The sequence below is a fragment of the Trifolium pratense genome, linkage group LG7 (genome assembly GCF_020283565.1).
Source record: "Trifolium pratense cultivar HEN17-A07 linkage group LG7, ARS_RC_1.1, whole genome shotgun sequence".
Lineage (NCBI taxonomy): Eukaryota > Viridiplantae > Streptophyta > Magnoliopsida > Fabales > Fabaceae > Trifolium > Trifolium pratense.
The window spans coordinates 19,284,834-19,392,732 of record NC_060065.1 but is presented as its reverse complement, the minus strand read 5'-3'; the positions used below and the strand labels follow the sequence as shown (position 1 = coordinate 19,392,732).

Below are 107,899 nucleotides of genomic sequence, written 5' to 3'. Positions count from 1 at the left end.
TTGAAATAATATCTTTATATGTAAATCTTGAAGGGTAGAATGACGATAAAAACTCATGTATTCTCTTTATATATATTATAGAATAAATATTAGTGGGTCAGGTTCCGCGCCTGCCTGTGTCTAACTTATATAAAAAAAAAGATATGCGTTATGTTATGGTGAGTTTGTTAATAAAAGATTTTTGCTGCTAAAAAAATTGTATCTTTTATTATGGTGAGTTTGTTAATAAAAGATTTTTTTGCTACTAAAAAAAATCAAGGGTATTATTGGTATTATGAAAAGTCCACACCAAAACTCATGTGCGTTTGATTCGTAAAACAGCAAGAACGGGACAGAACAGGACAAAACTGTACCAGAGAGATATAAGGTAATAATATTTTTATATTCGAAAATAAAATAGGTATTTTCGTATTTTTTATAGTTGTACTGTGGACAAAAAGTTGTCATGTGGTTCAGTGAGGGACAAAAAATATTATTTTTGTCATGTCCCTTGCTACATAATTTGTCCAGTCTCATAACCAGTTAAAAATCAAACAGGGTACAACAAAAGTTGCCCAGTCCTTTGTTTTATAGAAGATACATGAGTTTTGGTGTGGACTTTTCATAATACCAACAATACTCTTGATTTTTTTACTAGCAAAAATAATCTTTTATTAACAAACTCACCATAACATAAGACACATTTTTTTTAGCAGCAAAAAACTTTTATTAACAAATTCACCATAACATAAGACACATATTTTTTTTAGCAGCAAAAATCTTTTATTAACAAACTCACCATAACATAAGACATATTTTTTTGGATATAAGTTAGACACAGGCAGGCGCAGAACGCGTCCGAATATATAAGTCAAACTTATACAAAATATGATTTATTTTGTTTACCCTTCACATTTTTTATCTACACCTAATTTATATTTTACTAGCGGGCCAGACAAGCGCGTTCCGTGCCTACCTGTATCTAACTTATGTCCAATTAAAAAAGATATGTCGTGTGTTATAGTGAGTTTGTTAATAAAAAAAATTTGCTGCTAAAAAAAAAGATGTGCCTTTGTTTACGTGAAAATTTGGTAAACAACCCAAATTTATATCCAACAGCCATATGGTAAGTTTGTTAATAATTTTTTTTATTACTACTAAAAAAAATCAAGGGTATTGTTGGTATTATGAAAAGTCCAGACCAAAAACAATGTATCATCTTTATATATAGTATAAATATATAGTATAAATATAGATATAGTATAGATTTATAAGATGTATAGATAAATCTTGAAGTGTAGAATGAGAATAAAAAATGTCCACTCCAAAATAGGGATAACAACGGGCGTCCATGGGTGCGGGTTTGACACTTACCAAACTCACACCCGAAATCATCACCCAAACCCAAAAGTTGTTCGGGTGGCAAAACAACACTCACGCCCACACCCATTGGGTTCGGGTTTTTTCCACCCAAACCCGCAGCACATTTAAAAATAATTTGTAAATTTAAGGTCTTTCAAGGAAATTCAAACATAGACTTTCAAGAAATTACAACAAAGACTTTCAAGAAATTAAATTACAACTAAAATTTAAGGTATTCCAAGGAAATTGAGAGAGACTATGGGGTAATTAGCTAATTATAAAATATTTCGGGTGGATATATGAGTTTCGGGTGTGGGTTTGACTGATACCAAACTCACACCCATATTATCGGGTGTCACCCGAACCCAAACTCAAACCCAGTCAAATCGGGTTTCGCCCGTTGACTTGGGTTTGAGTTTGGGTGGGTCTCTCGGATTTAGATTTTTTTGCCATCCCTACTCCAAAAACTTGCATTCTCTTTATATTATGTATAGATAAACCTTGAAAAGGTAGAATGAGAATAAGAAATGTCCACACCAAAAACTTGTATCCTCCACTCCCCTCTATCTACTTAGAACCGAACGGACCATAAATTTCCTTAAGAAAAAACTTTTTTCAAAATAAATAATCAATTTTTTTAATTTATATTAAAATAAAACGGTTAAAAATAAATTAAAAAAACTAAAGGGTATTTTAGTAATTCCCGGTAAACCAGCAAAAAAGAATAAAGAATTAGAGCAGAAAGAATCTAGAAACTGAAATGAAAAAAATGAACTCCATTTAAGCGTTCTTCCCCGATCATAAACCATACTTCTGAAATCTCGTCGTGGTTCATTCTTCTTGCTACTGGTGGCAAAACCATGACATCGTTCGGATCTCTGAAATCAGCAATTTTCGACAGAGAAGAGAGAAAACAGTGCGTTTTATTGTTTTATTTTCTCTAAGTTAATTAATTTTTTTTTTTTTATAAACCCTAATTTTGTTTTTGATTGTAATTGCAGGCAATATCAGGCGCATATTCGTGGCCTCAATGCATACGATCGCCACAAAAAATTCATTAACGATTACGGTATATATAAATAAATGAATAAATTCAGTTCTTGTTGTTAGTTCAGATGTCATATAGTGATGCAATGTCTGCTTTAGAAAATTCTGTGAAACCGATTTCATAATTAAGCTAAAATCAAACTAGGGGGATATTAGGATTGTTTGGTGGCTGATAGGGATGTCAACGGGGCAGGGAATGTGCTGGAAGCTTCCCCGCCCCAAAGTGCATGCGGGGAAGATTTTGCCTCCATCCCCATCCCCACGGGGGAATATTTGTCTCCATCCCCATCCCCACATATCCCCACGGTTCCCGCGGAGATCCACGGATATTAAATATTAACAAAATTTCTATATTTTTCGGTCAAATTATGACAGTAGTATGATGTTATTTTTTCTGTCTTATTTGAAAAAACAAATATTTTGCATCTTTCTTTTTTAAATAATAAAAAAACACATAATGCATTTATAACCAACAAACATTGCAAAAAACATTTGGTTACTAATAATCATACTAATAATAATATATAGTGTATATATGGACGGATTCGGGGAATCCGCGGGGATGGATGCTTCGTCCCCAATCCCCACCCCAAAGTGCCTACGGGGGGATTTTTGCCTCCATCCCCATCCCCACGGGGTTAAAATCTTTGTTTTTGGAACTCCGAACGGGGCAATCCCCGCAGGGATCCGCTCCACCGGATGCAAATTGACAACCCTAGTGGCTGAGGTGGGAGTTAAGGAGTGAAGTGATAAGGAGATTGAGAGTTCGACTTCCTCTCTTAGAATAGAAAACTAACAATGATAGCATTTGTTGTTTCAAAAATAAAATAAAATAATCAAACTGTTTACGTATAAGCTATAAACTATTTTCATAAGTAAACTGTCTTGAAGAGCTTATGGAAATACTCACTCTGGTTTCAAATATAAGCAAAAAAAAACCAATTTTAAGATTCATTGAATAATTAACGAATCTGGTTTATAATATAGACTAGATTCATTGATTATTCAATGAATCTGAAAAGGTTATTTTTTACTTATATTTAATACTGGAGGGAGTAAGTTGAAAACAACGTATGAGCATGTCATAAGATGTTTTCATAAGTCATCCCAAATAGTCTCACAAGTGCTTTACGGGCGAATAAGCTTAAATAAGTCAATGCAATCAGACCTTTCTTATTACTACAATTTTCTTTTGAAGTTTTTCATGTTTCAAATGATGTGATTCTACTAACTTTTTTTTAGATGCCATATCTTTTTTATTTTAGTTTTTTCTGTTTGGGAATGGACAATAATGAATTAATCAAATTTTGAGCTATTGATTTGGTTGGTCTTAATGTCCTAGAGTAAATGGATGATGAACAGTCTTCTCCATTAAGGAAAAGGAAGGAGGCTACAGTCGTCCGGAAATTCAAACAACCCCTTACTAGTTCCACCAATTCAAGAACAAAAAGATTGTCTAGTAATAGAGACAATTTATTAATGGGTTTGTCACTGAGATGCTTAAATTGGTCTCTTGTGATTTAGTGATAAAATCTCTGTAGTTATTCATTTTTGGTGATCCGTCAGATATTCGACGGAGAGATATAATATAATGAGATTTTGATTCAAATGGCCTCGAGGTTGTGGTTTTCCACATCAAAAAAGATTTTTCTTCTTGCTTTGGTCGTTCCTGTCTTGTTTTGACAGAAGTTTTTATGTCATTGTAGTTACAAATGATTCAAGTTCCTTTTATCATCTTGATACTGCCAGAGAATATCTCAGATTTCCATGAAATTTCAGCTTACTATGCATTTTGTTTAACTGTACTATTATATTCAACCCATAAATTCTTCTAAAATTAATTTTTCGCGCCCGCAGTTAGTTTCTATGGGAAAGAAGAAAAACCTTCAACCTTAAAGTTGCCTATTAAAACAGACCAAGACACGCTAAGAGAGGGATACAGGTAAAGCTTGTTATCTTGCCTTATGCAAGATAAGGCTGGTGGAAATTTCATTCACTATATTCCTCAATATTGTCATAACTCTTTATTTTATTTTTCTTTTATCGTTTAATGATCATCCTTACTTTCCATTTTCCTTTTTAATACCAGTAGCCATCTCTTGTAGCTTGTTGGGGGTTATCTTTTGGTATCATATAACTATTTCATGCATTCTACAAAACTTGCATGAGTCATTTGACCTTGCTATTACTATAACTATAAGATAAAAATCAGGATCTTTGGAGCATTTTATTTGGCACTCTTATGAATTGATTCACACTCTTATGAATTGATTCTTTACCTAGAAATATTAAAATGGGCTCCTATGCATCTTACTTGAAATTGTGAACGAGTAAATTTTCCACCCTACTCAAGATCCTTTTGGAGCTTCCTTACAAATATACTGTATTTTATTATTATTGGAAAAATTCTGTCTCTCAACTTGTCTGTTTCTGTGTCAGAATTTAATGTTGTTCATCCAAATGTGTTGCAAGATTTATACGGTCGGAGGAAGATGATCTGGATCCATCATGGGAGCAAAGGCTGGTGAAGCGTTATTATGCTAAGCTTTTTAAGGAGTATCCTTTGCACAGTTCAATGTGTACTAAAAATATTTATTTAGATTGAGGAGTAATGATTTATTTTATTCATTATTAGGGTTAAAATATATATTTGGTTCCTAGAAAATGGGGAAATGTCAATTTTGGTCCTTATAAAAAATTATTTGTTTTAGTCCATGCATTTAGCAAAAATAGTGTTTATAGTCTCTTACTAGGGGACTTAAAACACAATTTTTGTATTATTTTTGGGGACTGATGAGTGAAGACACACTATTTGTTAAATGCACAAACTCAATTTATCAATTTTTTTATAGGTATCAGAATCAGCATATGCCCAATTTTGCTCATTGGGACCAAAAATATCACCCTGTTTTGTACTTATGTGATATTGGCATTGGGTTTTGATTATAAACTTGGTAGAATTCGTTAGAGGTATCCATATGTAAGAGCTAATGCAATGCAACCCAAATTTAGGGGCTCTATTTACTAGATTTCACTTCCCATTTACTGAATTTGGTCCCTCGTTCATAAAATATTTTTTTCCAAAATAGCTTATATGAAAGGTCAAAAAGGATATAGAAAGTTGTTATTCAAATTGCTTGATACACACTAATATAGGGACGCGTTCTATTATATTCTATCAAAATTTAATATTAGTACTACTTATTTGCTTTTGCCTTAAATCCTTTTTAGATATTGTCTTGCTGACATGTCACACTACAAGAGTGGTAAGGTAATCACTCATTGCATTTAGAATATTTTTTTGGTAGTTTGCTAAATATTGCACCCTTTAGTAATTTTGAACCTTATGATTTGTCAATTTTCTCATCAATTTTGAACTTAAGTTCCTTGTGTGTGCTGAATTGTTAAACTATTCTATGATTTATAAATTTGCCCATCAATTTTAGCAACATGATGATATTTTTGTGCAGGCTGGTCTGACCTGTTCTGTTCTGGCGTGATTTGTGAAATTGTGCTTCAAGTATTCTGGTCTTGATTTGGTTAGAAAATTTATCTAGGTTTTTAACCAAATCAAGACCATAATACCTGATGCACAGCTTCACAAATCATACCAACAGACGAAATCAGACAAGAATACACAAAAATAGCATCATTTCTAAATTTGATGGACAAATTTACAAATCCTAATAGTTTAACAATATTGCACCCTTCAGTAATTTTGAAGTTTATGATTTGTCAATTTTCTCATCAATATGATGCTATTGCTATGTTTGTGTGTTCTGGTGTGATTTGTGAAGTTGTGCTTTAGGTGTTTTGGTCTTGATTTGGTTAAAAAAGTTATCCAGGTTTTATTTATTACCAAGTTAGATTGTAATCTTTCTTTTTTTGACACCTCTTAATTTGTATTATTTTATTTCATCTCATTTTTGTCAGGTGTTGGTATAGAGGATTTTTTTGTAGCCTAAGATCTCATTTTATGCATAGTATATCTTTAAAAGTTTTATGCTGATATAGATTGCATATTTTTGTAGATTGGTCTTAGATGGAGAACAGAGAAAGAAGTCATGTCTGGGAAGGGTATTGGTTATTCTTTCACCAACTAATTTTGCTTAGTTATGATTGCTTGCATCCATCCCATGTTTAACTAGAACCGTTTCAGAAAACAGATGTTGTTTAGTTTGCATATTCTCTGTAGTCTACATTCAGTTGTTATGCAAAGAAACTCATCCATTAAAATTATAATTAGTGTCTGTTTTATTAAAGTTTAGTTGAGTTCACCTACTTTTCACATGCAATAGAATTTTGAGTTTCATCTATTTCTCTAACTTATCCTTTCAAACCCTTTCAGAAAACAATATTAAAATGTGAAGTAGGATTTGTTGGTATGAATGAATGCTCTGTTAATGACATAACTTTATTTTCTTGTTGACTTGTTTGCATTGTCTCCACATTTTTTTCCTTCTCTTTTTTAAGAGAAAAAAGAGAAGAAAAGCTTCACTAAAAAGGTACACCTTGGAGAAGAAGATACATGGTTTTAGATGCCAAATTTCCAAGTCCCAAACTCGTATCGTTCTTAGGTCTACAATTGACCTCCTAATAATTCTTAGCTGATAAATTAGTCACTCTTAGAGTTTCACCACATCTGACCAAAGAGAATCCCTCCATTTTCATGGGATTAAAAAGACACTAGATGGAAACATTAGGCTAGTAAGTTTGGATTAAGGCAAATTCCAAGAAGTTTCAGGATTACCTCCCAAAGTAACTCCTGAGTAAATGCTATTTCATAATCTAACAGTAACAGCTATCAACGATTGCATAGGCAGAAAGAAACTGATTCTCTCCGCACCAGAGTAAATGCTATTTCATAATCAAATCAGCCAATATATTCTTGGCTAAGTTAACCTCCAAACCAGAGGTAGCCTCAAAGAGGTTTAATATTGCAAGAACCTTATAAAAGGCATCATATGCTCCTCTAGTAAGAGAAATGTATCATCAATGCTGAACCCACCCGAAGTGATACTAACATCTTTTTCACAATAGTTGCACCCTAACTTTCTTTCTAATGCCTTCATTTTGAATTATATCTTTTCTTATGTGTCCGGTCATATGTTGTAAGTTGTAAGGTTCTTATTTTTGCAACATTAATCTAAATTTCTTGTTGGCTCTTTGATGCCCAGCATGAAGTTTGAAACAATATTGCAAGCCGAATGTCAACACTGTAAAAAAATTCCCCATGTTTGGGTTATGCTAACAACACAGTCTTCTATTAGTTGAAATTCATGAGTCCTACCAAATTTACAAATTACACTGGAAGCATTACTTATCATCCAACTGCATGAATCCCATAGTTAACATCTTCTATTTCCTTGTAACTTCTTATGGTCACTGTAGATACTTAAAACTGTGGGACTTGTATAAATGATTTCAATTCCAATTTTTGAACTTTTTCATAAACATTGTGTACAGACATTTTAAAACTTTACGCTGGCAAGATAGACTTTTTCTGTAGATCATGCTTGCACAAGCTAGAGTCCTATATTTTTCATTTGCATGTTCTATTCTGTCTGCATAGCTGTCTTTACTTTGTTATATTATTTAGAATCCTATTCAATTTTGAAATCTGTGTTACATAATGTTACAGGCCAGTTTATATGTGGCAACAAGCATTGCGATGAGAAAGATGGATTAGCAAGCTATGAGGTAAGATATTCTTCTCATTACAATTAATCAATCTATTTGACTAATCTGTTATAGAGGGTGACATATCGAAGATAACCCAATCAAAATGGGAAGGTGAAGACCGGGGAAAATATTACGAAAAACCACTATGAAGGACCTTATTCTAGTTACTGAAGATCTGACTCTAGATATAGTGTATATTGCATCCATCATCCATGTATCTGTCCCTATTTAGTGGCCAAGGGCAATGTCCCTATTTATTAGGATATTTATGTCTATAGTTCCAGTGTTTTAGGAAAAAATTACCCTTGACGATATTCACCGATTGAGTTTGCGGTGTAGTTGATGCACACGGTTTTCAGCAATCAGCATTTGATTCTCTTTTCTTTCTCTCTCTCAAACTATTCTTGATTGATCATTTTGAGTAACTTAAGCTCTGCTTGAGGGCTATGGAGTCATAATTTGTGTATATCTCTTTACATGTTTCCACTCCTTTAATCTACTTGCTTCATATTACAGGTGAACTTTTGTTACTTAGAAGCTGGAGAGAACAAACAAGCTCTAGTTAAATTGGTAGCATGTGAGAGGTGAGTTAGTACTTAGTATGAGATAATGTTGGTTTTCTTACCTATACCGTTGTTTTCTTCCGAATCCATCTCTTTTAAAGTGACTAATATCAAATATTTTATGAAGAAATTAATGGTTGATATTACATGTATGTGTATAACAAATCCCATGTTCTCAAAAAAAAAATATAACAAATCATGTGTATTGAAATGCCAACCCAACCCTTCATCTCCTCATTTTACTCTCTACTTCAAAAGAGCCAAATACTTTTCTTCCATACTAGAAATTTACTGTAGCTTTTATGTTGCCATTCTATAAATCTAATTATGTGTTGTGCTTCCCCATCATGTTTGTTAATTGCTTGGCTCTTTATGAAGTTTGATTGAACACATTTAAATTTAAGGGTTTGCTCTGCAATGGCCATGCAAAAACTTTGTTAACTCCATGTGACGTCGATTACATCACTTGAGAAATGTCAGTATATACTGGCCTTTAGAAGCGACTTACTGTTAAAACATTTCTGCTTTAAAATTCTATTAGAAGTTTTCTTAATCTCTCTGTGGCTTCTTAAATTATCTTCAACCAACATTCAGAATATGATAATGCTACTCCAGGGGATCTGGTCCAGAATCAGTCTAAGATTTTCTGATTAATGAAGTTGGTTTTGAAACCGACAGATGTAGTTACCTCAAGAATATTATTTTGTTATCTTATCAGTATTTATTGAAAACGATCCATTTCCATGTACTAGTATTATTTTTGTAATTTGACACCATTAATTTATTTCTATAACAATACCTGAACAAAAAGTAATTTCACTCGGATAGTTGGCTATAACACTCCGAAACTTAAGGCTGATTCTTTTGAAAGCGATTTTTGTGATAGTAATTGTCTTTGATTTGAATTTACAATAAATTGGCTTATATGCTCTGGTGTTCAGGATGTAAATTTGTAAATTATCTGCTATTTTATTTAAAGCTTATTTTGGAGAGTCCTTTTTAGAAATTGAGGTTATTCATCTCTTTGGTTTAAATTGAATGTGTCTCCTTTTAAGTCATTATTTTTTTTCAATATAGATGTGCATGGAAACTTAACTACAAAAGGCAGAAAGAGAAGGAGCAATTAGAAAAACGACAACAAAAGCAGGATAGAAAAAAGAGGTGAGAAGTTAGAACATTGCTGCCTCCTACCAGTTATTATTTTTCACTAATTGGCTGAAATATGGATATTGAATTCTTTCAATTGTAGGACTCGTTCAAAGAGTGATGATGATCTAGAAGTCCAAGAAAGCGAAGAGCGAAGGCATAAAGGTTTGAAGTTGCCATATTTTTACACGTGGTTTGCTATTTTATTTTCTTCAGGACATGAAAGTCCTGTATTTTTCGGTTCATCATTTGTTTATGTTGCAGGAATAATAAATCACCAGTTTAACCTTTTTTCATGAAAATATAAAATACAAAGCATTAATAATAAATCATCAGTTTTTGTGCTCGATGTCATTTCTTTAAGAACTAGGAAAGGAATGCCTGGGGTTGGGGGTTTAGAATGTCAGTGCTAATTTTCTTAAATAGTGAAATTACTTGTGATTGAGTTAAGTATGTGAAATTGTTGTCAAATCTACTTTTAGACGATCACTGGCTTTATCTTTTGCTGTGTTTGCATCTTTTGTAATGGTTGCCAACTTGCTACAGCTAATTCTGTTATTACATAATTATTATCTAATGGGCAGTGGCGGTTTGGTTAGAAAAGAAAAAACCTTACCTACAATGAGGTGAAACCTTGTTTACCAATACTGTGAAGTGTTTTATATACCAACAATGGATCAGATTTAAGCAAATATATTTCAACTGTTTTTAATTAGAATGGTGAAGCTGGTGAAAATGAAATTATGGGTTCAGCTTTTAAGCACGGTGATGGAAACACATTTTACCTGCTCGACATACTTCTTAATAGTCAATCTTAAATGTTTACAAACCCTCTTTCTACTCTAAAAATTCTAACATTTGCTGCCATGAGCTTAAACTTTATTTAACTTGTATTTTCAGGAAAGAGGGCTTTGATTTCTGCCGGTGATAATAAAATTGATGATAATGATGCTGATGACGACAACTTAGACGAGTTTCTTGAGGGCATGTTTCCCTGATATTTAATTGATTCATTACTATACATGAAAAGTATATCTTGAGACCAAAGCTGGGCAAGATGGAAAAAGGTAGGTGGTGCCGGGAGCAAGTGGGAAATTCAGGGAAGATACCTAAGATAAAGGAATATGGTGACTGGCGAGACAGATATTGTGGTAAGATTTGCACTATCGGAAAATATCTCACGGTGATGGGGAACATAGGGAGATTCTAATCAATTTAGGGGAGGCGAAGAACAACTTCATATTTTAGTTAGTCATACTATAACTCATTTTGGTGTTTGGCCATGTTTTAGGTGCCAATTTATCATGATTCAAAGTCATGTTTTGGGTGGCAATTTGCTTGTTGTAATGTTATTATGGTTGGTCCTATATACAGAAAATCATGTTAAACCATCTTTCTGGTGTCATTGACACGCTGAATATCATCATGTTTGTGAGGTGCTATATTTCTTAGATATGTATTGTATCAACTATCAAGTTAATTTCTTTATTTCAAAACCTTGTTGAACCAAATTGAGCATGACATGTAATTGTGGTTGATATAATTCAGTTAGTTAATTAGATTAACTATGACAATATGTGGATTTTGGGTGTTATGTAAAAGGGTGTTGTAATAGCCTGTGATGAGTGTTCAAAGAGGTGGAGTTGGAAAGTTCTGCAATTGTGTATTTTTATTGAGAGTTACTTAAAGGTGTAAAATGTATCTATTTAATGAAATGAAAGTCTTAAGGGAAGTTAGTATTTATTTTTAAGCCAAAAGGGGGTGTATGTGTTAATCTTTAGGGGGGTGATTGCAATTTCTCCTTAACTTTGTCAATAGATTAGACAGATTACTAACTAAAACGAAAAGGAAAACAATTTTTTAAAAAGATTAGGCCGATATTTATTTTTTTTGTATTAACCATCTTATTAATAATTTGAATTTAATAATGCTTGATTAAATAATCAACATTTTGTAAATCAACTTTAGTTTCTTATGTAAATCAACCTTTTGTTTGAATAAAAAAATCAACTTTTTTTTATAGTTATATAGATCAACTTTGAATATAAAAAAAAAAAGGTTAAATGAAATAAGCAACTATTAATAAATTATAATGTCGTAAAACTCACATCTAGACACCAAATTGAAAATCAAACATAGATTTTAAAACATGATTTGTTTATTCTTATCCATGTGATGCATTCATCATTCCATAGTACTGTATATTTTATGTTGTACTAGGTAACATAAGGATAAGGCTTGACAAATTTCTTAAACAATGTTTCTGTTGATGTCACATTCTAAAGTAAGTAAAGTAAAGTAAAGAAAATGAGATAAGAGGGACCATTTTTGTCAACACATCATTGTTCTTAAATTACACTCAATTAAATTACGTAATTAAGATTCCATATTTTATTTTGTTTTTCTTCCAAAGGGGAGACATCAAACAAGGACAAAGACCTTGGCGTGAAGTAGAAAATAATAAAATACATTTCTTGTATTTTTATTTTCTAAAAAAAAAAAAATCCAACTGAGATTTGAATAAGTAAGACAAATAATATTTTGTTAATAATATAAAGATTACAAAGGAAACATAAAATATAGTAAGCAACAAATAAGTACATAATTTTTATTTCAAATTTTCATGACATGTTGTATGACTTTTTTATATAAAATGCTTTTTAAAATATAAATTTGTATATGAGAAAACGGTTGTGATAAACTTTGACCTTGTAATTTTAAGTCACGAAGTTAATTTTATAGTTGTCGGTATTGTTTTTTTGGAGTCTGTGAACAAAAAGATATATAATTATAAATATTTCATCCCTTTCAAAATATAAGTAAAACTTAGTCAATAAAACTTGATGTATTTTGTGTAAAATTTAAACCAATACATTAACTTTTGTCGATTTATTTTAACTTATATTTTGAAATGGAAGAAATATTTAATCTAACAATTTAGATATTTTAACGATCAAACTATGACTTATAATATAGTTAGTATTACTTTAATTTGTAAATAAAAAATAAAAAATTTGAAAGGAAAAAAAAAAAAAATTATTCCTGTTATTCTTATATTCTCATCAATTCAAATTCAATGTATCATGCTCCATTGTCTCTCCTAATAACATAGAGAGAGAGAGAGAGAGAGAGAGAGAGAGAGAGAGAGAGAGAGAGAGAGAGAGAGAGAGAGAGAGAGAGAGAGAGAGAGAAAAGGGTCTCACTCTCACCTAAATGCAATTCAGCTTCTGAAAGCCAAACCTCTCAACAGTAAGTTCTTCAAAAGTTTATAACTTTATGCTTTCAAATCACCAAATTTATAGCTTTCATTCAAATTTGACCACAATTTTGTAAAGGGTGTTTCTCTGTTTACTTGTTTTCGTTTTCCTTAATGAGAATTTAGAAATGGAGATTTTCTTTTCAGCATGTTTATTTGGTTGTTAAGAAAGTAGGAGAAAAAATAAAATTTGATTTTTGAGTTCACTTTGTTTTCATACAATATATACTGATAATCAACTACAAAGCTCAAGTCTTTTTTGAGCTTATCTGATTAAAGGGTAGGTAGGTGTTAAAATTATTTAACAGATTCACCCTGGCAATGGAGTTATAAGATTCATATTATTAAACCTGAGCATGTTCTTCAGTCCTGTAAATTTAAAAACAATTGTTTTTAGTCCTTAACACCGCCTTATTGGCACACATGGCGTGATTATATTGGGCCACGTATGACGCCAAGGACTAAAAACAGTAGTTTTTGAATTTGCTGGACTGAAACCTAAACAAAAAAACTTTCAGGACTAAAACAAAAACAAAAAATACTATGTTAATATCATATTTAAACTTGAATTTTGTTATGTTATTGTGTATCTGTGATTTGGAATTTGTTCTATCTTTGTTTGGTTCCAAGGAAAAACTTGTGAAAGGATGCCAGGGAAACCTGAAACCGATGATTTGGCAGTAAAGCATAGTGAGTTGCCATCTTCCATTTACTCACATCAGCCTTGGTGGCTTGAAAATGCCTCCAAATCAAGCTCAGCTGATCAGCTAAATGGTTCAATCATGAATGGTGTAACAGATTTAGAGGCTAATGAAAGACAGCATTTGGTTTCGCCTTCACTTTATGTAACTGATAAGTCAGGTGTCTTTATTTTGATACCTCTTTAGAATTTTGCTTGTTTATAATAATGTATTTTTGTTAATTCTTTTTGAAAAAGTTCTAACTATTTGAATTAACCAATATGCTTGTGTTAGTTGTATTAATTTATCTGTTTAGATAGAGTTGACATAATTTCAGGCCAATTGAACTTTGGCTTCAAGATTTGTCGAAACCATTTCGACTTTTTCATCTTAACGAACATATAGAATTAAGCATTTTATGCCCTTATTTACTATGATTGTTCGTAAATAAGAGAAACTTATAGACATTACAAGTAGCTTCATGAAGGAAATCTAACTCATTAATGATATTCTAATTGTGTTCAAAGTGAGAGATTTGTGTCTTCAATAATGAATTTTGAATGGTAGATTGATAATTCACTTGAAACTAGGCCTGTTTCGATTGACTTATTTGAGGTTATCAAATGATATAAGTACTTGTGAGACTCTTTGAGAGAGCTTATGAAAACAACTTATGATATGTCTGTGCTGTTTTTAGCTTATTTGCTTGCACATTTCTCCCACTACCCGCCTTCAATTGGAGTGCTATTCGACCCGTTATCATTATAAGCTGCTCTCTAACATAGCTTATGAAAACAACTTATATGAAAAAAATTGATTTGATTTCATCTTTTATTATAGAAATAGCTTATACATAAGCACTTATAAGATAAGCGCTTAACTGAGTTTTTAAATCCAACTATTTTATCATGTATTAGAATTGTATATGCATATTATTCACAAAAAAATTATCTTATTGGTCTCAGGTGGGGACGTTGTCAAGGAGCAGCAAAACATCAAACACGCCCTGTCCTCAACTCCATTTACCATGGACAAACACCTTGATGGTCATTCAATTGTAAGACCAATCTGCATTACATTTTTCTAAGCTATGTAGACATGACGAACTTTTATTATACACTGCACTTTGCATTATATATCTTTTTGTGCAAAAACAAAGATTTGTAAGCTTCCTCAATCATCTTGTTGCATGCAGGTTTTAACATCCCCTTATTCAAATGCAGAGTTTGGTCAAATCTTAACAACTTATGGACAACAAGCTATGGTATGCTATCAGCATATTGCGATGGCAATGTGTTTGAAAATCAATCTCAATCTCATTTCAACTTTTCTCTTTCTAAATCTATAGACTAGAACTTTCCCTCATTAGAAACAGAATTTGTTTACTTCTTTTGTTTGGTTTCTAGGATAGATATTGTGTGCACCAATAAAGCACGGACACTCCTCGGATTAGGCGTGTCCTGGTGTCATTATGACTACATTAGTACATTGAATTATGTCATTTTCTCAAACTATTATCGGTGTCGACGTGTCAGTGTATGTGTCCGTGCTTCCAAGGTGTGCACCTATATTTGTGCATGTTAGGCTTATTCACAACCTAAAAATACTATCAACATATTATTTTATTACTTGCAAGGACAAAGATACTAGTATTTACAATTATTCCAGATATGTTGTAATGATAAATTAGTTGATAAAGCGAATATGCATGTAATCTATGAAGTCCATATACTTAAAAAGATGGAAGATTATCAGAAGTCCATATAATTATTTCGGATACATTTTCGGCACTTCTTACCATCTAAAGAAACAAATGTCATCTATATATGATACATGTTTGATATAATTTACTAACTAAAACAGACAATTGTATGTTTTTTTGTGACTGATTCGCGGTATAAGAACATGTACTGATATAGGTCGGAGGAAAATATGTATCTATGCATACTTGTTATGATCGGCTCGCAACTTCGAGTACTAACAGTTATTGGCATTGTGCTAGATGAACCCCCAGCTATACCAAATGCATCATGCTAGAGTGCTTTTGCCACTTGAAATGGAAGAGGAACCTGTCTATGTCAATGCAAAGCAGTATCATGGTATTTTGAGGCGAAGACAGTCGCGCGCTAAGGCTGAGCTCGAAAAGAAAGTTATTAAAGTTAGAAAGGTATACGACTGATATCTACCTTAAAGCATTTTCACTGATATGATGAAAAAATAGCCATAAAATTAAAATTCGTTGTGTTTTATATTAAGAAATAGGGAAAACATCTTATAATATCTAAATTGTATCTTAGATCAATCTAGGTGACTTAATTATCCCTTAGAAAACAGTTTCTATATTTTATCATTTATCATTATTTGTTTCCTTATTTAATGAAGATTAGGACTCTAGTATTAATATAAATAAGTATTTATTTCTTACACTTGTATCATTCATTTCTTATAGCCATATCTACACGAATCCCGTCACCTACATGCTTTGAGAAGGGCAAGGGGAAATGGCGGTCGCTTTCTCAATACAAAGAAGCTCGAACATAAAGATTCTCATGCCGCTCTAGAAAAAGACAACAATACTGGTACAACACTGGTTACCAACAAGGAGAATCAAGGCTCATCTAATGCGTCACAGTCCGTGCACAAAATGCAGGGTTTCAACATCGGTTACTGTGCTGGAAATGGCTTTACAGCTCTATGTCATTCACAGGCAAATGGAAAACAGGAGAGTGACTTCTTTGGTAAAGAGAGGGAATCAAATGGTGGTATTAAATGACCCTCCATACAGCAACAGGTAGATATTATAAACTTGATACTAGAAAATAGTAATTATTTTTCTAACAATACCCTTAGAAATATCTTATTTATTGATATTTCTCAATCTACAATATATGATGTTATTGAGTTTATCTAAATTCTTACATATGTCTCATACAGTGCAGGTGAAGATGAAGGGATTTATCTCATCCAACTTATGATGCTGTAATTCAAAGGCAAATCATTCTTGGCTAAGTTAATTTAGATTATAGTGTGGTGAAACCAGTGACATGGTAAACTTCATGCCTTGTTTGGTCTCCCCTTGCTCGTGTTTCTCTTTACATGTTCATTTGCAAAATGAGTGAAAGAAATAAAAGAAAAATCAACTTTGGTTTGTGAACTTTACAATAAGAATCACTTGTGTGTCATATACTCCACAAAATTTTGGAATTTTCTTTTATTTTTATCCCATCTATTCTTTCACTCACATTATCTTTGAATGGTGTTTATATAAGACTTCTATTCAGGGGCGGATCCACCACCCGGCATGCCCTGGCACGTGCCCGGGCTCGGCACCCAATTTTTTTTTTTTAGGGTTGTTACTTTAATCTGAAAATTCGAATGTTTGAGTAAGAATTAATAAAATTTAAGTGTATATTCATAATCCTCATAAAATTCTGAGCAAAATGGTATATTTACTTGTCCAATTTGGTGCTAGAATTGAAAAATTCGATTTATGATTTTGGTTGTTTTGGAGGTTGAAGATGATGAACAGTAGATTAAAGGGTTGTTTTAATATATATTTATATATATTAATGAAGCCTTATTTAGACAAAATCGTGCGCACTAGCTCAGTGGCTGAGGGATGAATTTGTCACACAGGGGACCTGTGTTCAACTCCCAGCTTCCTATCATTTTCAAAACTTAATGTTTATTTTGGTTTTGTTTTCTTTATTTGTTTACATATATATTATCAAAATTACCCTTTATTTCATTTAAGTTAATTTTATGTTATTTTCTTTATTAAAGATATCTAAAAATCACAAAAAAATCTTTATAAAAAATACTAAAAATATCAATTTTGTTTCCCTTTTTATATATGGTAAAAATAGTAAACAAATGTATTATTATTGTTTTTATTTGATTTTAATTTTTTACCTCATGCTTAAGTATAACCCAAAATACCAAAAAAATATTATTCTTTTGTGTTAATCTCAAATATGTAAAATATGTTGTAATTCTACTTTTTTTTATATGTAGGATTGTGGGGAATTTATGACTTTTACTTATATAATTATTATGAATCAAATATTTAGATGAAATTCTTAAAATTAATTACTTTTATTATAATTTAAGTATATAAATAATATATATTATTAGTTTAAAACCATCTGATCGATCCGAAAACCTTAAACCAATAAATATTTGTGCATTTGTGATTAAAATTGTGTCCGGACTTAATACCATTTCTGGCTCCGCCACTGCTTCTATTCCATTCTATATTGTGTTATTTATGGTGTGTGCATGCTCTTCATTTTTTTAGCTCCACTCTTTAATGGTGGTGAACATGATAGTTGTGCAACACCACCCTCTCACTAGGTGAATGAATATTACTATAGTAGGCCTTTTTGTGCCTGTAAATGAGTGCAGGTTAAATAATTTATTAATAATGAACTAGTGAATTACATCAAGGGTATATAAGGCTAATATAGCCAAATAGAAGAATAACTAATTAATGTTACTAACTATTATAGCTCCCACAATACAATAATATCTACTTGAGTAACCACTACTTAAATAATAGAATGGAAACTTCATTCCATCATAAAATATCCTAACAGTTGGTAGAAAGATGTGTACGCGTACATTGAGGCGGCGCTGTGAAGCTCTCAACAAAATTACAGTTTGGCTTGTTCTTGCAGTTGTTCCTATGAAGAGAGCCATGAAAATAGCAATTAACAGAATGCACTTGAACAAAAAGGAATGGAAACTTAAATGATCCATTCCATAGTTAAGTGAGTATGAAGTAACACAAACCTCTGTCAAAAAGAAGGAATGGAAACTATATGGAACTCTTCGAGGCAATTCTACAACTGCAATAGGATCTGCTGACATTGTTTTTGCATCTATGACATGCACGGATGATTTCCTGCGACATTGTAGTTTAACTCACCCTATTAGCAAAAAAATCTCAAAAAACTATGGCATAGTCATAAATATAGAGAATTTGATTTGATACCTTGTATTCTCATCATGTACATAAAAGATCAAGTAACCGTCATCTTCTTCGGAATTTGTTCCAGGGACACGAGGGACATAAATAGCATCCGAGCAAAACGTTCCTGGTCCCAAGCCATAGAGACCACAAACATTTCCTCCGACTTCATGCTTTGTTTTGCCAAAATCAGGTTCAGCATTCAAATCAAATTTAATAATCCCGGTTGAAGTGCTGTCTAATATGGTTCCATATACATACTTCTGTTTCCTGATAAAATGAAAATACTCAATCGCAAATTGCAGAAAATAGCGGCTTAGTCAAATTCTGCTACGCAACGATTTTACAGCACCACTATAGCCCTATTTGATTGCATCGTGTACTAAATCATGTATTGCATAACACTAGCGATTTGTTCAAATTATGATACGAATAAGAATAAGTTTTTACCTGCCAGTGTAGTTTTCATTCACCCTAGGAAAATCTACAGAAAATGCCGACAGTTTCTTTTGAGAAGCTTTACCGGTTTTCATGTTAAACCTCATTTCATACCTGGAAAGAGTTCACTCAAATTGTTCAATATGCATAGACATAGAATAACATCGAGTCAAATTTGCTTCATATATTACGAATAAGAACAAGTCTTTTTACAGCTCATTTGAGAAATTTTCAAGCTTATCCTTGATATTTTCGCTGATCATGTCCAAATCCGGATTCTTCAGTCGGCATGTGATCAAAACAACTTCATCCTCCTCTTCCCAAGCATTAGCTAGTGAAAGAAAAATGTCATATAAAAGGTTACAATGAACGAGTCAATCAGAATTAATGAATTTAAAGCACGAATTGAATCTTAGTTTCGCATTCTAACTCTACACTGCTATTCTATCTTCCATCAATCATTATATTATATTAAGATGAAACAAAGAAAATAAACACACCATTATGGAATATGAAGCAATTTGGTAATTCAAACCATCTTATGAGCTTATCGTCTTTAGCATAGCGATGTAGGACACCGAAACGAGCTTTCGTGGTTGAATCAAAAGAGAATATGAGTTTCTGATTCTTCACCATTTCCTGAAAAATGGAATTTGAAACAACAATTCAAGATTCATTTAATTTCCATCGAAGTTATATAATTAACAAATCAATCTTTAGTCAGAGTACATTTAACAGAAAAACCTACAATACCTTTGGCCTAAAGTACACAGGAAGATCCATAAAAATTGCGTAATTCTCGGTTATGGCAAAGTCATGCATCATGATGGGATGTGATATTGTTATGGGAACAGGATCATGCATATAACCATCCTTTGAAATTACTCTGTATGTGATATATGGCGGGGTTTGTGAATATCCGAATGTAAACATCTCCCCTGCATCCACACAAGTTATTTATTTGTTCGAATGAGAATGAATATCATAGCATTGACACAGACACTGACACGAACACTAGCCACAACACTGACATATAGATAGGATAGGAGTAATAAAAGTGATTGAAGATAAATATAATTAAATGTGTCGGTGTCAGACACATGTCGGACACCCGACATGTCATCAATCTGAAGTATAAGTGCTGCATATGACTATTACATTAAATCAATCAATCATCTTAATCACTTATTTGAAGAAGGCGGATTTACCAGTAAAAGGATCAAGTTTTGGATGAGCAGTGAAATAATGGTCCAGTCTCTTGTCATAATCTATCATTCCAAGTGTATGCAAATCACCATCTTCAAAAACTTTAATAGCATCTGCAAAATTTAAAGTAATACTACTTGAGTCACATGAATCTGATGAATCTTTTTAACCACTTTGATCTATTTAGTTTACGGAATTTCAGATATAATCGACAAGTTTATATCTTTCATAAAAGTAAAACAAAGGAAAAGTACTCACAAGGTTTGTCTCGTTCTGAGAGCGCCAGAAATTTCCCATTGTGATATACAAGTCCCGTATTAGCTGAAACGAGACATACATTAAGAAACATTATGAAAGAAAAAAAAAATGCAGACTGTAAAAAAAATATCTAGGATTTTGAATTTGAAATAAATTACTTGTTGCACAAGTTACCTGTTCCAGTTCCATAAGAAACATCAAGTATTTTCAATTTTTCTCTCAACATTTGTATCATAACCATTAAAAGTCCAAGTAGACCTTTGACATCTCCAATCTGAAAATGACATACAACAAGTATAGAACCAAAATTTGTGTATGATTAGTAAGTAATATATTCTTCACTAAGCTTGTATATATACTTTACACTTTCCTTTCATACCTTCATAAATTTACAGCCTCCGAAGTATTCTTCTTGTTTAAGACGAGAAGTTCTCACGAAACGGGAAACATATGTAGCTTTTCCATCTTTGATACGTAAACCGTGAATCATTCTGCAATTCATTGATACCAAAATTATAACCTTGTGTTAATATCCTTTAACAGCAATATAAATATTTACATAAAGAACGAGAATCGCGCACCCATCTCCATCGAACCTGTAAAAACAGAAATCGAAAGCATTGTATGAGTCCAGATAAACTTAAATAGCAAACTATATGAAAATGAAAATCAATATACTCATAACTAATAGAGATTAAAGTTTATGCATTGTCGGTGTAAAATTATTTACCAATGATATCCAGCTACCGGAGGAAACTTCGGATTGGGTCCCACCCTGAGAAACTCTCCATTCAAGCAATCCTGCAATAGACTTCAAATGGTTAGTGATTTTAAAGGTCATTTACTTATATAGACTATGTTCCTTCCACTTCAAGTTTAGACAATAAAAGATTTAGAAATTTAAATACCGAAACAACCCCACCATATAAAACACATGCCGAAAGAGAAATGATTTTTGACAAACAGGCTAATGTTGTTCAAATATGTGGTTGATAGTTTGTTTGTTTTTTGAAAATTCGGTATCCAGGTTGAAGACCGACTAATCCAAAGAAATAATTATCAATCCAACCATCCACAAGCTAGCGAGGGGGCCATTTGAAGCGTTTGCTCTATATAAACTGCCTAACATAAAAAGTGACACTAAGAAGATTCGAACTTCAGAGGAGCACACTCCAAGACCTAGGTCAACTCATATGGCACAACTCATTAATCATACTAAGTCAACCAATGTGTCACAATTGATTAATCATCCTGTCTACACAATTAATTGCAATTTTAAACGCCATTAACCACTATCTTCAAGTGCACAACACGTGGAAATCATTTCTATATATTTTATCACCGTTTGAATGGTTTGTAAATACTCCTTCTGTCTCAAATTATAAGCAAAGTATTTTTTTCCGACACTTATTAAGAAAAGTAAAAATAATAGTTTGTAATATGACTTTTTACGTTTTTCTTGAAATAAATTTTATAGGAAAATGTAATAAGAATTTTCATTTTCAATAGTTGAATGCATGCAATGAGGGTGTTGAATGAGTTGGTGAAACACATTGAATGCAAGTCTGGGTGGGGGAGGGAGGGAGTTGGTCCCCTTCCTACACTTGGCAACATCTTATTGATTGCTGTGATTTTTAGATTTTTATCTCATTTTAATTATTTGGGTCAATTATTTCATAGTAAATTTTTTTATTTTTTCACCAAAATTCATCATTTTTTTTGTCTATAAATAGAGACAGTGTTCATTTCATTTGAACACCGAAAAAAAATGAATTTTTTCCTCTAATTTTTCTATTTAGCCTTCAATAAACTCTTGTAAGAAAAAAAATTAAATAAGAATATAAAATCAAAAAAATAAATTCAAATACATTATTAAATTAGAAAAACAATATTTAATTCTTAATTATTTTAATTTAATTTCAATCGATAATTATTATTAATATATAATCACAAAAACAAAAACATAAAAGAAAATATGAAATAAAAGTGGTGGGGTAGGGTGTTGAATTTTTTTTTCCACCCTCAGGTTCATAGGGGAAGGAGACCCTAGTAGTCCAGAGTTCGGGGCGAGTTCTGGCATCAAGTGGTTCTAGTCCCCTCCCAAATGCAGTTGCGGAGGATCGAACCGTTGTCCTCCTTACTAAGTTCAGCGCCAATCACCACTGAACCAACTAACATTTGGCGGATGTTGAATTTTATTAAACAAAACTATTGTAGTGAGTAAAAGTTGAATGAATGTTTAATTATTAGATGGAAGAGAGAGAAGATGATGTGGAGTGTAAAAAGTGAAAAATGTGAGTGTTGAAAATATAAACCATTGTACACACTCTTATGGAGAAAAGAAAAGAGAGTAAATTCAATACGTTGCATTTAATTTCATAAGAATAAATAAAATTATATCTTGAAAATATTAAAAATTGTTACTTTTAAAATTGAGGACAAAAAGAAGCAATTTTCTTTCACTAACCGGAAGGTACCCATTAACAGGAAGATTCTTAACAGGAGGTGTCTCATCTTGAACAGGTGCAAAATTACCAGCAAGCCAGTGATGAGAAAGTGAAGAATCATAAAAGAACTTGACAACAAGCATCTCCAACAAATCAATAACTTTTGAAGTGAAACCTTTTCTTGGTTTTGGTTCCACCTTCACAATATTCCCTCCTCTATGTGCTACAGATTTTATCTTTACACAAATGGGTTTATGGTAATGGATAGAAGTGTTGCTATAGGTAAATACTTGATTACCACGGTACCTTCCCAATGAGTTTAACCTGCTACTGCTCATACTGCATGTTAAAACAACACAAAATAAAAATTATAATTCTTTTTCTTTTAATTCTCTTGTTAAAATTAATACTACTATAAATATTCATTTTATTCTTGTTTTAATTATTTTAGCTCCTATAAAATTTATTTGCATAAGTCCGACACGTTTTTATACCGTTTGCATTTGACACTTTTGGATTTCTAGCATCAGAGGATGTAAACCTTTTGAAAAGAGTTCAAAAGGTCATGCATTGTAATGTCGCGACGCCCGCGTCTAGAAATGTAGTTTTTCAAAAATTTGGTTTTGCTATTCAAAAAGGATTAGCGGTGCAGCTTGTTGTCCGTCTACCTTTTGTTCATGTGTAATATATATATATAATATTAACTTCATATTTGATTAACCTACTGCCTTAAAGTTTTGGTTTGAAATGTGACGTCTCTCTTGTGATCCTGGAGCATTGGCCTCATTATTTTTCCCGAGCCCCTCGAACTCCCACAACATAAGTAATATTCATTTTAAATATTATATGAACATCTATTCTATAGACCGAAACAAACAAGAATAAAAGGAAATTGCATAGTATTTTGAAACTATTTAAAACAAAGAATTTTTTCTTACAATGATTTTAAGAAAAGAAATGTCATCATTAAAAACATAATAAACAAAATTACCTCATTCTTCCTTTATCTTAATCTCCAAGACTTGTGTTTGATTTTCTGACCAACTTCAAGTTACCTACAAATGAAAATAATTTTAATACCTAGAAGAAACAAAGTGGAATCTACTACCAAAAAAAAAAGAATGAATATTGCACTTAGCATGGTATCATTATAACTCTTTTATATATAGGAACACCACCGTCGTAGTCAATTGAGTAAGACAATACCTCTTAAGTGAAGGTAAGTATTAAAATAATCATGTTGACCGTCTGAATACGGTTTCAGTGTCGGTTTCTGTTCACCTAAGACATTTATATATATGCATGCATTTTTAAGGCTGCTGCTACTAAAAATATATAGCAAGAGGACTGAGTTTCTTCTAACTTAATCGAGATTTTAGATTTGATCTTTGACCTGGACATTCAGTCGTGTCAAAATTCTTAAAGACAGATTGTCATTCATTTTAATTCCACAAAGCCTTAAGATTAGTTTATACAGTTGTACCTAGAGATACCCGGTTTACACGAAGAAAAAAAAAATAGATAGGGTCTTGTTAACGTGTGTTTTCAAGACACATGTTAAGAAAACAAAAAAAAAGAATATTATTGTATTGAAAAATATAATAATTTGATTTTTAAAAAGTTTAATGCACAACTCTTTTTTAAAAAAAAATAGGCTTAAATGCATTTTTGGTCCCCCTATTTTTAAAAAAATGAAGTTTTGGTCCCCTATTTAAAAAACCAGTTTTTTAGTCCCCCTATTTTCATTTTTATTCGAGTTTTGATCCCCATCCCATTTTGGGGTTAATTTTGTTGATGCGGCCTTGTAACTAATAATGTGGCAACATTCATGTGGACAAATTTAATATCCATGTCATTATTATATATTTTTAAATTCAATAAAATTTTATTTATAAAATATTTTGATTATTAGAATTATATATCCAACAGAAATAATAATTGTTAAATCTTATAAAATATGAAATTTGAAACCCTAATTATCAAACATTCAACTACTAGAATTTTATTCACCGTCAGAGAGAATCCTTCCTTATGGATTTCACCAATCCTATGGTTTCCGTTCAAACTCAACAATTTCTGGATTTTTAAAAACGAAAAGAAATTAGAGATGATTTTGTGTTTCAATAGAAATTACTCATACTCTTTAAACTATCTATATGACTTTGGATGGGTTTGAATGAAAACCCAGAAATTGTTTGAAGTTGAATTCTAGATTGGTTTTGTATAAAGTTGGATGATGATGAAAGTTGGAGGTTCTTGACACACAAAACTTGCTTTCAATATGCAATTGTTTGATTTGAATCAAAGAGGACCATGTCCATGTTATGATTGTTTGTTTTTTCTTAGGTTTAATAAATTAGAGGTTGTGAATTTTGGGATTTTTTATTTTAATGAGTTTACGATGATGATATGATGTGAAACATGATTATTTTGTTTTCTGGGTTGGTAAGAAGAGTAAGGATAACTTGATAAGTGTGTGATGATAATGGGGGTTATGAATTGTTTTGTGTGATTTTTTATGTTTTTGAATTATTTTTTGATTGATTTCTTTTTTAAAAATACTATAATTTTAATAATTAAAATATTTTATAAAATAAGTTTTATTGAATTAAAAATAAATAATGACATGGATATTAAATTTTTCCACGTGGACGCTGATATGCATTAGTGGCAATGCCACATCAATAAAATTAGCCTTAAAATGGGATGGGGATCAAAACTAAAAATAAAATAAAATTGGGGACTAAAAAGTTGATTTTTAAAATATGGAGACCAAAACTTTATTTTTTTGAAAATAGAGGGATCAAAAATGCATTTAAGCCAAATATATATTAAATTGCTCTTATGACATAAATTAGCGTTTGCCAAATAGATAATCTGTTGTGAAGATGCAAATGTTTCCTTCTTGGCATTCAATTCCTTCTCCTTTGTTTTATATGTAATGTAATGCGCAGTAGCAGTATAATGCAAATCAAGTGATTGAATTGATCTGAAAGAATTTTAAAAAGAATAATTGTTAATAAAGTTTAGTCAAAGATTGTTAATAAAGTTTTGGCTTAACTATACATTTGGTCCCTTACGTTTATTTTAGGTTTCAATTTGGTCCCTTACGTTTAAAAAGTATCAATTTGGTCCCTTACGTTTATTTTAGGTTTCAAGTTGGTCCTTTCCGTCAATTTTGTCACATGTGGCAGTCAATTTGCATACGTGGACTGACACGTGGCACTTGGACACGCTGACACGTGTACTATTCAAACGGTGTTAGTGACAAAACTAACGGAAAGGACTAACTTGAAACTTAAAATAAACGTAAGGGACCAAATTGATATTTTTTAAACGTAAGGGACCAAATTGAAACCTAAAATAAACGTAAGGGACCAAATGTGTAGTTAAACCTAAAGTTTTAGTTGTTTTTTGTACCCAAAAAAAAAGTTTAGTTGTTTTTTCCGCACATACTGTTTTTAGGGGATCTGGTCGAAAGATCGGCCGGCACCCATCCGACTAGAGGGACTGAGAAATTAATAGAGTACAAAACTTAATTATCTTCTAGTTTTATCTTATTTTGATCCTATAGAGGGCGATCGCGGAGTCACCGAATGGAATCCTCCATTTCTTTCAAAGGTGCTGACCCACAACAAGGAAGAGATGACTAAGTTACATTTTGAATATGGCGGCGACGACAACATGTCATAGAAGGAGATAACAGGTGGAGCATATGAAAAACAAGGGGGAAAAAATCAATGAAATTGCATGAGCGCAGCCGCAATAATTCACATGATGTTTTCTTCATTTGGTTGACTATGTTAAATCGATGTCATGTATTATATAGTCTGCCTTCAACAGCGGCAACTAGACTAGTAGAGTTTGATTATTTGAGTGTTCCATCGTGTGTCCTAGCTAAATACAGATATTAAAAAATTGAAAAGTAATTTTTATTTTGTATTGATAAGTACTATGATAATTTGACTTTTGAAAAATTGAATTACGATTTTTGAAAATAATATTTTTAAAGTAGTATGCTTTTTTGAGTCAGTTTATAGCAGTATATGGTGTATAATGAATATTATCATAATGAATACGAATATTATAAATTTCACCGTTGAATCGAAAGTTTATATTCGTCCTTTTTTTTTTAAAGAAATCAAAAATCATTTGATATGTTTTTTAGGCGCATCAAAATTAACAGTTAATGGATCTTTATTAAATATTGTTAATTTTGATGAGTTTCAATAACATATCCAATGATTTTTAATTTCTTTGAATAACTTTATGGATGATACATATGATATAAACTTTCAATTCAACAGTGAATTTTGTAAAATTTGTATTTGTTATAATGTTATTAAAGACTTATACATCGTAAAAGATTTGGTGAAGTCTTTCATATTACATAAAACCTATATTATTATATGGTATTTACTACTACTACTACTACTAAAAATAGATAACCGAAAATTTTCCAAATAATTTGAGTTCAATTTTTGAAAAGAACAATTAATAATTAAATATTAATTATTTTCTCTCTTTGGTTGACTATTGTCGTGGAAGTGCTGATGAGTTTTTTAAATGAAAATAAAAAATATATATACTTTAGTGTCAAATTTATTTTAGTCCTTTGAAAATTTAAAATTTTCATTTTTATTAAAATATTCTTCAAATTTAGTACCGCAATATTTTTCAACTCATATATACACCTTAAAATTTTCATAATTTTTTGAAACATTTTAGTAGATTATAAACATTTTACTTTAAACGAAATGACACAACTTTCTTCTAGGTTAACCAGGGTCCTGACTTGAGCATACATCAACTTTAAAATATTTAAGGAAGTTTGTCGTCAATTTGAATCTCACAAAATCCGAGGAATTAATTTCTGCAATTGTGGACAAAGAATACTCAATTTAGACAAAAAAAAATATAAACATTTTTCTTATAAATATTTGGATTTTTTGAAGACATGTTTAGTAGATTAATTTCAGAGACAAGCAACTGATTTGATGATTTGATCTGTTTTGAAGTCGGTGTCGTTTGTGCCTATTATATAATCTTCCTTCAACACTGGCAACTAGATATATACTATTATTTTTGGAACTAATTTTTAATTTCAACAAAATCTATGATGATAATAAATATCATAAAAAATAAGAATATTGTCATAATGTAAGATGTGGTTTCAATTTTTATTTTTTTCAAAAAAAAAAAAGTTTCTTTAGATCTCGGGTTTGTTTCGACCATGAAATGTTTGGTCGTTTGAGCCCTTATTTAATTAATTGGTTTAAGTGTTATAATCAACTAGACTAGATAGATATATGACAATGATTATTTTGACTTTTTCTTTCCACGTTTAATTCTATGGGGCCCCTTAATTTTTTTTTATCTAATTTTCACTTTCATTTAGCTGTGACTAATTTTTGTTGGAGAATTTATGGAACATGTAAAATAGATTCTTCTCTGTCAACCAAATTTTTATCATACAAAAAAGTTAAAGATTAAACCTCTGATTACTTACTTAATTGGTTCAAGACCCTGCTGTAAAAAAAAAATATTGGTTCAAGACCCTTACTTAATTGGCTCATAAAGCATTTACAAAAATAATTATATGTACCACCCTCCAAGAGCACTAGTGGGACTCAAACTCAACTCTTCCTAAATTCAAGACATGTCTTTTTATCACTAGAGCAAACCCTTAAAATTACAATCGCGGTGGTTTTTGGTTTTTGAATATTATAACCACAATTTGTGTTCATTTGAAAATTGTGGTGGTTAATAACACTTAAAATTGTGGATTATTGGACTATGTATATATCAACATTAATAAATAGTTCGTAGATTAGTATGTTTCTCTTCAAATTTCAAGTCAGATACTCCAAATAAAAGCAAATTCTAGCGGTCTTGGTCTGCCAATTAAAAGCTCATCGGTAACATTTATTGGCGGCTAAGGATTTTCAATAAAATATTGACATATATTTATTGGCGGTCATAGACCTTTAATAAAACTTTTGACGACCCCGGCCCTCAATAACTTGCCTACGGAAATTTAAAAAAATAATTTAGTTATTTAAAAATCATAAATTTTAATTTTTAAATAATTAAATTATTTTTTAAAAAATAATTTATTTAAATTAATTATTTTTAAAAAAATTTAATTAATTATTTAAAAATCAGAAATATAATGTTTAAATTATTTTTTTCAAATACTTAGATTAATAATTTAATTATTTAAAAATAAAAAATTCTGATTCTTAAATTATTATTTTTTAATAAATTAAAATGTAAACACTTACAACTTTTTAGATAGAGAAATGAAATTCAAATTGAAAATTATTTTAGAAGTATGAAAAAAAAATAGAGAGAGAATAAGGGTCCATTTGGTGCGCAAGATAGGATAATGACATGATAGGATATAAAGTAGGATAAGAATATGATATGATATAAGCAGGATAACAGTTATCTTCAGTTATCCTATCATATGTTTGGTGCACACAGAATAACAAACACGATAACTATCATATCAATATCATGTTTTTAATACATACTCTCTCATAATAATATGATAAAATATATAACATACTTAAATGATAAAATTACCCTTGTAAAACAATTATTATTTTTATAAATTATTTTGTAATACTTTAAATTTTATAAATAAAAAATATAAATAAGTAATCAAATAACTTTATATAATTTTAAATAAACATCGTAAGAAAATAAACAAGTTAAATTTTTTATATGAATCCTAATCAAATAAATAACTCAATTATATATATGTTAGATAAGCTAAATAAATATATAATATATCTCATATGTAATAATAAAACTACCATTACAAAAGAATTATATTTAATTTGTTATAAAATTTACTTTAAAATATTGTAATTTTAGTAGAATTTTGAATTTTGATTATCAATAAATTATTTTCTTAACTTATCCTGTTGGTAACCCAACTCAAAATCATGATAAGAATTTTAACTAGACAGTCAGGATATGATAAGTTTCAGGATTTACTTACCATATCCTGCTGTCGCACCAAACGCTGGATTGAGACAGAATATGATATAGTTATCGCATCATGTCTCTTATCCTGCGCACCAAACAAGCCCTAAAAGTGTAAAAATGAATTGTAGTTGTATGAATATACCCCTCCATTCTTAATTATAACCAAACGTTAATTTTTCAAATTCATTGAATAACTGGACTATAATGTAGACCAGATACATCACTTTTTCAATGAATCTAAAAAGATAATTTTTGCTTATAATTAAGAATGGAGTGAGTATAGAGAAGGGAGAGGAACCGTTGCAACCTGATCAATTATTGGCGGTCATTTATCACTTGTTGGCGGCTAGGTTGTTTTCAAATGGTCAAAAAACACTTATTGGTGGCCATCTTTACTTCTTGGCGGCTTAAGGCCTTTTATAACTTATTGGCGGCCCAAAACCGCCGATAAGTGCTTGTCAATTATTTTTTAAATTCCAGCACACTTATCGGTTCCCAAGAACCACCAAACTATTATTTAATTTATCTATTATTTGCACTTTATTTATTGATGGCTTTTGTAACTTGTTGAGGGCTCTATGCCCCCAATAAATTATTGAGAACTTAAAAGCCCCAACTAATTTTGTTAAGAAATTGCGATTTTCTTGTCGTGAATGGAGAAACTAAATTGAGAAACATTTAGCAAATGTATGAACTAATTTAAGTTATTGAAAGAGTCATGAACCTATTTGAGAGTAAGTTATAGAGACAAATAACAATTTATTTAATTTAAATTTATTAGTCTATATTAATTTTTTACATATTTAAATGTATTATTATATACTAGAGTTGAAATATACTTCTCTATAATGTCATGTTAAACATAAGAAAATAGTTTAATCTCATTAATTTATTAGTCTATTTAAACATAAATATAATTAATTATTTAAACACGTTCGCATGAAATTTAAACAAACTAATGGATCTTATAAAACTTTCAAAAGGTTATGTTCATACCTATAAAATAAATCATATGTTTTGTAGAGACTGAGTCATTTGATTCAACCTGGTTTAATACCTATATAATTTTGTTATAGAGAGCGGTTTATTCAACCGGTTTATCCAATTTTATTCGGTTTAGTCATGCGGTTCGACCAGTGACCCAGTGGTTCGACCAACGAACCAATGAACCAGTACCATCAACGGTTCGATGACCGGTCCGATTTTTAAAACACTGCCGCCGATAAGTGCTTATCAATTATTTTTTAAATTCCAGCACACTTATCGGTTCCCAAGAACCACCAAGCTATTATTTAATTTATCTATTATTTGCACTTTATTTATTGATGACTTTTGTAACTTGTTGAGGGCTCTATGCCCCCCAATAAATTATTGAGAACTTAAAAGCCCTAATTTGTTAAGAAATCGCGGTTTTCTTGTCGTGAACGGAGAAACTAAATTGAGAAACATTTAGCAAATATATGAACTAATTTAAGATATTGAAAGAGTCATGAACCTATTTGAGAGTAAGTTATAGAGACAAATAGCAATTTATTTAATTTAAATTTATTAGTCTATATTGATTTTTTACATATTTAAATGTATTATTATATACTAGAATTGAAATATACTTCTCTATAATGTCATGTTAAACATAAGAAAATAGTTTAATCTCATTAATTTATTAGTCTATTTAAACATAAATATAATTAATTATTTAAACACATTCGCATGAAATTTAAACAAACTAATGGATCTTATAAAACTTTCAAAAGGTTATGTTCATACCTATAAAATAAATCTATAACAGACCATAAATTTTTTTTACGGGTTAGTCATTAAAAAAATTATAGGTCGAACTTAAACCTTACAAAGTCTAGTTCCTATTTCCACCCCTATAGTTCTGACAATCAGCTAAATACAATTAGCGCCTTAGCGATGTTTAAAATGTAGTAACCATCTAAACTGTTTGTCGGATTTGTGGCTTCTTTTTGCGCCAAAAATTAAAATAACAATAACAGTGAGTTGACAAGGCATGTCCTTTCATAGAATCGCCATTGTCAAGTTGTTGGTGCTCAATTGAAACACTCTCTTCCCCTTTCTTCGTAGTTCTGCTCACATACCGTTAAAATTGTTGGTGCTCACAGAACTACGAAGAAAGCTTAAAATGTGGGACCCTATGTTATTTGCACTATCCTTATAAAGGTTATCTATATCATATCTCTAGTCAATGTGGGACTTCTAACACTTTTGTCTCCCTCATTGTACGTACTAAACATACCGTTAAACATCTAAAATGAGTAACTCTATTGTACTCACTGTGAATTAGACAGTGATTTAGGCAGTGATTTTAGCAATAAGTTTTAAAATAAACATAAAATAACATAACCATGTAATCCTAATCTTTAGGCAGTGATTTTAGCAATAAGTTTTAAAATTTTAAAAGCATAATAGATGCAATATTAGTGTATCAAAGATAAAGAAGATATATGAATAAATATGATTCCTTCTGTTTTGTTCACTTTGCAAATAATAAAAAGGAAACTCTCTTCCATTGTAGAATATCCAAATGCTATATGGTTTGTAGAAAGATGTGTACACAGATTGAGGCAGTGCAGTGGAATGAGGTTGTCCACATGTTTACAATTTAGCCTGTTCTTGCAGTTGATCCTGTAAAGAGATCCATGAAAAAATGAATTATTATGCATTTAAAATTAAGTAGAAATAAATGTATGAAGTAACACAAACCTCTGTCACAAAGAAAGCATGGAAACCATATGGAACTCTTTGAGGCAATTCTACAACTGCAACAGGATCTGCTGACATTGTTTTTGCATCGATAACATGCACGAATGATTTCCTGCAGTTTCAAGTTTAAAACCATGTTTACTTTTATTCTATTACCTGTGTTTGTTGTCTTTGCCAGTTGTGATTGGTTGTTAGTGTAAAATAACTTTACGCTGACGGTGCATATAATTTAATTTCATATAATTCATTGATTGATGTGTTCAGAGGAAAGGGATACCCGGTATTCTCATCATGTACAAATAAGATCAAGTATCCATCATCTTCTTCAGAATCAGTGCCAGGGACGCGTGGAACAAAAACAGCCTCCGAGCCAAACCTTCCTGGTCCCAAGTCATAGAGACATTGAACATTTCCTCCAACTTCAAGCTTAGATTTTCCCAAATCCGGTTTGGCGTGCAAATCAAATTTAATAATCCCAGTAACTTTAGCAATGCTGTCTAATGTGGTTCCATATACATATTGTTGTTTCCTGATGAAATGAAAATAGTAAATAATAATATACAGGCTATTATGATAGACATGCATAAACTTGATTGCTTTTCTCTTAAAAAACACAATTAGGAAAGCGCATATTGTAGCCCTGAAATACTCAGTTTGAAATAAGCACATTATAAAAAAGAATGTGGCAATCAAATTACAAACTATCAAATTGACAGATGATTAATAGGGGGAGCACAACCCAACCTAGTCGGTCACTCACCCCTTCTCGAACCATTTTGGTTTGGACTAGACTATATCAAATAATAAAATTTAAAATAGGGACAAATTAAGATATCGTTTAATGACCCGTTGTCAAATTATCCAACCTGTCTTGTATGAATTTTTATTTTGTAGTTATTTTGTATTTACATTTGTTATATAGAAAATTTTATACGTAGAGTTGCTTGGACTATTTTTCTTTTGTGTATTGATATAACATCTTCGAGTCAATTTGATCTTTTCCTGCTTCGATCCGGTCTTAATTAGACCATATCATTCGATTTTTTTGGGTTTAAGATTTGGTTCTAGTCTAAAAATTTGACGCAGTCAACATATAGGATCAAGCATAAGTCAGAACATTTCTTAGAGGTCACTGATCCTAGTACTACTTTTTCTCAAGCACGTTTGACTGTAGAGTTCTTATGTGATCTAGTGAATTAGTACTGGTAAACACATCCATTGACTAATGCTCGTTACTTGTATATATGTGTTGTAGTAGTATATAGACTAAAAAACTATGTTGACTCAACCCTAATGATTAAGTAGACTACTGTAATTTACAAGTTCAGTATTGGCCTACCCTAATTTTCAACATGGAGAGAATAAGCTAACCTGCCAGTGTAGCTTTCATTCACTCTAGGGAAATCTACTGCAGATGCTGATAGTTTCTTTTGAGAAGCTTCACCGGTTTTCATGTTAAATCTCATTTCATACCTGGAAAGAATTCAATAACTGTAAATATAGAATAACAATCAACAAAATTTGCTCCAAGAAATTGCATATAAGAACAAGTCTTTTTACAGCTCATTTGAGAAATTTTCAAGCTTTTCCTTAATGGCCCCGTTGACCTGGTCCAAATCTGGATTATCCAGGCGGCACGTGATCAAGACAACTTCATCCTCCTCCTCCCAAGCATTGGCTAGAGAGTAAAAAATAAGTCATATAAACGATGAAAATGGGCACGTCCATCAGAAATCAGAATTAAAGAATTTACAGCACAAATTGAAGCTTGCTTTTTTCCCCTAACCTAATAAGCATAATTCATTGCTCTTATTCTATCTTGCAGTGGTTTGCATGTTAGTAAAATGTGTTCAACTTTGACATTACTATGAATTGAAAATCAAAAGAATGGGGAAATCAATATATGTTAAAGAGTTAAATGTGTTTTTAATCCCTACAAAATCACTAGCTTTTAAGTTTAGTCCCTCAAAAACATTTACTCGCTTTTAGTCCCTATTTCCATTTTATCGGGACTATTTCGAGGGACTAAAAGTATCCATTTTTCTAACAAACTGCAATATTATGGAGGACTAAAATTACCATTAAAATTTAATAGGGACTAAACTTGAAAGAAAGTGATTTTGAAAGGACTAAAAACATATTTGACCCGACATTAATTTAAGGAGAAAAAAAGCAAACAAACGCACCATTGTGAAATATGAAGCAGTTCGGGAGTTCAAACCATCTTATGAGCTTCTCATCCTTAGCATACCGAGGTAGGACACCAAAACGAGCTTTCTTGGTTGAATCAAAAGTGAATATCAATGTCTTATTCTTCACCATTTCCTGAAAATTGGATTTCAATCCACAATTCAAGATTCATTTAATTTCCATCAAGTGATACCAGATCAGTTTCAGAGTTTCAAAATCAAGCTTCACATAGTTGAACGATGTAATTAACAAACTAATCTTTAGTCGGATCATATGAATAGCACCTACAATACCTTTGGCCTAAAGTACAGAGGAAGATCCATAAATATTGAATAATTCTCGGTTATGGCAAAGTCATGCATCATGATTGGATCTGATATTGTTATGGGAACAGGATCATGCATAAAACCATCCTTTGAAATTACTCGGTATGTGATATATGGTGGTGCATGTGAATATCCAAATGTAAACATCTCTCCTGCAAATAGAAAAGTTATTTGTCAGATCCGAATTACTATAACATTATATCATTCAAATTAATCACTTATATAAAGATGGCTTCACCAGTAAATGGGTCAACTTTTGGATGAGCAGTGAAGTTATGGCCCAATCTCTTGTCATAATCTAGCAGGCCAAGTGTCTGCAAATCACCGTCTTCAAAAACCTTAATAGCATCTGTAAAATTTAAAATGAGACTACTTCATTACCGTAGTAGAAGAGGTAAATACAGTTATAGCTAGTCGGACACTGATAATACAATTATGAATTATGAATTTACTATGTTTTAAAAACTAGACCGGAGATCAAACCAGTGAGACTTCATGTTCATGGTTGAATTGATTCGGTTGGTTCAACCCGTGTGACAAAATAAATAAAAATGTATTAATAAGTAAAAAATGAAAACTGGTTGAACCAACCGTGATTCAACTCCGGTCCGATCTAGTTCAATCAAACTGCAATGTAATCGGGATCAAACCAACCGGCGAACTGGTTGGTTTCTGGTTGGACCGGCTGATTCGGTCTGGTTTTATTAACATTGAGATTAACTCACTAATTAGACTGAAGTTGCTTTCTCCAAGAGATATACACTTGAACTTGATGAATCATTTTAAACACTATGTTCTCTATTTTATTGATGGCATTTCATAACAAGTTTATAACTTTGATATAAGTAAAACAGAAAGGAAAAGTACTCACAAGGTTTGTCTCCTTCTGAGAGTGCTAGAAGCTTCTGATGGTGATATACAAGAGCTGTATTAGCTGGTAGCATAAGAGTATGAACACAAGTTAGTTTCATATCTTCAAGTCATACACAAGAGCTTAATATTCCCAGTTCAAAGCTCAGACTTGCCAAAACATGTATCATTAACCAGAGAGGAATAAGAATTCTCCATTCACTTTAGAGAAGAAAATGAAGGACTAATTTAAAAATTTAGAGAAGAATAAGAATCATGTTTGTTGTATAGGACACAAATTGCAAACGAAAGCCAATACTATCCAACACAAACGTAATCTTCAAATTGGACATGAATTACAAAAGTTATGAAATATATTTGAGTTGTACTGAAAAAGTTGGCTAATATAAAAATAGATAAATCCTAGGAGCTTGAATTTGACAAAAAATTACATAGCACAAGTTACCTGTTCCATGTCCATAAGAAACATCCACTACTTTCAATTTAGCTCGCAACAATTGCATGTTAACCATTAACAGTCCAAATAGACCTTTGAGATCTCCAATCTGACAATGGCATACAAGAAGACGCATTTATCTTCCAAGTATAAAACAAACATTTCTTTTCACTAGTCTATTATTTACTAAACTTCTATACTTTTACTTTCTTTATATACCTTCATAAATTTAGCGCCTCCAAAGTATTCTTCTTGTTTAAGACGAGAAGTTTTCACAAAGCGGGAAACATATGTAGCTTTTCCATCTTTAATACGCAGACCATGAATCATTCTGAAAATAATGGATACATAGATCAATATTCAAAGACTACATACCAAAATCATGAACTTGTTATAGTTACTGAAAACACAATATCACGCACCCATCTCCATCAAACCTGCAAAAACAGAAGGAAAGCACCGTATGAGCATAAAACTCCACACTATGAATACATTTTTTGTTCAGAAACTGAAAGACCATTTATACCAAACCTTTCCATAGAAATTAAATACGGATAAAAAAAAAACCGATATACTGATAAGCTATATGGATCACGTAGATATGTATTTTCCACTAAGATTGGTGAAAGATCGCATATTATACTGATAAGCTATAAGGGACAAAATTTACCAGTGATATCCAGCCACGGGAGCAAACCTTGGATTGGGTCCCACCCTAACAAACTCTCCATTCAAGCAATCCTGCAGCACATCAAATGGTAAGTGATGAGCAGCAAGAACTGATATTGCTCTAAAAGAGCTAGTCTCCCACAACAAAGCAAATCACAGTTCAAATCCACGTTAGAAAAGGTGCTTGAATTTAGCGCCCGACAACTCCTTAAATAGAATTGCCTCAGGAAATCTTTGAGTTCACAAAAAAAAAACTATAATAATCAAAGAACTGGCTGAAGCCTGAAAGATAGACATGGCTGTAAGTTTTCTTATAATCACAAGACCTTTTCATGAAATCTACAAACACCGACTGATTGGAATGAAGGGGAAAATATGTCAATAAATCAACCAACATACAGTTCTTATCTTCATTATAGCTAGCTAGAATTCTTAGTTTTTGGCTTTCAATTTTCAATAATGACTTTTCAGTTCTTGAGATTAAGACTTATATTCATTTCCTTACAAAACGTATTAGAAAATTTCCAAACCATAAAATGATACTGAGCCTCAGATAAGAATTACAAACCTAGTGAGTCAAACTTTTTAATTAATAATCATTTAAAGATGTGTTAGCGTTCCCAATATATAAGTTTGACAAAAATACTTAATAAAAACAACTCAAATAGTCAAATTTTTTAAATGATGAGTGACACATGAATTCATGCTTGTGTAAAAAAGCTTCAACTATGTGCATGTTTGGATTCACTTTTAAGAGTGACAAAAGCAACTCTAAAAACTTAAAAAATTCATTTTGGTATGCTTCATAAATCTATTTTATCAACGCCCATGGGTTGGCCTGGTGGCATAAGCTTGAGACCTTGAAGTCTGCTCCTTAGGTCTCAGTTTGGAATCATCTCGTTGCCAATTTCCTGTGTTGGGTCAGTCCATACAGAGCTATGAAGCACAAACATAGCACGAACATAGACACGGACACGTTGACACCGATAATAATTTGAAAAAATGACATAATTTAATGTAATCATAAGTGGGATTAGTGGGATTTGTCTTAAACACACGTGTGTCCGACACAGGACAAGCTCTAACTTTTCGGTGCCAATTTCTTGTGTTAGGTTAATCCATGCAGAGTTTGGCTCGGTCGGATACCGAGTTTCCAAAAACAATCTAGTTTATCTTTTCTTTCCTTTTTTAAGACTCGATACCCGGTCCGAGTGCCAACTAATCAGAGGGACGTCAATCCCACAATCCACTAGCAGGAGGCCATTTAAAGTAGACTGACCCGACACACACGGGGAGGATTCGAACATGAGACATTGAGAGTACCACACTCAAATTATCATTTATCTTAAACACACTTATAAAAAATTAAACACAATTTAACAAAACCAATTCAATCAAAAATCAATTTTCACAACCACCAAAAACACACACTAGATTAGTGTATCAAATTTAATTCTTTTTTTCCTGATCATCTAGATTCTGTTAATTCCTTATCTGGGTCCTCCCACTTCAAATTAAGGAAAAAAAAGACAAAAACACCCCCAACAGATAAATAAAACATACAGCATTAACAAAAACAAAAGAAGCAATTTTGACTAACCGGAAGGTGTCCTTTAACAGGAAGATCCTTAACAGGAGGTGTCTCATCCTTAACAGGTGCAAAATTACCAGCAAGCCAGTGATGAGGAAGTGAATTATCATAAAATAACTTGACAATAACTTTCTCTAACAAATCAACAGCTTTTGAAGTGAAACCATTACTGGGTTTTGGTTCTATTTTCACAATCCCTCCTACTTTTTTCTCAGACTCCATTGTGGGTTTGAGTTGGAAAGAAAGCCTTGATATTTACGTAATTGGGTTTGTGATAGCGGTGCAATATAATGAAATGATGATGCTTGTTTTTTCTATGGTTTCCATTTCATTCCATTGTGGCCTTATAACTGCCACGTGGTTATCATAGTAGTGTGTAGATTCTACATATACTTTGAAACTTCCTCCACTTTGTGCTTTCTTGTCATTGTCATTTGTCTCAGAGTAGCCACAAATAATACCCAGTATTTTTATTTTTTTTTTACTAAATACCCTATATTTTTAGAAAAAAAAAATAGGCTTAAATATGTCAATAGTCCCTGCAATTACACCACATTTTGGTATTGGTCCCTGCACTTTTTTTTGTTGGGTTTAGGTCCTTGCAATTACATTGAGTTTTGGTATTAGTCCTTACTATTAGTTGACAGTTACAAAAATGTTAAAAGTTAACGGAGTGCCACATGGCCCAATCAATTTATGCCACTTGGCACTGTAAAAGGCTCATTTTTTTTTTGTTTTTCTTTTATCATTATTTCTACCATTAATTACTATTATTAATAAAAAATAACTCCAAAATTAAATTAAAAACAAACATATAGGTGTCAAATGATCACGTCACACCCATCTTCTTCTACACATGAAACCACCATGACATACTCAAATACCAATTTATGTTCTTCATCAACAACCAACAAATAACTTCATCTTCATCAACAACAACCAACAACCTTGAATATGTTGCGTTAGTTTGTAATTACTATTATTAGAAGAACACAGCAACAGAGCCAACACCCCAGAAACGCGAACAAGAAGAACCCAGAAACAACGATGGCGAATAGCAATGACGACGGCGAGCTCTCACAGAGTACAATAGACCACCATTTGGAGCAAGACCCAACCGGGTTAGAGGTTGGTGTCGCGATTTCAACAGACCCGATCGCACCACCAAGAGCAAGGATCTACATGTTTGCCGGCCAGATTTGGATTTTACGGCGGAGCAGGGCGGAGTTGTTGGTGGTGGGCGGTATTTGCTTAGAGAGAGGGAAGATAAAAATATTTAGAGAGAGAGCCAATAATAATAATAATTAATAGTAAATACTATGGTAAAAGTAAAAACAATAAATGTGAATTGTAACAAAAAAAAACAATAAATGTGAATTATCCCAAAAAAAAAAGCCTTTTACAGTGCCACGTGGCATATATTGATTGGGCCACGTGGCACTCCGTTAACTTTTAACATTTTTGTAACTGTCAACTAACAGTAAGGACTAATACCAAAACTCAATGTAATTGCAAGGACTTAAACCCAACAAAAAAAAGTACAGGGACCAATACCAAAATTTGGTGTAATTGCAGGGACTAATGACATATTTAAGCCAAAAAAATATATGCTCTGACGGTGTAATTTAACATCTATCAATATCAATCATGTTTTTCGTCATGTCATCTCACTTCATCTCTTTCTTAATATATGACAAAATGATAGTTGTTTATTAGATGATCGTGTAAAATTATTTTACACCGTCAGTGCATCTACATTAAACTCATATTTTTAAGTTCTTATAAAATTTAGTGTTGTGTAGGATCCAATCAAATTCGAAGATAATTGCAGTTTTGGTTTCTTATTTTCAACGTTTTATAGAATTTGTCTTTTTATTTTGAAATTTTACCGTTTTTGTCTCTACGTTTTATTGTTTAACTATAAATTTGCAATATGACATGTTTTAAATGACGTGATATATGATCTGATGATGAAAAAATATCAACATCAATGAGATCGTAAGAAAGTTTCTTTTTAAACTTAAGGCGTTTGGATTCGCTGGTTTTTTTAGCTTATGTAAAACAGCTTATACAAATAAATAAGTTTTAATGTGTTGTAAGTTTGTCAAGAAGTTATGTATTGAAAGTTTATGAAAACAGCTTATAAAAATACAATTTTAGTTAGTTAGAACTTATGAATTAACTTAAAAACTTATTTATTTGCATCAGTTGTTTTATATAAGCTCAAAAATAAATCAATCCAAATGGATTTTTAATTTAAAACGTGTTGTATTACCATAGTTTAGATAAAATACTTGACTTAGGGGGTGTTTGTTTCAAGGTTAGGAATAATATTCCTGGGAATATATGGGTTGGAATAAATATACCCATGTTTGTTACAAGGTTGACATGAAATTATTCCTGGATATGAAGTTTCCTTGGAATAAAATAACTTCCAATAACTTCTCTTATTCCCATGATTTTATTCCCAATGAAATGGGTGGGAAAGAAAAGTTCCCATGAAAATGGGAATACATTTTAAATAACTTCCAATAACTTCTCTTTTACCCACTTTTATTAATAATTCCTAGGAATGTAGTTAATATGAACCAAACATATTTTTTTTAAAATACCTGGGAATAAAGTTCCCATTATTATTTCCTGAGAATATGATTCCTGGGAGTAAAATTAACAACCTTGAAACAAACGCCCCCATAAGGATCAAAACTGTCAAATTTTAAAAATTGAGGAACTAATTATGCAAAATGATAAAAATATAAGAATCAAAACTGGAATTAAGCTAATTATTTTGACAAAAAGATTGCCCATATAATAATCTGACATCGGGTCAAAACAGGATCAAGTTGGCAACTTATTATTCATGTACTTCTATTAATTTCTTTTCAAATTATTTGAATACTTATACTTATTTTAAAATATTAATCACAAATTAGTTAGGATAATATGACAACATTGTTGATTTTTCAAATTAGAAAATTTTGTGCTAAGAAACGGACCTATCACTGTATTTAAATACAAAATATTATTGATTTATATATTATCAACCACAAAATTACTTATAAAATTAAGAATGCGTGTATATAAGGTTAATTAGGATCAAATGACATCAAGATGTCAAATTTTAAAATAAGACACCTCCGATAATTTTTTATTAGATAATCGTCTTACAAAATTGACCGTTGGATTGAACTATATTATAATATAAATCATGTCTATAAAATATGACATTAATCGAAATTTATTTGATAGGTCCATGAGATACATCAAAATTAACTCATTTTTTGAATGTTCGTAAAACATTAATTTTGATGTATCTCATTGACGTATCAAATGATTTTCGATTAATTTTTTTTTACTTTCACCACCAGTTTAATCTGGTTCGGGGGTCAATTCTAGCATTAAATAGTTTAAGCCTTCTCCCGATTGCAGTTGCGAGAATCGAATTATGGTCCTCATTAATGTTATATTTTAAATATATAATCTATGTTATGGTACTTTTCAATCCAACGGTCAATATCTAGTAAAGAATTATTGAAGGTGTCATATAAAAAGTTTGACATCTTAATATCTATTATATTTAGTTATTAAATAAATAAAAAATTGTCATTAAAATTGTCTACCTTTTTTTAGTAAAAAAGTCTTCTTCTTTTTTAACACATGGTAAAAAAGTCATTAAAATATATTTTTTATATATTTTGGGTCAACTCGATTTCATCATAAATAGACTGTTGATATTAAATGACAATGTCATTGCATGTCAGCATAACTATTTAATCCTAATCTTTACACTGTGCTTTTAGAAATAAGTTTTAAAATTTTAAAAGCATAATAGATACAATACTAGTGTGTCAAAGATAAAGAAGATATATGAATAAGTATGATTCCTTCTGTTTTGTTCACTTTGCAAATGATAAAATGGAAACTCTATTCCATTGTAGAATATCCAAACAAATACTATATGGTTTGTAGAAAGATTTGTACACAGATTGAGGCAGTGCAATGAAATGCAATGAGGTTTGTCCACATGTTTACAATTTAGCCTGTTCTTGCAGTTGATCCTGTAAATAGATCCATCAAAAATGAAATACTATGCATTTAAAATTAGTTTTATGAAGTAACACTAATTTTATGAAGTAACACACACCTCTGTCACAAATAAAGCATGGAAACCATATGGAACTCTTTGAGGCAATTCTACAACTGCAACAGGATCTGCTGACATTGTTTTTGCATCGATAACATGCACGAATGATTTCCTGCAGTTTCAAGTTTAAAACCATGTTTACTTTTATTCTATTAACCGTGTTTGTTGTCTTTGCCAATTGTGATTGGTTGTTAGTGTAAAATAACTTTACGCTGACAGTGCATATAATTTAATTTCATATAATTCATTGATTGATGTGTTCAGAGGAAAGCGATACCCGGTATTCTCATCATGTACAAATAAGATCAAGTATCCATCATCTTCTTCAGAATCAGTGCCAGGGACGCGTGGAACAAAAACAGCCTCCGAGCCAAACCTTCCTGGTCCCAAGTCGTAAAGACCTTGAACATTTCCTCCAACTTCAAGCTTAGATTTTCCCAAATCCGGTTTGGCGTGCAAATCAAATTTAATAATCCCAGTAACCTTAGCAATGCTGTCTAATGTAGTTCCATATACAAATCGTTGTTTCCTGATGAAATGAAAATAGTAAATATACAGGTTATTATGCATAAACTTAATTCTTTCTCTTAAAACACAATTAGGAAAGCACATATTGTAGCACTGAAATACTACTCATTTTCAAATAAGCACATTATAAAAAAGAATGTGACAATGAAAAATACCAACTATCAGATTGACAGATGATTAATAGGGGGGAGCACTGAGCACAACCTAACACAGTCACTCAACCAACCAAACCTATTCTAATGTTACTTTTTCTCAAGCACATTTGATTGCGGAGTTCTGATGTGATCTAGTGCATTAGTTTAGTACTAGTAAACATGCATCAATAGATTAATACTTATTACTTGTATATATATAAACTAAAAAATTATGTTGGCTCAACCCTAATGATTAAGTAGACTAATTTACAAGTTCAGTATTTGGCCTACCCTAATTATCAACATGGAGAGAATAATCTAACCTGCCAGTGTAGCTGTCATTCACCCTAGGGAAGTCTACAGCAGATGCTGATAGTTTCTTTTGAGAAGCTTCACCGGTTTTCATGTTAAATCTCATTTCATACCTGGAAAGAGTTTGATAACTGTAAATATAGAATAACAATCAACAAAATTTGCTCCAAAAATTTGCATATAAGAACAAGGTTTTGTTACAGCTCATTTGTGATATTTTCAAGCTTTTCCTTGATGGCCCCGTTGGCCTGGTCCAAATTTGGATTCTCTGCGCGGCACGTGATCAAGACAATTTCATCCTCCTCTTCCCAAGCATTGGCTAGAAAAGGAAAAAAAAAAAAGAGTCGTATAAACGATAAAAATGGGCATGTCTATCAGAAATAAAGAATTTACAGCACAAATTGAATCTTGCTTTTTTTTCCATAACCTATAAGCATAATTCATTGCTCTTATTCTATCTTGCAGTGGTTTGCATGTTACTATGAACTGAAAATCAAAAGAACGGGGAAATGAATATATTATATTAAGGAGAAATAAAAGCAAACAAACATACCATTGTGGAATATGAAGCAGTTTGGTAGTTCAAACCATCTAATAAGATTCTCATCCTTAGCATATCGAGGTAGGGCACCAAAACGAGCTTTCTTGGTTGAATCAAAAGAGAATATCAATGTCTTATTCTTCACCATTTCCTGAAAAATGGATTTTTATTCCACAATTCCAGTTTTAGAGTTTAAAAAATCAAGCTTCACATAGTTGAACGATATAATTAACAAACTAATCTTTAGTCGGATCATATGAATAGCACCTACAGTACCTTTGGCCTAAAGTACAGAGGAAGATCCATAAATATTGAATAATTCTCTGTGATGGCAAAGTCATGCATCATAATTGGATCTGATATTGTTATGGGAACAGGATCATGCATAAAACCATCCTTTGAAACTACTCTATATGTGATATATGGTGGTGTATGTGAATATCCAAATGTAAACATCTCTCCTGCAAATAGAAAAGTTATATGTTGAGAGTAATTCATTGTAATCTAAATCAATTACTTGTATCTTAAGAAACAAGTTTGTCAGAGTTTGTTGTTTAAGTTTGTTATAGATTCGAAATGTTGTTCTGTTAGTTAGTGAACATGTGAGTGAATATAGATTCAAAATTTTGTTTTGTTAGTTAGTGACTCATCTATAAATACTAGTACTCTTCATAATAGTGATTACTTCCCTCTCTATTTTATATCTCTTCATATTATTCATCTTCTTCCATAGTTAGAAATTGTGTGTGTGTGTCTCGTGAGCATAGCTCAGTTGGAAGGGACATTGCATTATATATGCAGGCGACCGGGGTTTGAACCCCGGTCATCCCACTTATCCACCTTAAGGGTGGAATTTCTAGCCACTAGGCTACTTGACCAAAAAAAAAAAGAAATTGTGTGTGTGTTCAAGTTCCTAAACCTAATCTGCGCCTATCACTTGTGTCCTGTGTTCGAGTTTTGAGCCTAAAGCACCTATCGTGTGTGTGTGCAAGTTCTGCGCCAACCGTGCCTATCGTTTGACTCGTGTTTTTGAGCTCGTTGCACACCAACAGGAATCACTATACCATTATATCACTCAACTTAATCACTTATATAAAGATGGCTTCACCGGTAAATGGGTCAACTTTTGGATGAGCAGTGAAGCTATGGCCCAATCTCTTGTCATAATCTAGCTGACCAAGTGTCTGCAAATCACCATCTTCAAAAACTTTAATAGCATCTGCAAAATTTAAAATGAGACTACTTCAGCACCATAGGAGAAGAGGTAAATACGATTATAGCTAGTCGAACACTGTGATACAATTATGAATTTACTATGTTTTAAAAACTAGACCGGAGATCAAACCAGTGAGACCTCCGGATAATGGTTCAATTGATTCAGTTGGTTGAACCACGACAAATAAATAAAAATGTATTAAAAAGTAAATATAAAGTAAAAAATGAAAACTGGTTGAACCAACTGTGATTCAACTCCAGTCCAATCTAGTTCAATCAAACTGTAATGTAATCAGGATCAAACCAGCCGGCAAACTGGCTGGTTTCTGGTAGCACCGGCTGATTCGGTCTGGTTTTCATAACATTGTGATTAAGTCACTAATTAGACTGAAGTTGCTTTCTCCAAGAGAGATGGAAAATAAAACTTGTTGCTTAAGATCATAATGGCTGAACTTGATGAATCTTTTTAACCACTATGTTCTCTATTTTATTGATGGCATTTTAAATAGAACAAGTTTATATCTTTCATATAAGCAAAAGTGTAAAACAGAAAGGAAAAGTACTCACAAGGTTTGTCTCCTTCTGAGAGTGCTAGAAGCTTTTGATGGTGATATACGAGAGCTGTATTAGCTGCTCGGCATAAGAATATGAACACAAATTAGTTTCATATCTTCAAGTCATACACAAGACGAAGTATCATCATGTAACAAATTCTCCATTCACTTTAAAGAAATTGAGAGAGGAATAAGAATCATGTTTGTCATATAGGACGCAAATTGCATAGCACAAGTTACCTGTTCCATGTCCATAAGAAACATCCAGTACTTTCAGTTTAGCTCGCAACATTTGCACGTTAACCATTAACAGTCCAAATAGACCTTTGAGATCTCCAATCTGAAAATGGCATAAACTAAGACGCATTTATCTTGCAAATATAAACCAAACCATGTAGCTTTATATACTTTTCATTGTTATATTCTTCACTAATTGTCTATACTTTTACTTTCTTTATGTACCTTCATAAATTTAGAGCCTCCAAAGTATTCTTCTTGTTTAAAACGAGAAGTTTTCACAAAGCGGGAAACATATGTAGCTTTTCCATCTTTGATACGCAAACCATGAATCATTCTGCAATTAATTGATACATAGATGAACATTCAAAGACTACATACAAAAATCATGAACTTGTTATAGTTACTTTTTGACACAACTTGTTATAGTTATTACTGAAAACACAATATCACGCACCCATCTCCATCAAACCTGCAGAGGGAAAACACCGTATGAGAATAACAGCCACATTAAACTAAAGATGATCCACATCTATATCAAACCTCGATATGTGTCCTCCACCAAGATTGGTGAAAGATCTCATAAAATACTATTTAAAGCACAAAAAAAAGTTGGGGGGAGGGGGGGGGGGGGCAAATTTTACCAATGATATCCAGCCACGGGAGCAAACCTCGGATTGGATCCCACCCTAACAAACTCTCCATTCAAGCAATCCTGCAATACACATCAAATGGTAAGTAGTGAGCAGCAAGACCTGATAATGCTCTAAAAGGACTAGCTCCCACAACATAGCAAATCACAGTTCAAATCAACGTTGGAAGCGGTGCATGCATTTAGTCCCCGACAACTCCTTAAATAGAATTGCATCAGGAGATCTTTGAGTTCACGAAAAAATAATAATCCAAGAACTGGCTGAAAGATGGACATGGCTGTCAGTTTTTGTATAATCACGAGACCTTTTCATGAAATCTACAAACACCGACTGATTTGAGTGAAGGTGAAAATATGTCGATATATCAACCAACATACAGTTCTTTTTTTTTTGTTATAGCTAGCTAGAATTTTTATTGTTGGCTTTCAATTTTCAATATGAACGACTTTTCAGTGCTTGAGATTAAGACTTACTTATATTCATTACCTTACAAAAAGTATTAGAAAATTTCCAAACCATAAAATCTTCAAATATTGAAGCACATTTCCAATATATCATCTTGTTTGTTACAAGAATACAGCTGCTTCAATATTCACATAGCATAGAAAGGTTACTCGGTGATAATGAGCCTCAGATAAGAATTACAAACCTAGTCTTTATCATCAATAAGCAAAATTCAAACTTTTTAATTAATTATCATTTAAAGATGTGTTAGTGGTCCCAATAAATAAGTTTTCCAACAATACTTAATAAAACCAACTCAAAAAGCCAAACATTTGTACACCAAAAAAAAAAAAAAAGCCAAACATTTTTAATGATAGTGACACATGAATTCATGCTTGTGTAAAAAAGCTTCAACTAGTACATGTCTGGATTCACTTTTAAGAGTGACAAAAGCGGCTCTAAAAACTTCAAATTCATTTTGGTATGTTTGATTTTAGATTATAATTGATTTTACTTCTAGAACTAATTCTAATAAGCCAATATTAGTAGCTTTTATCTCCAAACGTGAAATTTACTCTCCAATTTATTGTTCAATTCACTTTCATGTAAATGTATCCAAACGTAAACCTATTTTATCAACGTCCAGGGGTTGACCTGGTAACATAGGGTTGAGACAATGAAGTGTACTTCTCACTAGGTCTCATTTTGGAATCCTCTCTGTGCCAATTTCTTGTGTTGAGTCAGTCCATACAAAATTTTGCTCTAACATCTATCTGGTCCCCCCACTAGTGGACGGTGAGATAGGGCTTCTGGACTAATCAATCCTTAGGCCGGATACCGAGTTTCCAAAAAATATATATTATCTTTTCTTTCTTTTTTAAAAACTAATCGGAGGGACGCCAATCCCACCATCCACTAGCGGGGCCATTTTAAGCAGACTGACCCAACACAAGAAATGACATTGGGAAGATTCGAATTTGAAACCTTGAGAGGAGCACACTCAAAGTCCCATTTATCTTAAACTCACTTTTAACAAAATAAGCACAATTTAACAACACCATTCAATCAAAAATCAATTTTCACAACCATAAAAACCAAACACACACTAGATTAGTGTGTCAAGTTTAATTCTTTTTTCTCCGATCATCTAGATTCTGTTAATTTCTTATCTGGCTCTTCCACTTGTAACTGTTAAAACATACAACAACATTAACAAAAACAAAAGATGCAATTTTGACTAACCGGAAGGTGTCCTTTAACAGGAAGATCCTTAACAGGAGGTGTCTCATCTTTAACAGGTGCAAAATTACCAGCAAGCCAGTGATGAGGAAGTGAAGAATCATAGAATAACTTGACAATAAGCTTCTCTAACAAATCAACAGCTTTTGAAGTAAAACCATTACTTGGTTTTGGTTCCACCTTCACAATCCCTTCTCCTTTTTTCTCAGACTCCATTTTGTGTTTCTGTTAGAAAAGTCTTCGCTGGCCTAGCAAACTGCCAGGTGGTTATCACAGTACGTATAAGGACCCTACACCAAAATGGAATCAAGTTTGTTGAGACTAATGAGAGGAAAAGGACAAAGGATTAAAACTGACATAGCACCAGACTCCATTATTATATAACCAAATGATTGCTAGTTGGTTGATGAGTGTGTGTGTGTGTGTGTGTGTGTGTGTGTGTGCAAAGTGTGATGTAACGAGACTCAAAACTATCGAAACCCAGCTCGACAAGCTGACGGAGATGTTTAACACTCAAATGCGCCAATAACTCCACTCCCTCACTGAATCCGTGTCATCACAAGCCGTTTCCATTACTGACACTGCTTCTTCAACATTTGAAAAAAAAAATTTCTATAAATCAGTGTCAAAAAAAATTCTATTAATAAAACTAACAAACTACAATTTCAATCAACATATATTTAATAAAATGATTGGTCATTACATATACTATCTTTAACGGTAGAAATTAGTAAGAGGCATTATATTAATCGTTAGTTGGTTCAGTGGTAATTGACGCTGAATTTGGTAGGGAAAACTACGGTTTGATCCCGCAACTGCGATCGGGAGGGGGCTAGAACCACTTGATTTCAGAACTGTCTCCGAACCAAATTAAACTAGCAGCGAAAGAAAAAAAAAGTATGGAGACATTATAAATATATATATATAGTAAGGAGAACAACAATGAATTGGTCTAAATGGTAAGAACTCACCTTATATGATCGCTAATGGCGCTAGAAACTTTGTATGCATGTCATGATAACCAAAAAAAATTAGTAAGGAGAATGATGACACATGTTAAGAAAGCAAATTTAGAAAATATTTATCAAAACTTGTGCATTTTAATGATCAATCATTATTTCTTGCATTGCTGTATAGAAAAAATTCTTGCATTATTAGAATAGAATTTTTATATTATAAGATATCTTAAAATTAGGGCACCGTTAACATGTTTTTTTAGCAAAGTAATTATTTATGTATCGGTATATAGTCATGTATGTAAAAAAAATCACTTAATTATATACTGTTAATAACATTTAATATATTTTATATTTGTCAATTTTTTTAAAATATCTTTTATCAAATGTGATTAATACTAACCCAAATCCTGCTGAAGAAGAGTGTTTAGGGGAGTTTTTTTTATCACGAAAAGTCCAACACTTGCGTTTCTAAAAAAAATTTAAAAAAAAAAAACTCATATTTTTTCAAATATTTGTAAAAAATAATTTAATAAAAATTCCGTGCATGCTTAGTCTGCATGGTGGTCAACGTCGGCCTTCGGGAACACCCACCAAGGTCCTCCGGCAACATTCACGGTTGCACACGGTGGCACTCCGACAAGAATAGGCGATTGAATTCTTTGTTTTTTTTTTTGTCAAGTAGCTAGAAAATTCACCTTAAAGGTGAATTAGTGGAGTGTCCCGAGTTCGAACTCAGACTCCTGCACATATAGTACGATATCCCTACCAACTGAACTAAGCTCACGAAGATGATTGAATTCTTTGCTTATTTACACCCAACAATCTCATCTCTGTTCTGGGTCGAGCTCAGATGCTCGAGCCAGCGACAGTGTCGAACAGGCAACGTCCCGAACTAGCTACCATGAAGAGCCCGCGAGACGTGTTCGACTCTCCAACGGTCTGATACTCTTACGTATCGTAACGGCCGTAAACCGGAATGATGAGCATTTACTGCACATCAAGGCCTCCAAGCCGTTTTCCAGCAGCCACTTGATGGCCATTAATGCCATCAAGGGTCTTGGCCCAGCGCTGGGGGCTATATATATGTGACTCCACTTCATTTGCAAGATACGCATTATTTAGCTAAGAAAACCTTCACAAACACAAACTGACTTGAGCGTCGGAGTGCCTGCAGGTACACAACCCCCCTCCGCTTCAACAGGGGTCTCAACGCTCTCAACCACCGCAAACGCCGGCGAAGTCGCATCATTCTGATCAACACGATCAGTGGCGCCGTCTGTGGGAACTGTAGTTTCCCTGTTTAAACAAACCAAAAACTAAAACTTCCTTCAAAACACCTCTTTCACGACCAATGGCTGGCGTTAACAACCACCAAATCCCGGAGCACGTGGAGGACAACCATGGGACGCCGATGGACTACGCGCCGTACCACCCGCTGGACGGCCAATTCGCCTCCGTAACGGAAGATGGCCAAGGAGGGCAAGATGAGCATTACGAGCCCTACAACCCAGAAGAACCGCAGATCCCTGTGGCTACCCCGCCACAGGCGACTCCGGCAGTGGCTATCCCCCCGGGCGTCCCCATGCAGGAAATGATGGCTGCGCTGGTCAACGCAATCAACCGCCAATCGGACCTATTACTGCAGCAGAACCAGCGATACGAGCAGCAAAATCAAAGGCTCGAGCAGCAAAGCCGTCGCATCGACGCAATTGCTGAATCGAGGATCACAGCGCAAGCTCGCCCAGCTCGCCGTTCACCCACACCTGTGAGGAGCAGAACCTACTCCAGGTCACGCTCACCACCTCGCCGTAGAAGCGAGAGGAGGTCGAGCCCAAGGAGAAACGAGGCAATATCTCGAAACTCCACCCCACCGAGGAGACATTCCCCTAGAAGGGACAACCCTCCTCGCCACCGGAGGAACCGATCCCCGGAAGAAAGGGAAAGCCACCAAGGCCCTCTTTCCCGAAGGATACGAGAACTCCCCCTACCGGTCGAACTCGAGAAACCACCGGCAATGGATACCTACGATGGCTCGACAGATCCGGACGAGCACATCGAAAATCTGGAAGCTCTCCTCGAGTACAGAAATGTACGAGGCTCTATCAAGTGTAAGCTCTTTCCCACAACTCTGAGGAAAGGCGCTATGGCTTGGTACAAGAGCTTGGCGCCAGGGTCCGTGGACTCCTGGTCGGACCTATGCGCCCGCTTCCGGGCTCACTTCACTTCCTCGAGGCGTCATCCAAAAACTGAAGCGACCCTCGAAGCCATTATTCAAGGCGAAAACGAGCCTCTAAGGTCCTACCTCGAACGGTTCAACAAAGCAGCCGTAGAGGTAAAAGTCGAGGAAAGCATGAAGTTGTATCTCCTCGACAGGGGATTACATCGGGACAGCGACTTTGCTAAGGCTGTCGGGATCGAAGAGCCGAAGACGTTGGATGCGTTCTTCGAAAAGGCAAAGAAAGTACATCGCCTACGAGGAGAAACAGAGGGCCATAGATCTAAGGAGGCCCAAAAGTCAAGAAAAAACCAGGAACCACGAAAAAGATGAAGCTGGAACCTCGCGAAGAGGTAACGAGAAGCAAAAGGAGGAAAGGATTAAGGATTCCAAACCTCCTCGAGGAAAGTTTACAACATACACTCCACTAAATGCGTCAAGAGATCGCATTTTCGCCGAAGTCTCCGCTGCGGACTTCAAAAAAGCTGGGATCCACTTCCCAAGACAGCAGCCCATGAAGGCAAATACTGATAGGACGAAATTTTGTCGCTATCATAAAAGCCATGGACACGTTACTGAGGACTGTGTCCACCTAAAAGACGCCATCGAGATTCTGATACAAAAAGGCTATGCCCGAAAATATGTTCAGAACGACGAACAAGGACGACAACAACAACAACAACGGCGGGAACCTCAAGAGGTCGCAATGGCCATTGATGTTCCCGAGCAGGAAAACAGAGGCATCGTCCCTCAGGCACTCGCCATCTCGGCACCTGAGATTCCACTCCCATCCCCGGGGTCAGACGAGGGAGCGCTCATGAGGCATTTCAACGCCCACCTGAATGGCTCATGGGAAAACTTCCCAAAAGCACTGGTGATAACAGGAGGAGGGCTAAACAAGATCACCCTCGGTTCAGTAAAAAGAAAGTTCGAGGAGCTGGAAAACGTTTGCTCAGTGACTCCCATCACCGTCTCCAAACCTGAGGGAGACTCCGACCCGCTGGCCTTCTACAAATCAGAAGTTCCTGGGGGTTCGCCAAACTATCAGATACCACTGTTGGTGAGGGCTCGCATGGCGAATTTCGACGTCCACCGCATCCTCGTAGATCAGGGGAGCTCGTGCGACGTGATGTACTCGGGGCTTTTCAAAACTTTACAGCTGTCGGAGAAAAACCTGGTTCCCTATGTAGGACCCGACCTTCAGGGGTTCAACGGGTCGACTACCAAGCCTTGGGGATATGTGGACCTCATCGTCACCTTCGGCGAGGAAAAGGCTATGAAATCCGTGAGGACACAATTCATGGTCGTCGACTGTCCTTCGCTGTACAACTGCATCATCGGCAGAACTACCTTAGCGGAGCTGTTTGCTGTGTCGTCCACCGTTCACTTGAAGCTGAAGTACTACACACCGGACGGCCAGGTCGCCACCATCAACGGCGACATAGCTGCTGCGAGGAGATGCTTCGAGGCTGCGGCAAAAAATCTGAGCACCGTGGCAACCCCCAAGAAAACTGAAAAGAAAAATCCGGGGGTAAACACTATTGGAGGTTTCGTCGACATCGATGCTCGACTCACGAAAAAGGAGCATCAGGAAGAGAAGCAGAAGGACCTCGCCGAGGCTGAAAAGAAAATCTACCGCCCAATTCCGGACGGAGATTTCGAGCTGGTACCCTTGGGCGAAGACCCCCTCAAAGGGATCAAGATTGGAACTGGGCTCCCCGACTTGGTCAAAAAGCAACTGATCGCCTGCCTTAAGGACAATGCTGAACTGTTCGCCTGGAGCGCTGCAGAGATGCCTGGTATCGACCCTGAGGTCGCTTGTCACCAGTTGACTTTAGATCCTAGGGCTAGTGCCGTTGTCCAGCGGCGTAGGAAGCAGTCTCCCGAAAAAGCGGAGTCTGCTGAAAAAGCTGTAAAAGACCTCCTCGAGACAAATTTCATTTCGGAAGCTAGGTATACCACCTGGCTATCCAATGTTGTACTTGTTAAGAAATCGAATGGAAAATGGCGCATGTGTGTTGATTATACCGATCTTAATAGGGCTTGCCCTAAAGACGCTTACCCTTTACCTAACATAGACAAATTAGTAGATAATTCATCAGGATTTAAAATACTATCGTTTATGGACGCGTACTCGGGTTATAATCAAATAAAAATGGCTGAAATCGATAAAAAGAAAACAGCGTTTATGACCGAATCCGGTAATTATTATTACAACGTAATGCCTTTCGGGCTCAAAAACGCGGGCGCCACATACCAAAGGATGATGAACAAAGTCTTCAATAATGAAATCGGTGACATGCTCGAAGTCTACATGGATGATATGATCGTCAAATCCGAAAAGGAAGTCGATCATACAGCCCATCTAAAAAGAGTATTCGGCCAAGCGAGAAAGTATAACATGAGATTCAATCCTGAAAAATGCACGTTCGGCGTAAAAGCTGGGAAATTCCTCGGGTTTTACTTAACCGAAAGAGGAATTGAAGCTAACCCCGATAAATGCAGAGCATTCTTTGAATTCCCTACGCCGGACTCAAAGAAATCAATCCAATCATTAAACGGGATGCTCACAGCCTTATCTCGTTTTGTCGCAAAATCCGCTCAACACGCGCTACCCTTATTTAAATTACTTCGAAAAGAATCCGCATTCGAATGGACAAAGGAATGCGAGGATGCGCTACAACACTTAAAACGAGCACTATCCGAACCTCCAGTCCTAACGCGACCCAACGAAGGGGAAACCCTATACCTTTATCTCGCCGTAGCATCGGAGGCCATCAGCGCCGTTCTCATAAGAGAAACCGAGCAAGGGCAAAAACCCGTTTATTTCGTGAGTAAGGCTCTGCAAGGACCAGAACTCCGATATTTACAGATTGAAAAAACGGCCTTAGCAGTAGTCATGGCCGCGAGGAAACTAAGACACTATTTCTTAGCTCACTCCATCGTTGTTCGAACTGATCAACCGATTAAGCAACTCCTCGCGAGGCCAGACATGACAGGACGAATGCTAAAATGGTCGCTCGAGTTGTCCGAATTCGAAATCTTTTTCGAAAGCAGAAAGGCTCTAAAAGCCCAAGTGCTAGCAGACTTCATAGCCGAAATGACCACGCCATCTACCCCGGACAAAAACAAATGGACCATCTTCGTAGATGGATCCTCGAATCCACAAGGGAGTGGTGCAGGTATCATACTCGAAAGCGGTGAAGGAGTGCTCATAGAAGTTTCACTCGAACTCGCCTTTCCAACCACGAACAACCAAGCCGAATACGAAGCCTTCTTGGCAGGATTAAGGTTGGCTCAGGATATGGAGGCCGAGGAAATTAAGATATTCACGGACTCACAACTCGTCGCATCACAAATAACCGGGGAATACCAAACAAAAGACGAGCGACTCACGGAATACTTAAACTTGATCAAAGAAAAATTAACTAAATTCAGACAAACCGAAGTCAAGCACGTTCCTCGCGAACACAATGCAAGAGCAGATATCCTATCAAAGCTCGCGAGCACTAAGAAAAAGAAGGGCGGAAATCAATCGCTTATTCAGGAAACGCTATCCAAACCAAGCATAGTGAAACCCACCGAGGTATTCCTAATATGCGAAATCGACGCCAACAGCTGGATGACACCCGTGTTCGAATTTCTGAACACCGGAAACCTCCCACTTGACAAGAAGGAGGCAGCTAAGGTTAAAAGAAGGGCCTGCACATACGTAATCCTAAATGGAAAAATGTACCGCCGAGGATTTTCCATCCCTCTACTAAGGTGTGTCGAGGAAAGCGAGGTAGCCTCGATCCTTGGCGAGATTCACGAAGGAATAAACGGTCAGCACATTGGTGGACGCTCCTTGGCCAGAAAGGCCTTGCGAGCAGGATTCTATTGGCCTACCATGCAAGCAGACGCAAAAGAGCACGTCAAAAAATGCGACAAATGCCAACGTCACGGGGATATGCACTTGGCCCCTCCAAACGAGCTAAAAACGCTATCGTCCCCATGGCCGTTTTCTTGGTGGGGGATGGATCTCTTAGGACCGTTTCCAACGGCAGCAGGACAAAATAAATATTTAATAGTAGCTGTCGACTACTTCACAAAATGGATCGAAGCCGAACCTCTCGCCCACATCACAACATTCAACGTATTGCGATTCTTCAAACGCAATATACTTGCGCGATTTGGGATCCCTCAAGTCGTCGTTACAGATAACGGGACTCAATTCACGGACAAGAAAGTGCGAGAGTTTATGGCAAAGATAGGTACAACCCAACACTTCACCTCTGTCGAACACCCTCAAACGAACGGCCAAGCCGAAGCTGCAAACAGGGTTATATTACGAGGACTCAAAAGGAGGCTGGATGAAGCAAAGGGAAAATGGACAGAAGAACTGCACAGTGTACTCTGGTCCTACCGAACCACTCCACATTCTACAACGGGAGAAACGCCTTTCCAACTGACGTACGGAACAGAAGCCGTAATCCCAGTAGAAACCGGAGCATCCTCCTTCCGAACGGAAGTACCCCTTGAAGGGGAAGACAACCATGAAATGCTCAGAGAGGAGCTCGACCTCTTGGAGGAACTCCGAGATGGCGCAGCCCTCCGAGAAGCTACTTTGAAACAAAAAATAGCAAAACGACATGATAAAAAGGTCATCAAGCGAGAATTCGACGTTGGGACATTAGTACTCCGACGTAACCAAAAGGATTCCCGCGAGGGTAAACTCGCGGCAAATTGGGAGGGACCTTATCGTGTCCGAGCCAAAACCGAAAACGGTGCTTATTATTTGGAAGATCTTTACGGAAAAGAAATTCATCGACCTTGGAATGCCGAAAAGCTCAAACAATACTACAGTTGAGGGAAGCTCAAAGTCATCCCTCAAAGTAATCCCTCGACGAAGGTTGTGTCTTCGCCCATGAGAAGCACGCCTATACAACGGAGGAGTGCTTAGGTACGGGCATGAATCTTAAAAATATAAAACAAAGTCGAGACATTAGGAGCTCGATGATGTTGGCGAGGAAAGTTCTAGACCACGGAACACCATCGTCGTAGTACACGCCCGGTAGAACCCCAGCTCGCGATGGGATGTTCACACCCCGAGGAGGAAAGCTTAACAACAGCCCCTCTCCTCGCTACTAGTTTGGATAAACATCTCCAAACACTTAGAATGGTTCCTCACACCTTCTAAGCCCGGCATCAAATGGTACCAGCTACCACAACGATGACCACCATCCAAGCACACACTAGCGCGAAGAAACGAGTAGTTCGGCGTATAGAATGTTTGGAAAATTACCAAGTTAAAAACCTCAAGATTGGTCGAGCACAAAACAAAAAGCATCAAACATACAGGTCGTCACAACGAAAAGATAATCAAGGCACGAACCTAAAAACGTTGAGCATACGAACGATCGATTCGACAGTCGGAGGAAATTAAAAGCATCGCCATACAAACCCTAAATCTAGATAAGATAAAGATGAAAGAGCAGGCGTATAAATAGAAGTACTGAAATTATAAAGACCACGAAGGGCCTCAATTGTCGGTTACATCAAAAGGGCAAGCGCCCGAACAGATAAAAGAAAGAAAAAACAAATTTACACTTCATCATCAGGAGGGGTGACAATAGCTCCATCACGAACCTCTTTCTCCTCGTCTAGCCCCTCCTCGACCAAGCTGGGGTTAAGAATCCTGAGCTGAGCCACTGCATTGTTAAAACTAAAAGCTGCAGCAGCAACCATGTTGGACTCAAGCTCCTGGATCTTAGCGATCAAAACAGCACTAGAAGAGGAAGCATACTCCCCCTGAGGGTCGAGCTCCTTCTCCCGATCCTCAATAACCCCAGTAACTTGGAGCCTCTCCAGCTTCCCTTCCAGCTCGCCTATCAAAACCTTCTGCTCATCAGCCTTCTGCACAGCACTGTCCCTCTCCTCCGACACCGTCTTGAGCCTATCCTCCGCTTCCTTGAGGTTGGTCGAGAGGGTCTTGCGCTCCTCCCTGAACACCTCGCAGGAGGCCTCGGATTCTGCCAGCCTCCGCTGCAACAGAGGCAACTCCTTGCGAGCTTCATCCCTCTCCTCCAAATACTTGCATTCCCGACCATTCAAGAAAGTCGCCACCTCGACTAATTTGAGCAGAGCCATGGATTGGGCAGCTATTTCAGTACGGAGAGCCTCAGGACCCATATCCGAGAGGATGGCCTCGTCCGCTGGATTAATTTTCACTTTGGTCTCTCCAGTTAGCAGTTCGCCATGAGCATAGATTGGAGGAAGGACGAAATCCTCTGCAGGAACACCAGCAGATAACCTGTGGGGACCAGGGCGAGGAGGGTCATCCTAGCCAGAAAGATCCACTACCTCGCGCTCCTGACGAGAAGAGGTTTCCTCTTCCAGTCGTATCCTCTTCGAGCGGTCCATATTTGAGGCTGTGGGAGATTGAGGGGCAGAAGAAGTTGTAGCAGCACTGCTCGCCTCCCTCTTGTTCTTAGCAGCGCGAGCTTTGCGGAGAGCAGCGGATCCACTGGTCATTGTACCTACACAAATCAGGTTAACAGTTAGCAAAACGAAGTCGAGCAAATAAAAGAAGCGAAAACAGTTGGTAAAAAATAAGTAAAAGAAAGCTACGAGCATACTCCAAAAAGCAGTCAATTTTTCCGAAGTGTCGCAAGCGAGCAACTCCTTCGTAGCGATCACCTTCGGACAGGTTAACCTTCGACCATCTACCCCGAACAAAGGCTCGCCCCCAGGGTCACTCAGAAGGTAAGGAGGCAAACCCTCCACGAACTCCAATAATTTCTTATAGTCAGCTCTCTCCTCAGCTGACAACGCTCCCAGCGTAAAAACAAACTCCTTGGTCGACATGGAGTAGTGATCCCTGCGCCAATAGAACGGGAACCTGGCGAAATCCTCCTCGATAGGGAGCCCCTGTTCGTCGAGCACTTCCTGTCCCAGCTCGTCTATACGGTGCCCTCTACGAACGAAGTTATTCCAGCCTTTCGTCGTTATGGGCCTAACTCCATAGAAAACAGACTTGAACCCCCGTACCGACTCGTCGAACATATCAAAGAGGCGTTTCCGTTGCCTCAAAGAAACCCATCCATGTTTGGTGTCCGGTACCGGGGCTCCTTTCGCGAGCTTCCCTTTCGCCTGTTCCCCCCGAGGGCAGCTCCGTTGAAGGCCAAAATGGTAAAAGAATAAAGGCAAGGTGGGGCCCAAACCCAAATACTCAGCAGTCTTTTCGAAAGCCTTGATAAAGGCCAACGAGTTCGGATGAAGTTGAGAAGGGGCCAAGCGAAGATGACGAAAGATGGACACCTCCAGATCTGTGAAGGGCAGCCGAATTCCCAGGTGCTTAAAGGCAATCTCGTACATGGGAATCGTCCCCCAAGCCCAATTACTGCAGATCCTATGACGAGCAGTAGGAATCCGCACCTCAAAATCTTCAGTAGGAGGAGTCTGTATATCCGTGCACATCGTCTCTGGGATGTCACTCTCGCAATTCTGATAAATCGACTCTGTCTCTCGAGGTTCGTCCGCCACCCATGAAAGGTCGGCTCGGACACGAATTGACGAGGACGGCTGTTGATCTATAAACGAGACTTGACTTTGAAATCCTTCAGCCATCTAAAAGAAAACCTGAAAAAGCAGAGGAAGGAAAAATGAATTCGACATTCAAATCCACCCTTCCACCGCCAAATCAAGTGAAAGGGCGAGGATCTCAACAAAAGACTACGCGAAAACTGAAAGGGATAAAATACTCTCTCCGGGCGCTAAGTTCATAAAATAACCGAGCACGAAACGCATGTGGTGCTCGACACTGTTCTAAGCCAAAACCCAACCGTCAGTTGGTAAAAACGGCGATTTCTCGCCTGAAAACCGCGAAAAACCCCTATTTTGGGGGGAAAAGGGTGCTAATCACCACCTACAACCTTCAAAGGGACTACCCAAGCTACATAGGAAACAAAACTACAAACCCCTACCGCGTAAACTATCTACAACAATCAAAGTAAAATCCAAAGCAAAATCTTCAAAGATTAGGAGGGATAAAACACTTACTTGTTGATTAAATGAAGATGGGAATAAGGAGTTTGTAGTACGAAAGCAGAAGAAGAGCAAAACCACCAAAGGGAACTTGGACCGGAAAGGCAAAGTGATGAAGAAAATGAGCAAGAAACTGTAAAGTTTCAAACGAAAAAACCTCCCTCCTATATATAGGCGAACGGTCCCGTATAAGGAAATTCACGCCACTCCCATCTGGACCGTCAGATCCGATCTATGATCCAGATCAATCGCGATCAAGCGGCCCAGATTCGATCCCAGGAAAAACGAAAAGGCGCGAATATCCAACGGTTCACAACGACCTCGAGATTCAAATCGCAGTCTAATAGCCACTCGAGTACTATTTAAATAGCCTTTACACGTGGCGAAAGGAAACGAAGCGACTCGTCCTTTCAAGTCACATCCGTCTGCTCGCGCAAATCTCGCAGAATCCAAGGCACCACATCCCGAGAAAATCGCGACCAAAAGGGAAATGCAAGATCCTCGGGATCCAATCCCCTTATTCTTTCCCTAGAAATACGGGGAAGGCCGCATCAACCGAATGAGAACACCATGTTCCTCGACAAGCTCGCAAAACCGAAAGGATGCTCGAATAAAAAATCGAGCGAAAATCCGCTCGGAACCGTTCGCAAAATCCACGACATTATTAAATTGAGAGCATACATAAAGCATGAATGCAAATAAAATGTGCTCGAAATACTTAAAGTAAAAACGTTCTTTATTAATAGGAAGCCAATACAAGGAAAGGAAAAATTACAAAGGACCCGAGCATCTAATCCTCATGCTCGGAATCCGAATCAATCTTCAACACCTCCGTTGGCTTCCTCTTGGATTCCACCGTCATATGGGACTCCCCTTCGTCAGAGGAAGGGAGGATAGGGTAGAAATCCTCAGACTTAAAAGTCTTCAGAAACTCCGCATAATCCTCATCTGTGTCATCAGAACCAGATGAGTTTGAGGAATCTGAAGAAAGAATGACAGTCTCCGCCTTGGCCTCCTTTGCCTTCTTAGAACGAGTAACCCTAGACGTGGATACCTCCACTTTCTTCCCTCTCTGGGACTTGAAACTCTCGACGGCCATCTTCTTGGTATTCTTCCTATCCATCGTCAAAATTGGAAAGCACAGTGTGAGAAACAAAGAAAGAAGAAGTGGCTATTTATAGGAAACTTGCCGCCCAAAAAAGCCCAGCATCGTGTTTAACGGCCCATAAACATAAAGGCGGCTACCATTCCCTAGGGTTGACCCCTTGGAAAAAGCGCTTTTCCTTTCCAAAGTTTGACTTTGACCAAAGGGAATAACAGAACCTTAAGGGAATGGAACACGACAAGCCACTTCGGAACAATTATGTTCGACAAACGAAAGATCCAAATAACACAAGATGAATCGTTCAAACTTCAAGTCATTATCCTCATCAGAAGAGCATAATAACTTGGGGGGCTCCTGTTCTGGGTCGAGCTCAGATGCTCGAGCCAGCGACAGTGTCGAACAGGCAACGTCCCGAACTAGCTACCATGAAGAGCCCGCGAGACGTGTTCGACTCTCCAACGGTCTGATACTCTTACGTATCGTAACGGCCGTAAACCGGAATGATGAGCATTTACTGCACATCAAGGCCTCCAAGCCGTTTTCCGGCAGCCACTTGATGGCCATTAATGCCATCAAGGGTCTTGGCCCAGCGCTGGGGGCTATATATATGTGACTCCACTTCATTTGCAAGGTACGCATTATTTAGCTAAGAAAACCTTCACAAACACAAACTGACTTGAGCGTCGGAGTGCCTGCAGGTACACAACCCCCCTCCGCTTCAACAGGGGTCTCAACGCTCTCAACCACCGCAAACGCCGGCGAAGTCGCATCATTCTGATCAACACGATCAATCTCTATGTTAATTTACTCCTCTTTTATCGCTATTGCGTTTTCATAATTTACGCCATCAAAAATCTTTAAATCATCATACTTAAAACAATATTAATTGTTGAATGAAGAAGAAGATGGAACTTGGACTCAATATGGCATCAACCTGGTAAGTAACTCTCTCATTATGATTTAATTAAATTTTGTTTTAACTTTTCATTAATTTTCAACAAATTTTTAATAAACTTTTTCAACACCGTACATAATTGTTTATCTTTTTTATTGTTGTTCGGCCGTACTTTGTGTGTGACTTAATCTCTTTTTGTGTTTTTGTTGTTGTTGTTGTATCTTTGACTGTTTTAAGGTTTTTGTTTAGATGTAACCATTGTATTCAAGGTTGTTATAAAAATACATCAAAAGTTACCAATTATTCTAGTTATAAAGATATGCTAATTACGCTTTTATTTACTTTACTTTTCGATATTGCTTGACTCACAATCAATTACTACATTTTAACTACATGATTTGAATTACGCTAAAGAACATGTGCTCTTGGTAAGGAAAAATATTATTGTGTTTGAGCTTCCTATTGTTACGTCTCATGTTAGTGAGCAGAAAGGGGAAGGAGAAAGTTGGTACCGTTGGTACCGTATTGGAAGAACCTAAAAAAGGTATTAACTCGCCATAGGAAAAATGGAAGTGTATGAGAGACATTGAGAGTGGAGTTGTTAAATTGAAGATATAGGAGAGAACCAATTTGATGTAAGTATTATTTCGTCTTCAATTCAAAACTATTAAATTTCTCATACCGGTGTATTGAATTTGATCAAGTTGTTAAATTTCTCATACAGGTGTCTCTAGATACAAAGTTTGTATCTAATCAAATTGTTGTTGCAATTAACGGTGCAAAGAGACAATGCTCTGTTCATGGACCGATTGATAAAAGAGTTGTTGTATCTGCCCCGTATTGTACCCCCAAGGCCCATGAAGATGTGCCCAAACGTCTGAAAATGAAGCCTTGAAAGATGTGCCCGAATGTATTATGATATACTATATTTACTTGTTTATGACTTTTTTAATGTCATATGTTATGAATAATAGTTTCATGGTAAATTCTAATATGGACCACTTCATCAAGTGATTTATGGTGGACCAGTCATGAATAACATTATAACGAATACGAAAGTTTAGATCATATAGATCATTCATAGAAAAATTTAGAAAAATTGAAAATCATTTGATATGTTATTGAGACACATCAAGATTAACGGTTTATTAAATAACGTAAATCTTGATGGGTCTCAATAACATATCAAATGATTTTCAAAAAAAATTTAAAAATTTAAAGATGATCTATACGATATAAACTTTCAATCCAATAGCGAATTTTGTAAAATTCATATTCGGTAGATCACTTGTCCACGGTGGACCACTTGTGAAGATGGTCCACCGTAGCATTAGCCTAGTTTCATCATTTTTAATGCCTTGATTAATTTTTTCAGGACCGATGTTATACTTTGGTTCGGTGGACTCTGTTTCGTTGTTGTAAGATCTAAAGGCGAGTTTCAAAGGCAGTGGAAGAGAACTTGGGTTTACACAAACATCTGGAATTGACTTAAGCAGAAAGGTAGGGGTGCTCAAATTCAAACCAATCCAAAAAATAACCGCAAAACCGAACCGAACCGTGAGTAATTTTAACTTTGGATCGGATTGATTTTTGCCACAAAACCGATTCAAACTGAACCGCGAGCACCCCTACAGAAAGGTGTGTCTTTTATGGAGAGTTTGTTAATAAAAGATTTTTGTTGCTAAAAATAATCAAGGGTATTGTTGGTATTATGAAAAGTCCACACCAAAAATTTTTGTATCCTCTTTATATATATTTATATTTATATATATTATTATAGAGTAGATATGGATTTAATTTTCAAATAATAAAATATAAATTTGAGTGATTGAAAATAAATAAATATAGATTTCAATTTAATTTTGATACATGTAAAATATTTTATATTGTTCACCAAAAAAAATAATTTAATATTGTTGACAAATCACACGATCAGTGAGATTTAAAATTAAAAATACTAAAAATCAAGCAATTTTTATGATCAAATGATTATTTTTTTTGATAAATTAAAAGCATCTAGATATCAAAGTAAGGATAAATATGGAATCATATCCTTCCTAGTTCTCCACCTATGGCTCATACTATTAGGGCCCGTTTGATACACATGATAAGAGACATGATAGGATAACTGTATCATATCCTGTTTCAGTCCAGTGTTTGGTGACACAGCAAGATATGATAAGTTAATCCTGTAGCTTATCCTATCATGTCTCTCTAGTTAAAATTCTTATCCTGAATTTGAGCTGGGTTACCAGCATGATAGGATAATTTTTCTTTTTTTACTGATTTATTCTATAAAAAATATTTTAAAATAAAAAAAATGAAAATTAATAAAATATAAATTATAAAATAAATAATTTTTAAATATACATGTGATTTTCTCACAAGGGTAATTTTGTAATTTACATAATATAAAAAATCAAAATTATACTAAAATTACAATATTTTAAAGTAAACTAATTATTAAAAAAATCGTAAAATATGGATATCAATTTAAATTTTATAAGAAATTAAATATAATTATTTTGCAATGGTATTTTTATTATTTACGTATGAGATATATCATATATTTATTTAGCTTATCTAACATGTATATATCATTGGGTTATTTATTTGATCATGATTCATATAAAAAATTAAACTTTATTATTTTCTCATGTTTTTTATTTAAAACTATATAAAGTTATTTGATTACTTATTTATATTTTTTATTTAAAAAATTCAAAGTATTACAAAAAAAAATTAAAAAATAACAATTGATTTACAAGGGTAATTTTGTCATTTAAATATTTTATATATCTTATCATATTATTATGAGCAAGTATGTATTAAAAACATGATATAATAGTTGTTATGTTTGTTATCTTGTGTGCACCAAACACAAGATAAGATAACTGAGGATAACTATTATCCTGCTGATATCCTATCATATCCTTATTCTGTTTTATATCATATCCTATCAATATTCTATCATGCGCACCAAACAGACCCTTATATATATATATATAAGGGAGGGATCAAATTACACCGGTGTAACATTTTAGTAATGTTACACCGCTCAATAACGCTTCAACGAATACAAATTTTACAAAATCCACCGTCGGATTGAAAATTTATATCATTTAGATCATTCATGTTCAATTTTACAAAAATCTAAAATCGTTTGATATGTTATTGAGATCGATCTAGATTAACGCTTTATGTGTTTTTATTGAATACCGTTAAGCTTGATCAATCTCAATAACATATCAAAGAATTTTAGATTTTTATAAAATTGAACATGAATGATCTATATGATATAAACTTTCAATCCAATGATGGATTTTGTAAAATTTGTATTCGTTGAAGCATTATTGAGCGGTGTAATATCACTCAAATGTTAAACCGGTGTAATTTGATCTCTCCCTATATATATATATATATATATATATATATATATATATATATATATATATATATATATATATATATATATATATATATATATATATATATATATATATATATATATATATAGGGTTATATTGATTCCAAGAGTAAGTTATAAACGCTACTCCAAATCATGGCCTTTGATTTTAATACTGAATTAGTGGCTAAGATTGATTGATCATAAAACACAAAGATGCACTTATTTTTGTATTATCTTGGAAAATTATCAAAACATACTTTAAATAGAATGAATTAATTATAATCCAAAACCCAATCTCTAAATAGAATGAATTAATTATAATCCAAAACCCAATCTTTTAGCAAATGAATTGTAAAATTCTATAACTTTTTCAACAGTTTTGAATTCCATCCAATATAAGGTTCACTATTTAATTTATCACTGTCATTAAGATCAGAATCTGTTGAAATATTTTCATGAGATATTTCCACTTCTACTGGCATAGTACATGGAACCTCTTCAAAAGCATTGACATCTATTACTAGAAACCTGTTTGTTTCTTCAACAAAATCATTACAAATTTTTCTAACAATACCCTTTATAAAAATTCAAAACTGTTTGATACTTTTTCTAACAACTTCAATTGAACGTACAACAAACTTTTAAAAAAACCGTTGAATTTCAATTGTCTGAATACATAACTACATTTTTTGAATTTTTATAAAAATTTGTGGAGTTGATCTACTCAATAAGATTTTTGAATTCAATGGTTGGATTGAAGAAATATAATGCCGATATTGAGTTATTAAGCGGAGTAACTCAATAGAGACTTACTCCTGGAGTCAACGAATCCCTCATATATATATATATTATATATATATATATATACATAAACTGGGGGACATAGACCTAACTCAGTGAGTCCACACAAGTGCATATGACAAAAAGATGAACCAACTTCTAGTCCTAAAAGATAAAATAGAAGCCAAAAAATTTGAGGCGAATGAACCCATTGTCAACACGAACGGTCCACGTATCCGTTACTCCCTACAACAAGCAACAAGTGATATGGCGATTATCGTTTACTTACTATTGCAAATTTTTTGAAGAATAGTTTTGCTAAAGTGTCTTACTTTCACTTATGGGTGTGCAAATATATTGTAACCGATCGAACCCACTCTAACCGATACTAAATTGGGTGTATTGGGCGGGTTTATATGGGTTATCGAGTCTACGGATGACAAATAACGAATAAAAACAGTTAAACATGGTCGGGTTCAATTTTAAAAATTTAAATATGTCGTTAACCGAACCCAACCGAGGTTGTAAAATCATGAGTCTTTTCTATCTTATCGTAAGTATTGAAGCATCGTTTCTTTTATAAAAAAACACTACAAATTATTTACACACGACTCAAGATAGACAGTATTATTATAAAGTTAAATTATATTTTTATCCTATCGTTGGTCTAATCTCTCGACGGTATTTACTAACAAGTTAACTTAAAGTAAAAATATTATATTATTTTATATGTATATGTGTTTATTTTTTTATTGATGTGTTGACCCGAAAAAATTAAACTGACCAACCCGTAACACATATAAACCGACACTCGACAAAACCGAAGCTTAAAATGATCGGTGACAGGCCAAAATTTTATACCCTCAATTTTTCTCGGATGAGCCATTTATGCCCCGAATCCGACCAAACCCTCCCGATGCCCTAATTTCACTTCATTTCCGTGTTCCGTACAACTACAAGCTCACTCAAACATAAGCAAGCGACGTCGTTTTGAAGTGGGTGAAAAGTTCCCGCCTTTTGCTACTTGTTGAATTAAATCGACAAAAACTTCAAAGTTCAAATTCTCCACTCTCTCTCTCTCTCTCTGCAACACTCTCCACAACGTTCACCACCAAAACGCTGTCGTTTAGGGTTTCGATCTCCAAAACCCTTCCCTCATTCTCCTACATCCATTTCCCCCAAATCAATTCCATTTCACAACGATGTACATCAAGGAAATTTGCTTGGAAGGTTTCAAATCCTACGCAACTCGAACGGTTGTTCCTGGATTTGATCGTTTCTTCAACGCTATCACTGGTTTGAACGGTTCTGGTAAATCGAATATTCTCGATTCGATTTGTTTTGTTCTTGGAATCACTAATTTGCAGCAGGTTCGTGCTTCGAATCTTCAAGAACTTGTGTATAAGCAAGGTCAAGCGGGAATTACTAAGGCTACTGTTTCAATTGTGTTTGATAATTCTGAAAGGAGTCGTAGTCCTCTTGGATATGAAGGCCATTCCGAAATTACTGTTACAAGACAGGTTTTTTATTTTTTATTTTTTTAATTATTTGATTTATCTTTGAATTTATAGTTTTTTTTTTTGAATGGCGTTTGAATTTATAGTTTAATTGTGTTTCTTATGCTTTTAGAGTTTTCATTTTTGTATCATTTTGATGAAATAGAATTATGGGTTTTGAGTTTAGTAGCTGCTTTCAGGTTATATGGTAATAATTTAAGTAAATAAAAGTAATTTAGTAAAATAAATGTCAACGCCGGACATGACACAAACACTGACATGTCAACCCGGGTAAAATTTTGAGAATTTGACATATTCAATGTAATCACATGTGTCAGACATGACACATGCTGGACACCAGGACACAATTTTTGGTGCTATAGAGATAACCAATAAGTGTTTGTGTTGTGTGGTATTGGAGACTAGCATGAATAAAAAATGAGTTGGACATCGGACACACCTTTGATATGAAGTTTCAATGCTACGCAGGTCAATTATCAAGTGAGATTAAGGTAGTGTTTTTTTCACGGTAGAATATTGGTAGACGTGCGCCCAATTTAAATCTACAATATGTAGCTTCTAACTTTTCACGGTGAAAAGCCTTTGTGACGTGCGGTGGAGTTGATAATATGCTGCTTCCCCAAACATACTATAAGTTTTGTGTTTGCAATTTTTTGTTTTAATTTTATTTATAGATAGATTTATACTACTCCATTAAATAGTTGCATAGTTTGTTTAAAATAAAATATTAAGTGTTATGGGTTTTAGGTTTAGTTTGTGCTTGAATTGGTTTACTGTCTCATTTTTTTTATGTGATGTGATGGGGTGCAATGCAGATTGTGGTTGGAGGGAGGAACAAATATTTGATAAATGGGAAACTTGCACAACCTAGTCAAGTCCAGAACCTTTTCCATTCCGTGCAACTAAATGTTAACAATCCACATTTCCTTATAATGCAAGGGCGGATTACTAAGGTTTTAAATATGAAACCGCCAGAGATATTGTCCATGCTTGAGGAAGCTGCTGGGACAAGAATGTACGAGACAAAGAAAGAGGCTGCTCTAAAAACTCTTGAGAAGAAGCAGAGTAAGGTTGATGAGATCAACAAGCTTCTTGATCAGGAGATACTTCCAGCTTTGGAGAAGTTAAGGAAAGAAAGGACGCAGTACATGCAATGGGCTAATTGCAACGCTGAGTTGGATAGACTGAGAAGATTCTGTATTGCTTTTGAGTATGTTCAAGCGGAGACTATTAAAGACAATGCTACTTCTGAGGTGGAACAAGTAAAAGCCAAGATAGCTGAGATTGACAACATTGCTAAGACAACTATGGTGGATGTAAAGGAAATGGAGACTAAAATAGCTCAGTTGACTGCTGAGAGGGAAGCAAGCATGGGTGGGGAAATGAAATCTCTGTCAGAAAAGGTTGATGCACTTTCCCAGAGTCTTGTAAAGGAAACGTCTGTACTAAATAATAAAGAAGACACTCTGAGGAGTGAAGAAGTCAACAAAGAAAAAGTATGTTAGTGATGTTATGGATTCAATCTTTGCTCAGTTTCAATAATATTGCTGTCTTTTTTAAAAAACATTTATGCTACTTTTGTTTAAATATTATCTAATTTTGTGAAGCTGATATTTGGGTTTCAAACCTTGGTTTTTTGAAGATTGTTAAAAATATTGAAGAATTGAAGCAATCAGTAGAAGAGAAGGTGTCTGCCATTAAAAAGGCTGAAGAAGGAGCAGCTGATTTGAAAAATAAAGTTGAGGAGCTCTCAAAGAGCCTGGAGGAGCATGAAAAGGAATATCAGGTAAAGGAAGCATGTGCTGGCTTGGCTTAATGTTGTTAGGATCTATGTTGTCTATCTGTGGGTTCCTATTATTTTATTGAGATGTTTTATTTATCCTATTGCTCAAAACTATTGATAGGGCGTTTTAGCTGGCAAGAGCAGTGGTAACGAGGAGAAATGCTTAGAGGATCAACTAGGCGATGCAAAGATAGCAGTCGGAAGTGCTGAAACAGAACTAAAACAGCTGAAAACAAAAATTAGTCATTGTGAAAAGGAACTGAAAGAGAAAAAAAATCAATTAAGGTCAAAACAGGATGAAGCTACTTCTGTGGAAAATGAGCTCAGAGCAAGAAGGAAGGATGTTGAAAATATCAAAACAGGATTGGAGTCTCTTCCTTATAAAGAGGGTGAGATGGAAGCTTTGCAAAAGGTTTGATTGGTTTCTCTTCTGTCAGTTTCTTTTCAATCTAAAGAGGTTCATGAGTCTCATTTAAGTAAACTTTTCTTTAAAACAACTTCCAGGAGCGTGAATCTGAGAGGGATTGTGTGCAAAAATTGAAGGATGAAATACGCAACATTTCAGCATACTTGGCTAATGTTGAATTTTCATACCGTGATCCCGTCAAGGACTTTGATAGGTCAAAGGTGAAGGGTGTTGTTGCAAAACTCATCAAAGTAAAAGATAGGTCCACAGTGACTGCCCTAGAGGTTGACAGCGTGATAACTTATATCTGAATTTACAAATGAAAATTCTGACATTAATGACTTGAAATGACCGTTTTCAGGTTACAGCTGGTGGAAAGTTGTACAATGTTGTAGTTGACACAGAAAGTACTGGAAAACAGCTATTACAGAATGGCAATCTTAGAAGAAGAGTGACAATTATACCTTTGAACAAAATACAACCCTACGTTGTTACCTCAAGAGTTCAAAATGCCGCTGTTGAATTGGTAGGTGACTGTAATTTTTTGTCTGTATTTTATTTTGTTACCTAATGTCTTGATTGCTTAATTAGCTTTTCTGAGGACCTTGGTTAATTTCATTGCAGGTCGGCAAGGAGAATGCCGAAATTGCACTTTCTTTGGTTGGTTATGAAGAAGAATTGAAGGTTTGCTTCTTTGAATTTCAATTTGTATATCACAATAAAATTTACTGCACATGTTTAAATTTTTTTATTTTATTTTATGGTATCTGATGCTTATATGGGTAATGAAAACATTCTGCATGTCATTTAAATTGTTTTAATAAGCTTTTTTCCAGTTTTATTTTGTATTTATCTTTTGGCTGTCTTGATCAACAGCCTGGAAAATTCGATTCATTTTGATGTTTGTAGTTTTATTTAATTTTAAATTAATTCCAACTTTATATTTTTTCTAATTAAGTATCCTATTTGTTCTAGAAAGCAATGGAATTTGTCTTTGGCTCAACCTTTGTTTGCAAAACTCCCGATGCTGCAAAGAAGGTAACAAGCTACACCTGTTTTTCCTGCCGAGTTACATGTATCCGTAATTTTACATTGAGGCGTAAACCCCTCATGAATGATATCTGCTTGTTACACTTTAAATGCTTTTTTCTTCACATCATGTATTTATAATTTAATAGCTTGATGGTCTAACAATAACCGAATAACTTAATTTCAAGATAAGGCCGCCTACAATAGACCTATAATGGGTTCAACCCTTCCTTTGATCTTGCCATGGTAGGAGTTTTATAATACTTGGTTGCCCTCTTTATGATCGGTTGGTGATAGGATTCAATTTATTAAATCATCAAGGAAACAGATAAAACAGTAGAATAATAAGGGAAATGGAAGATATTATTGATGTATAGTAAAAGCTAAATTCAAGTTGAACTTAGCTGATAAGTACAGCAGGTGGAAATGGAATGAAAATTGAATGAAAATAAACTAGGCAATTCAAGAAGCCTATGATCTCCCAATAATAGTAAAATACTGAATTCATGCATAATGATACTTCTGAACATCCCTTCATCGTATAGCCTCATATCTACTTTCTCTCTCCCCCTTGCCACTTGTCCCTAGTCATGTTTCTCCCACTAAGTTAGTTACACCCTCTAGGAAATGATTCCCCGTGGCCTCACTCCCATGCTTCCTGATGTGCACCCTATCATACGATTCATAACTATCAGTTAACTTTATGTAGAAATATTTGGTGACTGTTGGATAAAAGAGTTGAAGAAAGGGTAATCAAAGTAATTAGGAATAAAGTTTATTTAGGTTAGTTAGTTGAAGAGGTCCAAACGAATAAATGAAAATATATGAAGAAAGTGTGGAATGGTAATCATATTTGAAGTATAGAATGGCGTGCATCATCTCATGTCTTGTATTTTGTTGCTGTAGTTTTCACTTTTGCTCTATGGGTTCATAACAATAACTTTATGCATATCTCGTTTAAGGTTTTCATCATGTCATGTCTTGTTATATCTAACTAATATACAATTGAAATTTCTTTCAAAATTGTCATTTGATGCTTTATTTAAATAGGTGGCATTTAGTAGTAATATTCGCACCACCAGTGTCACACTTGAAGGAGATATTTTTCAGCCAAGCGGTCTTCTTACTGGGGGAAGCCGGAAGTATGATTCTATCTTGTTTTCATCATTACAATTCTCACTGCAATATGCATATATCTTTTATATCTTTTATTCTCTGACCAATAGACTGTGACCAGAGATCACAGAATATTTTGGCAACGAATATTTTACTTTACAGGTTCTGTTCTCTACTAAGTGCATGTTTGATATCACGGCGAGTCACTGTGATTTTTAGAAGCAACACTTTGTAGCTTTGCAAAATCATAGTGGCTCGCCATGATTTTGGCAAAGCCACCGCGATACCAAACATGCACTTAAGTGATGCTATCACTTAGTTATTGAATGCTTGTATCTGATGATATTATGTTGTATATGCTTTTTGGTATGTTGTGATGGGTTTGTTGTAACAGGGGAAGTGGTGATCTATTGAGGCAACTTCATGCTGTGGCTGAAGCTGAATCAAAACTTTCAGTGCATCAGAGTAGGTTATCAAAGATTGAGGCAAAGGTAGTCCCTGAACACCTGTTTTTTCATAATGACATGGAAACTTACATTTAGAAAAGCCTGTAAGACAGGAAATGTACTTGTTAAACAAAGTTGCATATTGCTTTTGTAACAGCTTTTGTTCTAATTGTATATTTCTTGTTACTGCTATCGTTAAATAAAATTTATTTTGTTTTATTTGTCTGTGATAGCTTTTTCAACTTTACATAAAGGAATGATAAGCCTAATTAACATAAGTTGGAGTCAATTGCTTGAAGTCTAGTTGACTAGCACGCGGGTCAAGTTTTGTGTTGAAAGTCACCTCTTTAATATGATTAATGGGAGCTAGTATCTATCTATATAATAATGTTTGGATACATTATTGTATAACTTTTTTCAGGGACCTGTTTGGTAGAATAGAGAAAGACATAAGTGTATGGCATCCATATCCTCCTAGGTAAAGAGATTAAGAAAAAACAAGAAAGACATCAATGAAACAAATTGCACTAATTTCTCTATGTCCGTGTAAACCCCTTCTAAAATTACTACTAGTAGGTAAGGACTGCAAAAAGAAGAGTGAATGTTAAGAACCAACCCTCCACCCCCAAATTCTGGCATTCCTCATGCCACTGAATATATGTCGCACTGCCAAAGGGCTTTGCACCTTTTTCACCTTAGACATTAGAAGAAGGGCTTGTGTACTGGTGTGGGAACTTCAACGAATTATTGTGTTAATCTAGTTGTGGAAAGAACGAGTTATAAAATAGATTAAGCAAGTCGACACGCAACAAGATTCAAAAAGAAAATTCCAAGAGATGGATGAACGGGTTCTAAATTAGGTTACACATGTCGACACCCAGCAAGGCACAAACAAGATTAATGATAATAGTACAGATAAGAAGTATTTGCAAGTTGATTTCCCTTTGTTTTGGTTTAGCGTCTATTAAACCTTGTCTCTAGATTCATTAGTTCAACATATATGCTCTAGAGGGAAGCTGGTGTTGTTTACATACATTTGTCTTCTTAATACATTTACATAGACATACAAAATAAGTAGCGGTTTATGAAATTTAGCTCAAATTATGATTTCATTTTCTATTAGGGGTTTTTGAAATTTGTTTAGATTTTGCTATTTTTACCTTCTATAATCTTTTGGAGCCTGGTCATTTTCTATGTCAACGTATAAAGCTCATGGTTTCAAACTTTTAGCATAATCTCAATCTTTTTCGTCTTTGTATCTTGACTTACAGATCACAGAGCTTCTTCCTCTTCAGAAAAAATTTAAAGACCTCAAAGCACAATTAGAACTCAAGTCATATGATCTTTCATTGTTTCAGAGCAGAGCTGAGCAAAACGAGCATCATAAGGTATTTACTCATTTCTTTCACCTTGATTTAAGTTGTTGCAGTATTGTTTTTCTCTATGTTATCGTTATTTACCTCTCTTTGCCTGCTCCCTTTTACCCCCATTCCGTTTCTCTTTGTAGCTTGGAGAATTAGTGAAGAAGATTGAGCAAGAACTTGAAGAAGCAAAATCTGCAGTCAAAGAAAAGCAACTTTTATATGAAAACTGTGTCAAGACTGTTTCATCACTTGAGAAATCAATCAAAGAACATGACAATAATCGAGAAAGTAGGCTAAAAGGTTTGGAGAAAAAGATAAAGTCGATTAAATCCCAAATGCAGTCATCTTCAAAAGACCTAAAGGTATACTTGACTAGTAGAATTAATTTGTTACTATTTTTTGACATATGACAATTCATATGAACTTATTTATAAAATTATAACAGTTGAATAGTTGCCAATTCTAACATTAGGATGTTCAGTGGTTTGGTTAATCCTGACCCAATGGAACCCAACAAAATCGTGGTGTTTGGTTGAGAATTTTATGTGTTGTGGTCCAACCCGGTAACGGATTTTGAATCTCAAACCTGTGAACCCAACCTAAACCATTTAATTTTCTTATTCACATGTTATTACGTCTAAGTTTAGTAAATAGCATTATATTTGACATATTATAGAACTATTCTTTCTGTTTATCTTATCATTTATTTTTCTTTATAATGTTCTGGCTATGTAAAATGTTGGAATGTTAATAAAGAAATATCAATTTGTATAAATGTGTGAAATTATCTTTCATTACATGACCCGATTGACTTACCCGTTCAGCTGTTCTTCAATGGTTGGTTTGATTCAGTTTTAACAAAAAAATTACATTAGCCCAATCCAAATCAATCAAAGGATTTATATTGGTTCGGGTAATGGTTTGGTCAAATCCTTCCTAATGTGATGGTCAATTAGTTGCACTAATGGCTATCAAACTTGTGAATTAACATGTAAACTTGTCTGAGTTTTTGTGTAAACTAACATATTCAAGAGTGCTGCTCTAGATTGTGTAACCAACTATCAAGTATTAACTATTAAGCAAAAAAAATCATATTGTCTTGATATTAAGTCAAAAGCGTAGGAGACATGGTTTACAAACAATGTAAAGGAAATTAAATAATAATCTAAAGGAAATAAGGTAAACAGACAAGTAAATAGTCACTGCATTGTGATAATTAATTGGTTGCTTGCTGGTTTAGGGACATGATAATGAAAAAGAGAGGCTTGTAATGGAAATGGAAGCTGTTATCCAGGAGCAAGCTTCCTTGGAGCAACAATTAGCATCCATGAGAACACAGATTACTAATCTTTCCTCAGAAGTAGAAGAACAAAAATCCACAGTAAGCATAGATAATTATTTGATTTGATATCTTTCTCTGAAGAAAGAATTGTGTCCTCAAGCCTCCAAAATGTAGGTTGCTGCTGGAAGGAATAATCTTGATGAAGCTCAGTCAGAGCTGAATGCAGTTCGTCAGAAAATGAAGCAGTGTGACACGGAAATCAGCGGCATTGTTAAAGAGCAGAAAAAACTCGAACATAAACTTAGTGAGAGTAATCTTGAAAGGAAGAGGATGGAAAACGAGGTAATAATTTGACTGCCATTGTCTATACGATACCCTTAGAACTAGTGCACTAAAGAGCATTATCCTCATTCTATTTTTTTCTAGGTAAAACGAATGGAGATGGAACAGAAAGACTGTTCTGTGAGGGTGGATAAATTGATAGAGAAGCATGCATGGATTGCTTCTGAAAAACAGTTGTTTGGTAAAAGTGGGACTGATTATGATTTTGCTTCTCGTGATCCTGGTAAAGCAAGGGAAGAACTCGAGAAGCTTCAGGGTGAACAATCTGGGTGTGTGGCTTTAATGATATAATTTCTGTATCATTACTATATTGTGTGCAACTACAATTACATATCCCCCTCATGTACTATGTTGACACTGTTTGTTTTTGTTTGCACAATCAAGGCTTGAGAAAAGGGTGAACAAGAAAGTAATGGCAATGTTTGAGAAGGCAGAAGATGAGTACAATGACTTGATGTCAAAGAAAAATATAATTGAGGTATTTTTAATCTACTTCAACATTTTCTACCTTTCTTGTTTAAATGCTCAATCTATTCTTCTTTTGCCTAGAATGACAAGTCTAAAATCAAGAAGGTGATTGAAGAGCTTGATGAGAAAAAGAAAGAGACACTAAATGTTACCTGGACCAAAGTGAATACGTAAGTTTATTTTTTCATGTAATTTGGTCTCTTAATATATTTGATAATGTATTAAAACCATTCATAAAATTTCACCTAAAAGATTATTTATTTTTAGGTAGTTGAATTGGTTCTTAGTGTAGTATGAGAATGAGCCTTTATGACCAATTGATTAAGAGGTTGATTCTTGAATCCAACCCACCATTTTCAGTAAAAAATTGAATTTCAGTATAAGGTCTATGTTGAACTTTGTGAAATGTCCATGCTTTCAGCCTAAAGGGTTCTTGCATAAAGAGTCATGTCATTATTTTAGATATAAGACCATACATTCACCAGTCACCATCTAACAGTTTAGGATTTTGGAATTGATTATTCTATTTTTTTTAATTACTTTATATTAGTCAATGATTGTGCATCATGATTTTGTTCTGTGCCAGTGACTTTGGATCAATATTTTCTACACTATTACCGGGCACAATGGCTAAGTTAGAACCTCCAGAAGGATGCAGCTTTCTCGATGGTCTTGAGGTTCGTGTTGCATTTGGAAGTGTATGGAAACAGTCATTGTCTGAATTGAGTGGAGGTCAGCGATCATTGCTTGCACTTTCTCTGATTCTGGCACTGCTTCTTTTTAAACCTGCTCCGCTTTACATCTTGGACGAGGTAAGTTTTACATGATTTTCCTTGTATTTTTTTTTTCATAGAATCTGAATTATATTGGAAAATGATATTTTAATTAAATTGTTATTTCTGTTAGATTTATATGTTGCAGAAAATTTTACTGGCATTGTATTCATTTTTTTTAATATCCAGTCTCACTAATCAAAATCATAAGTTTGGCAAAGCTATTTATTACCTTACATATAATGATAAACAACTGGTTGAAAATTTGTCCAAGTAACTTTTGATAGGCTCGAGAGGTTGGAAGTTATAGATAAATTTTTAGAGATGAAGAATAATACTCCCTCTGGTTTCATATATTAGAAAACGTTTAGTGTTGTCTTGGTCCTAATTATAAGAAAAAGTCACAAATTGTAAGATGTATTAACTGTTAAAATTACTTTGATATCCTCTCTGTGTTTACCAGAAATGTATTAATTGTTTAGATGTAAAAACATTTAATGTCATGATTATATATGGAATTTAAAATAATAATATTAAATGAACCTCCTTATGGTTTTTCTTTTATATGGGACTAGAGTTAGTATTACTTATTTATGGAGATTGATTTTGCGGGAAATTCGAAGTTTGATAACCTTGGAGTGGTGGAAACGACTATTTGTTCTATATGATCTTTTGGTTTGACCTATTTGGATAACCTGCAATGCAATTTGTCTCAATCATGCCATCTTTTGGATGGTTGACCTATGTAAATGCATGTGTATAGCCTTGTTGGCAACCAACCACAATTCGAACCTTTAGTATCCTTGCAAGACCGAGAAAAAAACCTCACATGCTTTGACTCTTTGTACTAGATTAATCCTCGACCATGGCTTGGTCACATTTTAAGCTCGTCACCCTCCCCAAAGATGTATTTTGTAGGGATCTACCATTGGCCCGCTACCTGCAAGTTTATTGTGTGCTTCCAACTGAGTTACACCTGTTGGATCTGTGTATAAAATCAATACACAGTGCATAAACTATTTGTATAAATAATTGTTAATTTCTTATTTATGATTCACAATATGACATTATAATTACACTTCATTCAATTTATGCAGCTGATCCAATTTAGTGGAAAAGATTATTACTACATGTATTTTATACTTTTGAAGCAATGATTATCAGTTTAGCCAAATGTTAACTGTTATTATCTGTTGCAGGTTGATGCAGCTCTTGATTTGAGCCACACACAAAACATAGGGAAGATGATAAAAAATCACTTTCCACACTCCCAGGTAGAGGATATTTTGTTTATACTGTGGCATGATTTCCTTAATCTTATGATATTCCAATTCAACAAGATACAAAAATGTCTTGTTTGAAACATATTATTTCGACAGTGTAGATTCAGTTATGTCTTTCGTTTTGGTTTTACAACTATTTTCAAATCAATTTTCTTTTACTATTTAAATTTTGCGCAAGTCACCCACCAACAGTTCCATACCCAATAAGTTGAATAACCTCATTTCTTTTGGTTCCTTTAATTTGCAGTTTATTGTGGTGTCACTAAAGGAAGGCATGTTCAATAATGCAAATGTTCTTTTCCGGACAAAATTTGTAGACGGTGTTTCAACAGTTCAGCGAACTGTAGCTAAGCAAAACAAGTGATATAATGTTCTTATTTCTGCATCTGTTAGAAGTCTTAGAAACATGTTCATCGTCTGGGAAAATAGATATGAAGATGACGATGCCTGCAATCGAATACTTATGTATTTTGAACATCATTGTGGTGCTGATATGTATTGTATTTTGAACATCCTCATTCCTTCTAATGCAAGTTACTTGTATTTATATTATCAATTTAGTGTGGTGTATATTTGTACGAATTATATGTATGACGTTGGGTACAATTTTAAATTACGTTGAACGATCTGTTTATAGTGAAAGAAAGGATGCCATTTTCATCTTTATTCCACATTTGACCTCACTCCTACTCAAAATTAATTATCACGGTTCACAAATTCTAGTTCAACTAGTAAAAATGTCAATTGTTAGGCCGAATTTCATGACTTGTTCGAACCCCGGCTCCATCACTTTTGTGAATTTATAATGACAAAGACTATTGCTGGGGAGTTTGGGAGTAGTAGCTTGATAGTATTTTTTTTATGTTAGGGGAGGATAATTTTTCATTTAAGTCATTATATAAAGTGAAATCATTTATTCAAAAACAAAACAAAATAATAAAGAATATTAGTTTACTTATTATAAGTAAAATAATTTTTTTACTTATAATTTTTTACTTAGGTGTGTGAATAGGTACTTATAAAATCTGTTCTTCAATTTGTTTGGGAAAAAACTTAGCACGTGATTTCTCTTCAATTTCAGTGTCCTTAGTTAATAAAACGTGTCTCTCAACCCTTCCCCATTTTCGATTCTCTCTCATTAATCATGATGAAGGATTCACCGATTACAATTATTTACAATTATTGCAGGTAAATTATGACCTGTTTGGATTAACTTATTTTTGAGCTTATGCAATATAAATTAAATTTTATGTTATTTATAAGTTTACACTAGTGAAAATTGCATTTTTATAATATATTTTATCATAAACTACCTTGACAAATTTATAATACATAAAAATTGTATAAGCTGTTTGCTTAAGCTCAAAAATAAGCAAATCCAAACAGGGCCTAAATTCTGAACGGGCCGGCAAGTTTTGCACTTACTCTACCCACGGATATCTATTATTTAAACCATCCTCTGTCGGATTTTTTATCATGTAACTGATATTTATTTTAACAACCATGTTCTTTTGTAGTTCGGCCTAACAACCTCTCTTGTATAAAAAAAAATTCAAGAATAAGATTGTATAGAATTTTAAAGTTATATCAAATCTTGTAATTAAGAAATCAGTAACTTTCTTATAAAAAAAATCGGCAACTTTCTGTTAAGTTGAAACAATCTAGATTTTGAGATTAAATTTTGAAATTAATAAATAAAGAATCATGTTAACTAGTGTCCGTGAACACAAGTAAACCAAACAAAAAATTTGTATTGATCATGACCTAGGGTGGAACAACTAGAGATCTCATAATAAGCAGCAACAACTTATAAATGTTCTGTAAAATTTTTTTTATAAAGGATGAGATTTTTTTTTACCATCCTATCATTTCTTCTTAGGGGCTTTATTAATTTTCTATTTCATGCTTCCATTATTTAAGTAGCGGACGTGTAAAATATTGAAAATTTAATGTTAGTAGTTTTTCTTCTTTAAGTTATGGTTAATTTGTTAATAAAAGATTTTGGCCGGTAAAAACAATGTGTCTTATATTATGGTGACTTTGTTAATAAAAAGATTTTTGTTGCTACTAAAAAAATTAAGGGTATTATTGATATTATGAAAAATTCACACCAAAACTCATATATATTCTTTATATATAGTATAGATAACATCCGCTATTTAAACGGCGGACATAATCCGCTACTTAAATAACAAATACAAATATTTTGGTAATTTTATAAAACGGACAGAAAAATAAATAAAAGAGTGACAAAAGAAAATAAAAAAGTCAATCAGACAACCACAGTACACTACCCAGGGCCCGTAGACTTCTAAAAAAGTACATCACACTCACACACGAGTGTCGTTTTCTTTTTTGACAAAAAATAATAATTTTCTTTTTAATTTAATTACAAATAAACAGAAAAAAAAAAAAAAAGTTCGCGATTTCCATTTCCAATTTTTTCTCTCAATTTTCGAACATATAATTAATATTATATCATTTGATTTAATTAATTTTCCCCCGATTTCTGCACCGATCATATAAGTTCAAGCTCTCTCTCTAATTCACCTTAATCGAAGCTCCGCGTATCAACTTCGCCGGAGATTCTGTTCCGGCCACCTCACTCCGATGAACGCTTCATAATTCTACACCATGGCGGAACACGTGACCGCCACCGTGAACGACGGCGAACAAAAACCACAAAAGAACGAACACCACAACAACAACAAAGATAACAAGAAAGAGAAGAGTTCAGATCCAGAGCTATTCTGCTGTCTTCTTCAGCCTCTAACGCCTGACGCTGATCCCCGATACATCGGCATTCGTCGCCTCCTCCTTCATCAGAAGGCCGAGGCTGGGATTCTCCGCCGTAGGGTATGTTCATGAATTTCCTCATTTGAATCTCAAAATTTGGATCGTTATTATGTTCTCTTTTATGATCTCGTTGTTCTAATTATTTCGTTTTTCAATATGCATTTTGAATTTTGGATCATAAGCTTATTATTGATTTGACTCTTTTTTTTTTTTTTAGATAAGTAATGTTCAATTGTTCATAACTCGTTGATTTTTTTTTTTTTTGGCTTTCACCACCAGTTTAATCTGGTTGGGGGGTTGGTTCTGACATTAAGTGGTTCCAGGCCATTCCCGATAGCAGTTGATAACTCTGTTGATTTTGTTACTAACTTTCTATTGAGTGGCACTGTTCTAATGTTAAAAAATCGGACTCATAATAAAAAAACACCAAAAAAAAAGAGTTGGTTCAGTGGATGAACACACGCCTCTGCATCTTCATGGAAGCGTGTTCGATACCTATAGTTGGTGCAACTATTTAATCTTTGTATGTAATTATTAACAAATTAGCAGTACAAAAAAAAAGTAGACTTGCATCACTTCACACAAATGACACAACCACTAGACTATTAGTTGCATTGTGATAATTTCCACGGTTTGATCTCTATAATCAGTGCAACTATTTAATTTTTGTCAAATGAGTTGGTTCAGTGGATTAACACGCGTCTCTGCATCTTCACGGAAGCGCGTTCGATCCCTATAGTTGGTGCAACTATTTAAGTTTTTTTCGTATTTATTAAACAAATTAGCAGTACAAAAAAAATTAGATGGGAAGCAAACCCACAAACACGTGCATCACTTCACACAAATGACACAACCACTAGACTATTAGTTGCATTGTATAATTTTCACGGTTAGCTAATACTTAAACATTCCTAACAAATATCTTGGAAATATACCACAAATTCAAAATTTGAGGCCCTGTTTGAGTGGTGGAAATTTTACAAAAGAAGATTATACAGTAGTATTTTGTACTAATATTCCCGTCACCTTTGATTCTGTGTTGTTGATTTTTAATGTTCCAATGATTGTGTTGAAGGATTGGCGATGCAATGGGAAAACTTACGTCGCATACCGGAATTACATATGCAGACCTAGGAACTGTGAAAGTCTACGAGCCCCAAGCCTTCAAAGTACTCCAGGAAACAGGTTGCTGAATTTTTCACTTGAAGTGATGACCAAATATATGTTAAAACTTTATCAATTGATTTCATTACGGTCACTCACTTATCAAAAGGTGTAGAATGAAGATTTAGTGGCATCTCTAGTTGAACTTGAGAGCTTTGAACTTTGAAGTGATTTGGATGTTTTAGTCTTTAAACTAAATTTTCATATGCAGGAAAATTTTGGAGTATGTTCATATGCATTTAAATACACTTAGTTTTTTAATGTGTAACAACATTAATGATTTGATTTGTCTCTCTCAAACAAACTTACACTTAGTTTTTTTTTTGTTCAATGTTTTTTTTAAAATGCATACTGTTTATCCGGGACATCGGGAAGTTCTTTTGAGCAGATGTTTTAGGTTAAGGGGGATATTGTATTCTTTAACATGTGTACTGTGTGACCGTCCAATGAAATCTTGATATAGTAAAAGGACTTTAGTTTCTACATATTTTAATGACTTCAATTCAATTGCATTAATTTGTCTTTAAATCTGAATTTCATGTACTTCTTTGGCGCTAGTCCTTTAATTTCAGCAACTGTTTATAACTATAACCACATTTTATGTTGATGCAGCTTTCTTATTTATGGTGCTAGTTTAAATTTATGTTTCCATACAATTCTGACATCAGGATAATTTACTGGTTGATTCATCAGTGGCCGATGGATTCCATCTTCAAGTCCACTCCCCCGTTGGTCTGAGGTGGACAGCTGGGGTTCTGGGAGGGTGAGTAATTCCTTGTGGATTTTTTTGTAATATATTTCTAATTCTTCTTGCGTTGTTTGGAATATAATACATTAATCTTAAATGAGTAGTAATTGCGGTAGAGAGATGTTTTCATTAAACAGATTGACAGATTCTATTAGTGGGATTTATACCTCTTAAATCAAGCACAATTGTTGCTTTCAGAGTGTACCATAAAAATTGATAGAGAGACCAGCCGTTCGATTTAACAGAAATAACTTAGGCACACGTCTCTATGTGCTTTGGCAGGCACCCAGATGCGGGAAATTTAGAATACTTAAGCTCATTTTTTTTTTTTTTTTTTTGGAATGAAGCGTTTGTAGAAGAGCTAAACGATGAACTCAGCAAGTTAATTAGGTATAAGTATAACCACTTAAGTCAAGGATAAGAGCTAGTTTGTCCAAAAGAATAAATCAAAATCACGGAATTTGATAATCAGTGGCAAACTTATTTACACTGACCAAGCATCTCCATTAAACTCTTTGATAAATATGCAATTTTTTTTTTAATAAAAAAATCAAAGATGTGGAGATATGTTGCCGGGTTCTTTGCTAGTAATTGACTCTGTCAACTAAACCTGTCTTTGCTATGTAATAGGATATAACTAAGTTTTATTCAAGTTTCATCCAGAGTAATACACCCTAACATACTTAATGTGTTTTACTGCTAAGGAATGTAGTTATGCCATTATAGTTTGGAGTTCTGCTAAGGAAGGTTTGTATATGCTGTGCATGTTTGTGTGAGAATACTATTTTTCTGTTCATGTATTAATTAGTTCAGTTATAGATATAGTTCATTTTCTTCATCATTTACTTTTTGGTGTCATATGTCAAAGTTGTGTTTATTTTGTCATAGGATGTCCAAGTTGCAAGTTCAGTATCCAATCGTAGATCAAGTTTTGGCTCTGCCTCAACTGCAAGTGATTCTGATCGTCCACGGCATCGTGGGGTTGAGCATGCCTATTCCTTTGTAGGAATGCATTGCATCTTTGACCAGTGCAAAGCCTCTGGTAGTATATCTAAAGTCTAAACTAGATTTGTCTTGCCATATTTTTGTAACTTATCTTTGGTATGCTTGGTTTTCTTAGTGAACTAATTCTGAAAAGCTTGATGTGTAGTTACGGTGTTAAAGTTTGGGCACAAGAGTTCTGACCTACTCGCTTATGGGGCATCAGATGGAACCTTGACTGTGTGCAGTGTTTCAGAGAAACCTTCAGTCATCAAACAATTAAGTGGCCATTCCAAAGATGTCACAGGTTGGATATACTGGCATTGGTCCCTTGGTCTATATTTAATCTTGCACAACATACATGGCCATGCATGCACAAAGGCATATTATCTAATATACAAATTTTTAAGGGGGATTTCACATCAATAAATCTTTGGGTGAATATTTCCCATTTCCGTTTTTTTTAATAAGACACCATATCAGGTTTGATCTGCACTATATTGATTGTCCTTTCTCTCTTTTTTCCAAATCTGGGGATTTTTACCCTGTTTACGATATGAAAGTGAAACTAAGTTCATGTCCACTATGACTATAGGAACTTAGAAGTTTGACAAATATAAATCCGCTATCATTCTTCAAACAGTCCATTCGTACATGCCTTTTAGCCCACAATTTATTATTTTTTATAGACTTAATTGTACTTTTAGATCCTCTTCTACACCTAATGTGTGTGATTTTTGTTCCTCAATATATTTTTGAGAATTCAGATCCTCAACCTTTCATTTATTCAAAATTCTCACGTTATTTTAAATTTTTAACCGGTTCACTAAAAAATAAATAAGTAAAAAAAATAAATCAAATCACCCCCCTTCACATCCTAACTTCATATCTTTCAGAATCCTTTAAATTTTATCAAGTTTTTTCTAACTTCTGAACTCCAAAATTATTTCAAATCTCAAATCCACCATAAACCCCCACTTATTTTGTCAGAAATTTGTAAATTTAAGAGGGTTTCGGTAAAAGAATTTTGATAGTAGGCGTAGGACCTCATTTACTTGATTTTAAAGTGGAGGAACTTGGTTGACATGAAAAAACTGGAAGGACCAAAATCACACATAGTTCAAACTTAGAGGAACCAAACGTACAATTTAGTCATGATGTTGTTGTCAATGTACAGTAACTATTCTGATGATAGTGTATAACTTTCTTTCATCTGCTGTTACATAAATGGTTTCATTTTATGCTGATTTATTTTCAGATTTTGATTTTACATCAAACAATCAGTACATTGCATCATCTTCGTTGGATAAAACTGTGAGAGTATGGGAGATAGAAAAAGGCATTTGCATACGGGTGATATATGGAGTTTCTTCACAACTGTGTATCCGTTTTCACCCTGTGAGTACAATATACGGTGCTTCTATGTTTGTAAAAAGAATGCTAATCGTCTGACCTGCTCTATTTTGAAGATAGTATTTTCATCACTAATAGTTGGAAAATTACTTAGATTTGATATTTTATATAATATTCTGGTAAACTTTTTGATGGATTTCATCTTTTTATTATTTTTCTATTTTTATTATTAGAACAATAGCGACATTCTCTGAGTTGTGTGTTTCGGTTTACCAGATTCCCACTCTCATCTTTCTATCTTCTCAAATTCAAAAAGTCTCATCCTCTACACTAGAGTAGTGACAAAGTTGCTAAATTGAAGATGGCTAGATTCTTTAGGGGGGGTCTTGAATCTCTCGTACAGTTTGTTAAAGGAATAAACTTGCTTTTAAAAGGAGAAAATGATATGGCAAACCCATCACTTATCACTGTAGTCCATGTTACAGAATTTGAGACACCAATACATGTTTGGTTTTTTTTCTTTCTTTTTTTGATACATGTTTGGTTTATTTAGGTTTGCTTGTGATTGAGGCTTTAACAAGTGAATATATGCTTGTGCAAAATATGATACAGTGAGGGGGAAGGGGGCTGTGAATCTAGCGTTTAAAGTGTGTCCTTCTCTTCTCTGTCACATCTGGTGAAATTTGACTATGTTTCTCTAAGAGAGTGCAGGAGCATGAGAGAGGGAGGGAAACATGTCAGTTTTAAACGATGGGAAAACAATAAAAATTTGCTGAATATTTCTTATCTATCACACTTGGTGAAACATAAATCTTCCTGTTGTTTGTTTGATTTTCCCATAATGTATGTAATATATTCTTATGTAGATTTTGGTACTTTATATAGGTAAATTAATAAATTTTCTTTTATATTCACCTTTGATTGCTACTGAAGAAAGTATTTTTTCTGTATTTGGTGCAGGTAAATAACAACTTCCTTTCTGTTGGCAATGAAAACAAAGAAATCAATGTAAACATGTTACCTGTTTCTATTTTTTTTTATTCAGAAGTAACATATTTGATGGCTCCCCGCTGAAACTATTTTATTGAATGTGTTGATGTTGGGCATTCCCATTTTTTAATCAGGAAGAGCCAACTTAATGTTAACATGGCATCTCTAAAACCTGTAATGCATTGAAGTGGCATTTTGTTCTTTCTTTCTGAAGTAATAGAAAACAATTTATTGTTTCTGGTTTGCCACTAAGGTTATTATGTTTCAAAGTTTGGAGAGAACCAAATGAAATTGAAAGGAGTGGAATAAAGTAGATGGAATGGAAAATATCACTCCCATATCTAGATGATTGGTTAGGGAATAAATGGGAAGGTTATATGGGTATTAAGTGTTGTATTGTAAATTATCAGTATTACCCATTCATACATTTTTTCGTTAAAACCTTATCAACATTTCTAACACAGTTTGTGGGTAACTAGTTTTTCAAATATAAGTAACCCTCTCTGTCCAGAAATTACAGGGAACAATTTGAGAGAATGCTCTCCACACCCTTTCTCTCCACAAGTTCCTAAATATGGAGAATGCTCTCCACACCCTTGTCTAGACATACTATTAGATCATGTGACTGGGCTGGAAAAAAAAAATTTGGACAATGAGGGGACAATGAGGGTCAAGTGAATTCATGCAGCTCATACTTCCATATATAATATTAGAAAATTTCCCTATCTTTAACTATTAGTGTCATGATGCATGTGCTACCTCCTCTATTCTTTTCCCTATAAAATCCCATGTTCTCGTGTTTTACCATTTCTTGTCAATATAGTATCTTATTTGAATACATTTTTCTTATTTTTTCACAATGTACCAGGTATTCAATTTTAGCACTGGAAGGATAATTAACAAGTCGTTATTTGACGCTGGAGTTACCGCTATGGACCATGATCATACTGGTCATCTCATATTTTGTGGAGATGCACAGGTATGCTGTTCTATACATGCACATGTATATCCTTATGATTAGGTGTATCTCATTTTCTTTACTTACTGGGTTTAGTACGCAGGGATGTATATACTCTGTAAATATGAACTCCCACACAGGTATATTATCCCGCTCTCATCGTCATCGAAGTAGCAGCAAACACAGATCTCCGGTAACAACAGTGCAGTATAGGAGTTTCTCTCTGCTGGCTCGAGGACCTGTGTTGTTGACCTGTACTCAGGATGGAAATCTGTCTTTCTTCAGGTTCAAAATCAATGAGCCATTACTCCCATGTGCATTCTGTTATCCTAATTGAACACTTATTTTTCCTCGGAGCACTAAATTTCGCATATTACAGTGTGGCTTTGGAGATAAAAGGCTATTTAACTCTTCGTTGCTCGCTCAAATTAACTCCTCGGATACACAAAATTCAAGCTTCTTTCTGCCCCCTTCTTTCTCTTGAAAAAGGAGAATTTATTGGTATGTTGATATCTTGATATCATTGTTTCTCATTTCGTTTATTTTTTACTTTCGTCTTTTGAAGCACTAGTAAATTCTAATAACGATGTTATAAATCAGAGTAAACCTTCGGCTCTGTCAAACCAGAAAATGATCTTTTGTTGTATGTCGGATGTAGTTATATTTCAAGACTTGTATAATGTCTTCTTTGCCATTAAAAAGTGTTTGTTTATCAATGTACAATGCTTATATCAAGACTTGAAAGCCATGGAGAGTGATTTGCTGCTTTTTCCAATTTTTTTTTTTAAACTTTAATTATTTAGAATACAAAAGCAATTAAATGATATACCAAGATAATTACACATTGATGAAAGGTAGACCGGCAACAATTCTGAAATTTCTTTGACTACATGATTCTAACTTTCCTGGTTTATATGCAGTTGCTGGCAGTGAGGACTCAAATGTCTATTTCTATGATTTAACAAAGCCAAAGCATACATGTGTAAACAAGTTACAGGTTGGTCTAACATTCATTGTTGGGGGTAAGGTACTGTTGTTACAATGAAGCACAAAATGACAATAATTTTTATGATGCAGGGTCATCGGTTTCCTGTGATGGGGATTGCTTGGAACCAAGGAGAAAACTTTTTGGCTTCCTCTGATTTTTACGGCATAGTAATTGTATGGAAGAGAGAGAGAACAAATCAGAACAATAATACATAGCAATAGAAGTTTAAAAGCATATAGTTGAGTTAAGGGCTTGTGAAGATAGCTTCCTTTACATTGCTTTTCCTTTTTCTTTCGCACTCACCATTGTCCTTTTGTATCTTTTGTGCTATTATTTTTTGTTTTTCTATTTTTTCTACAGAGTTCATTTTGTATCCTGTATGTATTTTGAGGAAGAAAGTTTATTCTTAGTGAGCCATGATTAGGGATTCTGTATACGAATTCTGAAGGGTATATTTTGTTTTGACATTGCTCATATTGTAATATTATGCCATCAAAGAATAAGGCTGTGTCTAAATCAACACTTTATTGGTTGAATGTACAAAGTACTCATGCAAATCCCTTATAGTTTTGCTGGTCAATATAGTGATGTATTAATTTAACATACAAGTATAGCAGCATGTTGTGTTTTATGTTTTTTCCTGGGGATGAGGCTCCCCTTTTCCGAATTCGAGGTTGGCATGATGCACACCAAAGATTTTATTATTTTTTTTTTTATCAAATGCAACACTAAGTTGTTGATTTGCCTCAGTTACCTCCCAATTTGTGGGGAATGGATTCTATCTGTTGAGAATCTATCATGGTTTCTCCATTGTACCAATCTCTACCATTTAATCATCATGATCTCTTTTTTCTATATTATAAATCCTTCTCCACCCTTTTATTTTTTTAAGGGTCTAGATTTTACATGACCATAACTTCAAAGGAGAGAAACCATTCTTCACTGTGATACATGGGATTTAATTAGGAGGTTCGTGATAGTTTTCTGACAATGGAAACTCTGTCATTTTCAACAAGTTTGCTTTATTAAGTATAATACAGAAGGTTGATGCCGCCAAGGTTTGGTTTCACTTTTAACTGTTATTTTAACCTTAACTTTTTATAATTCAAACAATCAAATCACTAGAAGATACTTTTTTTTTTCTTTATATATAGAGAATTAGCAGGCCAAGAAGCTGTGTTAATGTGGAACATTTGGCATGACAGAAGCAATGTAATATGGAATGACACTAGATTTAATTCTCAGCAAGTTGGTATAAATTCTTCTCATATGTGGAAGGATGGTTTGAATTGCGCAAAATGAAGCAGCGTGGCTGCGTGGCAGTAACAATATATGTGTACACCAGGATCTTGTAAAATGGGAGAAGCCACCAATAGGATGGCTTAAGTGCAATGTAGATGCGGGTATTCTTGCTGAAGCTAATATTCCATCATCGGATTGTTGTACAAGATAGCGGTCGGTATTTTGTGTTAGCTCAAACAATTTGGAAGTCTGTTGAGATTATTCCTCCTTATATTGAATATTATTTGATTAATGATGTAAGTTAATTTTGACTCGCTAAAAAAAAAAGATAACTTTGTATACCGTGATGTGCATTGAGATTGAAGTTACAAATCGGAGCTTATAGTTTTCACATTAAAAATTACATTGGAACTCAAGAATCGGTCGACCATTACGGTTTCAGACAAAAGCCTATTTATAACCCACTTGGGTTGGTGCATTGGTATTGGCTTGGGACCTGGGAGTGTGCTCCTCTTGAGGTCTGAGGTTCGATTGATGTCTAAGACCACATGCATGACAATTGTGAATTTGTGATGCAGGATGACAAATAATGAAAGTAGTAAAGGACACAAGTAATTGTTAACCCAGTTCGGCGAAATTACACCTATTCAGGGGATACCAATCCAGAAAAGGAAGACCACTGCTTTGAATTAATACTCAGTCTTACGACGAACAACATAGTCTATTGTTGTTTATGCCTTTTCTTAATCCTAGTGCACCTTCTACTTAAAGGTTCACTCCCCCTAAGTATGAGAACCTACACACTTTTCCACGATCACCTAGCTTGAATGGTCGTAATTCTCTTATCACGAAGATATGTTGAATTACCTAATTCAATATTACCTAGCTCTAAAACTTTAGAGAAGGTCACCCTTGTGCAACTGCACAAGTGATTGCTTTGACTCACAACTAACTTTATTCTAGAGATTCTTCAATATTTGCTCGTACAAAAAATGTTGGCTTGAGTCTTCTTTTATAGTTGATGCAACTTCTGTGATTTGCTTGAGTTTGAGTTGCATCATGATAGGATTTTAGTTTTAAAACAAACTTTGTTTTAAAACTAGTTTTACAAGATAAATATTCAAATAAACCCTTTCCTAAGTTAGTTATTAATTCCAATCATATCTAACACATATGTTTGTTAGCAAATTTCTGTAACAAACCTTTAATCAACATGCAATCTTTAATTCGCGCTTTGTAACATATCTCGGAGAGATTCACGCACGCTCATAAGATAAGATAATGTCATCTGCCTGTACAAAATGTCATACTCAAGCTGAGACATCTTGTTGAACATGTTGTATTGGTGCATTTGTCCTTAACATGTTGTTATTACTGGGCAAGATGTCCTACTCAGGATGAGACATCTTGTTCAACATGTTGCACTGACACATTAAGTTGTTTTAGCATAAAGCATCCACCATAGGAACTACAAAGACATCATAACAAATTTTGTTGTAGATACTACAATCAAAGAACGAAAAGATAACACAACAAATCAAGGATTGAGCAAGGGAAATAGAATGTGTAAACTTAACATTAAACACAGGGACTATATATAGAATAAGGGAATAGGGAATAGAGGGAGGAATATATCGACTCCAAGGATTTTGTTAGTTTTTGGTGGAGCATTCGTGGTTCAGACCAAGGCTCTGCTGGAGGGCCAAACTAAACTTTATGCTGTTATTCACATATGTAGCATTCTGGATTATATTACCATATTTGTCATCACGATCATCCAAGAAACCTACAACAATTACTTGTTTGAGTGTACGTTTTTTATGTTGATGATCGTCATAACGACCTCTGTTGTGGCCTTGGTCAACCAAACTTAGGTGGCGGTGTTGCCCATTATACTAACAGTTCGTTGGACTCTTTTTCGTTGTTTCCCATTGTTTAAAAGTTGTTTCCTATAGTGACGAATGACTTATATATATATATATATATATATATATATATATATATATATATATATATATATATATATATATATATAGTTCCCTATGGTGTTTTTAGTTTTAAGATTGAAAATTAGCTTATTTAAATGTTGTTTAAATTAGTTATTATTTTCTCTATCTTTATGCAATAAGTGGTAAATTTTGTTACATGCTCTTATCATGTTATTGTGGAAATCAAGAACACAAATCATTTGTCCGACCCGTTTTTAGTGCGGATACTCGAAATACTTGTTATAATATCACATTTGAAATTTATTCTTTTAAAAAATCTCGATTGGGAAAATTAGTTTGTTCATCTATAGTTTTTATTTTTGATTCGTTGATGTTGATCATAATGCAGGACAACAAACAAATGTGGTGAATCCAAATAGTCTAGAAAGATCGAGCTATTGCACAAAAGGCGAAAAAGCAGATGTATCACAAATAAAAGGAGGAAAGGTGCCACACAAACAGCGCCAAGACGCTCGTGGTTGTCAAAATGAAAATCATCCTGTTGTTTACGTGGGAATTTGGTAAACAACCGCTAGTTTGAGTGTTTAAACTCGCGAGACCAACTAGAAATCTCAGGACAATTTTGTGTTTTGTTTACTTGGAAAAATGTTTGAATGTTCGTTTTCAGAGAAAAACAAACACTTAAGAATTAAATCGTTTTCAAATAATCAGAGAAAGTGCTAGTTCGAATCGCCTCGAAAACAGCAGTTTCTTAAGAAAAACACTTAAATTAAACTAAAGAACATTGCTGAAAAGTAAATTGCATTGAAAGTAAAGCAATTACAAGTAAATGGTTCACAAAACATACATTTCTCCTCAACTATTCCTTTCGTTCGAATTTCAGAGAGAGTTTTGTATAAAATTTTGTGACCCTTGTTCTGAATGAAAAACTGCTATAAATACTAAGACAAAGTGGTAACTGCTTCTTGATCATCTGGACGGTCTTCGATTTGCCACGTCGACCCACGTTCTCCACTTTCGATCTTCATTCCTTCAGCGCGCGCCAATGTTCATTGGGCCTTTACCACTCCTTTTGGGCCTGGCCCAACTAGCCTTTTGACTCCGTTTGCCCTTTCGACAAGTTTTTTACAAAGCTTTTCTCAACCATGTCCTTCTGAGCCTTCGAGACTTTCTTCCACTTCGACATGATCGAAACTTCGACGCGATACTTGAAAGCCACATTTTATTAATATAACCTTCAAATAAATAATGGACCTACTAATTAATTTTTAATTAATAAGCACCAAATTTATGCCCAACAAATTGCCCCCCAAAAATGCCATTTTCGACTTATCGAAGGAGGGAGTGGCATTTTTGAAAGTCTTAATGGATATCTTTTATTTCCAATTATTTCTCCTACGTCGAAGGTTTTGGACTTAACCTTTTTATTGTATGCTTTAGCAATTCTTTCCTTTTGTCGAATTAAAGCATCCAACGCTTGCAACCTCTCCTCATCCACATCTACCAACTCATCTAACATTAAATTCCAATAATGGTCAGGAGGTAATTCTAGTTGCCTTTGCACTCGAATTGATTGCATCATTATTTCAACAGGCAACACAGCATCATGACCATAAGTTAGTTGAAAAGGCGTCGAACCTGTGGATTCCTTAGGAGAATTTCTGCATGCCCATAGGACTTGATCTAAAGTCTTATGCCAATTCTTTGGCTTTTGAGCCACGTGTCTTTTAATTAAACCAATTATGACCTTGTTAGCTGCTTCAACTTGTCCATTTGCTTGAGCATAACAAGGCGTCGAAGTTATTAACTTAAAGCCTGATTGCTCAGCAAAATCTTGCATTTTTCGACCAACAAACACTGTTCCTTGGTCTGTAGTGATCGTTTCAGGAAGCCCAAACCTATAAATAATATGGTTTTGAACAAAATTGATCACATCTTCTTGATCCACATTCGTTAGGGCTATAGCCTCTATCCATTTGGTGAAATAGTCGATTCCAACCAATATATAACATTGATTTTTTGATGAAGCTGACCTAATCTCACCAATTAAATCTAAGGCCCAGCCTCTAAAAGGCCAAGGTTTGACAATCGAGTGCAACTCACTCGCTGGAACATGCTGTATCCCTGCTGATGAGGCATTGCTTCACATGTGATTAGCTTTTCTTTGATTTCAACCAATTCCTCTAATTTCTCTTTTGTTAACTTGTAACCAGAAGCAATTTGAGCTAAATCATTTGCCTCCTAGTTCTCGATTCGAGGCACATGCTGAATATCACATGAATCGAAACGTTTTAGTAAAGAGAAGGCAATAACAAAGTATTTCATCAAATGCTCTTGAATGCACTTGTACTCCTTTGTTAATTGCTTTATTATTAACTCAGAATCTCCTCTGATTTTAACGTGTTTTGCCCCCAGGTCTAAAAGAATCTTTAGGCCTGCAATCAAAGCCTCATACTCAGCTTCATTATTGGAGCAAGTTCCATTAATCTTATACTTAAACTTTGTTGGAATTCTTAAAGGAGAAATAATTAAGATTCCTATTCCTGTACCATGTTTATGTCTCGAGCCATCAAAGTATAGAGTCCAAGGCTCAGATTCTATATATGTTATCGAAACCTCAACCACTGAATGATCAGCGAGGAAGTCAACAACTATTTGGCCCTTGACAGCCCTCAAAGGCTGATAGGTTAATGAATATTCCGTTAAAGCTAAAGCCCACTTCCCAATTCGACTATGCAAAATTGGTTTTAATAACATATGCTTAATGATATCAAAGTGAGAATAAACGTAAACATTAACTGGCTTGATATATTGCTTAAGTTTGGTACAAGAGAAATACAAACATAGACAAAGTTTTTCAATTGAACTATATCTAGTTTCAGCATCATTTAAAATTCTACTTAGATAATAAATAGCCTTTTCTATGCCATTTTCATCCTCTTGTGCGAGCATGCTTCCAATAGTCGAATCTGATGCTGCAATATACAACTTCATTGCTTTATTTCGAATGGGAGGCATTAAAGTTGGAGGCTTCGACAAATATGCCTTAATATCATCAAATGCCTTTTGTTGTTCTGTTCCCCATTCGAATACATCGTCTTTCTAGAGCCTTAGCAATGGAGAAAATGGTTGAGCTTTACCACTTAGGTTTGATATAAACCTTCTCAAGAAATTGATTTTTCCTAGCAAGGATTGAAGCTGTTTCTTTGTTCCTGGAGGCTTTGTCTCCATGATAGCATTTGTCTTGTTTTGGTTAATTTCTATGCCCTTTTTATGCACAACAAAACCAAGGAAATCTCCTGCATGTACACAAAAAGCACATTTTAGTGGATTCATTTTTAATCCACATTTTCTCATTCTTTCGAATGATTTCCTAAGACGCTCTATGTGTTCATCCTGAGAAGAGGATTTCACAACAATGTCATCAATGTAAACTTGCATAAATATTTCGATAAAATCATGAAAAATTAAGTTCATGGCTCTTTGGTATGTTGCTCCAGCATTTTTCAAACCAAAAGGCATCACTACCCATTCATAAGTGCCTAAAGCACCAGGGCAACGAAATGCAGTTTTTGGCACATCGTCCTCATCAATAAAAATTTGATTATAGCCTGAGTAGCCATCTAACATACTTAAATACTCATGTCCTGCTGCTGAATCAACTAGCATTTCTGCTACAGGCATAGAATATTCATCCTTTGGTGTAGCATTATTCAGATCCCTAAAGTCTATACAAACCCTAAGTGATCCATTTTTCTTAATGACAGGAACAATATTGGCTAACCATTCTACATACCTGGCTGTTCGAATGAACTTGCACTTGAGCAGCCTTTCAATTTCTGCCTTGATCTTTGTCATGATTTCTGGCGCAAACCTCCTTGGAAGCTGCTTCACAGGTTTCTTATCTGGTCGAAGAGGTAGCCTATGTTATACCAAATTTCTGCTTAGTCCAGGCATTTCATTATAATCCCATGCAAAGCAATCTTTGTAGCTCTTAAGCAATTCAACCATTCTTTCTCTTAAGCTTGGATCAATATTGGCACTAATATAAGTTGGCCTTTTAACAGAGCCATCTCCAATATCAATTTCTTGCAAAGGATCTTGGGCTTGCATTCTCTGAATCGAACTGTGTGGATCTTTCTCAAAACCCAAAGGTTCATCATCATAGATACAATCCAACCTTTGACTTTCGCCATTGTTCTCGTCACTAGCCTTCAAGGCCAGTTTATCTTTGACATTGGCTTCGACAGCCACATCTTCTTGTGAACTCATGGCCTCAAGAGCCAATTTAATTCTATTTTCGGCTGCGTAAGCCGTAATTCGATCCCATGTTGGGGACTTAATCATCATGTTCATTGTAATTAACCCACCTAGAAACTGGTGGGTATGCATCCTCAGACAAGGGCTTATCTATGTCTTCCCTTTCCCAACAAAAGCCATGGGTTGGATGCAACTTAACTGAGTGGTATACGTTGCTTGACACCACTTCATTTGGATCGAAGGCAGCATCTTGCTCACCACAAGGAGCAATGGTAGCCAGGTTCTTATCGAAGTTCTGCAAAGTCACAGTGCCTGTCTCTGAAACATATGCACTCTGATCTGCTTCCACATTTTCAACCAAACCATCCTCTCTCCAGATGATTAATCTTTGATGCATGGTTGAGGGAACGGCCCCAACACCATGAATTCATTCTCTGCCCAATAACAAGTTATAATTGGGCCTGGAAGCAATGACCATAAAGAGAGTCTTTCGAACTGTGCTGCCAACACACACTTCTAACTGCACTGCCCCTAGAGAATGACCCGTTTTACCTTCGTAATTGGCTAATACCACATTGTGGGAATGAAGGTCTGTATCATAAAGACCTAATTTCTTCAGCATGAAATGGGGCATAATGTTCACCACAGCTCCACCGTCAACTAAAACTTTGTTTATTCCCACATTATTGACTTTTGCTCTGATAAATAGAGCCTTCAAGTGGTTTTGCATTCCCAAGTCTGGCTTCTCGAAGACAACTTTTTGTTCTTCGACACAACCATTTTGCATCACGTAGTAACACATTGGCTTATGGTCAGCCAAATCGAGAGCCTCAAAGTCCTCTTCTAACTCATTGACTTCTGTAGGCACATCATACTCTAAAGGCAAGATAGACACCACGTTAACCATAACGTCGAAATCTGATCCCTCATCCAGGAGATCATCATCATCCATGTCATCTTCACCTTCTGCCACTTTTTGGGCAGCTTCAGCTGTTGGCTCCTCCAATACTATGGAAAGCCTCTCTTTCACTGGCCTTTTGGCCACTTCAGCTTTCTGGGTTACAACAGTTTTGCCCCCAACCTCATTATCATTTCCCGCCAACTTCTTCTTCCTCTGGAACCTTCGCCACTGAGTGCGGGTCATAGGATTTTTTCCCTTATAATTGTTTCTATAAGAGTATTTGTTGGCTTCTGTGGCAGCATTCACTGTTTCTTTTCCAGCCACCACTTTTGAACCCTTAGGTTCAGACACAATGTTCACATTTACATTGCTAGCACTTCCATTTTCCATCATTCTTCGATTGAAAGTTACATACTACCCACTTACCCATTGGTTAATGGGCGCTCTCCCAGATGGTTTGAAAGTGTTCTAGGGGCCTAGCCTTTGCTGGATTGAAAGACCTTTACTAATGGGCTTTCCCCAATTGGCTCCTTTGTAGGGCCAAGCTTTTTGGTTTGGCCTGGCTTTTGGCCATTTCCTCTTGTTTTCAACATAAGGTACTACATTTTGAAGGCCTGCAGTGGCCTCTTTGTCGCACACAGCACTGCATCTAGGGCAAAGCATCACCTCAGAGTTTTTCAGCTTGCACCTATTTAGGAAGTCCACCAGTTCTTCCTCAGCATTGGGGTACACTTCACACACCCTCTTTTCATACTCCTCTTCAGGCACAACCTCAATCGGAGCAGCATCATCTACAACTTCAACCATGTTGCAGTCATAGATTTCGACATAGGTGGCATCAGCAGTTGGCAGAGGATCTGTATCCACCTTCATTGGAGGCTTTGCCTTATCAGCATATTTCAGCCTTCCTTCGTTCAGCGCTTTTTGCACCAAGTCCCTGAAAACAACACATTGATAAGTTTTATGTCCCAAATAATTATGAAACTTACAATAACCTCTTTTCTTTCTTTGTTCTATTGGTGGTATTCTCATATCTTTTGGCACAACAATCTGGCCATCAGCTACCAATAAATCAAAAATTTCATCACATTTCGTAATATCGAAGGTATAGGTTTTTGTGACAAACTTATCATTTTTTGGTTCGACTGGATTTTTTCCATTCGACGGCCTCAACAACTTACAAGTGTAAGGAGGCCCAGGCTTTAATTCAGCCACATTAATATCACTATCTTCAAATTCTAAGTATTCATCACTAATTTCATAATCAATTTCATTATCATAAGAATCAACAAAACCAATTTCTTTCTTTTTCTGAAACTTAGAATTTCTAGTTTTTTCAGCCTTTAACCTTTCGATTTGTCTCACTCTGTCAGCTAACTGTGACATGTCTCGAAGGTATTGGGTATCCAATTTCTTTCGAATCGAATAGTCTAAACCACCACCAGCCATTTCGACCAGCTCATGTTCAGGCACTTGGGTAAAGCACCTGGATTTCAGTAAACGAAACCTATTTAAATAGTCATCAATTGACTCTTGGTTTTTTCTTTTTACACTGGCTAGCTCTTTCAGGCTTATCTTGGTTTGACCCATATAAAATTGTTCATGGAAAGTTCTTTCCAATTGGGCCCAACTATGAATCGAATTGGGAGGCAAAGTTGTAAACCAAGTAAAAGCATTCTTGGTAAGCGAATTAGGAAAATACTTCATTCGCAGATTTTCATTATTTGCCAAGTTCCCAGATTCAGCTAAGTACCTAGCAATGTGTTCTACAGTTGACTCATTAGTGTCCCCAGCAAACTTAGTGTACTTTGGGACTTTCCAACCTCTTGGTAACTCTGTTTGCAACACATATTCATTGAAGGCAGAGACAAAATTTGGCCTTCGACAACCCGTATTTAGGCCATTTTGGGCCAAAATCGTTTCGACCATGTTAGCCAAATTGTGCTGGCCAAGTAAGTTATTGTTCTGAACCTCTTGCACTACCTCATCAGGATCTTGGTTCCTCCTAACCATCACCACTGGAGGGTTCTGGTGTGCCACTTGAGGATTTGGGTTAAAAACGGGAGGATTTTGATTTACCACCTGAGGAATTTGGTTAACCTCGTGAGGGTAATAAGTTTCCTCTTGTGCAACTGGCGTAGGTGTTGGGTTTGGAACTGTTTCATTGGCCACATAAGTTGGCCTTTGTTGCACTGGAGTTGCAGACATTGCAGGTAATATCACTTGTGGAGTAACAGGATTTACTCTGGGAGGTGGAGGGGGTGTACCAAAGAAATCAGCAATTCGACTCATTTGGAATGCTAACATTTGGTAGCTTTCGTTGGTGTTCTGAATCAATGGATTAAACACAGTACCAATTTGTTGCGTCAAGAGATTAACCATTTCATGATTACTCTCGTCCATTTGTTGTCTTAGAGACGACACAGACGCAGTAGTTAAGGGTGTGGGAGTCACCCTTGATGAAGTGTACCTATCAGGTTCGAAAACTGGCATCCCAAGGCCAAGTGTAGGGGGAGGCCCATACATGAAATTATGACCTGATGGCGGTTTCGAACGTCCAAGACCAGCAGTCACGGACGGGATTGCCATAGTTGTTATTGGCATAGTTGGAATGACATCATGAACATTCGAGATGGCTGGGCTGGAAAATATTGGAACATTTACCAAACCAGACGTGTCCAAACTCTGTGAAGGTGGATCGACTCCACCACTCGAACTTGCTTCACTACTCATTGCACTAGAACTTTGATTTCTATTAGAGTTAGATCTTTGGGTAGTTTTAACCATAACCTAACCTATTGTCAATTATAAGCAAGTAACAGGTTTCTCATTCCACAGCATACAAAATACTTTAAACAAACACAAAACCAGTCCCACCGGGTGTGCCAATTTGTTTACGTGGGAATTTGGTAAACAACCACTAGTTTGAGTGTTTAAACTCGCGAGACCAACTAGAAATCTCAGGACAATTTTGTGTTTTGTTTACTTGGAAAAATGTTTGAATGTTCGTTTTCAGAGAAAAACAAACACTTAAGAATTAAATCGTTTTCAAATAATCAGAGAAAGTGCTAGTTCGAATCGCCTCGAAAACAGCAGTTTCTTAAGAAAAACACTTAAATTAAACTAAAGAACATTGCTGAAAAGTAAATTGCTTTGAAAGTAAAGCAATTACAAGTAAATGGTTCACAAAACATACATTTCTCCTCAACTATTCCTTTCGTTCGAACGCTAAGTACTCAGAATTTCAGAGAGAGTTTTGTATAAAATTTTGTGACCCTTGTTCTGAATGAAAAACTGCTATAAATACTAAGACAAAGTGGTAACTGCTTCTTGATCATCTGGACGGTCTTCGATTTGCCACGTCGACCCACGTTCTCCACTTTCGATCTTCATTCCTTCAGCGCGCGCCAATGTTCATTGGGCCTTTACCACTCCGTTTGGGCCTGGCCCAACTAGCCTTTTGACTCCGTTTGCCCTTTCGACAAGTTTTTTACAAAGCTTTTCTCAACCATGTCCTTCTGAGCCTTCGAGACTTTCTTCCACTTCGACATGATCGAAACTTCGACGCGATACTTGAAAGCCACATTTTATTAATATTGTTGGGTTTTTGTATATTGGCTACATTTTGCGAAAACATATTTTAGCCAAGTGTTGAGACAAATGTGCTGACCCCAAGTGTTGAGACAAATGTGCTGACCCCAAGTGTTGTGACAAATGTTGTTACACTTTGGAACAACACCTGACTCTGTTCTGCGCGCGCCAGCTAGATGTTATTATTTTCTACTCAATCTTTTGAAGATCTGTTTGAAGAATTATTTCGTGGTTTCTTATACAACAAGGCGCACGTGATCAATGTGTTTCAGAAGGCAGCTGAACCCTAGTTCTATTTTCCAAAGGAATTATATTTTTGGAAAATATATTTTTGTGTTTCAAAAATAGAACTATTATTTTCAAATATATATCTTGTGAAGATTGCTGCAGAAAATATAAAAGATTTATTTCAAATAAATCTTTGTGCTTCAAGAAGATTAGAAGATTTAATTTTAAAATATATTTACAACAAATATATTTATGGGAGGAATATTTGATGCAAAGAAAGATTTGGTAAAAATATATATTTTGCATCTAGAAGATTTCTTGGAGCTGAAGCATTGTGAAAAGCCCACGAGGCTGTGCTATATAAAGGGTGCTGCTAACCCTTATTATTGACCGAAACTTGAAGCTAAAATAGAATATCAAAGATGTAGTCTTTTAAGGGTTTCGTGTCTTTAAGCCACTCTCTAGGAGAGTTGGTGTAAAGTGAACCACTCGGGTTGTGAGATGGTCACTATGTCCTCACTCAGAAACCTATAGGTAATGAGTTGAGTATTGTAATTGGAGGAAGCTTTTAAGCAACTCCAAATTGTGAACTTAGTCGTTGGCTAGGTGGTGATGTTATTGAAGTGTGTCGACTTCATCTTTGTCAAGGAGAGTGTCTCCATTCTGTTGTTACTGAAATCCTTACTGGTTGTAAGGTTGAGGGGAGTGAGACGGGGTCTCATATCTAGGAGTTCCTAGGTAGAAGTTGCATTGGGTAGGGATTAAGTGAGGAGTTGTAAACGGGGGAGCTTAGCTCCGAATTAATACTGCTGATAGTGAATTTCCTCCTGGATTGGTATCCCCCAGATTAGGCTGTTAGGCTGAACTGGGTTAACAATTATGTGTGTCGTTTATGCTTTTCAGTATATGTTTTTAATGCTCTGTTTTATTGTTCTTACTGCTAAGACAAGTGTTGCGACAAGTGTCGGCACATCGTGGACAACACTTGTCTACTGTGTACCAGAATTTCAATTGGTATCAGAGCAGGCATCCTGTTCTGTATCTGGGTGAGATCCTAGGGAAGATACTTTCTGGTTATGAACAAGTAAGGAATACTGAAAAGTTGTTTGGACTTGAAGAAGTTCATATTTGTTTGAATGGTCCCTAGAAGTGGAGGATGGACTATTCATGGCACGGTGTATAGCTTTGATGTTTGAGCTTCTGTATGGTTTGATTTATTTTCAAACCTATGTTAACCTGTTGCACCTGAAGTGTGGAGTTTGTGCAAAGGTCATTATGGTGTGCCTGAAGTTTGTTGAGGAGTTTTCTGGTTTGAATTCCGCTGCATACATATATGATGGGAAAACTCCTGGTGGTTTTGAGTGTGCTACACTCTATTCTCCTCTGGTGAGGTTCAACTAACTTGTTGGAGATGCCAACGATACTTGAGGGTGATCTCAAGTCCACTCATAAAGGCACTCATATATGAGTTTGTTGAAGAGAGATCAGAACGAAGTTGTGAGCAATTTATTTTTGCTTCTAACCCTAAAAGCCAACCTCCAGTGGCTTTGATAAAGGATCTCTTGGTGTGTTCCTTGAGAAGGGGACTGATGTCGTCCCAGATGTTGCTACATCTGACCAGCAGTATGCAGAATCTTGTTGGATTTATTTTGACACTAGAAACTTATGGTTGACTTCTTGGGTGAGTTTATTTCTGATCCAAGTAAGTGGTAGTGCAGATGTGTGTTTTGCTTTTCCTGTGTAAGCTTGATAAAGGATCTATTATTATGGTACCTGAGAAGGGGACAGATGTGCTCCCAGATGTTGGTACATCTGACCTACAGATTATGCAGAATCGTGTTGGATGACAGTTGGGCATGTAAGGTGATTGGAATTATGCATAGGAGTGCTCAAGTTGTATGGTCAGAAGAAGCTTATCTGCCTATGTGAATCAGAATGTGGAGGTTCTGATCTTTCTTTAATAGTATGCTCTAGCAATGCATGACTATTGATTCCACTAGTAGTGGATGTAAGGGCAGCAAAATATTGTCAGATACTGAGGTCTGATAATTGTCTTTGGTTATCTACTGCAAGTCACTCGAGAAAAGGGCTGATAATCAAAATCTTAGTCAAGCTTTTAAGCAAACTAAGAAGTTTTGGAGTTTGTGAGTGACTTCACACCTATTAAGCATGACATCTTGCCTATTCAAAAGGTCATGATACAGAGTGTGGTTCTGCAAGGACAGTGATCAAGATGTGTCCTTGTTAAGTAAAAGGGTTAGAGTGTTGTTCAAACATGTGTGGATGATCTGGTATTGAAGGTTAATCAACTACTGATGGTTGATCCTCTTGTGTCCCCCTGCTGTTGTTAATTGTGACTTTGGTGCTTCCACTAAGGCCACAAGCGATTGTGTTGGTGAAACTCTCAAGGAAACTATCCCTGAGACAAATGTTGTACCAAGTGTAGGTACATTTGTGGCACCTGCAACTGCCACATATTTTGATACATCTGCAGCACCTGAAACTATAATAGATCATAATGTTTCAGATATTTCTTACCAGATGAATACTACTAAGAAAGAGAATACTACAAAAGTAATTATGACTGCTCATGCTCTGATTAGTAGAGTGCTAGTCTTTGTCGTGATGTTTGTGGATGTGTTATGCTATGAATCTAGTCATCCCGATCAAATATGTTCTTTTGTGAGAATTTATATCTGTCCGTCAATGTGTTATGTGGGCTCGGTGAAGCCAATTACGCTGCATGCCTCTGGTGTGTGTTTTTGTTGAAGTGAAAGAAGGTATGTCTTGTATCTCTCTCTCCATTGTCTGGTGCACGCTAATCAAGGGAAATATGATTTAAATTCTTCGGCAAATGTTAAATTTGCTGTTGATGCTTCTACTAAGGTCAATAGTTACTGTATTGATGAGTATATCAAGGAAACTGTTCTTGAGACTAATGTTGTGCCAGATGTTTATACATTTGTGGCACCTGATACTGGTGTAGGCAAGAATGATCAAGATAATCCTGACCAGGTGGATACTACTGAGCAAGAAAGAATTCCAGTAGTAGTAAGGACTGATAATAACTCTGGTAATAATGTTATGAGTTATTCTAAATCTGATGAGAGTATTAGGTCTTTGTTTGCTGATAAAGAACCTTCTGTTGACAAAAGTGTGGGTGATGATCCTGATGTTGTCATTGTGAATGACATAGTGGCTGGTAACAAGTCACTAGATAAGACACCTAGTGCTAATGTTGTAGGAAGAATCAGAAGTAGGGCTGGTAAAAATGTGACAACTGTCAATACACTTGTCCAGAAATCTAAATCATGAAAGGTGACAAGATTTGTTGGGAAGAAACCTTTTTATGGTCCACCAAGGACAAAGAGTAATAATGTATCTGTTACTGGGGAGAAGAAAAAGAGTCTGAAGAGAACAGAACCTCATTCTAGTGATTCAGACTTTGAAAGGGAGACAAATGTAGCTACATCTGGTGGCACGTCTTGAAGAAGTGTGAAAGGTTTGATGAGAAAAGTGTCTGATCTAGGTGACTGTTTTGATAAGCTGGTAAGGGAATTTGTAGTGAATGTTGCTGACAATTGTGATGACCCTAAAAACCCTGAGTATAGGCAGGTTTTTGTGAGAGGAAGGTGTGTTCACTTCTCACCCTCTATAATCAACAAATTTTTGGGAAGAAGTAATGAGGAAGTAGCTGAGCTGGAAGTCACAGATAATGAAATTTGTAGAACAATCACTGGGAATAGGCTGAAGCAATGGCCTTGTCAAATGAAACCTTCTGCATCTCAACTATCTCCTTTATATGCAGTTCTGAATAAGATTGTTGTTGTTAATCGGGTTCCTACCACTCATTCCAGTAATGTAGCCAAAGAATTGGCTAGGTTCATTTATGTTGTTGGAACTAAGGCCAGGTTTGATTATGGTGCTTATGTCTTTTATGCCACTTTGGAACATGCTAAATCTTTTGCTCTACCCATAGCATTTCCTACTTTACTGTGTGGTATTGTTCTTGACCAACATCCAAATATTCTTGTGGACACTGATGTCCCTTGTAAAAGAAAAGGAAAGCTGAATATTGAGCAAAGGCTGCTTGCAGGGACAAATGTTGCAGCAGGTGTTGGTACATCTGTCCAGCAAAAGCTGGTGCTCTCACTAGGCAGCAAATGATAACTGACTTAAATGAGTCTAGTAGAGCTCGCAAGAAACTGAAGACTGTGATGATCCTTTGAGTAAAGAATTCATGAAGGCAGGAGTGGAGAACCTGAAGCTGAGCATGCTAAGTCTTTGGCTGTGAAGATGCCAACAACATTTCCCACGGTGCTTTGTAGTATTATTCTTGATCAGCATCCAAGTATTTTGATCAGCTCTGATGTTGTCTGTAAGAGGGAATCTCCTCTCACATTGCACTATAGACTAGTTGAAGGGACAAATGTCCCACATAATGTTGCAACATCTGGCAAGAAAATTCTGGCTTCATGACAAGAAAAGAGATGATTGCTGATTTGATGAACCTATGCAAGTTGACAACCTTGGTCGAAAGAAGTATGTCTTTGTAGTTGTTGATGATTCCTCCAGATTTACTTGGGTAAATTTTATTAATATCGAATCAAATGTTGTTACTCATGTTAAAGGTTCTGTCAGTTCAAATGTTGTGGGTAGTGTTGGAACATCTGTCAGATGTACCTCTGAAACTTTCAATCTGGTATGAATGTGGCTGTTGTTGATGACACTATTGTTGAAATCGTGCATGTGTCATCTTCCAAGGTTGTTGGTTCTGACACTTTGTCATCCCTCACTAAAGTTGTCGTTGAGTCCCCCAAAGGAACCTAACATAAGTCTAATGTCATATCGGATGTTGAAACATCCTGGACCAACCCGTTAGTGTTGTTGAAACCTGTTCTGCAATCCCCCAAACTGATGCTTATATGGTTCTGAGAGTCCTCAATCTAATGAGGTTGAAGATCAACTAATGGTGGTTTGGAGTATTGATGTTTTGAATGTGGTAGAAGAAACTGATCTTGATGATCTTCCACTTGACCAAAGTTGTTGCTCAAAGTGTGACTAAAAAGAGAACTAGCATGGTACGATTGTTTGGATGTGCATTCTTCAGAGAAGTATTATATGTGTTCAGATGTGTTATGATCATATGCGATAATGTGATGATCAAAGGTGATTACTACTATGGTAAGTGACTATTTCAGACCTGTTTCTGAAACCTCTAGTTTGATGTTCTTATGTGATGACAATATATCTATTGTTGAAGATGCTTTTGGTATATGTCTCTTGAGATTGACACTGAATAATACTCATCTGTGTTGAATAACTTGTCTGTTCTGGTACGAGATGTTGTAACATCTGTCTCAACATCGTGTTATCTCAAGTGTTCCAACATTGTGTACAACATCTGTCACCAAAATGCCAAAATGTGGTTGACTCTGAGCCAAATATTGAGGATGATGTTCTGGGCATCATGTCACTTGACAGGAAGAAAGTTGACATCTCTTCTGTCCTCTTAGAGAATGTTTCATTCATTTTGAAGAAAATGTCTAGAAATAGAAATTTGTGTTTTAAAGGAGAAAATGTTATGAGAAGCTGGATTTTTTGTGAGTATGTTTTTAACTATGAAGCAAGCTACAGCGTTTATGGTGAAGCTACCAATAACCTTTATGGGTGTAATCTCTAAGAGTATTATGAGACAACTCTTTGAGATTGAAAGATCAGAAGCACTCCAAAGCCAAAAAAAAACAAAAAAACAAAAAAAAACAAAAAAAGGAGTGTCTTTGACTTCTGACTATAGATTTCTTTTGTCGGACCACATGTTCCTAACATTGTTTTCTCTGCCGGTTGGTACATGTTGTTTCCAAGAACAATGTTTTCTCATGCTCTTGTCATGTTGTGGAAACAAGGGGAAAATGTCTATTTTATGAGTGTTAACTATGGAGTTTGATGTGGTAGATATGATATGGTTCCTCCACTTCTGATATATATCTGATGAACTATGTATCCCATGGGGTTATATTTGGTTGTAGTAGCTCTATGCACTATGTGGTTGATGTGATGAAGATAGTATAGGTTTATGCCTTGTTACTTATGATCTTCATGCTACACTGTTGGAGTTTGGTCATGGTATTGTGGATGAAAACGCGCATGTTCTCTTTCCACTACTTTTGTTCTCCGTATCATTTGTGGGCTAGGCCATGGATTTCTAGCACCTGTATGTGCCTATGGTCTGGAATATCTGCACTCTGGATATTTCTGTTTTTGCTACTCTGTGTTCTGATATGTATGATGTTTGTCAAAATTATGACTAAAAAGGAGGAGTAGTGTGTGTGTGGACAAATGTGTGGACCGATGTTCTTACATTTGGTGAAGTTGCTGTTCTTATGCTTCTATGCTCGTATTGATGTTCTTATGCTTCTATGCTCGTATTGAGGGGGAGTATGAGTAATATATATATATATATGCATGTGTTGAGGGGGAGAAATGCTATTCAGGAGGAGTAGTAGTGTGTAGCTAGCTTGATAATGTGTTCTGCTAGCTTATGCTCTGATAGTGTGTTTAATGGTTGTGGGAGTGTTATGTTCCTGATGTGTGATGTCATGTCTGATGTCTAGACATCCTGATCTGATGTGTGAGAATTTATTTTTCTCGGTATGTGGGAGTTTATTTCTCCCTATGTGGTTCTTTTGTGAGAGTTTAGTTCTCTCTGTTATGTAACTTGCACTTCTGATACTGCTATGGTACCTCTTTGCCTCTATTCTTTTGTTTAATGCACACTGACTTTATTTGTCAGAATTTGTGGCTAAAAAGGGGGAGTAGTGATCTGTGACATCTGGTATCTATCTGTGTGGACAGATGTGCTGACATCTGGTATCTGCGTGATGTGTGGACAGATGTGCTGACATCTGGTGTGTATGTTGTTGCGGTTCTTTCTGCGATGTGTTAATCTTCTAGGCCTATGTCTGAGTGGAGTAAATGTTACCTTCAGCTCTGTGTGATGTGTTGCAAGAATTCCAAAAAGCATTTAAATTTGTAGCATAGGGCATGATCATAATCATAGTCATAGAAATATGGATGATTCATCGTGCTTAGTCATAATCATAGAAATATGGATGACTTTTATGCTTAGGATCACAGTCATAGAAATATGGGTGATTTAGGTCACATTCATAGCAATATGGGTGACTTAGTTAGTTACATTCATAGAAATATGGGTAACTTGTACATGCTTATTTATGAATGCACACATGTGTGTCTACAACAACTATTAAGCGTTAATCACTCTGATTGAATGCTTCTGCTATTACAAGGATGTTGTAGTTCCTATGGTTGATTACATTGTATGCTTGTGCTCTGTCATGCATAAATTCAAGGGGAGTGGTAGTATGAATAAGTGACAAGTGTGATGTCAGATGCTGAGACATCTTGGCTTTATTCTCTGGTGGCTGGGAATTTATTTTTCCTAGTTCTATGTTTGTGGGAATTTATTTTTCCCTGGTGATCTTTTGTTGAATGGATGTACTCTGATTATAGGAGTTTATTTCTCCTATCTTTGAATCCACTATGAGAGTTTATTTCTCTCTATCTACTCTGTGAGGCTATATGTGTTTATTCCTGCTATTGCATGCCTCTGATGCTACTTACCTCTCTTGGAAGTAGTCTTACTATGTGTTACTTTCTTTCCTAGTTGTGTGATCATGTTGAATCGAAGGAA

The 107,899-nt window shown here is 35.0% G+C and overlaps 8 protein-coding genes across 9 annotated transcripts; 4 read left to right on the top strand and 4 right to left on the bottom strand.

Annotated features, from left to right (window-relative positions):
• Window positions 1-2,065: 2,065 nt before the first annotated feature.
• LOC123893813 (protein FRA10AC1) lies at window positions 2,066-11,300 on the top strand. Its single transcript, XM_045943613.1, has 11 exons — window positions 2,066-2,257; window positions 2,343-2,410; window positions 4,246-4,330; window positions 4,861-4,944; window positions 5,620-5,659; window positions 6,420-6,465; window positions 8,030-8,088; window positions 8,587-8,654; window positions 9,711-9,794; window positions 9,883-9,944; window positions 10,680-11,300. The coding sequence occupies exons 1-11, from the start codon at window positions 2,202-2,204 to the stop codon at window positions 10,775-10,777; spliced, it is 750 nt and encodes a 249-aa protein (XP_045799569.1). The 5' UTR covers window positions 2,066-2,201; the 3' UTR covers window positions 10,778-11,300.
• Window positions 11,301-12,870: 1,570 nt separating this feature from the next.
• On the top strand, window positions 12,871-16,953 carry LOC123893812 (nuclear transcription factor Y subunit A-1-like). 2 transcript variants are annotated; one of them, XM_045943612.1, is made up of 8 exons: window positions 12,871-12,889; window positions 12,956-13,028; window positions 13,666-13,896; window positions 14,681-14,772; window positions 14,911-14,979; window positions 15,718-15,882; window positions 16,165-16,506; window positions 16,655-16,953. In XM_045943612.1, the coding sequence occupies exons 3-7, from the start codon at window positions 13,683-13,685 to the stop codon at window positions 16,486-16,488; spliced, it is 864 nt and encodes a 287-aa protein (XP_045799568.1). In that variant the 5' UTR covers window positions 12,871-12,889; window positions 12,956-13,028; window positions 13,666-13,682; the 3' UTR covers window positions 16,489-16,506; window positions 16,655-16,953. The 2 variants fall into 2 exon arrangements, with proteins under 2 accessions (XP_045799568.1, XP_045799567.1); XM_045943611.1 differs by having other exon boundaries at window positions 16,650-16,953.
• Window positions 16,954-18,110: 1,157 nt separating this feature from the next.
• LOC123893811 (carotenoid 9,10(9',10')-cleavage dioxygenase 1-like) lies at window positions 18,111-24,151 on the bottom strand. Its single transcript, XM_045943610.1, has 15 exons — window positions 24,025-24,151; window positions 23,054-23,372; window positions 21,317-21,387; window positions 21,168-21,182; window positions 20,966-21,077; window positions 20,761-20,860; window positions 20,587-20,649; window positions 20,331-20,441; window positions 19,876-20,060; window positions 19,623-19,761; window positions 19,336-19,453; window positions 19,135-19,236; window positions 18,709-18,954; window positions 18,507-18,618; window positions 18,111-18,397 (listed from the first exon to the last, which is right to left on the bottom strand). The coding sequence occupies exons 1-15, from the start codon at window positions 24,027-24,029 to the stop codon at window positions 18,368-18,370; spliced, it is 1,728 nt and encodes a 575-aa protein (XP_045799566.1). The 5' UTR covers window positions 24,030-24,151; the 3' UTR covers window positions 18,111-18,367.
• Window positions 24,152-32,424: 8,273 nt separating this feature from the next.
• LOC123893808 (carotenoid 9,10(9',10')-cleavage dioxygenase 1) lies at window positions 32,425-39,194 on the bottom strand. The gene is made up of 14 exons (XM_045943608.1): window positions 38,848-39,194; window positions 37,249-37,319; window positions 37,001-37,015; window positions 36,798-36,909; window positions 36,588-36,687; window positions 36,144-36,206; window positions 35,511-35,621; window positions 35,240-35,424; window positions 34,943-35,081; window positions 34,317-34,434; window positions 34,128-34,229; window positions 33,034-33,285; window positions 32,757-32,868; window positions 32,425-32,678 (listed from the first exon to the last, which is right to left on the bottom strand). Exons 1-14 carry the CDS (start codon window positions 39,058-39,060, stop codon window positions 32,649-32,651), a joined length of 1,623 nt encoding a protein of 540 aa, XP_045799564.1. The 5' UTR covers window positions 39,061-39,194; the 3' UTR covers window positions 32,425-32,648.
• A 3,490-nt stretch (window positions 39,195-42,684) lies between these two features.
• On the bottom strand, window positions 42,685-49,243 carry LOC123893809 (carotenoid 9,10(9',10')-cleavage dioxygenase 1-like). The gene is made up of 14 exons (XM_045943609.1): window positions 48,843-49,243; window positions 47,148-47,218; window positions 46,961-46,975; window positions 46,729-46,840; window positions 46,507-46,606; window positions 46,280-46,342; window positions 45,606-45,716; window positions 44,774-44,958; window positions 44,510-44,648; window positions 44,158-44,275; window positions 43,968-44,069; window positions 43,260-43,511; window positions 42,983-43,094; window positions 42,685-42,896 (listed from the first exon to the last, which is right to left on the bottom strand). The coding sequence occupies exons 1-14, from the start codon at window positions 49,053-49,055 to the stop codon at window positions 42,867-42,869; spliced, it is 1,623 nt and encodes a 540-aa protein (XP_045799565.1). The 5' UTR covers window positions 49,056-49,243; the 3' UTR covers window positions 42,685-42,866.
• Window positions 49,244-67,176: 17,933 nt separating this feature from the next.
• On the top strand, window positions 67,177-78,707 carry LOC123893807 (structural maintenance of chromosomes protein 2-1-like). The gene is made up of 20 exons (XM_045943607.1): window positions 67,177-67,747; window positions 68,560-69,240; window positions 69,387-69,530; window positions 69,649-69,939; window positions 70,032-70,217; window positions 70,295-70,459; window positions 70,558-70,617; window positions 70,909-70,971; window positions 72,013-72,104; window positions 72,473-72,569; window positions 73,796-73,912; window positions 74,032-74,250; window positions 75,129-75,269; window positions 75,345-75,512; window positions 75,597-75,781; window positions 75,897-75,990; window positions 76,062-76,150; window positions 76,567-76,792; window positions 77,953-78,027; window positions 78,284-78,707. Exons 1-20 carry the CDS (start codon window positions 67,430-67,432, stop codon window positions 78,398-78,400), a joined length of 3,528 nt encoding a protein of 1,175 aa, XP_045799563.1. The 5' UTR covers window positions 67,177-67,429; the 3' UTR covers window positions 78,401-78,707.
• A 1,621-nt stretch (window positions 78,708-80,328) lies between these two features.
• Window positions 80,329-88,578, top strand: LOC123893806 (WD repeat-containing protein 13). Its single transcript, XM_045943606.1, has 12 exons — window positions 80,329-80,892; window positions 81,908-82,017; window positions 82,690-82,759; window positions 83,633-83,786; window positions 83,895-84,032; window positions 84,984-85,123; window positions 86,039-86,086; window positions 86,937-87,047; window positions 87,130-87,311; window positions 87,406-87,527; window positions 87,947-88,023; window positions 88,104-88,578. The coding sequence occupies exons 1-12, from the start codon at window positions 80,671-80,673 to the stop codon at window positions 88,227-88,229; spliced, it is 1,500 nt and encodes a 499-aa protein (XP_045799562.1). The 5' UTR covers window positions 80,329-80,670; the 3' UTR covers window positions 88,230-88,578.
• A 3,915-nt stretch (window positions 88,579-92,493) lies between these two features.
• On the bottom strand, window positions 92,494-93,045 carry LOC123896008. The gene has a single exon (XM_045946467.1). It carries the CDS (start codon window positions 93,043-93,045, stop codon window positions 92,494-92,496), a length of 552 nt encoding a protein of 183 aa, XP_045802423.1.
• Window positions 93,046-107,899: the final 14,854 nt, after the last annotated feature.

Coding starts and splice junctions, on each gene's coding strand:
- LOC123893809 (XM_045943609.1), bottom strand. CDS start 49,055: ATGGAGTCTGAGAAAAAAGGAGAAGGGATTGTGAAGGTGGAACCAAAA. Junction 45,717..46,279: donor CTCAGAAGGAGACAAACCTT/GTGAGTACTTTT, acceptor TAAATTTTGCAG/ATGCTATTAAAGTTTTTGAA. Junction 44,070..44,157: donor GAAAATATCACAAATGAGCT/GTAACAAAACCT, acceptor AACTCTTTCCAG/GTATGAAATGAGATTTAACA.
- LOC123893807 (XM_045943607.1), top strand. CDS start 67,430: ATGTACATCAAGGAAATTTGCTTGGAAGGTTTCAAATCCTACGCAACT. Junction 67,748..68,559: donor AAATTACTGTTACAAGACAG/GTTTTTTATTTT, acceptor GGTGCAATGCAG/ATTGTGGTTGGAGGGAGGAA. Junction 72,570..73,795: donor TATCAAAGATTGAGGCAAAG/GTAGTCCCTGAA, acceptor CTTGACTTACAG/ATCACAGAGCTTCTTCCTCT.
- LOC123893806 (XM_045943606.1), top strand. CDS start 80,671: ATGGCGGAACACGTGACCGCCACCGTGAACGACGGCGAACAAAAACCA. Junction 87,312..87,405: donor GGAAATCTGTCTTTCTTCAG/GTTCAAAATCAA, acceptor CGCATATTACAG/TGTGGCTTTGGAGATAAAAG. Junction 87,528..87,946: donor TGAAAAAGGAGAATTTATTG/GTATGTTGATAT, acceptor GTTTATATGCAG/TTGCTGGCAGTGAGGACTCA.
- LOC123893812 (XM_045943612.1), top strand. CDS start 13,683: ATGCCAGGGAAACCTGAAACCGATGATTTGGCAGTAAAGCATAGTGAG. Junction 13,897..14,680: donor TTATGTAACTGATAAGTCAG/GTGTCTTTATTT, acceptor TATTGGTCTCAG/GTGGGGACGTTGTCAAGGAG. Junction 14,773..14,910: donor ACCTTGATGGTCATTCAATT/GTAAGACCAATC, acceptor TGTTGCATGCAG/GTTTTAACATCCCCTTATTC.
- LOC123893808 (XM_045943608.1), bottom strand. CDS start 39,060: ATGGAGTCTGAGAAAAAAGTAGGAGGGATTGTGAAAATAGAACCAAAA. Junction 34,435..34,942: donor CTGCTTCATATTTCACAATG/GTGCGTTTGTTT, acceptor TTTACTCTCTAG/CCAATGCTTGGGAGGAGGAG. Junction 32,679..32,756: donor ATGCTTTCTTTGTGACAGAG/GTTTGTGTTACT, acceptor ATCTCTTTACAG/GATCAACTGCAAGAACAGGC.
- LOC123893813 (XM_045943613.1), top strand. CDS start 2,202: ATGACATCGTTCGGATCTCTGAAATCAGCAATTTTCGACAGAGAAGAG. Junction 2,411..4,245: donor AAAATTCATTAACGATTACG/GTATATATAAAT, acceptor TCGCGCCCGCAG/TTAGTTTCTATGGGAAAGAA. Junction 5,660..6,419: donor CACACTACAAGAGTGGTAAG/GTAATCACTCAT, acceptor ATATTTTTGTAG/ATTGGTCTTAGATGGAGAAC.
- LOC123893811 (XM_045943610.1), bottom strand. Junction 20,442..20,586: donor CTCAGAACGAGACAAACCTT/GTGAGTACTTTT, acceptor TAAATTTTGCAG/ATGCTATTAAAGTTTTTGAA. Junction 20,061..20,330: donor AAAACTTGATCCTTTTACTG/GTAAATCCGCCT, acceptor GTGTGGATGCAG/GGGAGATGTTTACATTCGGA.
- LOC123896008 (XM_045946467.1), bottom strand. CDS start 93,045: ATGCAAGATTTTGCTGAGCAATCAGGCTTTAAGTTAATAACTTCGACG.